At 42.7% G+C, this 144,179-nt stretch overlaps 4 protein-coding genes and 2 non-coding genes across 6 annotated transcripts; 4 read left to right on the forward strand and 2 right to left on the reverse strand.

Moving 5' to 3' along the window:
• Positions 1–15,525: 15,525 nt before the first annotated feature.
• Positions 15,526–32,007, reverse strand: LOC129337851 (caspase-14-like). Its single transcript, XM_054991807.1, has 7 exons — positions 31,719–32,007; positions 30,292–30,335; positions 27,548–27,697; positions 23,907–24,135; positions 22,554–22,679; positions 18,467–18,576; positions 15,526–16,558 (listed from the first exon to the last, which is right to left on the reverse strand). The coding sequence occupies exons 1-7, from the start codon at positions 31,978–31,980 to the stop codon at positions 16,436–16,438; spliced, it is 1,044 nt and encodes a 347-aa protein (XP_054847782.1). The 5' UTR covers positions 31,981–32,007; the 3' UTR covers positions 15,526–16,435.
• A 2,868-nt stretch (positions 32,008–34,875) lies between these two features.
• On the forward strand, positions 34,876–41,568 carry SLC25A38 (solute carrier family 25 member 38). Its single transcript, XM_054991555.1, has 7 exons — positions 34,876–34,976; positions 36,438–36,559; positions 36,728–36,812; positions 37,348–37,527; positions 37,655–37,823; positions 38,825–38,991; positions 40,112–41,568. The coding sequence occupies exons 1-7, from the start codon at positions 34,890–34,892 to the stop codon at positions 40,232–40,234; spliced, it is 933 nt and encodes a 310-aa protein (XP_054847530.1). The 5' UTR covers positions 34,876–34,889; the 3' UTR covers positions 40,235–41,568.
• Positions 41,569–44,852: 3,284 nt separating this feature from the next.
• RPSA (ribosomal protein SA) lies at positions 44,853–50,275 on the forward strand. Its single transcript, XM_054991831.1, has 7 exons — positions 44,853–44,950; positions 46,419–46,586; positions 47,983–48,101; positions 48,322–48,567; positions 49,102–49,230; positions 49,714–49,882; positions 50,114–50,275. The coding sequence occupies exons 2-7, from the start codon at positions 46,454–46,456 to the stop codon at positions 50,206–50,208; spliced, it is 891 nt and encodes a 296-aa protein (XP_054847806.1). The 5' UTR covers positions 44,853–44,950; positions 46,419–46,453; the 3' UTR covers positions 50,209–50,275.
• LOC129338099 (small nucleolar RNA SNORA62/SNORA6 family) lies at positions 47,400–47,556 on the forward strand. Its single transcript, XR_008597885.1, has one exon. It is a non-coding gene; the product is annotated as a small nucleolar RNA SNORA62/SNORA6 family (small nucleolar RNA).
• LOC129338100 (small nucleolar RNA SNORA62/SNORA6 family) lies at positions 48,694–48,853 on the forward strand. Its single transcript, XR_008597886.1, has one exon. It is a non-coding gene; the product is annotated as a small nucleolar RNA SNORA62/SNORA6 family (small nucleolar RNA).
• A 1,867-nt stretch (positions 50,276–52,142) lies between the features above and the next one.
• On the reverse strand, positions 52,143–111,778 carry TMC2 (transmembrane channel like 2). The gene is made up of 20 exons (XM_054990919.1): positions 111,733–111,778; positions 111,194–111,241; positions 109,693–110,020; positions 105,746–105,898; positions 104,518–104,608; positions 100,502–100,583; positions 98,885–98,991; positions 93,110–93,208; positions 84,837–84,982; positions 79,925–80,072; positions 73,847–74,035; positions 71,955–72,134; positions 68,942–69,094; positions 64,791–64,919; positions 62,858–62,925; positions 58,979–59,218; positions 55,211–55,336; positions 54,814–54,892; positions 54,222–54,342; positions 52,143–52,351 (listed from the first exon to the last, which is right to left on the reverse strand). Exons 1-20 carry the CDS (start codon positions 111,776–111,778, stop codon positions 52,143–52,145), a joined length of 2,742 nt encoding a protein of 913 aa, XP_054846894.1.
• Between the last annotated feature and the right edge of the window lie 32,401 nt (positions 111,779–144,179).

Here is a 144,179-nt window from a genome sequence, read left to right on the forward strand (position 1 = left end):
CACTGGATCCTGCTGATCCAGCCAATTATCACCCAGTTTCGAATATTCCATTCCTGGGTAAGGTAATTGAGAGGGCAGTAGCGGAACAGCTGCAGGTATACCTGGATGATGCCTCTATCCTGGATCCATTCCAGTCCAGCTTCAGGCCTGGCCATGGTACAGAGACAGCTCTGGTTGCCCTCACAGATGATCTGCGGCGACACCTGGACCGGAGAGGGTGAGCACTGCTGATACTTTTAGATCTTACAGCAGCATTTGACATGGTCAATCATAATCTTCTGACCCACTGCCTTGCCGATGTGGGGATTCGTGGAACAGCCCTGCAATGGCTGAACTCCTTCCTTCACAATCTAGGACAGAGGGTGGCACTCGGGAAACAGATGTCTGCTTACCATTCTTTGGTATGTGGCATCCCTCAGGGGGCGATTCTTTCCCCGATGCTATTTAACATCTATATGTGCCCCCTTGCCCGGTTAGCCCACAGCTTTGGGCTAGGTTGTCACCAGTATGCGGATGACACTCAGCTCTATCTGCTGATGGATGGTGTTATGACTTTTACTTTCTTTAGGGTAGATTTTTCTTTTAATCTATCCCTTAACCCTCTGGGTAGTCTGCTGCCACCAGGAATATTTTATTCCAAGATATTTTATTTAAATTTTCCCTTTGGTAACGTTCCTAAGCGTCAGGCTCCTTCGTGGTTCTATGTGGCCCTGAAGATAGGAATGGGATATAGCAATAACAGCTACACTGGGATATAACAAAACAAAAATAAACTTTTATTTAGTCAAGAAATGTATCGGTTTCATAAACGTAGTTCTCGGTTCTTAAAGTTACTTCATTTACTCTCATTCACACAGCTGGCCTCTCTTTCCCTGACTGGGTGTTCTTTCACAAACATGCTCAGTTCAGGTTCCACACAGGTTATATTTCTCTCATAAACACTTCAACATAGGCAGCACACAGCTAGCCTGTTTTCTTCTGACTAAAAATTTTCTCTCTACTCTCAGTCTCAAACTGCATTCACTCTGCCCACCCTCTCAGTCCTCAACCAATCATATCACTCACTCATCCATCTCCTTCACCCCCCACTCTTCACCTATCTCATCAAGCATTTAAAGATACATTTACTTGGAATCATTACAGATGGCCAGTCCGATCTTGCTTTGGATTCCTTGGTCAAGGGTCTTGAGGCTGTGACGGTATGGTTACATCAGAGTCGCCTGAAATTGAATCCCCTGAAGACAGAGGTTTTGTGTCTGGATCATGGGGCAATCGAGCTGGGAACTGGCTTCCAGCCATTGATGGGGTACAATTGAAACCTTCACTGATGGTGAGGAGTCTGGGTGTGACCTTGGATGCTACACTTTCAATGGAGGCCCAGGTCATGACTGTTGCCAGGTCTGCCTTTTCCCATCTTTGACAGGGCAGGCAACTGGCACCCTATCTTTCACCACAGGACCTGGCCACAGTAATCCATGCAATGGTCACCTCCAGGCTAGACTACTGCAACTCACTCTATCCTGGACTGCCCTTGGGCCTGACCTGGAAGTTACAGCTGATCCAGAATGCAGCGGCACGCATTCTTACCGGAATGCCCATCCAAGCGCACATTCATCATGTGCTGTGCCAGCTGCAGTGGCTTCCAGTGGAGTTCCAGATCTGGTTCAAGGTGTTAACCTTGGTATTTAAAGCCCTTCATGGACTGGGACCTCCATACCTGCGGGACCGCCTCTTCCATTACGTCCCCTGCAGGGTGTTGTGCTCTGCAGACAAGCAACTCCTGGTGGTCCCTGGCCCAAACGACATCCATCTGGCCTCAACCAGGGCGAGTGCTTTTTCTGCCCTGGCCCTGGCCTGGTGGAATGCTCTCCCGCTGGAGATCTGGACCCTGTGGGACCTGTTACAGTTTTGCAGTACTTGTAAAACGGAGATGTTCTGCTGGGCCTTTGGCTGAGTGCCAGTGAGTGTCCTTCTTCTTCCATCTAAGACCACCATTTCTTCCGGAGCTGCCCTCAGCCATCTGCCATGCCTGTATACAGACTCCCAATATTTGTTTAAATAGCCTGCTCCTGGGCTATTTTAATCATTTTTTAAAAAAATATTATTGATTTTATGTTTCTGTGATTTTTATGTATTTTTTAATGTTGTTAGCAACCCTTAGCCCATCTGTGGGGAGGGCAGGGTATACATAAAATAAATAAATAAATAAATAAATAAATAAAGTTACGGTGAGCTTTTGAGCTGCTTGATGTCTGTGGACAGGACCATTTAGAGGGTGCTCAATAGGTTTTCTCAGTTGCATTTTTTTCAAGAAAGTAATCTGTATAAAATTATGCCCCTCTTGAGGTCTGTGCCTAAGGCGGCTGCCTAGTTGGTCTAATGGTAGCACCGGCCCTGTCTATAGTTATGGCAAACAGAAATGGGGAAAGGGGACAGCCTTGTCTAGTTCCCCTTGCTATATGGATGTCTATCGAATGTACATTGTTAGTCCTAACTGTAGCTTTTGGAGAAAGATAAAGAGCATTAATGGCATTTTAGAATTGGTCGCCAAAACCCATTTTTTGAAGTAAAAGTTTTAGATATGGTATTTCCACTTAATCAAATGCCTTCTCTATATCAAAGGTCAGAAGTAATGCAGGGGTTTTGTATGCTACACAGAAATTAATTATAGTTAAAGTGTTACGTGTATTGTCAAAAAGATTCCTTATTGGCATAAAGCCAGTCTGGTCAAGGTGAATGTAGTTGGTTATTTAAATTTAGACAATCTTTTGGCAAATATGCTTGTAAAGATCTTTTGGTCTTGATTCAGTAAGGGTATTGGTTGAGAAGATTTAGTATTTGTAATATCGTTGTCCTTTTTTGGAGTAACTACTATTTCAGCCTCTGACCAAGATAGAGGGATGCTACCTCCTATCATAACAGAGCTGCATGTGGCAGTTAGTGGAGTTGAAAGTAGGTGAATGAATTTTTTTGTAAAAATTTGGCAGGGAATCCATCCCTGTCTGAAGCTTTGTTATTTTTTTCAAGGATTTGATAGTGACTGTAACATCTTCTGTTGTGACTGGCTGGTCCAGATATTGTTTATGTTCTTGTGAGTTTTTTTCCAAATTTCCTGTGATGATAAAAAATTAAAATATAATTAGTGTCAGGATTGTCTGATGTACAAATGGTTTGGTAGTATTTAGCAAATACATCGGCTAATTTTACAGAATTAGTTTGGGTTTTTCCTGGGTGCCTTTAATAGCTTGTATAGAATGTGAGGAGGTTTTTCCCTCTAATTTTATGCAAGTAAGTTTGTAGATTGGGTGTCCTTTTTTGTGTTCATATTCTAGTTTTCTTATTCTAGATATCATTTCATTTCTAATGTTTTCTTTTTGCTCTTCATGACAGGAGGCAATGGAGATTAATTTCCCTCTAAGTACCACATCCATAGCATCCTACACATGGATTTGAGGAATGCCACATAGTTTGTTTCTATTGTTTAATTTCTAAAGAGACTTCAGAAGAAATTTATTTGTTAAATAAAAGTGATTTATTTAGTTTCCAATTTGTTTGATGTCATTTATTCTCAGTGTACATTCTGTCCAAGCATAGTCTGTCCACAACTTGTCACCAATCCTTGATGTAAGAGTTTGACTAATTAATTTAGGAGATAAGAATATGTCATTTAAATATGTAATGTAGAAGATAAGAATATGTAATCAATCCTTGTGTATATATTGTGGATAGAAGAGAAGTATGTATAGTCTGTTACCAGTGGGTTTTGAAGATGTCACTAGATCAATAAATAAAGCCTAAGAGCCATTAATTGATCTTAGCAGCTTAGTAACTGTATTGTTAATTTTAATTGCTTTGACACGATAGGCAGTAAAATTTAAAAGGTCATTCAGAGAGGAGTGATACAAATGTTTACTGCTGACACATTGATTTACCCATGCTGAACGAAAGCAGAATTGAAAGCCAAGAGAATGAAGTGCACTCTACATGAAGACAGCTCGCCAGGTTGTTTTGATCTACAAGCAGCTCTCCACACTGAAAGCAGTGAAAGCAGCTTTCTCAGTAATCATGCTTTGCGGCATTATCCAATACAATTTTTAAAGTTTGTATATGTACACTCACACATTATGCAATGCATTTATATTTTGTATCACTTTCATATTTATCAAAATACTTAATTTCACAGGTCAAGGGATGGTGTCATGGAAATATAAATAATAATAATAACTGTGCTTATATACCACTCTTTTACACATATTAGCGCCTCACCCAGAGCAGTGAACAAGTTAGTGTTATTCTTATCCCCACAATGGAGCTGGGGCTGAGAGGAGTGGCTGACCCAAGGCCACCTACTGAGCTCATGTCAGTAGTGGGATTCAAACCAGTTGACTGCTGATTATGGTTTAGAACACATACTTAGTGAAACATATGCATTCTAAGTAACGCTGTATGAACTTCACTGTAGTTCTTTTTCTAGTATGGTGTATAACTGGTGCTTCTTTATCTTTGGCAGCCAATTAAAAATAGTGAACAGTATCAAATACATGTTCTTTAATTGTTAGCAGAGACCAAGGATGATCTGGTCATGTAACTTTTCCTGTCATTTTTACTATCCATATCTCTTACCTTGCAGCTGGGCATAGTGGTACTTTTGGCTAGGTAGAATGTCACATGATTGGAAATAGTAAATAGTGGTTTGATATTTATCTATGTTATCATATGAAAAGATGTTAGATTTCTGCATAAGATAATATATAAAAATGGTAATCCAAATAGCAGATCAGGATTTTGGCCAAAAGAAATCTCATGACGATCTAGGCAGGATACTTACCCTTGTAATATGTGCTACGGTAACTTGAATGCATTTCATCGTTAATCTGACTGAGTTAGATTTCATTAAGGAATGTTAGGAAACTTAATTCTTGTCTTCATCTGTTCTATTTTTCTGTTTCATTTAAATGAACATTTATATTTTGATACCTCACTTAATGAAAACAACTAGTGTTTGTTAATGAAAGAAGCCATTAAACTCTTAGGAGGAGTCTGTCTCCTGGTTGGGAGAGTGCAACAAAAACATACATCCCATTTATTTTGTACTGAAAAACAGTTTCTCTAAAACAGAGGAACGTGTTTTCAGTTCTCACTTGAAGGTTTCAAGCTGCTCAGGATTTAAGATAAAACCTTCAACCCATCTCTACTGAGTATTTAATACTTTTTACATAATGTTTAAAAGTTATGTTTAATATTTATGCCTAATATGTTTATAGAAGCAATACTGTTTGAATTATCTATATACTTCTTTGAGATGGATTGTTAGTAAAATTACAATTTTATGAAATTTCTACCATTTTATAACATTACAACTTTGTACCACAAAAGATTTGCTTGTAGAAGAGGTTGCCAAAAATAAAATCCCCCATCCCTGGGGCGAGGGGCGAGGGGCGAGGGGCGAGGGGCGAGGGGCGAGGGGCGAGGGGCGAGGGGCGAGGGGCGAGGGGCGAGGGGCGAGGGGCGAGGGGCGAGGGGCGAGGGGCGAGGGGCGAGGGGCGAGGGGCGAGGGGCGAGGGGCGAGGGGCGAGGGGCGAGGGGCGAGGGGCGAGGGGCGAGGGGCGAGGGGCGAGGGGCGAGGGGCGAGGGGCGAGGGGCGAAGACGAAGACGAAGACGAAGACGAAGACGAAGACGAAGACGAAGACGAAGACGAAGACGAAGACGAAGACGAAGACGAAGACGAAGACGAAGACGAAGACGAAGACGAAGACGAAGACGAAGACGAAGACGAAGACGAAGACGAAGACGAAGACGAAGACGAAGACGAAGACGAAGACGAAGACGAAGACGAAGACGAAGACGAAGACGAAGACGAAGACGAAGACGAAGACGAAGACGAAGACGAAGACAAAGACAAAGACAAAGACAAAGACAAAGACAAAGACAAAGACAAAGACAAAGACAAAGACAAAGACAAAGACAAAGACAAAGACAAAGACAAAGACAAAGACAAAGACAAAGACAAAGACAAAGACAAAGACAAAGACAAAGACAAAGACAAAGACAAAGACAAAGACAAAGACAAAGACAAAGACAAAGACAAAGACAAAGACAAAGACAAAGACAAAGACAAAGACAAAGACAAAGACAAAGACAAAGACAAAGACAAAGACAAAGACAAAGACAAAGACAAAGACAAAGACAAAGACAAAGACAAAGACAAAGACAAAGACAAAGACAAAGACAAAGACAAAGACAAAGACAAAGACAAAGACAAAGACAAAGACAAAGACAAAGACAAAGACAAAGACAAAGACAAAGACAAAGACAAAGACAAAGACAAAGACAAAGACAAAGACAAAGACAAAGACAAAGACAAAGACAAAGACAAAGACAAAGACAAAGACAAAGACAAAGACAAAGACAAAGACAAAGACAAAGACAAAGACAAAGACAAAGACAAAGACAAAGACAAAGACAAAGACAAAGACAAAGACAAAGACAAAGACAAAGACAAAGACAAAGACAAAGACAAAGACAAAGACAAAGACAAAGACAAAGACAAAGACAAAGACAAAGACAAAGACAAAGACAAAGACAAAGACAAAGACAAAGACAAAGACAAAGACAAAGACAAAGACAAAGACAAAGACAAAGACAAAGACAAAGACAAAGACAAAGACAAAGACAAAGACAAAGACAAAGACAAAGACAAAGACAAAGACAAAGACAAAGACAGCCGGGCCCCCGGGGGTCGCGGCTGCGCCGCTCCCCCCGAGGCCCCCCGCCCCGCCTGCGGCGGGCCGGGGGCCCCCGGGGGTCGCGGCTGCGCCGCTCCCCCCGAGGCCCCCCGCCCCGCCTGCGGCGGGCCGGGGGCCCCCGGGGGTCGCGGCTGCGCCGCTCCCCCCGAGGCCCCCCGCCCCGCCTGCGGCGGGCCGGGGGCCCCCGGGGGTCGCGGCTGCGCCGCTCCCCCCGAGGCCCCCCGCCCCGCCTGCGGCGGGCCGGGGGCCCCCGGGGGTCGCGGCTGCGCCGCTCCCCCCGAGGCCCCCCGCCCCGCCTGCGGCGGGCCGGGGGCCCCCGGGGGTCGCGGCTGCGCCGCTCCCCCCGAGGCCCCCCGCCCCGCCTGCGGCGGGCCGGGGGCCCCCGGGGGTCGCGGCTGCGCCGCTCCCCCCGAGGCCCCCCGCCCCGCCTGCGGCGGGCCGGGGGCCCCCGGGGGTCGCGGCTGCGCCGCTCCCCCCGAGGCCCCCCGCCCCGCCTGCGGCGGGCCGGGGGCCCCCGGGGGTCGCGGCTGCGCCGCTCCCCCCGAGGCCCCCCGCCCCGCCTGCGGCGGGCCGGGGGCCCCCGGGGGTCGCGGCTGCGCCGCTCCCCCCGAGGCCCCCCGCCCCGCCTGCGGCGGGCCGGGGGCCCCCGGGGGTCGCGGCTGCGCCGCTCCCCCCGAGGCCCCCCGCCCCGCCTGCGGAACTGATCTCTGTTGGCTGGAGTTTTATTTCTGAGATCTTTTGCCACTGCCTGGAGGTTGGCAACCTAAGCAATAGAAGATTAATTATTTCTATTTTTAACTATTTTTAAGGTGCTACTGGACTCTTTTTTATTTTGCTACTACAGACTAACACGGCTAACTCCTCTGTTTTTAACTGGGCTCCATTTATTTTGTTCTTGTTTATATGAATTGTTTTGTTAATATTAATTGTGTTTGTTTATGAGTTGTTCTTGTTTATTATGAGCGTTACTGTTTTTAAATTATGCTGTATGCTGCTATGGGTACCTATAATGGAGGACAGCGGGGCAGAAAAATTTTAAGTAAATAAACTTTTTCAGAGGGACATGGTATAGCTAGATGGAACATTTCTGGAAATTTTGAAGCCGTGGGAAAAAATTGGAGGTTCTGAGGGGTTGGGGGGGGTCTAGAGTTTTGGAGAAAATGAACACATTTTCAGTAACAAAGCATGTAATAAATTATTTCTTTTTTTAGCTGGGCTTCATTTTTTATATGAGGGTTACTTAGGGTATCCCAGTCCCCTTAAACTCCTGGCTGGGGTGGGGCCTGGCCCTTACGTGGGGGATCTTCTTGCTCATGTGCAAAGCACATGCGCTCCCCTGGCAGGCACAATAATGTCACTTCTGGATGTGATGTTATCGCACCTGGCACTGGGCATGCTCCTGACATCATCATGCCTGTGGAGAGTGCGCCCACTGTGCAGTGGCCCAGGAGGTTTCTTGCCTCTTGGGCCCATTCCCTGGGGCCTTAACCCACCCCACCAACCAGGTGAGTGGCGGTGGAAGACAGAGGCTGGGAGCGGGGGATCCTTTGCCCCCGCTGAGGGACTGCCAGCCCTAGTATTACTGTTTTAAAATCATGTTGGCTACTTTGGATCCCTATGTAGGAGAATGGCAGGGCTGAATAGCAGAAGAATTTTAAATAAACAAACTTTTTTACAGGGACATGGTACAGCTAGATGGAAAATTTTGGAGCTATTGGGAAAAAATTAAGGGTTATGGGGTTTTTTGTGGGGGGAGGGATCTAGGATTTTGGAGGAAATTGAAATATATGCCATACCTACAGTGCAATCCTAAGAAGATCTACTCAGAAAGTTACTCAAGCCTACAAAATGAGACTTACTCCCAGGAAAGTGTTTTAAAGATTGCATTATTTTTTTCTTATAAAGACCAAGCTTATTTTACTGCTTAACAACATAAATCTATTATTTATAACCTAACATATAAAATTGTACTGTTCAACATCTTTACAAAGTTTAAATATATAAAAGCCTAATCATGTAATCTAGAAAAGTTAGAGCCTTTTAAATCCATTGAAGTCAAGAGGTGTAACTTTGTTTAGGATTGCATTGTTAGTTTTCTACAAGCAGACTGCAGATGTAACCACTATCCAGTGCTAATAACAGACAGAAAGCTGTGAACTGCTGCAATGTAAGGGAGCAATCCTAAACAGGTCTATTCTAATCCCCATTTTATTCAATGGGGCTTCCTCCAAGAAAAATGTATCTAAGAGGTAGGAAAAATGTTGAAAACAGAAATCAAAATTTTTATAGTAAACATAACTGTGCTTTTGAGGCAGCAACAGTCTCCTACTATCATAATAGGGTAGCAGCATATATGGATCTCAAGTTTTATAACATCACACTATTCAATGGTATATTATTACACACATAAAATTGTGGACAAAATGAGTTATATGTAAACAATAGATACATGTTTGAAAATATGTAGTACTAGCTTGATGCCTGTGCTTCGCTACAGTATTTAACTACTTTAAATCCAGTTATATTTATGGGTAAGTAACATTTTTGGTGGGGGGTGGGCAGGTTAAGTTGGTTTTGTAGTATAATAGCATAGTACCCGAACTTCACAAAAGTGTTTGAATAAAGTGAAGCATGTTGATGCCTAAAACTGATGAAGTGAATTTCAAAATGTAACATTTATTGAAGAGATTTTTAAAAGGAAAAGATTGTAGCGCAAGAAATAAAGTGAAAAATACGTACAACCTTATTTTTCTACTAAAGAACCTCTTTGTAGACCCCATTGGTGATTTCCCCCCACTTTGGAGCCCCCACTTTGAGGAGAAGCTTGTGGGCTGGGAAGCCAGGAGGGTTGAGCATGTTGAGGAACTCCACATGGTAGTGGACCGCATCATCCTTTTGCACCACTGAGTCCACAGATCTGTACTCCACTTCTGCCCCTTTGAGGGAGTTGAGTTTCATTAATGATGGCAGCCTTATCTTTCTTGGGGGTCAGAGTGGCACACTTGCACAGCCCGTCCATGGACTTCTTCATGATAGTGGCAATATCAGGGTATATCGTGGCTGTTAGGTCTGCTAGGGTCGTCACTACTGTGCCCAGGCCTGCAGGGATGGTCATCTTTCCCTTGGACTCAGGACTTGCTGGTACTTGCCCACGGCAGCTCAGTGCACTGCAGGAGTATGATGTGCATCTCCTAAAAGGTTCCTAACCTTCTTTTGTATGGTGAACTCAGTACAGTGATCCCTTCTGCCAAAACAGAGCACCCACAAATCAATAACATTGCAAAAGCTTAGGACCCACTTCCACTGACTTTGCTACTCCCTTTTGTGTCGGAACATACAGGTTGGGAAATGCTGCTCTATAGGTTCTCTAGACGTTTGAAGCCAGATAAAATAATCTACCCTTTATATGTTTAAAAGCTGAGTCAGTATTTGTGTTGAAAACTGTGAATTGTTGCTTCTTGTTGGGCTTATCCAAAGAGTTCTTGTTATTGCTCTTTTTGTGTTATTTTCTTGCTTACTCCTCACCTTCTTTGCATTTCTTCATGTGTTCTGTTTCCTTTCAGCAACTCTAGCTCTGATTCTGCTTTCACTATTTAATACAAGGATCAAAGTATTACATTGTGCTGCCATCTAGCCAAAGGAGGAAACAACTGTGATTGATGTGAAGGGTTTCCAAACGGTATGTTATGGAGTTGGAATCATTCTCAGATTCTAGTATTAGTGCAAATGGAGTCTACTAATGGTTCTATAGCTAAGGCAAACACTACAGGAGAGAACCAACCCCCCACTTAATTCTTCACAAAATTGCAAAGAGGAGTCAGTCGTATGCTTTGGATCTCACAGAACCTTGGGAGGAATTGTTAAGTTGTCCATTAGTGTGTTAAAATTACTCTCCATTATATCCCTAGTTAAAAGCAGTACCATTTTCTCTTCATTATTCTGCACACAGACGGAACTGTCTTTCTTGCCTTGGAGATCCTCACATAATACCAGGGAAAGAAGAGGCCATAGGAATTGCAGGAAAGGGGGTGGGGGGAGAAAGCTGATGAGAGAAAGGGAGGGGAGGAGGGGGGAAAGTGCCAGTGGGTAAAAAGGAGGGGATGACACAGAAGGAAGTGGAGTGGAAGAGAAAGCAAATGAAATTTATTTATTTATTTAAAAACATTTATTAGCTGCCTTACTACCTTGCAGGAACTCAAGGCAGCTTACAAGTTAAATAAAATAATAAGAAATCAAGCAGAGGGAGAGGGAAAGTAGAGGTGAAGGCAGGTGGGAAGAGGGACCCACAAAGGTGTAGGGAATTTGACAACTGAGGCCACAGAATGGAAATGAGGGAAACTCTGGGAGTGGGAAAAGTGAGAGCTGCTGGGGAAAAGGGGGGAGGAGAATAATAGCGCCATTGAGGACGGAGAGACAATGGGATTTTCCTTCCTCTTCTGTCATCTATTAACTCCCGTTTTATGGTAGCATCAAACACTCATGCAAACCACTATGTGGCTTCCATTCAGAAATTTCTGATATGAAGTCTAGTAGGGGCCCTGTGACCTTTCTGACCTTCGGATATCTCACTATGTATGATAATGGTGGTGGTGGAGTGCCCTCAAGTCACTCTCTGCTGACTTATGGTGACCCCTGGTGGATGCATGATAATATAGTTTATAAAATTTAATTTACACCTTGGAAGTTGTCTTTGGGATACTGGCATGGTCAACCTTTGCTCATAGATAGATGGCCAGTGGAATCCTGAGGCCTGCCTTCCGGCCAGTACCTACATACCCACATATCTGCAGCGCCACTCATCCATTCCCTAAGGACTTTTACAGGAGAGGTATGCTGGCAGCCAAGCGTGGCAAGGTGCAACAAGGCTGCAGTAAGGAGCACATGCCCCACTGCTCCTGACAACCCTGCCAGCATCCCCCAGTGGCTGCGCTGCCCCCATGACAGGCTGAGTGGCAAGCAAAGGTGCAGCTAATGCACAGTCTGGGATCCCCACTATCTGTTGACACCTCCCCCCCCTCCACCAGAGAGCAAGAGGCTGGGACCACAGGCCCCTGTGATTATGGTGCCCGCATTGAGGTGCCTGGCTGGGTGGAAAGCCATCTATGGGGGGAGCCCTGGTGCCAGGGGGGCAGGACCCATAACTATTTGGTCAGGTCACGAGAAGGAAGTCCCCCCCTGTTTTTTCTGCTCCACATGAAGTATTCTTTTCACATGGAGCAGTAAAAACAGGCAGGGAAAAACTCCTCCACTGGTGCAATTGTGATACAAGAAAACAGCTTGGGAGGGGAGGGAGGAGCCAGTTTGGTATAGGGTTAAGAGCAGCAGGACTCTAATCTGGAGAATCAGGTTTGATTCCCCAGTCCTCCGCTTGAAGCCAGTGGGGTGACTGTGGATCAGTCACAGCTTCTTGGAGCTCTCTCAGCCCCACACATCTCACAGAGTGATTGTTGTGAGGATAATGACAACACACGTACACTGCTGTGAGTGGGCATTATTATTATGTTGTTATAATAATATTCAACTACAAAATAAAAACAAAAAGGCTCAGGCGGGGAGGCAGGAGAAATGGCCACTTCTAGGGGAGTGGGGCAAGGAAATTACAGGGAATCTGCCACAGGAAGCCCCATTGCTGTTGTGAAGTATTAGTAGTTGCAGCCAAAATGGGGAAACGACTCAAATCTGTCCCCATGTGGAAAACCCTATGTTGCACCTTATAGATTTCCTTGGGCTTTCCTGCAATCTTTTCTAAAGATTTGCTTTACTACAATGTTTTTGGAAAGAGCACAGTATAGCTGGGAGGATGTCATGTGGACAGAAAAGCGAGACTCTTTCTAGTCCCGCATAGCTACCATTCCCCCTTCCCCAGTACCACTGAGGGGGGGGGCTACATTTTTTACCTTAATTGGTAACTAAGATATTGCTATAGCATTATAATGTATAATGTCTACAATGCGCTTTACATGGGGCTGCCATTAAAAAGAGTTCATAAAATTCAATTGGTACAGAATGCTTCAGCCAGGATGTTGACTGGAGTGGGTCATAAGGACCATATCACTTCCATCTTGCCTCATCTACACAGACTCCCAGTCTCTTTTCAGGTACAATTGAAGGTGCTGGTGTTGACCTTTAAAGCCCTATATGGTTTGGGGCCAACATAACTGAAGGAATGCTTATTCCCTTATGAACCTGCCCAACTGCTATAGTAATCTTTGTAGGCCCTGCTTTGGGTGCCACCATCTTCTGAGATTAGGCAGGTGACAACCTGGGAGAGGGACTTCTCAATCATGGCACCAAAACTTTTGGACTCTTTTCCCAGAGAGACTCATCTGTAAATGAGAAAAAAACTTCTTTTTTGTGTGTGGGGTACCCTCAGTAATCCCTCCTTCCTGCCCAATGTTTTGTTGCCTTTATGTTTGTGTATGTATTTTAGCTCTGGTTTTCACTGCTTTAATGATGTGTTTTTGTTGGTTTTAATGTGTTTTAAGATGTGATTTTATTATATCTGTTTTAATTTGTTTAGCTACCTTGTAGCCTTTATGAAGCAGAAAGGTGGGGTATAAATTTTATAAATAAAAATAATAAATAAATAAAATATAATGTTATAGTCAATGACCACTTAGTACCTGCCATATGGAAGCTCTGTTGCCACTGTTCTTAAACGGTAACAAGAAAACCTCAGAGAATTGGTGTAATGTGAAAATCATCTGCCTCTCAGCCCCAATAAGAATGCAAAATGATGAGTAAGTCTCCGAGCTAAACTACAAGAGACGAATTACACGAGGATTCTCACGTGAAGGGAGTTGCAATGTTAGCCGGGAAGCTGAGTTTTAAAAGAGATCAGAAGGCTTTGTCAATTTCCCCTCTCTACAGAGCCAGGGAGGTCACTGTTCAGAAGGTTTGTTTATTTCCTCTTCGCCTCTTAAAAGGGGAGGTGAAACTGACAGCATCTTCTGGAGGCGAAGAGGAAATTAACAAACCCTCTGAGGAGCGGATCTTTGCTGGATCTGTAGAGAGAGGAATTTAACAATGCTGATCTCTTTTAAAACTCAGCTTCCTGGCTAACATTGCGACTCCCTTCACGTGTGCATCCTCATATTATTCGTCTCTTGTAGCTTAGCTCTCAGGTGCTGGTCTTGAGTCACTTTGGTCTACAAAGCACTGGCAGCTTAGTAGTTTCCCCATGAAATGTAGTGGCTCTAAAGATGTTCATCAGAGTTTAGTGGTTAGTTAGAAATATAGTGTTTTTCCTAACAGTGGCCAGAGGCTGTTTATTTTCAAGGGATTTCTGAAGTCAGTGGCTTGGCACTAAGAACTGAAATTGGTCTTGGGGTTACATTTCCTGGATGCGGCTTACTGTCTTAAAAGAACAAGGGTCTGATCATTTCAACAACCGAAACATAATACTGCTCATCAACCTGCCCTAGCCACAGTTTTCATGCCTTACAATGCAATCTTATGCAGAGTTACACCCTTCTAAGCCCGTTCAAGTAAATGGTCTTAAAAGGGGCCGTTTCCAAACGGCTTACCTTATTCTGCAAAATAGCGAAATCTCACGTGAAATCTCGCGAGAAGATGCTGTTATTGCGACTTCTCGCGCAATAACAGCATCTTCTCGCGCAATAACAGCGTCTTCTCGTGAGATTTCACACGAGATTTCGCTATTTTGCAGAATAAGGTAAACCATGTGGAAACGGCCAGGGTTTGACTCTGTTTAGAGCTGCACTGCTGACATCATAAATCTCAAAAATGTCACACTTAGGGTATATTCTTTTTGCTTTGTGGTTTTTTTTTCCTTAATATCATCCAATAAAACCAGTAAGAAAACATGCAATTAATGTTGTCGGTTAAACATACTACCAATAGAAGCTGTATAAAAATGTTCTTGTATTGTCTTTGTAATTCTCTAATAAACAACTTATCTCTAAAAGAGAATAGTGAATACAGAAAACAAGTGCTAAGATTCAAGAAATTTATTCTATTAAGAACAAGTAGAACTTGATTTCTTGCTAAACTGTGGTGCATCTATACATTTAAGAAGGTCACAAACCAGGGCAGTTTAAGGGCCAAAACACACAAGACGCATGGACGAGAGTTGGAACCTACAAGGAGCCCTGGGAATTGTAGCTAAAACCCCCCCAATGTGAATCTCAGCTCAGACTGGGAGAATTGCAACTGGAGGGACTTTCACTCTCTCTCTCTCTTTCAAAAATCCTCCGGGAACGCAGGATGAGGGGTGGGTTAGGAACGACGTAACAAGAGGCAGGAAAAAAGCTGAGGTGTTTTGCGAGTGAGAGAGAAACCCAGTCCCTCCCATTCTTTTTCTCCTGGCAGGGTCCTGTTACATCACCTCCCCCCTACCCCGTCTCTGAGCTCCTGAAGGAAAACCAGCCTATTGAATTTTTGAAAGAGAATCTTTGAAAGAGAATCTCTCTAGTCCCTCTTTGAGAGTCTCTTTGAAAAAGAATATCTCCAGTTGAGCGGCTGTTCTTCGGAAGAAAATCCACTTCGCTTCGTTTTCCTCCAGTTACTAATATTCCCAGGGAAGCTTGCGGGACCAATCAAGTGCTCTTCATGTGAAGTTCGTCTTGTGTGTTTCCACTCTAAGACTTAACTAATTTTTATTGAACAATTAAAGCATGCAATAGAGTATGTCTTGTAATGTAACTGCTTGCAAAAACAGTTTTTATGAACTTTTGCTAAAGAATTGCTATAAAATGCAACTAGTTTGCTATAAAAAGAATATAAAAATTAAAATTAAAATCTAAAAGATGACATTAGTAGTTTAAAGGCTCAGTTATCAGCCAACAGACTAAACTAAGACTTTATACCAGCAATTAAGAACTTAAAAGAGTTCAGCTTAAGGTACTAAAAAAGATTCTCTCTAGCAATTTAGCTGCCTTGTAGTGAATAAAACTAATGATCTATCAATGTCAGTATTGCTTGCTGTGACTGGCGGTGGCTCTCCTGTGTCTTCCGTATCACCTACTACCTTGTCTTTCTAAATGCAATGCCAGGGATTGAAATGGCGACCTTCTGCTTGCAAAGCAGATGCTTTGCCACTCTGCCTCAGCCCCACCATAAAGTGATGCAAATCTTATATTACTGTAGACACTTGTGATTTTATTTAAGAGGGGTGGCAACTGTTTGGTGGCACTGATTGCCTTTTCTATTAAATGAAATTATAGGATGCTAAAACCACAATAACTGTCCATGTTAAGCCAAACTCGTCTTCCAGAGTCATCTGAGTCAAAGGGTCATGAACTTGCCAATTTTGGCCTTCACCAAGCCGCAATTGCCTCCTTCAGTTCACGCTATTCTGATTAATTGCTGGGTAATTTAGGTGGGCTCCTACCTTAACCACTGAATATTTTCTAATAAAAAAAACTTTCTACCATAACATCTCTCATTTGATTTTCCATTTTAAGCAAAGCACAAAGCAGAATTCTGAGCAAAGTACAACTGTGTTGCAAAGCTATTCTCATTCGCTGAATTTAGCTAAAAGTGTCTGCCTCAGGCCACAATATACTACCTCAGGCACTTGAAGATTGCTTTCAGGGATGTTATTCACTGATCAAAATAGCAAAGAGTCCAGTAGCACCTTTAGGACTAACCAACTTTATTGTAGCATAAGCTTTCGAGAGCCACAGCTTTTTACTATTTGCTACACGGCTAACTCCTCTGGATCTATTCACTGATCAGGTGATGCAAGGTATACAGCTTTGGTAAGAGTGGACTCCATTACCATGGTTACTTTCACAGCATTTTCTTCATGTTTCATTTTGAAGTCTCGTTCCACCAATTTGCTGTTCACCTGAAAAAAATGAAGGTTTCAAGAGAAAAAAATAAGGAAAAATAGGACTACTTATTTCAAAACATCAGTACATAATACGGTGATTGCAGATAGGATCTGTTGTTCAGTTTGGTCAGAATTTAATTACAGACTAGCGAGGCACCAGTGGAAGAAGTAAGAAGTAGACCTGATAGGCACTTACCTGGCTGGGGAAAATGGGCCTGGAGGTGAGCAGAAAGAAGAGCCAGGGATCTTGCCTTGAAGAAATCCCCTCTATGTGTTGTAGTCACAGCAGCAACTAGTGACTAGTGCAGGTAGCTGACTGTCTGCAGCAGGGACCCACCTGCCTATCTTGGCTGTAGCCTGAAGCTGAGGTGGGGCCAAGCTGGTGGTGACTTGGCTGGTCCCACATAACCTCATGGAAGGGATGCCAAAGATTAAGCTGCAGTTAGGAAAGACAAGGGGACAGAGTGGAGAGGAAGGAAAAAGAGAGAGGGGTGTGATAAAAGCACCAAATAGAGACATAAGAGGCTTTGGATGCTGGGGACAGGGGAGTCAAGGAGAAAGAGCGAGCGGGACAGAAGAAACCATCTGTATTCTCATACAGAATAACTTGAAAGGGGGAATTCAACAGAGAAACTGCTGGACTAGAGTTCATAAAGAACATTAACACAAGCTCTCCCCCAGGGGACTTTGGATTTCTCACTCTATAGATGCTAATATTGTGCACACACAACCCCTTACGGATGGTCTCTCTCTATCCAAATCTCCTGGTGATGTGGTAGAGGTCTTGAGCCACTGCCTGATTGCTGTGGTCAAATATCTGAAAGTGAAAAAACTGAAATGGAATTCAGACAAAATGGAAGTGATGCTTATTGAGAAGGTGGAGATCTTGCGGGACACTATGCTTCCCACTTTCGATAGGGTTCACCTAACCCTTGCTAACTTAAAAACCTAGAGACCATACGGGATCCAACACTGCTGCTGGTAAAGCAGCTTCAAAAATGCTTTCTTCCATCTCTGTCTAGCCCAGAAAATGGCCCCATACCTTGCTGGACACCTGGATCCATGCCATGGTAACATGACTAGACTACTGTAATGCACTGCATATAGGTCTCCCCTTAAAGACAACTCATAAACTCCAGTTGGTGAGAATGTTGCAGCTTGGTTATCAGGAGATAGGCAGAGCATGCATGTTACTCCTATTCTGCAGTCACTCCACTGAGTACTAGGGTTCCCAGGTGCCCATTGGTGGCAGACAAACTCCCAGGGGTTTGCACCCTTACTCACTGATCTGCCAGCGATCAGTGGGAGGTGGCAAGTGCCCAAAAGTTGCCTGGCACTGGCAGGTACCTCAAGAGCACGCGCGGTGTGTGCGCTCCCAAGGAGCGCAATGATGTCACTCCTGGAAGTGATATTGTCGTACCAGCCGCGGGAGCGCTCTTATACTTTGTTTGGGGCCAATTGGCCCCACACTGAGCATGGGACCGCTCCTGAGGCCAGCGTGAAGATGTAACTTCCCGGACTGATGTCATTGTGTAGGTACCAGTGTGTGCACAAAGGCGCATGTGAAGAGGAGCACACTGCTGACAAGAGGTAAGTGCCAGGTCCCCCCTCCTCCCACCAGGAAGGTATAGGGACCTGGAAACTCTACTGGCTACCCATCAGTTACTGAGCACAATTCAAGGCATTGGATATACTAAGTAATTCATGGCCTTGGTCCACCATATCTGCAGGACAGTGTCTCTCCCTGTGTTCTACCACAACAGTAGAGAATAAACCTTCCATTATTTGCAAAATGCTATTAAATGGTTTTAAAGGAAAGCTTCTCATATTTATTTATTTAAAATATTTCTAGGCCGTCTTTCCACCCAAATAGGGTCCTCAAGACAGCAAACTTACTTTAGCAAAACACCCCCCAAACCTTACCTTAGTAAAAATATCGCCAATGTGCCACTCCAAGCCATGCTCTGAAATTACTTTCTTCATGGTTGTGATCATTGGTGATCCAGTATCTTGGCAACGAAGAGATATGTATCCTGGAAATGAAAAAGTTAAGTGGGCTTGTCCATCAATTTTGGTCCATTTTTATACATTAACAAAATATATTTTTATACTATTCTTCAGGTTTTATCTATGGGGGGGGGGAGGGGGCTGAATTTTCATCTGTTATGAACTAAAGGCCTAGAAACAACATGTTCATTATAATATTCCTGGTTTTGCTAAGTTTTCTGCACCTGTAGCCTTACTAAGCCTCGGGATTTGTTTTTTTGTATTATCTGAATGAAGGGTTTTTTGGACTAGTCTTCTTTCTACATGAAACTCCAGAGAAAGAGATTGGCCCTAGCCCATTTTGGAGGGAAACTGGCAGCCAATCCTGAGTAAGGAACCTGTAAGAGGCATATAAAACCCACCCACTCAAAACTCTGCCTGCAAATCCATGTACTAGTTAGTTGATTGGTTGCTGGTGGTAGAATGTTTGCTTCCTGCTGGGGAACCATGGGCCACACCAGATTGTTCTAATGAAAGTCAGTTCAGTTCAAGAGTGTTTGTTTGTTTGTTTGTGTCATTTATAGTCCGCCTTTCTCACTGAGACTCAAGGCACATTACATAGTGTGAGATTAGTATAATCATATCAAGGACATTTCCACAAACAATGTCATAGGATTTTATAAAGACATAGCATTGGCAAGGATCCAATACAGAGTTGAAGAACTGCTGAAAGAGAACATAATCAATTCTAGGACTGACATTAGATAACCTGAAGCACAGGTAGTATATAGGAGTACATATTCAAAGCAACAGATAATATGCAAGGCAACATACTGGTGAAGTCTACGGTCCCGCAATTGAGACCCCTTCCCTACAATACTTCCCTTCTATCTGAGTAAAAAGCCTTTTTGAATAATTCGGTTTTGCATCGTTTGTGGAAAGCCAGCAAGCATTAGGAAACCTTTATTAGTTTTTCATCTGTTTTTCTTTCTTTTTTATTTTTCTTCAGCCTGTTACAGGGCTTATTTTTTGTACCTTTTGACCTTTTCTGTTTGAAATATAAACTAATAAAACCTTTAAAAACCTTTCTGGGGTTCTTTGCATGCCTCAGACTGGGCAGCTGATGCAGGGAGCTCCCCCCTTATAATAAAAGGGGCTTTGTCATATCATCCCTCAGGGTGTTGATGCCCCAGGAGCAGCATTTTGTGGAGACCAGTGGGATAGTGGCTAGTACGGGTGTACATAATGGGAAAAACAAGTTGAAAATACATGCAGAAATTGCTGGTTCAGCTTGTTAGAGTGACTTATGGAATGGTGGAACATATTCAGGAAACAAGGCTGTAATGACTCCCCCAGCTGAAGAGTTTGTATGTTTCATTTAGTTTCTTACTGCACAGTGGCAGGGCAGGCAGTGGTGGGCCATCTGGTAGCATCCTGTTTTCCTTAATTGCAAGTCTGAACTCATCATGCAACCATTTCTATCCAAAGGGCAGAGACTGAGCCCTTAGCATTAACTCTATTGGTGGCAATAGGATGGGCGAGGCATGAGTGCATTTTTATTTCAGCACTTCCTAGGCACTGGCATTGGTATTCAGTGGCTTATAGGGACTGAATTGCAAAAGGTTTGCTTTGCTCTGGGGAGGGGAGCAGCAGACAGCACAGTGCTGTCAGTGCTAGTGTTGCCATCGCTATCCCTTTCTGTGCGTTTTTAAGCACAATGCAAGGAAAGGCTGTCAACAACCACACGGGCGTGCACACATGGGTTTGAGGAGGGAGGGATAGCCTTCAGCCTCCAAGCCTCCAGCTGCAGCAAAGGCTCATGTTATGCAGATTAGGGTGAAAATTGCAAAGAAAAAGCAGTTATTAATGGAGAACTGCACTGAGGATGTCCCAGGCAGGTGGGAGTGGTTCATGCCCATTCGGTGGCCTTCTGCTGCTGTTGTCCTTCACTTGGGTTCCATGGTGCCAGTCCTCCAAAGATAGTGGGTCGAGTTGCACACCAGGAGGAATTTCAACTTGCCCAGAAAGCCTTCTGGCTTTTGGGGCTTTTCTGATTAAAACTGTTAACCCAGCGTTAAATGTTGGGGAGGTAGCAGGCATGTGCATTGCACACTCACACAGGCATGCACCCCCTAAGTCCTTCCAGATCAGTATTCTACATGGAAGGACTGATCTGTTCAGATTTTTTATTTGCGGGCACACCAACCGGATCCTCTTGTTCAGCTTTGCCTGTCACTCCATCTTTTTCTTTCAACTCTGGGTTAATGGTTTTAGTCAGAAAGGGAGACTGGCAACCAGCAACCTGTCCAGTCTCCCACTTTTACTAGTAAAAAATAGGGGGGAAAGGACCATCCTTACTCCCTCTACTTCCTTTCCCTTTTATGCACAATGCAAGGACAGGCCAGAGGCTGGCAGGTTTAAACAGGGAGTCCTGGCCCTGGCTGCAGCAGCCATGAACAGACAGATCTTTCTACAAACCTGAGAAAAGCCATAGGTTTGCACAGAAAATTGAAATCTAAAATAACATATACTGAGGGGTTAAACCCTCCCCTAATAATAGAAGCAGCACCTGTAGTGTTAAGAAACAAATGTCCTCAGTAGTTGTTGGTAGGCAACCACAATAGTATTGCCAGCCTTTAAGCCTTAGTTTCTGTCAATAAAATGCGGCCGGGGGCGGGGGGGGGGGGCTTTTCTAGGGTTCTTTTGGCCTTTGAGGGAAGATTAATTGGGGCCACACCTGGCAGCAACCACTGAGTAACTTGATACCACATGACCTGTATGACTCACCCAGGCCCAGCTGCTTGCTACTGTTCAACAGCAGCCACCCCACAAAAGCCATTGTTGTATAATGGTTAGAGTTTTGGACTAGGATCTGAGATACCCAGGTTCGAATCCCACTCTCCTATAGAAGCTCACTGGGTGACTTTTGAGCCGGTTACACATTCTCAGCCTAACATACCTCACAGAGTTGTGAGGAGAGGAGAATGATGTGAGCTGCTTTGGGCCCCCATTGTAGGCTGGGTATAAATGAAGTAAATAAATAATAAATGTAGTTGAAAACTATGGGCAGCTAAGGGCTAATAAATGCTTGGTGGGTGGGTAGGAGAGAAAAGAAAGCTGAGGCTATGTTGGCTGCCAGGAGAAAGGAAGAGGAAATAGTGTGGGGAGGGGATATAGGGGAAACTGAGGTGCTCCCTGTGAGTTCCCTACTATACAAGTGGACCTGGCCTAGGCCAGTAGCTGGCATTATATAACTAGACCACAGTTTTCCCAGGTAGAGACTTCCTGGAGGAGGGCAAGAAGGAAAGCTCAAGACAGGGGCAGATGAATATAGGTTCACTGGCAGGAAGGAGAGAAGGAAGCACGAAAAAAGTTATGGGGTTATAGGGGCTTTCAGGAAAGGGTAACAGGAAATACAGGGGAGAGGAAAATGAGATGTCCCCTGCAAGTCTTTGCAGGTCCCTAGCTTGCATGTAATATTTCTTATAGAAAACTAACTGCAATCCTAAACAGAGTTATACCACTCTAAGCCCACTGATGTCAGTGGGCTTAGACTGGAGTAACTCTGTTTAGCATTGCTCTGAAAAGTGTTTATACTTTTAAATTTCATAAATATGCCAAAGGGTATCATATAAAATTGTATTGGGTTATAAATGATGTATTTTATGTTTTAAAACAGTAAAACAAATTTTGATTATATAACAAAGTTAAGTATGGCTGGCATATATTTCCGCTTCCCCCAAATCTGTTCACCCCATGACTTCAGAAGTTCCAGAACTTCTACAACTTTACATACTTTTAAAATTTAGCTTTAAAAGATGCTATGAAGGATCATGGATCTCCCAATGTTTTATCAATTTTCACCGTACGCCCCATTGAAAGTAATGAGAGTTAAGTTAGTTGTAAACAAGGGTATCTGGACATGGGTAATTGTTTTTTACAATGGCTCTAATTCTGCGAACATCACTGGAGTTCAGACCGCATGAGGAATTCACCTTCAAGAAGTAATTTGGCTTACTCTCACCTTTCTGAGATGAGTAAATGATATAGTAATCACTGGCGGTGGGCAACTTCCTTGAGCTTGCAAAGTCATCATCATTACTATCATCCATAGGCTCACTGTCTGCTTTGACTCCAAAATCTCTTTCCTCTGTTATTACAAGACAACAATAATTTTAAATAATGCATTTCCAAAAATGTAAATGGTACATAGTTATGATGACACTGACTGCATCTTGGGTGGAAAACCCCATTATCTAGGTTTGATATCAGACTTCTATTATATTTAAGGTTGTAGGGCTGAACCTGACAAATGGCAGGAGGGTTGGGGGGGGGCAGTGGTGCAGGCATGAGGATGTCATTTCCAGGGAGAACCTGGAAATGATGGTAGCTCTACCTCTTCGAAAGACCATACTTTCCAGACTTGGGGGCCCTTTTCACACTACTTACCTCCTCCCGGAATGTTGCGAAACATCACACAAAAACTGCGGAAGATAGTGTCTTCTCGTGAGAGTTTTGCGTGATGTTGAGCAAAACTCTTGCGAGAAGACGCTATCTTCCACGGTTTTTGCGCGATGTTTCGCAATGTTCCGGGAGCAGGTAAGTAGTGTGAAAAGGGCCGGGGAATGAGAGATGTTTGCTAAGACTAGCTCTTTAGGTGACTTGTATGAATTTGCAGTACTGAGCACTGAATTCAACTGACGTCAAGAGGACTGTCTGGTCCCATGGAGGGGGTGGGGGAATCTTCTGCTCCCACCCTCTGGTCCCCTCCACCGGGCACCTGGCTGGTGGGGGGGAGGGGAAAGCCAGGGGAACAGGCCTCCTGAGTGTGTTCCTGGTGTGGTGCAACAATGTCACTCCTGGGAGTGATGTCATTGTGCAGGCCCCGGGAGCACTCCCACACTTCGCACTAGACCAATTTGTGTATGGGGAGGGGGGAAAGATGAGAGCTGGTCCCCCTCCCCAGCGGGAGGGTAACAGGACATGGCAACCTAGGTGTCAATCAAACTGACTCTGTGGACCTATGTCAAGTAAATACTCATATGACATAAGTTTTTTAAAAAATGCAAAGAAAGGAAAATTCCACCAGCTGTGGCTTTTATGAAAAGAAGGAACTAAGGCAGGTCCCCTTACCTACCTGGGGAGGTGGAGGGGAGCTGACACCTTTTTTCTTCTTTTCATGTGGACCCTATATGGCATCCACTGATACTGATCTTCCTCCCCAAACTCTGCCCTTCCTAGGAACCACCTGTAAATCTTCCATGCCAGAGTTGGCAACTTTAACTGGCACCATGTCTTTATTACTGGAACAGGACAGTGCCAAAAGAAATTATTATTAAAGTTTGGATTCATGCAAACAAGTTAGTGTTCTACTTACTTCCTCTGCAGGCTTGAATTATAAATATTTTAGGCTTTTTCTGGAGCTTTGGGCATTCTATGTTGTTGAAATATTCAAATATTTTTTCAACACTGACTGGTTTCATGTCTCTCCCCAAAATCTGCCCACTTCCATTTCCATGGGACATAAGGACAACAAGGCAACAGCTAACATCTTCAGCGAATTTATTGATACTGTCCCGGAATTCTATTACACTTTCTGTTATCTTCTGTTAGAAAAACCAAAACATCACAATTACAATGAGTTTTCAAAATATATTTGTCAATAGCAAGAAGATAACAACTGAAGATTAAATAGAGATAACTATATATGCTTGGTCACCACTGGTTTGGAATCTGTTTCAGTTAGCCCAGTCGAAGGTTTGTCAGACTATTTTCCTATATTGCACATTTTTTATTATGCAAAAGAAAAAAAAACTAGCCAATTTTATATGCGCTTCCTCTTGCCGTTTTTCCACAGCTCCTCACCACTGCCTTCTCAGATGCTGACTGCCATGCCACATTCATAAAGTACATAAAACATGAATGTCTCACAATATGTGACTTAGATCCAGAGGAGTTAGCCGTGTTAGGCCGAATCCACACTATCTATTTGATTCCGTGGCTTTTTCGCAAGCAGCGCGCTATTCACGCAGATACTCACACGCTTTCCCATTCCACGTGTGCCCCGCCATCACCACACCACTATTGCGCCTTCCCTCCAAACCACGTGATACTCGCGGAAATCCGTTTTCTTCCCTTTTTTTTAAACAGTGCATAATGGTCGGTATACTGGTAAACCAACCCTAGTGAGCAGCGGTTTGCGCAGGAAAAGAAACGGTCACTGGAGCATGCGCATGTCGCACGGGGACCGTTTCCCTATTGAGTTCCCCAATTTTCAAGAGTGCAAGGTGCTAAGCTGAGCAATCCTGTATTTCCAACAACGGTCATCTCCAGTGAACAGCAGGTGCGGGAAACAAATTCAAGATATCGGTATACCGATAATTGACCCCTTTTTTTTAAAAAAAAAGGGAAGTGACGTGCGCCGTCAATTCTGACGGCAGAGGATGGAACCGCCCACGGTAACACTGTACTCGGTGGCGTGTGGAGAACTGATTGCGCCATGAAGACGCACCGGAAGGGTGGATGTGAGGATTCACAGCCTGGTAGCGGAATAAAGGCGATTGCCACGACAGCGCAAGATAAGCGGAAGATGAGTGAGTGTGGATTTGCCCTTAGTCTGTATAGCAAAATAGCAAAGAGTCCAGTAGCACCTTTAAAACTAACCAACTTTATTGTAGCATAAGCCTTCAAGAGCCACAGCACTCTTCATCAGATGCTTTGCTAATATGTGACGTAGCACTGTTACTCTCCCTGTAACCCTCATGGGTTAGGGTTCTCTGCATTCATTAAGGGCCAAGGATTTGACACAATTTATGCATGTTTGTTCTCAAACTGTCTGGGAATGATACGGTTTTCCCCCCTGCATGCACTGTAAGTCATATAAATGGTGGCAGGTGGAGAGGAGTGAGAACTGCAAGTAATCAGTGCCTGATCGCTTGAATGACCAAACCATGAGCCTGAATGATACTTGCCTTTGGTGATGAAGAGGGTTCTGCCTGTCAACTCTGCAGATAGAAAAGCTTCCAGATATTGTAACAAAGAGTCTCTCTACAAGACATCTTACACGGAGATGCTCAAGTGACTTACTTACTGTGTAGTCTTATATTCAAGTGTACTCTGTCTCCCTAGCAGTGCATGTGTATCCACAATGGGAGAACAAGTGTAAGATCTTTCACTTGATCCTACTTGTATACACAAGACATCTTACATGAGGAATGCTCAAGTGAAAGATCTTATACTGGTTCTCCCATTGTGAATACACATGCACTGCTAGGGAGACAGACAGAGTACACTTGAATATAAGACTACACAGAAAGTAAGTCACTTGAGCATCCTCGTGTAAGGTGTCTTGTGTAGAGAAACTCGTAAGATGCTATAGTTTTATATACCAAGGCACAACTTGCCCATATCTATGTAGCTTATGAAGCCACTTATGAAAGAAACCTGCAGAAACAGTGACTGTTCAGGCACAAAGCTAGTCAATAAAGCTTTTTCATTCAAACATCAAGCAAAACTATTGAGGCAATCTGGTAAGGGAGAGGCTTGACTTGCTTGCAAAGGAGCAGCTTGACAAAAAAGAAAGCAGTGGTGCCTCCAGGCTATGGTCCTCCACTTCCTAATGGGGGTGGGGGGGGGTCACCAGTAGGCTAAAAAAGAGAAAAGCGAAAACAATTCTCAGACCCTTTGGTCACAAGCAGAACTTAAAATACAAGTAGGATTTAATTCAACAAATAAGGGATGGGAAGTACAAAAGTCCAATTTGGACAACACAATTTGAAGTGGGAACCAACAAAGACCAACAAGTCTTTGGCAAGTTTCTCACACTTCCTCTTCAGAGGCTGCAGCTCTCTTGAGGTTCCTTCTGAGGCTTCATTGTTTTCTACACAGGACCCAGATGGCTTCCATCCCTCTTTCTTCTCCTTAGAGACTTAATTTTTAATAAGATCTGTCTTGTAAAATACCAGGATTTGAATACAGTGGTACTAGGATTGCCAGGTCCCCTTACCCTCCCGACAGGAGGGGGGACCTGGTACTCAATTCTAGAAATTCTTTGTGAGTGCGTAAAATGCTTGTGTGCTCGCAGCTCTAACACAATGATGTCCCTTCTGGCGGTGACATCATCGCACAGGCTGCAGGAGTGCTCTGATGCTTCGCACCAGGCCTGTTTTGGGCCCAAATTATCCCAGTGCAAAGTACAGGAGCGCTCCCTTGGCCTGTGTGATGACGTCACTCCCGGAAGTGCCATTATCACGCTGAACCAGGAGCAAGATCTGGGATTCCCGTTCCCATGCCTCCCCCCCACCAGCCAGGTGATGGTGGATGGGGCGGCTGGAGTGGGGGAATCCCCTGTCCCCATCTGAGGACCAGCAACCTTAAGTGGCACCTTAGAGATTTCCAGAGTGTAAGCTTTCAGCAGTCAGAGCTCCTTTCTTCAGGCACGTCTTATGTCTGAAGTTGGGGTTTACTTGTGATCCTCTTGATCCATGCTTCACCATTTTGCATGAATAAGGCACCAAACATATTTACCAGCTTCATTATATGCAAATGTACACCCTGAACAAATCTGAGTTTCTAAGCACAAGTACTGCAGTTGGAAAATGCACAGCTCTTAAAGCTTGCAAATGTCAACAAATTAAAGTCTCGTAATCAAGAGAGAGAGTAAGGAGAGGGAGAATGACTCCAGATTGAGATGAGGCAACAAAATATAACATTGTATTAGAGAGCCAGTGCATTCGTCTGCTTTATACCATTGGAAGAGTTTTATTTCCAAATTTCAATCAACAATTAAATTAATTTGGTAGAAAAATAGTCTAAAATTTTTTTTTAAAATCCAGGACAAAATATAGCTATATAACTCTGTGGTATCTTAACACTTCCCTATTTTTTTGGCAGCCATAATGTTTGGTAGCTCTGAGGAAGCATACTTAATTGAGATGCCCTCTGATGCCTTCATATAGAAAGTTCACCACAACGTTTAATTTCAAACTCCCTTGTTAAATCCATATTTTAAATACTTACATCTCCAGTAGGATTTATGCATTCTTCTAGAGTGAAGCCAAACTTTGCAGCCATTTCTCTCACTACCATAATATCATTTCCCGCACCCAACCTGTCTTCTGTCACACACATCATGAAAGCAATACGTTTGTTGCTCATGTCATAGCGATCCTGGTAATCCAAAATATTACATTAAGATAAAATTCATGTATGCAGTCAGTCCATAGTCAGATTTTTATATCTTAGTAATTATAGAATTATAGCTACCTATTTGTTTATTTAAAATATTTATATTCTGCACCTTCAGTCTAACGTTTCCAGAGAAGCTTATAATGATTTTTTTAAGTGGCTAAAAGCTAAACAATGGTACAAAGCAACACTAAAGGTAACAAGAGTGGAAAGAATAAATTAAAAGCAAAATAACACTAAAATAAAAGTAAATGATCATAACAGTTCACAGGGCTGCCAGGTCCCCTTACCCTCCTGGCAGGAGACGGGGACACCCAATGCTTACCTTCCCAGAACTGTTGGGATGTTGATTGTGTGCAGGTTTTGTGTGCACATGGCCCTACACCGGTACGGTGGTGTCAGTTCTGGAAAGTGAGGTCATTGCACAAGGCTGGGGAGCAAGTGCTTTGCAGCGGGTCAATTTGGGCCGCAAATAGGCCCCATTAGTGCCCAAATCAGCCCACTGCGAAGCACGGGAGCACTCCTGGGGCTGGATGATGACATCAGTGATATTGTTACACTAGCTCCAGTACTGCACCTGGGAGGCCCATTCCCCAGCTCTTCCGCCGCTGGTCGGGTAAGTGGTAGTGGGGGGCAGAAGGTGGGAGTGAGGAATCCCCCAACCAGGGGAATGATATCCCTAACAGTTTATGGTCTGGGGTAAAGGCCTACCCTGGTTGCACTTTTTTTGGCATAATGCAGAAAGAAGTGGATCTACAACTTTTTCCTCTTAGGATATTTTCACTTCCACATTAGTACAGTTTCTCCATATGAGCCACTTGCCACTTACAGTTTACTTTCTGTACACAAAAGCTATATGGGGTACCCCACCATCAATTATTTTTGCTATTTTTTACCCAAGAACATTAAATGTGTGTAGAATTTAATAAAAAACCCATGATTTCCCTTCCCCCGCAAAAAAAAATGCTCCAAGGAGGTATTTTAAGTGTTATGGAGAGATAAGCCTGACCTGACAACTGATACCCTTCCAGTTAATCAACAGCACATCTATCTCACCATAGGTAGGCATGTGCCCAGTAGAAAAATACCCCAGACCCCCATTCCCAGCAAAAGTGCAATTTTTAATATTATTAATGCACTTCTTTTCTACCTCTTGTGCAAGTATCCTTTTAGGCTCTGGATGTTTGGGTAAAACACAATGTCTTCTGTAGTCACCAAACCTTCCTTCTGGGGAAGGGTGGGACCTCAGTGGGGTACAATGCCATAGAGGTCACTAAGCCAAAGCATCAATTTTCTCTAGGGGAACTGATTTCTGTAGTCCCGGGCACCAAGGCAGGTGGGTGGCCCACTGGTAGTGCAGGTGGATTCTCCTAGGTGCAGTTTTACTGAGAGTTCCCAAGCCACTCCGAGGTCAGTTGCCAGAACCTCAGTCAGATAGAGGAGCAGGCAAGAGCAAGTCCAGGAGTCCAGCTAAGGGTCAGAGCCAATAAATCAGTTAGATAGGGGAGCAGGCAGGAGAGAGAGTCCCAAGACTCTGGCCGAGGTCAGAGTCCAGTAATCAATTCCAGGCAGAGCACTGTACTAGGCAAGGTCAGGTCCATAGCTTCCAAGCACAGAGCTGCTGGTCGCAGGGAGTGGCGAACGAATTTGCTTCCCTTTATACGCTGCTCTAACAAGGCTATCTTCCTCGGATAGCCTTGCCTCATTCTCAGAAGTCCATCTTGCCCTGTGCTGTGCCTGCAAGAGAGCACTCCTCCGTCTTTCCCACACAGCTGCCTTTGCCTTATTCTGTCTTTTCTCGGCTGGCTTGCGAGGCCCAGGTTTCTCCTTTGCTCTGTGGGAGTCTTTGTTTACAACAGCCTCCCCTGAGGTCCCTGGCAGCTCCTCCTGGGTTTCTTCTGGTGCTACGGCTGGTTCTATTGTAGACCCTGCTGGCTCTTCCAGCTTCTTGTCCTCCAAGGAAGACTCTGGGGCAAGCAGCACGGTGTGAGGTTGAGGCTGCTGCACATGAGGTCGAGCTGATTCACAACAGAAGTCTGGTGATCAGTTGTAATTCTGGATGATCCTCAAGCCCCACCTGGAGGTTCGCAACTCTTGTAAGTAGTACTTTGAATTCAGACTAGAAACAAATTGGCATCCAGTGAAGCTTCAGGTGACATGATCTCTGTGACATGGCTCTGTGAACAACCAAGCATTCTGAATAATGTTGCCAACCTACAGGCCGTGTCTGGAGATCTCCCAGAATGGCAATAGATCTCCAGATCATAAAGATTAGTTCCTCTGGAGAAAATGGCTGCTTTGGACAGTGGACTCTATGGCATCATACCCTGTTGAAGTCCCCCTCCTCCCCAAACTGCACAACTCCAGCCCTACCCCCAAATCTCCAGGAATTTCCCAACCAGGATCTGGAAATCTTAACTCTGAAATTTGGAGCAGCCTAGTGGTTAGGTTCTGAAGGGTCTGCCTAAGGGCTGGGTACTCTCTGAAAAGTGGATAAACAGAACGTCTGATCTTTGACAGAGATACTGAGAATTCTTTTCTCATTGTGGAAAATCAAAAAAACGTTTCTGACTTACCAAATCAGTTCTGTTTTCAGCCTTCCTTTTGTTCTTCTTCCCTTCTATGTATGTAATTTTTCCCCCAAAAGGTAAAGCACAATTCAGATGTTACATATGAGTTTACTTTGAAAACATCAATTCAAGCAGCTGCCTATGCATCCTTTCTGGATCTAGACAGTCAAGACTGGGTAAATACCAGATTGCTTCTCCTGTTCATTATAGGTTCTCCAATAAACCCTGCCCCCATTTAATTGTGACAGTGTTTTTTTCTCTGCAACTTAACAATATGGCTGAGTTGCTATGTTTGTTCAACAGTTTCTTTACAGCTCTTGTTTCAAAATGACTCCTTGCAGGTCTCATTATGCTCCTTTAAATGTCATATTAATAGTTGTATTATTTGTAACACTTTCTATGCTTGTTTTAAGCCATAGATGGCTTGTTTTATTTATTAAAACATTTATATCCTGCCCCATGGCTCAAGGCTCCTTTCAATACATAATGAAAAGTTTCCAGGTAACAATAAGACCCTAATTCATCCCCAACATATTACAGCCTAATAAATTCTATAGAATTGGTTGCTTCAAAAAAGTCATTTTTAGACCATTTTCCTAGGCATTATAGGCTATTACAGATCTCCTTTTCTTATTCTGGAAAGGGAAGAGAGTCATAGTGGCACCTGATTTTGAATATAGAACAATAGGTGCAAATGGGCACAAAAAGTAATGTGGCTGATCCATCTTTTTCTTCAAACACATTGCGCTGGGGTTTTATAATCAGATCTTGTATTATATTCTTTGGTTTTTAAAAAACGGCTATGGGAGTGATTCAGACTGGGCCTACAATACTGAGCACTAACTCTTTCTGCCTACTTAGTTTTCCTTTTTGAAGCCAGCCCCCAAACTACAGCCCTGGTACAAAAAAAGGAAGATGCCCAAGGTTTTTTCCCTGTTTAGATTAAAAGTAACCCTAGTGGGGTGGGGCTTGTTTCAATCACAAAAATGATGCAGAGGAAACGATACCCTGGCCATTTCCACACACGTTGAATAATGCACTTTCAATGCATTTTAGCAATCCTTTGGAAGTGGATTTTTTGTTCCACACATGGAAAAGCAGTTCCAAATGTTCACTAAAGAGTATTGAAAGTGGACAATCCAACGTGTGTGGAAGCAGCCTCTGTTGCCCAAAGCTACAACTTGGACACGAATCTCTTGCTGCAGCTGATTTTTTAGAGAAAAAAAGATCAAATCACAGAACCCTCATGTGTTCAGACAATAGCCATAATAATAATAGATAGTACAAGCCTTTTACAGTTTTCCCTCTGTTGTCACAGTGCTCAGAGAAGAGGAAGCACAAAACTGAACAGGAAACAGGTCTCGTGTCTTCTTTGCCCTGACAGATACTATTTTCTTCTAAAATCCCTGTCTGCTGGTTTCTTGTTTGCTTACCTGGAAGCTCTGTGTTCATGCTGTCCTCTTTCTGCAGTTTATTAGCCAGGTCATTGCGGGGCAATTTGCGAAATATTTCTACGAGTACATCTTGAGCATTGGATGTGAAATGCTGCACCAATTGATCGGCCAGTTCAAAAGAAGCGTTTACATTTTCCAGCATATTCACATTCATCTGTTTATGCTTTAGATAAAATTTCAGTGTCTTCATTTCTAAAGATGTCAGTTGATCCAAGCAAGCTTTGAATTTCTCCTGTTGCATTTTTATTGGGAAAAATCACTGCTTTGGTTCTAATGCCTACCTAGAGTCTGTGGTCTGACAAGCTTTCACTTTCCCAGGAAGCTTCTGTGTGTCACAAAAACATATTTCATGATTGGTATGAGCACTTTCAACAAAATCCAAATAGGATTGCCAACCTCCAGGTAGATAATATAAACATACCACTGTGGAAACAGGCTAATCATACCTTATGTAAAGTACTTCATATAATATATCCTATAAGAACATACAATACGGTTATCTGTGAACACATTTACAAAAGATATGCAATTAAATATCAAATACTCTTACATACAATATTGAAACGGCCAAACATAAGGAATAGCAAAATACACAGTAAGTTGATTGTAGATAGCCTTTAACTTGTGAGTTCCAGCTTCAATACAATGTGCCATACATTTTAAACGTCTGTTATAGGCTTACAGGTAGCCCCAGGTTGCTTCTCGTTTGAGCTTAGCCTTTGTCAAAACCACAGTTTTTGTCCACACAAGACAAATAGCTTTTGTCCACAAATAGATTTTGTCCACACAAGACAAAGGCACAACAATACCAATTCCTGATGGCTGTTGTGGGTTTTCCGGGCTGTATTGCCGTGGTCTTGGCATTGTAGTTCCTGACGTTTCGCCAGCAGCTGTGGCTGGCATCTTCAGAGGTGTAGCACCAAAAGACAGAGATCTCTCAGTGTGAGAGATCTCTGAGAGATCTCTGTCTTTTGGTGCTACACCTCTGAAGATGCCAGCCACAGCTGCTGGCGAAAAGTCAGGAACTACAATGCCAAGACCACGGCAATACAGCCCGGAAAACCCACAACAGCCATCGTTCTCCGGCCGTGAAAGCCTTCGACAATACCAATTCCTCTTCAAACATTCAAACTGTATATGCCATTAATCCATTTTCCTCAGGACAGTGGCCTCCAGTAATATGTACTGTTGCCAGAGATATAGGTAGTTCAAGAAAATTTGATTCAGTGACAACACTGAAGGTTTTTCTCCACTTTGGCTTCCAAACTGTAGTGGTTTTTTTGGTGGGGGGGGGGAGGGAGATTTCATGTGACATAGTGCTGCAATCATCCTCTTTTTAGGTTTTCCCTATTCTCAGTTTGCAGTGTTTCAAACTTGTTTTACTCCAATATTCTTGGGGAAATTGCTAAAATCTCAGGTGGGCTGCTCCCCGGGGTCAGATGGGTTGCATTCAGCCCATGGCTGTATGTTGAATGCCAGTGCCAGAGGATCATGGTTCATGGTGCATTTTCAACCCCCCCACCCTTTCCCCGGGGAAGTTCAAGTTTTGTATTGCAGTCATTTCTTATACTATCTCTGAGGCACGATGCATGCTATGATGGTTGTGGGTTGAACTGGTGGCCACCAAGGCCATTTTAAAAGAGAATTTAGCTGTTTAACAATTGCCTTCAGGGTTGATGTTAATAGGGCCTGCAGTGCAGAGGCACCATGCAGTCTCCCCCCCCCCCGCCCCCGCCTTTCAAGTGCCAGTATAGTTTGGCTTTCTGGTGTGATCCAAGTCTTTTCCTGTTTTCTCTCTGTGTTTGGTCTTCCCAAAGACTTTCAGAAGATTTTTCTGTCTCAGATCTAGCACATACTTCTTTCGGGGGTCTCTTTCTGCCTCTTTTCAACTCTGTATTGGATTTCTGCTAGTTTTAAATCTTTGAAAATTTGCATTTATATACTCTATTGCATTGTTTATAGAAATATCTTTGAAACTGGCTGTATTCCACCTTGAGTCTCACTGTCTCAGTGAGAAAGGTGGATTATAAATAATATAAATATTTTTAATCTTTTATTGTAAAAGTTTCAAAACAGTCTTCAGTAAAATTGACCAAGATAATTACATCCCTTCATTTTTTTGGCCATCCTGCTTCCGGCAGGGGGAGAATATTTCTAATCGAACTGAATGGTCCATATAAAAATAACCCTGAATTATAACCACCCCCGCCCCCCACAAATCTGTTTTTAGCGGGGTAAACGATAACCAAAAAAATTCACTCATGCTCCATTCCAAAGGCAAGACGCAGATCTTGATGGTAAAAGCAGAAGGTTTATTCATTCCAGAGGCGTCGCCTTGTAGGTCTGTTGTAGTAGTTAAAACAGGAGTCTGGTGGGAATTTACAAACGAAATAACATTTCTTTCTCCCGTTTAAAGGAGCGGAGGGTGTGTTTGAGGGCGGGATTTGAAAGTCAGACTGCGGCATGGAGAAGTGTTGGGTCTTGCCTGAGATGTGATTCTGGACGCTTGGTTTTGCAGACTTGGGCTGCCGGTTGCCACCTCTGGCTTAGGAAATTCCTGGAAATTTTTGGGGGAGAAATTTTGTGGCTGGGGAGGGAAGGCCACAGCGCGGTATAACGCCATTGATCCCCCTTCCCAAACAACCATTTTCTCCAGACTGATCTCGTATGCAATCCTATATACACTTTCCTGGAAACAAATCTCATTTAAGTTGGTGGGGTTTACTTTAGTGTAAACGCCTCGTTTCCGGCTATAAATCCCCGACTGAGTCTCCGCTGTGTTTGAGAAGGGGACCCGAATATATTTTGCTTTTAGAGTCGGGACGTTTGTGGAAACAGGATAGCCGCTGTTTGGAAACACGGAGGGGAGTAGTAGCAGATAGGACTGATTTTATTTTTTCTTTCCCCCCTCTTAATTCCTTTTAAAAAATCAAACGATACTCTTAAACTATTCCCACCACCAGCCCCGCTGTCCACCACATCCAAGCGAGCAAATGGCAGGTTTGTGACGGAGGACAGGAAAGAGTTAAGATGGAGCCGGGCTTCCCGGGGCCGGTGACTCCCTCCTTCTGATTGGCCGGCGCTCGGAGGCGAGCCTCTGACGTCACGGCCTCGGTACCCGGATGGGAGCCGCCGGAGTCGTCAGTGAGGATGAGTTCGCAGGCGGAGCTCCGCAGCTGGGTCGGCGTGGTGGCCAAGGGCCCGGGCTCCCCTCGGAGAGGCGGCGAGGCTGCGCTGGTCAGTGGGGATGCGGGGCCCTCCCCCCACTCTTGGCAAGATGATGGAAGGGGGAGGGCGGGGAAGTATGTGTGCGTGGAGTTGCCAACGTCCAGGTAGCGCCTGGAGGTCTCCGGGACATCGAGATTAGTTCTCCTGGAGAAAATGGCTGCTTTGGAGGGTGGACTCTCCGGCATTACACCCTGCTGAGCTCCCTCCCCTCTCCAAACCTTCCCTTCCATAGGCTCCCCGCCCCCCCCCCCCAAATCTCCAGGAATTTCCCACCTGGAGTTGGTACGCCTATCATTGTGTCCCGAGCATATTTACTCAGGAGCAGGCCCTTGGGAATTTATTGGGTTTTCCTGGTAAGTGGGCCTAAGGCCTGTAGGGCTGCACGGCTCGCTTCTGTTCCCAGCAGTGACTGGAGAGACCAGGACACCTTTGGGCAGGGATTGCTCGCCCGCTGCTAGTCGCAAGGAAAGTAGCTTCTTACGAGGCGAGGAGGGCCTGGTCACCCGGTGCAGCAGAGGAGGCAGAGTGCGCCGGTGGGCGTTAGGATGGGATGTGCTGCTGCAGACTGCAGTGGGAGTCCCTGTGTTTTGAGAGTTCATGTTGTAAACTTGTGAGTAAAGCAGCACAGTAGTTAAAAGCCTAGAGAAACTGAAAGGGAAAATTTGCCCTTTCACTGGGCTAGCATGTGCAGCTAGGGTGCTCTGTGTTATTCCATTGTTTAATTTCTGCATTGAAAGGTGCTGGAACTTGCCAAGTTCCTAAATTGTGGATCAAGTTATCACAATTGGAAATGCAGATATGTCCTAGTCAAAGATGATTACTTTGAAGTCCCTTTAATTTTCACAAGAGAGTAAAGCATTTCCTTAAATATCTTCTGTTGACGTATGAAGGTGAAGGGACTTAAAAGTTTCTGAAACATTGACAGGCTTGGAAAATTGTCTAAACTTGAATCACATTGTTTGTTTGTGCAGAATTAATTTGTCTATGTAAAATCCTGTGAATGTTTGTTGTTGCTTTCATGTTGGCAGTTATCTCCATTATCAAGGTATGCTAAAGATGAGAAACAACACACAGATGTATGCTGAGTATATAAACAAGTGTTATGTTTAGTGGAGTTTTGTTTGAGAATGTTCAGATAACTAACTCACTGGCGCTAGGGAGTATTCAGTTATATTAGTGGGTGCAGTCTCAAGTGACTTGAAATTTAATGTAGGCCACAAGGTGCTGAAAGTATGTCTGCCTACCGTATGGCTCTGACTATGTGCTCTGATCAAGGCATTTTGGCACATCAGGTTCTCTGATCATCACTTCCCAGACCATGATGTAGTAGAAGCACAGCCTGAGTTGTGTACGCTTCACATTGGAGGGGTTCCTTGTGGAAAGGAGAGTCTGTGATGTGGTTATTTAGGGAATTGTGGTGGGTTGGCCTTCTGACATTTTCTTAACAGCGCTGTTTTCATTTGTCTTAAGATGCACCCTGTGCTGAAAGCCTTTGTTTGTGGTTCCATCAGTGGGACCTGCTCCACCTTGCTGTTCCAGCCTCTAGACCTGCTTAAAACTCGGTTACAGACCCTGCAACCATCTATCAATGCGTAAGTGCTTGAAATTTCCATTGGAGCCTCTCGGGCTTAGGTTATTAAGAGGCAGTATTGCAGTGAGGAGAGAAATATTAGGCAACAGGACCGACAAAAGTGTTTTTAAAAGTGTAACATAATCCAGAATATGAAGAACGTTCTTTCACCTTCCAGTTTTTCTTACAGGTCAGGTCGTGTTGGGATGGTAACTCTGCTCTTTAAGGTTGTTCGCACAGAAAGCTTACGAGGATTGTGGAAAGGTGTTTCTCCTGTAAGTTGTCTTTCCCTTATATTGGACTCACTGTTATGAACAGATTTTGTCTACACCTCAATTAAAACAATAAATGATATTCTGACTATTGCAGTCATAAACTGAGTGACACCCTTCTATGTCCATTGAAGTTAATGGATTAGGAAGGGTGCAACTTTGCTTAGGAATGACCTATAAGTGAATCCATCTAAAGCAAGTTACCAATTCAGTGATAAGTGTGTACAACCAGCAGCAATTAAAGATAAGTTTGGACAAAGTGTAGCGAGAAGTGCTTGAGTAGGCACCTTGGTCTGAGAGATGTATCTGTCGACCTGAAAAATATTATTGGTAGCTGTTGTGTTGTTTTTGTACCAAATTTACTTTTTCATTGGAAATGATGCTTAGAAATATAGAGGAAAGTTTCTCTGCTTCATAGCCCTTTTTTTGCATCCAAATACCTGTTTAGCAATTATTCAATCAGAAGCTTTTTAAAAAATGGCTGTATAAAGTTTTCCAGTGTGCTCACTCTTTTCTCTTATTGGTAATATTTTCACAGTCATTTGCAAGATGCATTCCAGGAGTGGGGATTTACTTCAGCACTTTATATATGATAAAGCAGCGGTTCGTGCTGGATCGTTCCCCTACAGCTTTGGAATCAGTTCTGCTGGGCGCAGTCTCACGTACCATCGCTGTCGTTTGCATGTCACCTGTCACTGTAGTGAAAACACGATATGAGGTAACATTTTTGTACCAGTTTTTTATTAGGGGAATTCAGTTGCACTATCATGTCAATTATTTCATAGTGCTTATTTTAAGTCTCACTTGCCTGTGGTGTTGGCTAACTAGCTTTGTTTGGTTTGCAGAGTGGAAGGTATGGCTATGAGAGCGTGCATGGAGCCCTGAGAAATATCTACCGGTCAGAAGGTGTCCAGGGTTTATTTAGTGGTCTGACAGCAACACTCTTGCGAGATGCACCCTTCTCTGGCATCTATCTGATGTTCTACATGCAGACAAAGAAGATCACACCCTACGGTAAGGTTGGTGTAAGAAATAGCCAGACTTTTTTTTTAAGATCTCTTCCCTTTTCAGCTTCTGTAACAAAAATTTCTATACATGGTTGTATGTTGGGGAAATTAGATCTTTTGTTAATGTGACTTTTATTCTTGATTCTACATTCAGGAACTTTTTTGCCTGTTCATACCTAACCTATCTGTTTCAGTCTCTTGGCTTTCCTGTTGATTAAGATATGGTTTAGGAAACTTTCGGTCTGGTCTTAAGTATATTTACATAGAAATAAGTCTAACTGATTCTCTCTCTGTGTAAAGCTTGATTCATTAGTAGAAAAACTACAAATGCAAACTCATAATGATGTCATCTGCTGAGTCATCTTTTTAGCCTGAAAAGTCTTATCCAGTTTATTACTTGGCACTGAAAGCCCCAGGAAGCCACAATGGAACACACAGCCTGAGTCAGCAGTAGGATGATGTCATGATAAGGTTGAATGCCATTGGCAGCTTGCCTTACAGAAACATCTTATCTAATCAATATGCTGTAATATTACAGTACCTACTGAAATAACAGCATCATCTCACTGCCGTTTAGAACTCCTTTGAAATGCCAGTTTTGAATGTTACGTTTCAAGGACACTATGTTCAGTATAGACATGGGTAAGAAAATAGCAAAATGGGAGATGAAAGTTGGAGGAATAGGATGTGGTGGGGCTGGGTTAAAGAAAAATTAACCTTTTGGATTCTTGAAGCTGTCTTAAGGAAAATGAGGAAACGCTGTCATGGTTTTCTTACATCCATATCATCTTGCCCTGTGCTTAGTAAGTTGAGACTGGGAAATGGATCACATACAGAAATTAGAATATCCTTTTATGGGAGTCTTCTTTAGGAAGAGCTTGGGTAAGCATCTGCTTTGCTATCGAGGTTTTAGGTACACTTAATTTTGTTTGTGCTTTCTGATCATTAAGATTCCTCCCATGCCCATGATGATGGGAAATCTCCCCTCCTTTGCTTGTTCTCTCACAGACCAATTGGATCCCGCACTCACACCTTTAGTGAACTTTGGCTGTGGAACTTTTGCTGGAATTCTGGCATCACTGGCTACGCAGCCTGCTGATGTCATCAAAACCCATATGCAGCTGTCGTCTGAAAAACACCGTCGGACAGGAGAAGTCATTACCTTAATTTTCAGGGTAAGGCTGCGTTGTCATTATTGTCTGCTGGGGACTTTGAAACTAGCCTGGGTAGGAAGATTTCTTCCTTATGGCCTTAATAGCTTTCTCCAATCCTTATGCTGCGTCCCCTTCCCAATACTGCAGATGTCTTCCCTAATTCCAAAATTCACAGTTCTGCCCAAAGCAGAATTTTATTTTTTGGAATTTTTTAAAAAACTAGGCCTGTTTCTGATCTAGTATATTATTTTCTAACTTTGAATTAACGGTTTCTGATGTAGAATTCTTGAATAGTTTTTCTTTGTGTGCATATATATCTAGACCCTAGGAAGAGGTGCTGCTACTTCTGAACGGTACTTACTGTAACAGAAGATAAATTAGGCAATTATTATAATTGTATGAGCTCAATTGCAAGATCAAAATGTACACAGTTGCTGCTGCTTGCAGTTCTAATTGCTGTGTTCACAGATTATGAAACGGTGAGGCAGAACTAGGGACGCTGCTCTGGAATCAGCATGTTCAGGGAACACAAGGGGTGTAAACCATATCTCTGTCCTTTGGACACTAGATAAAAAATAGGGAACTCTCTTTCAAAGAGTCAACCAAGTATTTCTTTCTATTAGCATTCCTTCTTTCTCAGAAGGTCAGATACTTGCTCATTGGCTGGCCCTTAATCCCAAAGTAGGAAGGACAATTAAGTTCTAGCTGGGGGACAGGGTGTCAAAGCAGCAGCAGATAGGAGACACAATACCAGCCCTTGAGAAAAGGATATATGTACATTTATGTCCCCTGCTGCCTCCTGGAAATGTTTTTTGTGAGCCACTGTCTATCCATACATGTTTATCCTGCATTTTTTTCAGTGAGCTCACAGCAGCATACATGGTTCTTTCTGTTTTGTCCCCACAACAATCCTGTAAAGTGAGTTAGGCTAAGAGTGTGATTAGCCTAGCCTGTGATTGTCCAGTCAACTTTGAAGCTGAGTGGGAATTTGGACTTGGGTCTCTCAGGCTCTAGTACAACACCCTAACCACTACACCTGACTGGCTGTCCACACAAGTGCTATTTTTATTTATGTCCCCCAGCAATTCAAGAGTATGAATGCTTGGCTGTAACAACAGTGCTTGCTCCTTTCTTATTACAGGATTATGGGCTGGCTGGCTTCTTCCGTGGTGCCATCCCAAGAGCTTTGCGGCGCACACTTATGGCAGCAATGGCGTGGACTGTGTATGAACAGATGATGTCAAAAATGGGCTTGAAATCTTGAATGTGCTGGAAGACAAATAGCCTTAACTTTTGTTCTTCCACCATTTTCTGTGATCTGCTAGTGAGAAGGGAGCTGTGAACGATTCCCGCCCGGAAGGATGTACCCATTGTGGGGAAGCACTGCAGTGGTAGCAGACCAAGGAAACTTCCCTCATGGAAATGGGAGTGGAGGGAAATATTGGTTTGGTCATGATAGTGAAAGTATTCCAGAGAGATTGTCACACCTGGGGTGTGAGAAGTGTGTCAAACTCTGGTGTTGTGTGTGAGCTATGCCGCTGAGACTCTGCTTTTTGAGGAAAGTTCTTTTTTGCCATTTAGGCTGAGCAGCTTAATCTGAAAACTCTTGGGAAAGATGTTGGCAACAGGGACTTCTAGATCTGTAACCTCATTACTGACCTTGGTGGCAGGTCCAGTCTCCTAGACTGTGTGGTAACTCTCCCAGTCTCTCCTCTTTTCAACCTGTGTTCTTGCTTTGTGGCAAACTTACATAAAGGGGTAGGTTTACAGTGAATCCATCTCTTTCATCAGGTGCAATTCCTGCTGTATTAAAAATGAGAGAGAGACTAAATGAACACAGACTTGAAAGCAACAGTGGAAAATAATGATCTTGCCAGTCCTTAAGGGATAGATTTTGTCTGCCAGACAGTGTAGCCTTGAAGTGTAATTCCAATATCCTCTGCTTCTGTCTTAACAAACACAGTTTGATCTACTTAAATTGTCCTCATTTAAGTGGTTCTAAGCAGATAGGTTACTTTGACTGTTTCTCCTCTGTGCGCATAAAATGGGGAAAAATTAAATAGAGCTATTGAAGAAAAACCTTGTAGAGTCGCATGCTGGGGCTAATCCGTTTAAACAAAAGCATTGTAATGTTACCATTGAAACCACACTCCCTGAACACTTCTGCTTACAGTCTTGGCTATTTTTTGGCTTTTCTTTAGCTGAGCACTGCCCAATATTCTTAAACACTCCAGCTCAAGGATTAGTATTGGAGTATATTTCCATGCTACAGTAAGCTTTCCCACCTGCACCCTTCCCTGAAATCTATTGTCCTAAAAGGCAAATGGAGGCAAATCTTTCATAGAATGTTTGTATTGAAAACTACGACATGCGACTCCTGCTGACCTTGTTTAGCAACTCTTTCTATGTTAAGAAACTTCATTGTCTTCTCCATGATTCTGAATCCTGCAAGCTTAAGTGAAAAAACTTCCATTTTCTCTTTGGGTTTTCAAGGAACTCCATTTCACCTGTGAGCACTTAGAAAAAGTTGGACCACGTCTTTTTATGAAGTTAGTGTGTTTAACTCTTTGCTAATAAAAACACTGAATTTTCAAATAACACTTGATCTTTTTAAAAGTTTGTGAGAATTACTTTACTTTCATATGAATTTGACCCATTTTCTCTTCATTGGTGGTTCCTTTACATCAAAAAAGAAACTGACCATCTTGCATGTAACACCTTAGTGTTGGTAATAGTTTTACATTGAACAGCTATTTTAAAGTGTTTTTGTTTTAAAGTGGTGAGTCATCTGCTGAATTAGAGAGTCTTCTAAATCATTGAAGCCTATTTTTAGAGGGCTGGTTTGGCCTTGGCAGATTACATGTGCAAGTCAAAGACTTAAGGTATGCTTTTTCTGGGAATTTTTTTACAGCCCTGTGTATCTGTTTTGTATATAAGCAAATATGGGCAGTCCAGTTTTATGTAATATATTTAGAACTGAAGGTTTCCATCTGTAGGTGTTACCCTTTCTTGGTAACATTTTGATTTCTTTGATATATGCTTCATAATATCCTAGTGATACCCATGTTCAGGTTAGATTTATATATTCATTATTAAGTTGTCCAACTAACAGAATTTCTTTATTCATCTCTTTTAAGCGTTGACTTCCATTACTAATACTATTTTGACAGCTGGGATTGTAATTCTTTTTAGTTGGGAGTTCTTTAAATTGTACTTTCAACCTGCCAGTAGTAGGAACAAAAGATCATAACATTATCCTGTTAAATGTGACTCTTTCTGTATCACAGTTGAAAAAGTACAGGCAATACAGACTGCCAGTGATGCTGGTATATTCCTGTCAATTGCTAGATTGTATTAATATAGCTATTGGTATGCAACATCCAAAGCATGTTTTTTCCCCCTTCAGTATCTGCTCTTAGTGGAAAAAAATGTTACGGAGGTAAACAAGTATGTAGCCAACATTTTTTTTAAAAAATTGTACACTGATGCAAATTGTAATGTATGAGTACTGCAAATAGTAAAGCACTTATTTTGGCAATATTCTCTGTGGAACTCACTACCAGAGGAGGTAGTGATCGCCACAGGCATATATTGCTTTGAAAGATACATTCATGGAAGATGTCCTTTGGTGGCTACTAGCAACGAGAGCCTCCACGATCAGAGGCAGTAAACCTCTGAATACCAGTGCTAGGAGACAACATTGGAGGAAGGTCTTGGCCTCTAAGCTCTGTGGGACATGTATTTCTGATGTATGTTATAGCCCTTTCAGCTCTGTTGTTGGCCTTCCAGAATAAGTGATCGGCCATTGTACGAGACATGATGTTGGGCCAGATGGACTACGAGTTTGATCCAGCAGAGCTCTTTTATGGTCTCTTTTGTGAGAGCAACTCTAGTATTGACTTAGAGCAGTCTGTTCTCTGGAATCAAGAAGTAATGAGAAGAGTATTTCACTTTGCCTTTTATTCAGTCCACCAGTCATGCCTGGCCTCTTTGGCAGTGCCTTAACAGACAACTTTGAGTCTGGGATGCCATTGTGAAAAACACAGGTTTAAAATTTTACTGTGTCAGGTACCTAGCGTGCCAACTGTGGCAAGAAATATTAATTAAGTTTCAAGTCTGAAGACAGTGAATGCATTCATACGAAGTAAACAAGGCAAAGTAAGCATTTGGTCTTCAGAACATGGCTTATTGTAAGCTAATTAGATTTTTAGAGTGGAAATGGTTGGGTTTAAAGACTTCTACTTAAAACAGTAAAGCAACTTATCTATGAGAAACGGACCAATAGGTTTTTAAGATTAAAAATGCAAATGGGCTTCTAGATAAGCTGTTCTCAAAAGCGCGTATTTAGTAAAAGTAGCATGTAAGGTACTTTAATTACTACTTATGAAGAATCCTGCTATTATGTATATTATCAAAGTTCATGACACTTTACAGAACAACAATACAGGTCCCTGTCTCAAAGAGTTTATAATGTCTGATTTGACATAGGGGAGACAACAGCAGGAGGAAGAGAAAATAGTGGAAAGGGGAAGTGGATCCAAATATTCAGTATAGTTAGAAATATTTGTGGTTGGCTTCAGTATGAGGATTAAAGTGGTGCCAAAAGATTAAAGGAAATGAGTTTTGAGAGACTGCAAAAGAGAAGATGGCGTCTTAAAGGTGTTGTGGGAGACAATACTCAGCATAGTGTGTCCTTGCACAACTTCCATTTTGTTCTCTAGGGGTTAGATGTAATATTAGACATGCCGCTGAGAGGGTCTTTGCCTCTGAAATCTTATGTTCTGTGGAATATGAAGATTGCAGGAACAGACTACTGCAAGACATGTATCGGAAAGAAGCTGAGTGGTACCACTTCTTTATCAGCCTCCAACAGCTGCACAAACAAGCAGAGTAAAAAGCCTTGCCTCTAATGAAATGCCTTGTGAAGAATTGAACAAATGAGTCTGTCAACTGTATAGTTTATTGTAGGTGTGGAAATTGCAACATTGTTCTTTACAGAACGAAAGTCAAGAGAAGCCATTCACAGTACCTGTCTTAGGTTATTTTTATTTGCCGTATGCTTACTTCCTATGTTTCAAAATTGTATAATTTGCAAAGTCATAATGGGGAAGGGGAGAGACTCTGCATTATTGGTATTTAACGTCTTCTGTCAAACAGTTAATAAAAAGGCTGGTCTTCTTGAGGCATAAAACACCTTTTATTTCATTTTAATCCTGAACAACTGTCTTACTACAGTGGCGCCTAAGCCTACGTCATTTATAACATTATGCTCAAAAGCTAGCCACAACCCACTTTCTGCGGGATGAGGTGTATTCACAATAAATTAAAGCTGTTTAAAAAAGCGTTTTATGGCATCAGATTGCCAGTTCTTGGATTTTTTGGAACTAGAGCCTGAAGAGGGGAGAGGGCTTTAACAGGGTATAATACCATAGCCCCCTCCCTCCAAATCAGCCATTTTTTCCAGAGGAACTGATCTCTGTGCCCTTGGATCAAATGTAATTCCGGGAAACCTCCAGCTAGCACCTGGAGGCTGGTAAGACGAGAACGAAAGGCGGGAGCACGTCAGCAAGCAGAAAGGCGGAAAAAAGCTGGCAGCCTTAGCTCTCCTGCCTTCCCCCAGCGACTATCGCTAAGGTCACGTGACTTCTATCCGATCTCTATGGCAACAATCTACGGCCAGCAAGACGCCGAATCCAGGAAGTTATGGCTACAACTTCCGGCGACACAATAGAACAGTTGACGATAAAGGTTACATGGTAGAGCGGCTCCCTGCTTATAATGGCTGTCTTCAACCGGAAGGGAAAACTCAGAACGCCGGCTCTTTCTTCCCGCTTCCAAAGGTTAGCGGAGCAGCGTCGATGTCACTACCTTTCCAGCGCAGCTGTCTGCGATTGGTTGTTGGGAAGCCTATATATGGACGTCATCCGCAATTTCCGTCCTCTTTGCTCTCTGAGAGGCCTCCATACGGCGTTGCTACCGTGTGAGTCCAGCGCACGCGGCGCTGGGGAAGGGAACGGGGGGAGGGGTGTTTGGGGGGGGGAAGGGAACGCGCGACTGTCTCGTCAGGCGATGGTTGCAGAGGCATAAAAGGTCTTTCCCGCCTTTCCACTTAACGGGGATGAAAGCGTGCCTGTACATGGAGCCTTCCGGAGCGGGCCTTCTGCGCCTTTGGTTATTCTTGGGGGCAAAGAAATACCCGTGGTATTTCTGGAGAAATAACCAGAGTCCTGCAGCTAAACCCTTTTGGCTTTTTCTTCTGTTGCCTTTCTAAATGCACATTTTACTAAGATCGAGGCTGTTTGTTCATTGTCTAACTTCACTTCCTCGCCCAAGTAGACGAACATTCTAGGGATTGGCCTATTGCAGCACTCATGGAGAAAATTCTTGTTAAAACTGTAATTTTAAATGTTAGAACTGATCCCTCCCTCGTTCTGCTCTATGGTGGCTGTTAAAAGGCCACCCAAGTAATATCTTAGAATGGTTTCCTTCAATTTGGATCTGGCGCCCAGGATCCTGATAAGCAAGGTTATGCATATTTTGAGGTTGTCCTCAGATTTCTGTTTTCGTCTTTAGTGGCTCTCCGTATGTTTGAATTGACCTGTTGTAGTGACAAAAGACTTTGAAGCAGGTCATATATATATATATATATATATATATATATATATATATATATATATATATATATATATATATATATATATATATATATATATATATATAAAATCATCCCATTATCCTTGAGGACGAACCCATATTAAGCCTGTAAAACATACACTGTTGAATGGTAATATTTTTGTGTTTAAGATAATAGATTCCAGTTTATGCATCTAAAACACTATGCTAGCTTTCAAAGGGCTGGGTCTTATAAGGATACAGTTCTTGCCTTTTGACCAGTGCTTTATTATATAAAATATCTGCAAAGTGGCTTGCAACAATGAGTTCTGAAAGCAGTACAACTATGTAAAGACATGGAAAATGCAGTTTAGTTAAAATCATATCAGGTAAAAAGGTGCAGGTAAAACAATATAAGACCATCAAATACACAATTTATGCAATGTTTGAACGTATGATTGGATCATATTCTGATTAAAGAGGTTGAGAATGGTATCCTGTATGGTTTTGTCTTCAAATATAACCTGTGGTCAGTTAACCCAGGCATTTGGTAGGTACCTCCCTTTTTTGTTTACTGTTGGGAAGAATTTTGCCTTTAGACAACATGGTGATGCATAGCATGTGCACAACTGGAGCTGTTTGGTACGCTTTTGAAAGTTTCAAACCTTTCAATCTCTGCAATTTAAATTCTTGTCCTACAGAAAGCTTTACAATTGTATATTTGGTTTAGTAATGGCACTACTTACAACTGTTTTTATAAATGGCTGTCTACATATAACAGTAATGAGGCCACATAATAGGTGGCTGGAAAATTAACTTAAATTACTCTGTTCTAGGTTTCCTGTCATAGCTCTTAAAGGAAACTTTCACAATGTCCGGAGGCCTTGATGTCCTACAGATGAAGGAGGAAGATGTCCTCAAATTCCTTGCTGCAGGAACCCACTTAGGAGGCACCAATCTAGATTTTCAGATGGAACAATATATCTATAAAAGGAAGAGTGATGGTAGGTGTATGGTAATGGGCTAAACATAGGGGGATCTTTTAATTGTAGTCAGTTGTAATGATACCAGTGGCTTCAGACCACAACATTGTGGAGAGTTTTACTGTTTGACATCTGTAAACTGGTTTGATCTATTTTTTGCTTTCAGTCTCATTCTTTGTTAAAACTGGAAACAGAATGCTAAAGTGATATCCTGGCAAATACTACTCTCTTTCATAAGTTTTGAGTTAGGAAGCCTTTGGTCCTGGTGGTGCGATAAAGTAAATCAAAAGATTCTCCAATTCTTTAATAAGGTGGGCATGATACAGCTGGAAATGAAGTAATTGATTTTGGTGGGAAAATAAAGTATATGCTTAACTCTCATACTGCAGTAAGTAAAACATGAGTGGGCTTAGACACATAGAGGAGACTCCTGTTTAGGTTGAGTGAGATTTTGCCCTTCACACTGCAACTTGCTCGGTCCACTGATTTCTTGACCTGTAGGGCTAGTGGACCCCTGGGAACAGAGTGGGGAGTGAAATGGAAGTTTACAGTGGGAGAGGCAATTACAAGTGGAGAAAGATGTTAGGATACAAGGCATTGAACACAAGCTAGCCTGAAAATATTGTAAGGCCACAGTGATATTTAGAATTCACTTTTCATTGTTGGATTTTACAGTTTGCAGAACAATTGTCAGTATTTTTTTTAAGGGGGTATTTTTCTGACATTGTTCTGATGCTGTTCACTGTTTTATGTCAAACATGTAGCACTGTACACCAGAATAAGAATTATTGGACTGTTATTGGGTTGGTGACTGTATGCTCTGTTTTTGTCTGATTTGCACACTATTAAAGCTCAGAGCTGAGACCAGTTTCTGGCCAATGAACTCTTGAGTGTCGGAAGTGTGCTATAGCAAAACACTGGCAGGATTTTCGCTAACGCCAGGAGAGTTTTGCTCTATGACTGGAGTTTGATAGTAGTCACTGCCACATGCCAAATGTAATAAAATGGTCACAGTTAGTGCTTGGACATTTGGAGAATGCAGACTTCTTTTTGAACTGATGGGCTTCTTTGAATGGGAAAAGGGCAAGTGCCTCTTGCATAGTTGCCTTCTTAAGTCTCCCTCTTCTTGGTGCTACTTATAGACTCTCTGTTTCTTTTGTCCTCCCATTTTTCAAATGACAGTAGTGATAGAGAGACACGCAAGGAAGTGTAGTTTTTACACATGCCCTCTACATTACCCCTTACCCCTACTTGTCTTTTGGATTCTTTTATCATCCTCGTTCGCTCTTTTGCATAAATTTAACAAAAGTGTGGGGAGAGCAGGCAGAGTGGCAAGCAGCAGTTCTCAGGAAGTTGGATTTTGCACGTGTATTCAGTTATCCACCCTTAATTTAGAATCTTATGGTCTTGTGTTTAGGCATTTATATCATCAACCTGAAAAGAACCTGGGAAAAGCTGCTTTTGGCTGCCCGTGCCATTGTTGCTATTGAGAATCCTGCTGATGTGAGCGTTATCTCCTCCAGGAATACTGGACAGGTATGGGCATAGTTGTTTAAATGTTACTTTGCCGGAGCACAAGGTTTGGCCGTAGTGTTTCTGAAAGTCTGTAAACTGATATTAAAGTAGAAGCCAAACATGTCGATGCCTAGAAATGAAGTACTGATTCAGGGTCCTGGCTAAAAATGCAATATGAAATGTTTTAGTATCCTTTCTACAGAGCTACTATTTGAACCTTTTTTTCCCTTCCTGCTTGTAGCGTGCTGTTCTGAAGTTTGCTGCTGCTACTGGTGCAACACCTATAGCTGGCCGTTTTACTCCTGGTACTTTCACCAATCAGATCCAAGCTGCCTTCCGTGAACCCCGCCTTTTGGTGGTCACTGATCCAAGGGCTGATCATCAGCCTCTGACTGAGGCATCTTATGTAAACATCCCCACCATCGCCTTGTGTAACACGGATTCTCCTCTTCGCTATGTGGATATTGCTATCCCCTGCAACAACAAGGTAGCGTGTGTTCTATAGCACTTTTCCATGCCTCTTTTAAAGGCATCTTCTAGTAGCAGTATTTTTTATTCATCTTTTCTGCAACCTTTTCCTTGTTTTGATAGTCCACAGGGATTGGAAGGAAGATTTGCACACTGTTAGAGCTCAGAGCTGAGGTCAGCTCCTGGCCTGTGATCTCCTGAGTGTAGGAAGTGTGCTATATCAATCTTGGCAGGATATTTTGCTAGCACCATAAGGACATTTGTGGTCCAGTGAGTGGAGCTTGATTGTGATTCTTGCCACAGCTCTTCAGGAAATAAAGAATGAGTTTGAGTCAGGGATACTTGTTGTATGGTGTTTATAAACTTCTGGTTCTAAATATGATGCCTAACTAGAGCTGTTTACCTCACAGTTCTTCTGTTCTGGAATATTGCTGTATAGAGCTCATACACAAAGTATGTTTGTTTTAAGTTTTCCTTATGGTCTGTTGTCATTTTTTCAAATTTCTGTTTTCTGAAAGCCCTGGTCCTAAAAAGGCCTATATTTATGTTTCAGGGGGCACACTCGGTTGGTCTGATGTGGTGGATGTTGGCTCGGGAGGTCCTGCGAATGCGTGGCACTATTTCCCGTGAACACCCATGGGAGGTTATGCCTGATCTCTATTTCTACAGGGATCCTGAAGAGGTAAAAACCTTCATATTGGTAAAGAACCGTGTTGTGGGATTTTGAGATGAGGATGGAAAGGTTGCAGAGCACTCGAGGATATGTTACAGCAAATTAAACATGGTTTGCTTATCTCACAACCCAACATTATTGCCTAGAATTCAGTGGTTATAATTTGGTGGTGTATTTTGTTTGGAGGCATGCTTAAACTAGTTTAGCTGAAAAGTGGGACAGTATTACTAAGAGGCAACAGCTGTGGCAGCAGTAGAACCATTTGAAGGATGGGCATTTTGTCAGTTTGATCCCTCCAATCTGCTGGTGTTAGTGCAGAGGGGAAAAGAAATGTTTGCTGTAATTCTTTGCGTTGAACTGTTTTATAAAGTATGGTATTACAGACGTGTGAAAACTTCTGTGACTTTCCAAATGTAAAGTTGGTACCATTTCATCATGCAAGAGGAGGAACAGTTTCTTTCATTTCAATGTATGTGGCCTGTTCTCTTTCAGATTGAAAAGGAGGAGCAGGCTGCAGCCGAGAAAGCAGTTACAAAGGAGGAATTCCAAGGAGAATGGACTGCTCCTGCACCCGAGTTCACTGCTCCTCCACAGCCTGAGGTGGCTGATTGGTCTGAGGGGGTACAAGTGCCCTCTGTGCCAATACAGCCATTCCCAGCTGGTAAGTACCTGAGAAATGGAACTGTGGTAAACAGAGTGAAATTAGAAAAAGCTAAATTTTAGATGACTCTTACAGTCGAGCTCTTTTCCAAGTTGAGTGGTTTCAGGGCATTTTAGGGGGAGGTTGCCATGATAAATCTCTTATAATAGGCATTGATCTGAAGCTGGAGGGTGTGTGTGTGTTGTTTTGTATTTAAAATTCCTCATGGTCGTTTTATGATTTGTTTTGCAGAGGATTGGAGTGCCCAGCCTGCCACTGAGGATTGGTCTGCGGCTCCCACAGCTCAGGCCACTGAGTGGGTTGCGACTCCCACAGAGTGGTCATAATATACTCAGCAACAGGAGTTCATGAATACAATGAAAAAACAGAAATAAACATCTTTCTTCTTATTAAGTTTGGCTTACTGATTCCAGTATTCAGTAATGTAGCGGTGTATTTATATTCTCTGAACCAGATCCAGTATTTATTTTTAAGAGGAAAGACACCGGGAAAAACACTCTAAATTTACTCTCTAAATTTGTTGTACAAAATGTGATAAAGGAAATGTGAACACACAATATTGTCTGCACAATTAATACAACAGATAAAACTTATTTGGATATAAAGGTTTTATAACATCAGCCATTGTATGATTTTCAGATTGATGTTGTGCATGTTGCTTCAAAGTATGTTCTGCTGAGTTTAATGGGATTTAGTCTCAAGTAGGTATATCTAGGATTTCAGCTTGAGAGGTTCTCTTCCCCCCCCCCCTTCCTGACAAACATACATGCCCATGCTTACTCTCACATATCTGGCCAGTTTAATTCTAGTCTAAGCAATGGTTAATGTACAATAATAATTATAGAAAAATGCTAAGCTTGGACTGGATAGATGCCATAGTCATATGCAGATCCCAAAGATCTAGAAAGTGAGTTGAGAGGTCTTAGCCGTGGCTAGCACAGAAGGTAGCAAAGGATAAAAGTAGGTTAGATCACCAGAAGTTCTTACAAGTTTGTAGTGAGTAATACAAAAGATTAAAAGAGGTTCTCTGAATGTGCTATTTTCCTATTCCAGTAATCCTTTTGCAATAATCAGAACATTTTTTCTGATCCTCTTGAAATTGTTGGAATGAGATAGCTTTCGAGTGGTCTGACTGCATCATGATTGTTTAGACCAGGGGTGGGCAAATTGCGGCCCGCGGGCCACATGCGGCCTGCTACAGAGTTTTTTGTGGCCCTCCAAGACAGTAGAAAAGTGTGATAGGGTACATTTGTCTCATTAAACTGATTCTAAAATTAAATGTGCTTGCAGCTATAGATGATATGAAATTAGCACAATAAATAAATTGAATAAAACTACCACTATTTTATTTAATTTATATTTATTGATTTTTATGATACAATTTATACCTTTTCTGAAATGCAAAGTTAACTAATGAATGCAATCATTTTAAAAGGTGATTGCTAACCTCTGCTTCCACAAAGTGGCCCCCGAGCCAAAACAATTGCCCACCCCTGGTTTAGACCAAGTTTTAATATGTTCTCTCAGACAAAATATTAAATACCTCAATTTAAGCTAGAGATGGAGAGTTCTGGGAGGTGAGAGAGATCCCTTATTTGGTGAAGATGCAAGTTGTTAAATGTCCTTTGCCTCTAACAACAACTAGTTTTTATTACTTTGTGTGTTAACTTAGCTTGAAGGGCTAAACTTAAAGTTTCTAAGCTAGTATTTCTGTATCGCAGATTGACGATGATCAAACAACATTGTGGCATGTAAAAGGTCACTTAAGTTTGTAAGTGTGACATGAGATTTAAATCAGGAATTTCTTTTCAGAGCAGCTCACTCTGTTAGCCATAATTACATCTGATGGTAGAACAGTGCCTTTTAGGATACTCACAAATGGCACCTTCATTTAAGTTTCCATTAATTGTAAATGTATTTAAATAACCTAAATGCTACAAAGCATCTTTAATTGGTTAGCCCTACTCTTGGATTTTCTTTGGCTATTGTACTGTGCCTATCAGGGGTGTGGGTTGTCCTTGAGTTATGTCAGTATTGTTGGGCTAAGCACACAACAAAAGAGCAGTCTTCATTTATTCAAGAACTCTTATCTCTAAGAAGAAGAAAATGGAGAAACTGAATGGGAGAAACGATCTCAAACAGTAAGTTCTTACCACAAACATAAGGGGAGATGTATGAAACTTTCAGAAATACCCTCGTTCGGGGTGTAAAATAATGAATGTGCATAAGTTTCCCAGATCATGTTTTCAGTGCTGATTGCTCAAGTTTTCTCGCTTCCCATTCCCTTTAGATGAGATCCAGGTTTGGGTTGGTTGGTATGAGGCTCCCCGGGTCTTGGGGGAGATGGCTGAGTCGCTGCTGCATGAGGTGGCAGTGCCAGCAGGGTTCCTTTTCCAGTCTCGAGCTGGTTTCTTACTATGTTTGCCTCTGCTGCAGGATTTTTACTGTTGGCCAGCTCTAGGTTGCTGTCTTTTAAAGAGGATAATGAAGCCAAATTAACATATATTCCCCAAGATTTTATTAGCTGCAGCAAAAAATTGTCAAGAATCCACTTAGCCCTAACTCCCAAGGTGAATATCCATAACATTTATGTTAAACCCAAATCTTTCTCAATGAGGAAAGTGATATGTGCTGGTTTCTGTGAAATCATAGTTAATATGTATTGCTTCACTTGTATGTATCACTAGTGAAATAAGTTTTTTTTTGACAATTAGGCTTCACTATATAAGAAGGTTAAATTAATTCCTCTAAGGAAGTGAATGAAACTGTAACAGTTTCATATTTAATAAAAAGGTACCCTGTGCATGAATCTGAATGAGTAAGGATGCCTACTGCAGCCTACATACAGCATTATATTTTATTTAAGCTGTATTTTGTTTATAAAGTACCTCCTCTAGGAGACTCGGTTATGGGATCTAGGGTGACTCAGGTACTACAATGATGATTTGGTAGGTTGCCAAAGTCATTTCTGGCTCTACCAACTTGAGCCTGGCCCTAACTGCATGATCAAAATAGGGAAAAGTACATTCTGCAATACTACGGCCATATGATGGGTGTGTGCCCCCTGATGAAGTTTCCTATAGCTGCACTGAAACCCAGAGAAGAACTGGGGCGTTGTCCCATATAATGCCCTGGGGGTGGGGGGTGGGGTGCCTTTGTGTTTCCACTGTGGGATAATATAAGTTGGTAATATCACTGCCTGGCTGACGTTTGCCACTAATGTGGGGCTTTTGGAGCCCCTAGTTCCTGATCCAACAACACAGTGTTGCTGCATGTTAATACTTTTACACGTGGTTAAAGAGGTGTTGAGACAGGATTTAGAAATTGATTCTCATCACTGATCTCATGGAGCGAGAAAATGCTGATTTTTATTACAGCTCATATCTCCTTGAGCCCTGACTTTCACTGTGGGTGTGAAGCGGTTGCATCAGTCCTTGCCACTGGGATCCCTGGTCTACACACCAAAAGGGAAGTGTAAGCAACACTTTTACCTCCTCTGTCCTAGAGTAATGGGAGGAAGGTTAGGCTGGTTGTCTCTCACTGTATCCCATCCAGCATCTGCCTTCCATTGCAAGTAGCTCATTTCCCTCCCCTTTGCAGGCGTGCTGCCCTGCCTGTCTGTTGCAAGGGATAGGCGTGTAATGTGGCTAGCCCTTGCCTCTGTGCTCTGGTATATGCAAACAGGAGTCATGTTTAAAAAGAACTGGAAAGCCCTTCAAAAGTTTGTAAACGTAACGACCGGCAGAAAGTAGAAATGCTGAGCGTAGAAGCTTCTGTCGCAATGGTGATGGTTAGTAGGAATATTAGCAAATTGTTCTGGTAGGATTACATCTCAGATGCAGATAATACTGAGACAGATTTGACTAACAGTTCAATTCTAAGCAGAGTTACTCCATTTTAAGCCCATTGATTTCTATGGGTGTTAGACTGGAGTAACTCTACTTAGGATTGCACTATTGCTGTGCTCTTCCCTTGTGTAATAATTTGGAAAGAAATCAGATACAGGATACTGGGTTATCTATCAGATTGGAAAGTTTCCAACAGGTCCTAAACGCAAGAAATAATTTTGTTTAGATTCAGAGCAATTACAATACTTAAAGAATGGGTGCTTGGGGCTGATCTTCATTAGGGATATGTAGTCAAAATCTTACTAAATAGCCAGCCATTATTTCGTTCATCTTGGACACTGGAGTTGGGTGCAAAAAGGTTCTGCCACCTCTTGTTAATTTGGTAGCTCTATATGTGTTGCTTGAGGAAGGGAGAAATAGTCCTAACTAGTTGCCCTGCCAGGGCATGATTGACCTGCATTGATTGTGAGTGCTAGGATGGCCTTGTTTACCTTCTGTTGGTTTGGACTCATCAGTAGTTTTTGCACGTGGAACAAACAAATCTTCTAAATCTTGTATGGCAGGATTGGTGGAAGCTTTGTTATTTTTCTTATTTTTTTCTTCTTCACGTTGCTACAGAAATAAAATAGTATAATAGTAAGTAAAATAACTTACTTAAAAATTCTTAGATCTTTGTTTTGAAAAAAGAAAGTAGATCTTACATAGAAGATAAAATCAATACATCTAATGCTCAGCATGGGTAAGTTTGTGGATACTTAAATCTGGAATCAGAAGCAGTGAACAGATGAGACAGACCTTTCTAGAAACCTGAGAAAAGCCCCAGGCTTGCAGAAAAATCTGATACCTAAAAAACCAAAATAATAGCAGCATTTGTAGCTTTAAGAAACAAATTCCCACAGTAGCCTTTGCTAGGCAATCGTACAGTACTGCCAGCCACCTTTGGTTTCTGTTTGTAAAAGATGGGAGGGACAGGGCTCTTTCCAGGGCTGTTTTGACCTTGGGGGACAAAGCAGGAGCAGACTGGGAGTGAAAAAGCGCCCCCACCCAGCCCCCCCACTAGTAGGAAAGGAGAAAGAGGCATACCATTTGCATTTTCTTCTTCAGATCTGCATTTGCTTGTTGATACGCTTCAGCCACTGCATTCAGGTAATATATGGCAAGACTATAAAATAAAAGGTCAGCAGTTTCTATAAAATCTGATGATTTACAGTGACTTAAAGTAGGTGATATTCAGGCATCGTTTAAGGTTGTAACACTGCTCTCTGTACTAAAGACATTTTAAAAGTAATTTTAGGGTGTAAATTTAGAGGTTTATGACAACCAATCTATGAAGACTCTTCTATGTAAAAGCTACATGTAGCATAGTCAGGGTTAACAGTAAATCACAGCTGGGTTGAAGTGATGGAAAAGTTGTACATACATCTTGCCAAAACCTCCTAAACATTTAATGCTTCAGCTTTGTTTTATTGGCACAACTTACGTCATAAGCACAATTGCAGGTATAATCAGTCCTGGGTTTGCCACATAGCCAAAGAGTTTGGCTACAAAGGGTGGGAAATCAAGTCTGATGGTCTCTTGGATGACATCATACATTTTCTTTTTTCCACTGTAAAAGGTAAAGGAATGGGTACTTATAAAACAGTAGTCAGACTGAATAATTTTATAGAATATATTCTAGCAGCAGTGTACCCCTATTTGCTCAGTTTAACTAATGTTCAGAAATAAGCTTTTCAGTGGTATTTGCACGTGTATTTCTTTTCAGTATCTAAAGGCCCAGGATTTTAATGATTGTATCTCAATGCTAGACTATTGTTGTTATGTACTCTGCAAGGATCTGCCCTTAAAAACAGCTCAGGAGTAGAGATGGGCACGAACCGAAATACGAACCAAAGTTCGTGACTAACCAGCCCTGGTTTGTGGTTCATGAACCAGCAGTTCGTTAGAGTCCATTTCTGACAAACTGCCACTAACTTTAGGCTGGTTCGTTTGGTTTGTTTTTTGGTTCATCACTGCAAACAGCATGGTGCTGATCAATCAGTTTCCTAGGCAACAGGGAATGGACTTCCTGTAGACCTGCTGACCTGGAAGTAATGATTTGCTGACCTGGGTGTGACGTTTTCATGAACCAAATGAACTGGTTTGCGAACCGGGACAGGTTCGTGAAAGTTCGTGGTTCATGAAGTGTGACGAACCACGAACTGCACGGGTTTTTTCCCCCCGGTTTGTGCCCATCTCTACTCAGAAGCTCCAGTTGGTGCAGAATGCTGCAGCCTGGTTACTGCTTGGTGCAAAGCCTTTCCTGTTACACCCTGCTCATCTGAGCAAACCCTTCTGAAGGTGTCCCATGACAAGTGCATAAAATCAGTAACTGTTCATTCATGCACTTTCTATGGGGGCTCGCATTGTGGAACAGCTTGCCTGAAGTGGTCAGGAAGGTCCCCACGCTTCAATTACTTTGCAGAACAGCAAAACAAGAAAGGTTTAGGAAAGCGTTTTTACAGAGAGATTGGAATGATAATATAATGGAACAGAATGCCGCTCCTTTAAGGGATGGTATTGTCTGTCAAACAGTTCATTGAATGTATCACTTTCCTTTTTTACTGTGATGTTCTTTACCTTTATAACCCCCTTTTCTGTGTTATGTAATGCCTTAGGCATTTTTAAAAATTTGCATTGTTTTCCAGTTCTGTAATTGTAGTCCTACTGCATTGTATATTAGAGGTCTTTGCTATCTGATTAAATTGCTTTCATACGTTGTAATCTGCCTTGAGTCTTAGTGAGAAAGGCTGCCTATAAATGAAGTTAATAATAATGTGCCTGTGTATATCAGTATAAACCATTTAACAGCAAAAGAATGGCTGGTTATAACCACTAATACGCCATCCAGACCTTTCAAGGTATCGGCCCTGTTGCTGTCCTTTGGTATCAGAGGAGCGGAATGGTGCCCTCTGGAATGCAGTCTTAAAGGGAAAGATAACTGCATAATAGAGTTGTGCTGTTTTTCTTGTTTCAGAAATATGCGAGGAGATTGCTCCTGACATTGCTTATTAACAAAGGAAAGATCCAAGACTGTGTAGCTAAAGGAACAATTTGTACTGAACTGGCTCTGCACTCGGTCAGAGTTTGCAGTGCGGCCAGAAACAGTTCCTAAATCAAATTATGGCTCATTGACATGTTAATCCAGGCCACAGAACAATTTGTGCAAGGCTGATTCAGGTTGACGGTAAGAAATGCTTGTTAATATAGTGATTGCTGAGCATATTCTGAACAAGTCGGTATTTATTATCCCTCTACAGTCATGATTGTTGTAACTACAGGATCGGAAGAAATGAAAACATTGCTCCAGAAAGCTGGAGTTTGTTTTTCCAAGATGGCTTGACATTCTGCAATAGCTTCTCCTGGGCAATGTTGATTGATCTGTTCGATTTTCACCTTCCAGGTTAAGTGTATGTTTTCTGGTTTCTTGGAGATGCTAACTGAGCTCATTATATAGGGCAAATCTGCCGGACAGATGTGTGCTTTGCAATGCAAAATCGGTTTAGGCAGGAGGTTTTCTCACAATAATTGTTAAACATATAAAATATCCAGGAAGAAAGGGGTGCCTCGAGATGATGGTTCCTGGCCCTTTTAATCACGTAAGTGCTGATTAAGGCTACTGGAAGAGAATAGTACACAGAGAATACACTGTGCTTTGGGTCTTTTTGCATTTACTGTTTAAACCGCCATTTATGAGCATTTGCCCCGATCGCAGTGGCTTCGGCATTGCACCTGTTCATTGCACATTGTCCCCTGCAGTTTCGATTTGGCATCTGTGCTTCATTTCAAACCCACTTTGAAGCCTCGGTGCAGTTTCAGGCTTTCAGGGCTTTGCAATTCACGCCACACATGCGTAGTAACATTGCAGTGTTGGAACCCATTCCCCCCTTTTGCTGATTGGACTGTCCCCTGCCCTCTGGAGAGGCAATTGGTGACAGAGTTCTGGGGGGAAACATATACCGCTCCCATTTATGTTTTTTTCAAATCAAGCCAGGAAACGGTTAAAATGCTGCTGCTTCATCCCCTCCCAGCAGCTTCCCTGCCACTTTGTTTCTAAAGGGCTATGCAAAATGCTTGGGTTTTTTTTCTCTTTGGCAAAGCCTGAAACATGCCTGGGAGGGAGGGGAAAGCAGCTATTTAACCCTTTCTTGGCTTTTAAAGCCAGGAAGAAAGTGCAGTAACATTACAATGATACAAGGTTGCAATTCATTCTTGTCTTTTAAAAAAAAGAGTGTGTGTGCATACCCTAAGGGAGGCAGGAGAAAGTAGCTATTTAACCCGTTCCTTGCTTTTAAAGCTAGCAGGGAATTAGCAGCAGGCTTAGGAATCGTTCCTGGCTTTGGAAAAAAAAATAAGAGTGCGTGCATACCTGGGAGGAAGGAAACCAACGGAGAAGCAGCCTTATGACCCTTACCTTGCTTTACTAAAAAAAATGGTGGACAAGATGTTCAGAGAGCTGAGGTGGGTGGGAGTGGTTAATTCTGCACAAACCAATAATCTCCTAGGGAAAAGGAGAGGCAGGGGAGAAGCAAAAAGGGGGCAAAAGTGTTCACATTAGCAAAATATGGGCCGGCTGCCAGTCAGCAGCGGACTTAAAAAAACATTGCGGTATATCCACAGGGAGAAAAATTGGGGATACAGCAGACGAAAAGCAGGACTGAGTCCCATGACTGCTTTGAAAGTGTGAAAACCTTGCAGTCATGGGATGTGGAACAGGTACAAACATGCTCTAAAAACCGAGTGTGAAAAGTACAAGGAAAATAGGTTCTAAAGCTAATCTCTGATGACAGCTATCTTAGCTTAAACCCTTTCTATGAAGTCTTCGTAGCTCATGGCCATTTGACTTGTCCTTACATACGCGATCTTGCTATTAATGTATTATTCCCCTCCAATTTCTGCTCACCTGCACATGCCACAGGGCATCAGGATGAGCTATTTCTGGTTTGATTTGCAGGCAGATAGAACTTCCTCTTCACTTCTAGTTTGATGAGATGGAAGGGAGGAGATCACTATAGTTCTGTTTTGTTACTCGGGAGAAAGCCCCATAGAATTCAGCAAGGCTAACTTCTGAGTAAGCATGCATTGGCTTCTCGAGAGGCAGCAGATTGCAGTATGCAGTATAGTATCAAATTAAGTTGATCAGTCCCAAGCAAAATACGCCTTTATTACCTTGTCTAAAAATATATGCATTTCTTTTGCCTCACCCCAGTACCTGAATGGTCCACAGTCAAAGGAAGGAGGAAGGGACATAATGGTGTAAGCCACAGGCAACAGGCTTAGAAACAAGATCAATAGCAAGAGTCCCATATAGAAATTATTTGACTTGGAGGCCTTGAATACGCGCTCATGGGGAACGTTGCTGCTCATAACAGCCCAGCTCTGGAAATACATGGATGTGAGTAAACGGAGCACGTTGATACCAACAAGTCCTGGGGCATAAAAGGATCCCATCCTGTAATCAAAAAGGGGGAGAGATGGAAATATAAAGTATTTTTATGAAGACTGAAACAGGATACTTCAAGAGAAACAAATCTGAGACGGTATTAAGGATGAACCAGAAGAGGTTTCCTGAGCGGAAGATGTAACCGAATGAACGCACGGTACTGTTAAATAATGCAACCTTTAGTTAAAGTTTTCAGGTTTGCCTGATCAGCCAGTACCTGGGGCAGAACATTTGGGGTGGAAGCATGTTCTGATGGTTGGTAATGGTAAATGGTACAGGGAAAAGGTTGCAGTCTTGCTATTCATCCATGCTGGAGACTGATCATATGATATCTTTGTCTTATATGGTCAGGATGTTCAGAGCACGGCAGAAGCTATGAAGGACTTAACTTTTCTTAAGCATAACAGACTATTGTCGATGCTAGAATGTAGAAAGGTTAAACCTGGAGAGTTGGCTTCTTGAATGTGATACTGCTTGTGGTTAAGTGTAATTTCTTAAATACATCAGATCCTGCCTATAACAGAATACATAGATAAATATATCACCATATATATGTGAGGGCATGTTGTATGTAGGTGCAGCTGATCTTCTGCCTTTAGTAGCCCTCAAGACTCGAATTTCTACTAAAGCACTTGGAAGAGCTTTCCAACCAAGGAGAAACCAATGATCATGTGTTGTTCTCTAATCTTATTTCTTTGTAACTCTCACTGCTTTGAGCTTGGCAGAGGTTTCTCCAGGCAGGGTCAAATTGCCAGGCGTGTGCTTCTGGTTCCCCTCTGTCCAAGGAAGGAAAATAAAGCTTCTTGTCATAAAATTGGACCTTCCAAATTGGTGAATTTTGGAAAGACCATCTTGCCCCTTATAAACTTTGCCCATTTCTCTTTATGTTGTGAACCCTTTGTGTCCTTTCTGTCCGGCAAGACTACAGTCTGGCAAGACTAGTGTCTTGCCAGAAATAATTCATGGGAATGAAAGAAATCATGGCAACCAGATTTACTTGAATGAATTTTGCATGCAGAATTAGGATTTTTCATGCACAGTGCCGCTCGTTTTCTGCTTGTTTGTTAATGCTGCGTTATTCATCTAATAGGTCTTTTTATGAGGATGAATTCCTCCTCCACAAATTGCTTTCTTTAAAAGAAAAGAAAAAGAAGGAAATATTTCAAATAACTGAGACTAGACACTAGGATTCTCTTTTTGTTTTGTCCATCCATAGCAGAAAGATCACACTGTCTGATCTGTTATTTGAAGTACTGCCAATGCCATTCTTTTCTTTGCTCCGTTATCTTGTCCCAGGGCAAGGTTCCTTGCACCACCAGCAGACTCTGCCATTGGTGGGAAAGAGTTGGGCTCCAACCCACAAGCTACACAAGTCATGTTATTTATTTCGGTAGTTTTCAAACTATGTTCAGGGGTTCCTCAGTGATAAAAGTGATGGCAGATGAGCTTCTCTGAATTAAAAGCTCGCTAACCACTGAGTTTGACATCTTGTTATGGAGCTGCAGAGGGATACTAGGTGTTATGATCTTCACTTTCTTTAGGGTGGATTTTGCTTTAAATCTCCCCCTTACACCCTCTGGGTAGTTTGCTGCCACCAGGAATATATTATTCCAAAATATTATATTCAAATTTCCCCTTTGGTAACGTGTTTGAGCGTCAGGCTCCTTCGTGGTTCTATGTGGCCCTGAGGATAGGAATGGGAGATAACTCTGGGATATAACAAAACAAAGTTTATTTTTTTATGGAGCGTATTGGTTACATAAAAGTCATTCTTAGTTCTTCTAGTTGCTTCATCCAAACTCATTCACACAGATCTCTTGTAAGGCTTCACACACAGTTAGCCTCTTTCTCTAGGCTCTATATTTCTCTCACAGAGAACTCCTCAGACAGCACACAGCTAGCCTGTTTTCTTTTCACTCTCAATTCTTTCTCTCTCAGGCACACACACAGTTTGCCTGCTTCAAATAGAGTGAATATATAGTCTCACAGACACATTCAGTTCAGGCTTCCACTCAGGTTGCCTTTCCCTCACAAATACATGAACACACTCAGGCTGCACACAGCTCGCCTCTCTTGCCCTAACTGAATCTTTTTCTCTCCCTCAGTAACTGAAAACTGCCTTCACTGCCCACTCTCTGTCATCAACCAATCATATCACTCACTCATCTCTCTCTTTCACCCCCACTCTTCACCTATCTCACCAAACATTTAAAGACGCATGCACCCATTTCTTGAAATCATTACACTAGGTTTTATAAAGTACAACTGGAGGGAGGACCTTTGAGGTCTTGCAGGGGAAGAGACATCCCTTCTTTGCTGGTCTCTGCAGCTTTCCACTCAAAAGACCCCCTGCCACCTCTACAAAGCTCCCTGCCAAGATGACATGACCATATGTTTGGGTTCGGCAATTTTTGTATAAATGGTGATGTTGGCTGTACCTTTTTTTGGTTCCTTTTAACTCCTCCCTTATTACTTCCCTTAGTTTGGGAATTTTTCTCCCAGGTCTGTCGAAACATCACCTCTCTCTCCATTGTGTATATTTTTTGGTGCACATTATGGGGACAAGATTTGAATTAGATATTAGAATACTTTTCCTATGAGGAAAAACGAGAGAGCCTGGGGCTTCTCAGTTGAGCAAAAAGATGACTCATGGAGGACATGGTGGAGGTATATAAAATGATGCCTGCGGTTGAGAAACTGGATAGAGTGTTGAGGCAACATCCAGGCCTTGTCTGGCCCTCCAGGGCTACTGGCAGGCCACTGTGTGAAGCAGGATGTTGGGGAAAGACCGTCTGCTGGTCTGATCCAGCAGGGCTTTTCTTATATGTCGGTAAAAAAATTAATAGTACAGTATACTCAGCTTGTATGGGTTCATAGCTAAATATAGAGAGCCTGACCAGAACCTAATAGGGGGAAAGTGGGTATTCTAACAGCCCGAATCTTTTGCAATAAGGTAGGTTTTTTAAATTGATATGGAAAGGATGCTCTTAGGATAGCAAATACAAAATAAGTGCTCAAATGGAAAATTGTGAACATGTATATGAGCTTTGCTCATCTGAGCAGGGCCTTCTGCAGATGCCAACCTGCAAACAGACAGAATCAACCTGTACACCCACGTTTCTTGTTGTGGCCCCCACTTCTTGGAATGGCCTCCCTGAGGAGGTTAGAAGGGCTCCCACTCTTCTGGCCTTCCACAGACTATGCAAAACTGAATTATTTAAGAGGATTTTTCTGCAAAGGTAATAGGGTTGTACTGTAAGGAATGGTCTAGAGAGCTACTTGGGTAAAGGTTTAGGGACTGGTATTACATATAGCTCATGCTATCTGTTGCTGTAAGTACGACCCTATGAAGTCATTTTCTGCATTGTTTTAACACGGTCATGTTAACACTTAGTTTCACTTCAGCTCTGTTTTCAGATTTCTGGATTTCTACAACACATCTGGTATTGCATTGCATACAGCCTACTGATTGCATTGACTTACTCTGTGTAATCCTGCTTCAGTCCCTGTGAGAGAGGTGGACAATAAATAAATTAAAAATGAAAGAGCCACATTAACAAATTCTGCAGCTTCCCAAACCTTGGTGCAAAACTTGTGGAGTGAGTCAACTTCTCAACAAAGCAGCTTTTGGACAAAAATCTCTCTTACCAGATCATTCCTTGATTGAAGACCAAACCAAGCACATTTCCACTGATGTCAAACTCTGCATAAGAGGGCTGTGGGGGGAAACAGAATATGGCTGAGAAAGAAATTTCAGCTCTTGGGGATGAGTGCAAAACATTCAGGAAGGGATAGGATACAGTCCTCAGGCCACATTACACAGTGAATTCATTTCTATTCACTCACTGCCCTTTGGAGTCTTTCAAAGAAGCTGCGTGCCCCTGCATCTATACCATCCTGACAATAGCTGATATCTCAATGTTGAAATTAAGGTGGGTCAGGCCTGGCTAGTACTTGGATGAGATTCTATTATTATTTTCCTCCTCAGAGAATGATGGATTTTTTGATTTCTTGATCTTTTTCTCTTCCCTCAGCTTAGCAGATGCACTCCGGGATTCATCCCCAACCCCTCTGTTGCCTCCTTGGCCTTCTGGCCTAGCCTCTCGATGTCTCCAGCCACAGCAGAGGAGGGGAGTGCTCCTGGCCTTTCTCTGTTGGAGCGTGGTGGGCATGTTTGTGGGCATGGGGTGAGGAGGGGGGAGTGGGTGGGTGCCATCTGCATGTATGCACCATCAGTGGAGCCAGGAAAGGTGTGATGCATGAATGCATCCCTTGCAGAGGATACCCAAAACAGGACTGGGCTGCAGAAGCAGGCATGGCTGCCTGGCATTCCTGCCTGCTTTGCTTGTTTTGCATCCTTTCATCGGGGCACATGAGGAGGATGTTTGGTGCTGAATTGCTTTGTGCAAGAAGGGAATGGTTGCATCCTCTGCATGGGCAGTTGCATGTTGAACTTGAGGCAAAACAGGCTGCTTCTGTGCCTATGTCCACCACTCTGACGACATCTGATCTTGGAAGATAAGTAGGGTTGGGCTTGGTTAGTACTTGGATGGGAGACTGCCGGGGAATCCCAGGTGCTGCAGGGTTTTGGCCCTTAGAGTGGCAGCTTTTGGCCCCTTATCTTTTTCTCTTCCCTCAGTGCAGCAGATGCACTCCAGAGCTCATGCCTAGCACCTCTTTTGCACCTTGGTCTTCTGTCCTTCCAATCCACTCCTGCACCAGAAGTAAGGAGGAGAGCTTGGTTGAAGGCAGGCATCTGGCCTTGAGCTGGACCTCCTGGGCATAGAGTTTCCAGGTAGGGTGGAGTCCCAGTAACTTCCCTCCACTGCTGCCTTCTGTGTGCCTGGCTCAGCATATTTGTTTCAGAGCCTAGGACCTGATTTGTCTGCTCCAGGCAGGCTCTCCATGTGATGTGTGCTGGTGGCATTGAAGCACTTATCAACATCTGGAGGAGCTGAAGATATTGGGCTCTCCAGCTGAAGATGCTGGGAATGAACTATTTGAAGCCCTTGAAGACTGATGTGGGCTAGCAGATTTGGTATCCAGTAGGGCTGCTACTTTGTCTTCACTTGTGTAGTACTTGTATATTTAGAAATAAAGTTTACAAATGACACAATGTCTCCTGTATTCTCCCCCAGACTGATTCAGTCTGGGTCGTCTTACAAGCTCTCTGGGGAAAATACCACTGAGATCTGACTTCCTTTTGGAGAACTGAGAGTCCTGGCTATAAGTTTTCAGCCACACTGGAGGGTATCATTGAGGGTTTGGGGGAGGCAGTACCATTATGGGGTCCTGTGAGCTTATACAATATACAATACAATATTTATTAATAGGGTCTAGGACCAGCACAGAACATCCAAAACTGTTCCTTTGAATAAAGCACATAAAATTACAGTGAGCTTCATGTCAGGTATTTAAAGGAATGACACATTTATAACCCCAAACTTTTCTTCCCTTTTGTGTTCAGGGCAGCCTTGCATAGGCATATTTCATTGAAAAAAAACGCTAAAGGGAATTAACATGGCTCCAAGTATTTGTTAAAAGATAAATGCAGTTTCTCATATCAAAATAATTTACTTACAAATCCAGCCTCCAGGTCCCAGCACCAACAATAATTTACGAATCTGACAAAGCAGGCACGGACAAAATCTCCCACTAGTATTGTTACATATGTCACAAGTATATCAGACACAGTGAGCCTCACAAATTCCTGCAACAGAACAACAATTAAGAAGCATTAGCTGGTGTCATTTGTGCAGTATATTCTGAACAATCTCTCCCCTCAGTATGTTTAGTTTATGATTTAACATTAAAAGAAATAGTTAGGAATCACAGCTGTTCCAGTCCAGCAGAGCTGTCAAGCTTTTTGAATCTGCTGTAGAAGGAATATTGCTGGGACTTTGGATATGAGAGTGCATAGCTTGCCACTGGAACTAAGCTCACTTTTTGAGTGGCAGTTCTTTATTGTTGTCTCAATTGTAGCATGGCTGATTGGCTCCTTAAATTTCCACAGGTCCAGGCAATACTCATTTGGCGGCAAATTTAAAAAGAAGTTTCTGCAGCAACTGTGTTCCTATGTTTTCTAGCAACTTAGTTTTTTAATGATCTATCTCCACTGTAAAGCAAAAATATCAATAGCAGTGTCTCAGAATGCAAGCTGCAACAATGCCCCCTATCAGCCCTGTTTTGTTCCCAAGTGTACAATAGAGTGTGGTGTAGAACTGCTTTTGGCTGAGGATATCACATCACCATTTGGTATCTGTCAAGTGCTCATAAAGGTGCATAGATCTGTTGGGTGCTTCAAAATAAGCAGAGAGGCATGAGAAATCAGCATCACCTCAGGAGGGTTTGGAAATTACTTACCAGATAGCCCTGAATACCAGAAACTTATTTTTTTTACTAATTTAAGGTAATTCTGTTGTAATAGGCTAACCCACAGTGGCTGTTTTCACATCTTGTGCCACAAACCGGAGTCATGATGAGAAATTGCATCAGGAAGACACCGTTGTTCCGGGAGTTTTGAACAGTTTTGCGCAGTTGGTAAGGTATGTGAAAACAGCCAGTGTTTAAATACTAGGTTTTGAAAAAAAATAGTACTAGGATTGCCATCATCCAAATAGGGGCCTGTAGACTTCAAGAATTGTGAGTGATTTCCAGACTACAGAGGTCAGTTTCCCTGGAGAAAAAATGATCTAGTTTTCTGACACCTAACCACATTAAACTCTCGTTAAATGGAAAGGTGAAGTATAAATATTTCAAAATACGTTTTTGTATGGAGTGGCATATGGTTGCCAACTTTGGCCTGAGAAATTTCTGGAGATTTTGGAGCAGCGCCTGAGGAGGGGAGATTTTGGGGGAGGGATTTGAGGTGGGCAACCCTAATTCTAATGTGTGAGATCTCAGTTCCAATGTGAAGCGATACAGTCCAGACACATTAGAACTAGGCTCAAGTCTGCTTTCTCTCTTCCATGTATTTTTCTTCCAGGCAGAACTACACACATTATGTTGGCAAATATATCAGAATCAGGAAAATGTTTACTGCACGAGGCCAAAGGCCATCACAATCGAGCAATTAAAACATACAAGTAAAACATGAACAAAGAGCAACAAACGAAAAAACTATAATGCTAAAAGCACATAAAAGTACATAAACGTTGCAATCCTAAGCAGGGTTACTACAGTCTGTTTAGGATTGCACTGTAAAACACGACACCTTCATTTATACACAGGCGAAGGAGCCTCGGCCATTAAATACAACTGGAGCCCAAATTTTCTTAACTTTTGACAATTTGCTTAGCTGTTGGCAAACTGTTTCCCAAACATGCGTTTTGGTTAATATGAAGTTGGAGAGGGCAGCATTTATGCTTGCTCTCTCCCTGAAAATACTTCTCACCCTCTCCATCTCCCATTAGTGTTACAAGGCAAACACAGAGTCGAGACCTCTGCATTTGTTTTATAACAAGTAGCTCCACCCTTAAACTTTGCGTCTGTCTTCTCTCTCCAACTGTCCTTTTTATTAGTTTTCAGAATTTTTTTATCCAGCTTGCTCTCAACTTGGCTAGGAAAAGGATCCGTTGCCACCTTTCCTTTCGGCTATGACCACTAGATGTCTCCTGTGGTTCAATTTTATAGGCTGCACTGTAACTCCTGCTAATCCTTTAGTCTCCTTGACAGAAATATCTAAGGTTGCACTGCAGCATATTATGGGAGAGCTGGCTGCATTACTTCATTTCTCTGTGCTCACTACTTACACCTCTCGTGCTCATTTAATTTTCCTCCATCCACAGGCACAATGTTATGCTTTGTGAAAGCAAGTTAGAGTTCTCCTAACAAAAAGTGTGTGTGTGTGGGGGGGGTCTATGTCACACATGCACACCTTTTACAAGATCTGCATTATAGCACATGGACAAGGCAATCCTATGACAAAGAAGCAAAGGGGGAAAGGGTTGTTCCTGGTGTTCCCATCAGGAACAACTGCCTTCATCTGATGTTGCACATATTGTGGTAAATTCTAAGGATTAATGGGCAGGATTCCACACATTTGGTTATATTGCATGTTTATTTAAAGTATGTGTTTACCATTTTTCTACTCAAAGCAAGGGAATTAGACTCTTGCAGCTGCTGTTTTGGCTCTTGAAAACAGCATGGGGGAGGAGAAGCCCCTCATCCCCCTGTGTTGACCACCCCAGCAGGACTGAGCCCCCACAGCATTATGAAGTTTTTTTAAAAAAACTATAAAATGCAACTTAGTTAATTTGGCACACCAGGTATTATCTAGCTTGGCTAAGTTTATAGAAGAAAGAAATGATACCCTAGTATCTCATCAGAATTATGAAGTGATTTTTGAGTGCGTAGTTGTTAGCAGCGGTACGATGGTACAGTGAAGACAAAAGCTTCAACGTGCTGTGGTAACTTAGAAACCAACATTCTTATAATGGCCTGAGCTTACTTCTTGAACCTCAATGCTTCCAGAGCTTAATGCTTGAAGGGGTCTGGGTAAAGGAGTTGTTGAGGTATGGTGCAACAGGGTGGATAAATACACAGAGCTGCACACATGGGTTGAGGTGTATTAACCAAATTAACTAAGTGAGAGTAAATATGGGAATGTACAGAGCGTTTCCTGAACGTGATGTATAACCTGAACACTTACTGGAATATCCTTCATTGTGAGCTTCTAGTTTGGTTCCAGGCAAAGTTCAAAGTACTGATGTTTAAAGCACTAATTGGTCTAAAGCCTGGGTACATAAAGGGCTGCTTTCTCCCTTATGAAACTGCCCATCACCGAAGATCTTCATCTGAAGCCCTTTTCTGTGTATCTTCAGAGATGAGGTGGGTTGCTACTAGAAGACCTTTTTCAATGATAAGAGCTAAAACCTGGGAATTTGTCCCCTAGGCATGTTCACCAGACACTCTCTCTGCTAACATTTTAGTGCCAGGTGAAATCTATCCTGCATCTTTTGTTTCTGGATTTGTTGCTATCTTATTTATTTCCCTGCAATTGCTGGTGTTTCTTTTAGGGCACATTCTGTCTAGTGCAAATGAAGCTGCTCGAGATGAAGCGGAACTTTCTTGCCTCCTACTGCAGCACTCTGCGCTCTCTGAAATTGTGCCCAATAGCGTGGCAGGAGTGCAGTGCGGAAGAACTGCCAGGCGGAAGTACCTTCTGGAAGCAGAAAAAGGTGAATAGGATCAAATCCTTTGTATGATTTTATTGTTGATTAAATTTTATTTCTTTTAAAGAAAACATTTTGTTCTGTAAGCTGCCATGGAGGCTTTCCTTTGAAAGGTGGGATATAAATTCTCTAAATAAATGAATATGTGTTCACATTATTACTGATGATAAAGAAACTGTCTCAAAGCCAACCAAGCCAATATCCATCTGCTGACATGTAACTTCTATAAAAAAAAATGACCATAAATGGAGGTGTACACCAAAGGAATGCAAAAGCATCGGCCTTATTTGTGTATGATGATTGATCTGGTTTAGAAATAACTCTTTGCCAGGTTGGGGCAGGTAGGAATCCAATGGTGACATGATATTAAAAACACGTAAAACAGAATAGATTCCTTAAAAAAAAACTATAGAAAAATGCAGAGGCTATGCAATACGATTCAAAGGAAAATGAAATGTTTATGTGAATTGAAGGCATTTCTGATCTTGGTAAATTAACACATACCACCAGGATGCCAGTGAAAAAGGAAGGCAAAGAGCCCTCTCCTTTAAGCACTTACTATTCCTACACTTGTTTCCCAGCAAGGTCCTCGAGGCACGTCTGCTGGATCCATATGAAGTGGAGTAACAGCACTTGAATTGCCTGCAGATGAGTTTTGGTAGGTTAAGATGGTCCACTGTGTTGCATTTTTGATCACATCTTCTTCAGCTAACTAGAAATAAAGACACATTTATATTGTATTTTTTGCTGCTTTCTAAAATGTATGCTAGATGATTTTGCAAATATTAGTATAAACATAAAAAGATGTAAAAAAATGAGGGTCTTGGTGGGATAGAAAGGCGAAGAAGTCCCCAAAGTGACCATTGATGAGAATGATAATCCATTAGCTCTCCTCTGGTGCAATGCTGGGATTATGATTTTGGGTGGTGTGGCTGATGGTGTGGGAGAACTGAAGATGGATTATGTTAAGTACCACAAATGAGCTTCTGTATTCTGGAGACCTCTGAAAGATTTCCCATTCCTCCCATAGTTGTTGAAATGGCCTTGTTATATTAAAAATCTATTCATTAATGTTCTGCAATGGGAACAAAATTCTGCAAAACTCTGAATCATGGTAGGTGCTTGGGGAATTTATTGGTTTTGTACAGCTTCAATCGTCTTTTTAGTTTGTGCCTGTTGGTTCTATATTATGCCTTGAGTATGTTGCATCCTTTGGAAAAGTTACTTCTTTTATTTAACTTGCAGTTCTCTTCCACTAGATCTTATTCCTTTACTGCTTTGGTCTCCACTCTATGGAATGGCCTCCTTGAAGAGGCTTGTAGCTTAATCCTCCCTTTCAGCCTTCCATGAGACATGCAACATAATTATTTTCCAGAGGGCATCTAGAGACTGAATGTATGTTGGTTACCTATATATTCAGTGGGTCATTTGATAATTCTGTTTCTGATAGTTGTACTATTTGTAAATTGGTTTTTAGAATTTTATTTTTATTACTGACGTATTTTAAATTTTTGATGTGTTAGTAGGGAATATATATTTTCAAATAAATTCTATTGCAAGATGTGCTTGACTTGGAGGTCTAGAACATTGAGATGTCAGCTTCATATCTCTTGTTCTGTCCTGACTCCTGACTTTCTCTCCTTCCTGTAGACATCGGGGCCAATTCTCATGATACAAGGGGCCTAATGGCTGCCAGGACTTTTGATCACAGGTGCTCTGGGACATTCATGCTTCCCAGCCAAGTACCTGATTCTGATTCGGACCACAGCATGCGTGGAAAAGATCATTCAGCCTCCCTCCCCAGTCCATGCTATCTTTTCAGTCTGAAACAGCCATGAGGCGCTGCTGTATGTAATGATGGCTACATGTGAACTGTTTTGAACATTGAAAACACAACAGAAATGGTAAAGATGATTCTCTGCCCAGGTCTTTCCTTCCATTGCAGTTTCACAGTTTGCTCTGTGATGGCTTTGTTCCACTTCAAACCTCAGATGTTATGTGGGCTGGAGGAGGAAATTTAGGACCAAGAGACTGCTTCATATTAATATTTATTTTCATTTTCAGCCACTGTGGCCTTTTATGCACGCTCAGCTTATTCCTGATCTTCTTAGCATCCAAAGGTGGCGGGGAGGAGTGTTTCGACAATGACAAAAATAATCCAGTCATCAAAAAGTCAGTGGAGGTGGGAGGGAGTGTGCAGGACAAACAAAACCAAAAGAAACACTCATGAGGAAAAAATTGACTCAAAATTGGCTTGCAGAAACAGATTGGGGTAAAAGTGGTCTCAAAAGAACTGGGAAAAAAACCTGGAGGAAAAGCAAAACAACAAAATGTGTGTGGAAATCAGTAGATAAACCAAAGCCATACAGGGGCAGAACCGATGGAAACCACCGAGTGCGGAAAACCCCAGTGGCTCCTACTCAGTCCACCTCACTACCCACCTTCTTGAAGCCTTGGTTCTAAGACGTTTGCTTTTTTAAATTTAAAAAGTGTCATAGTACATTTCTGCATCTGTCTGTTAATTTGTTGCCTGATTAATTAAAAAGGACCCCCCCCTCACCCGCACCCACCTCCGATTTTTTTAAAGTGCAAAACTGTTACAGACATTGGCCAATCAGCACCACTCACAGCTGGCTTCTGCAGCAAACATGAAAAATCTTTTTAGAACAACAAAGAGAAAAAAGATGTTTAGATTGTGAATGCAGAAATGGGAACATATCGAAACAGCTGTATTACTATATCTGTCTTCACTGTGACTCAGACAGAATTGTCAGGGCTTTAGCAATATCATGATTAACACAGCACTAAATAGGGAGTATGGGACAGTATTGCAGGAGTATACTAGTTTACACCGACAACAAGGTATATACATGATCCCACTGAATAATAAATGTGTGGCTGTGATTCCAGGATTAAATTACTGAGATGCACGAATATTCCAGCGGATTAGACAATCTCTCTCTGGACAAAGGGGTATTATTTAATACCTTTTCAGAAGCATTAGAACTTGCATATTATATGCTGCTAGCTAAATGATCACTGAATGGTGGGAATGAACATGGAGTTTCTATGCTGGTTATTGCTCCATATCTATATGCTCTCATTAATTCTTTACCTGTTGCAGTCAGATGAAGGATGGCAGTCTTTGCACCTTTTGCTTAGTGTGAGATGTCTTGGTTGCTAAGCATTGTAACAGAGTGATATGAGGATGGAGATTGATGTAACAGCTGCTAGTGTCACAAAGTCATTGATAATGCTCTAAAGCAAGGGGCAGTAGAGATTTTCCCCAGTTCAGGTCCTGGGTTGAATGATCATTTGGGAAGGCTGGATTCTATCCCTCGTTAATCAAGCAACATCTAGTACCAACACAAGAGGAGGAAGCAACGGTGTAGCAATACATGCGGTGTAGGCAATTTTCATACCAGTGGCAAGACTTCTGCAGTGCAGTCCCAAACCATTCTAAATCTATTAAAGTCAATCAGCTTAAAAGGGTGTAACTGTTAGGACTGCAGTGCTAATTTTACGAATAACATACTTACTGTATACCTTTTTTTTGCAGATTGGCTCCTTACCTTTGCCTTCACATCATCCATTAAAGCCAATAAGAAAGTATACAGGTTCCCAAGGAAGAGGGCGAAGATCCGTCCCAGTTGCCACTTCAGCCCAATGCGAGGGTGATAATCCTCTAAGGCTGCAATGGTTTCAAACAGAGGGGGGCAAAACATTCCAAGCAGGGACATGACAATTTCGACCTGCCAAAATCAGGACAAGAGAATGTTGGCCACAACAATGTTTACAAGAACGTATTTGCTGGATCTTAAGAGTGCTCTTGATCTTAAGAGAGTTTAATTCAGCTCTGATTACCACAGTGCTATAAAGGCTGAACTGTTGTGTATATACATGGGAAGTAAAAATGAATGAATTTTCATCTGTCCTGTATGTAGTCCAATTCCTACCCTGCAGGGCTTTTTTTCATCTGGAACACGATGAAACGGAGTTCTGGAACCTCTTGAAAATAGTCACATGGCTGGTGGCCCCGCCCCCTGATCTCCAGACAGAGGGGAGTTCAGATTAAACTCCGCGCTGCCGAGCGGTGCAGAGGGCAATCTAAACTCCCTTCTGTCTGGAGATCAGGGGGCGGGGGCCACCAGCCATGTGACCATTTTCTCTGAGGGCAACCCACTGAGTTCCACCACCTCTTTTCCCAGAAAAAAAAGCCCTGCTGCCCTGTATGAAGAGAGCTTAGGCCTGATTTAAATACCCATGTGGTGTTGCATGAACCTTGTAGTGAGCAACCATGACCATTGGCTCCATTTCATCTTTGCCTCACTCAGGAAGCAAGTAACTAATAACCAGTTAGACACTACACTTACAAATTACCTGGGAGTGTACATATGGAAAGTGCCCCAGTTGATTAGATTCTCAGAGTACAACTACTTATTTCCTTTGATACTGTTTGAATAGTATCAGTCTGAAATCACAAGGAAATTATTTTCTTCCAGATCAGGATATAGAAAAAGCTCAAAGACTGCAATAGCTTAGAACCATTACAAAACTTGATGAGCTTATTCCAAGCTTCCCAAATATTGATTGGCTTTTGATGCTTTGATCTTATATTAATAAGCCAAGGGTATTTTGAATACATAATTCAGGCCACAAGATGAATAGGAAGAAAATGAATCTTTAAATGAGTAATGTTAGCCTCCAAACTTCTTTAACCAGGCCTTGGCATGATATCTGAACTAAGCCTATTATATGATGTTAAGAAGAAGAACGAATCCCAGGAACTCTGAAGAAGTGGGCAAGTGGTTAGGTTTTGGGGGCAGAATGTTAATGTGGAACAAATGCTAGGGCTTAATTATTGATTGCCTCACCTCTGGGAAGCTACTTGAGGCACCAAATGAGACACTAAGAAGATGGAAATGGTGGGTGAGTACTTCCTGTTTCTTCATTTCTGTGTATCGGGGATAGTGGTGGTGTGGAAATCTTATGGATAGTTTGACAGCTTAGACTTTTTCCACAAGATGCCCTTGTATTTGCAGTGGTAAGACTTTTATAAGCAAGAAACACACCCCTCCCCCACTTTTTAAATAGCCTTTCCCTCTACACCATCACGATTGTTTTGCCTTGCTTGTAAGTTGTTCAAGCTGGGATTTTGCTAACTGAATAACAAAATCAATTCTGAAAACCGAATCCTAGAAGGAGGCACACTTGGGAGTCAGTCCATATAGCCACAAGCATGACACATTATTTCTGTCCTCAAACATTCTTATTGAGGAGTTGGCAAATTCATAGGGGCTTATGAAAGGTTGTCTGTCAGGAGAGCAGTTTCCACATTTGCAGGCAGAATACCTCTCCATACCTGAAGCTGGAGCTCAGAGGAATTAAAAACTAAATGCCGGACAAGCCAGGCAATTCTTTACTCTCCAAATGTCAACATTATGAAGGAAAACATGCTTCTTACCTCGTTTCTTTCATACCAGCCAACGTTTTGCATTTTGGAAAAGGTCTGGGACCGTTTAACAACAAAATAAATGAGGTAGCCACTTCCACACAAGCAACATGTAATGAGTACATTGGCCAAAACTCTCAGAAATCTCCTCAGATGGATGTTCTCATCTTTGTTGCTTTCCTGCTCATCCACAATAGATTCCTGAAACAATACAAGAATGAACGGGAACAGATGATGCACAGCGGCACGAGGAATTTAGAAAGCCGCTTGTGGAACGAATACGTCTGTGCTTTCCTAAACGAAACATGTTCCATTCCGCAGACAACTTAATGGACAAAGCTTTAAAATAAATTGTGTACATAACTAAGGTCATGGGTTAGGAGATCACCACCTTTTAAGCACTGATTCATCTGTAATTGCTGCTGTTTTGTTCTTTACCCCCCATTGTTTCATACTTTCTTTATAGATTAGCATTGTGGCAATCTATGGATAAAGAAATGCAACTTTTCTTAATTAGCCTGATTAAGAGCATTACAAGGTAACAGGAACTTGGTAAGGAGTAGATATTTAAAATTAAGAGATTTGGGGTTTACATTTGTAAGCATAAGCTCAGAGGTAGCAGGAAATATGAAGTAATAGATATCTGCTGTGGGCCTGTTTATATTTTGGAGAATGGAGGATTTTATTTATTTAATGGAGGAGATGAAACGCCGGAAAAGACGCCTAGAGAGTGGTTGGAGGGCCAGCTGTTCCGATTCTGACCGGACACTGGTACGGTCTTATATTAAGACCTACCTAGGGGCGATAAAGGCGGCGAAATCCAATTATTTTTCCGCTTTGATCACGTCCGCAGATAATCGCCCAAACGCCCTGTTTAGGGTGACCCGCTCCCTACTTCACCAGGGAAAGCGGGAAGACCCTTTGGAGGGCAGGGCTGAGGATTTTGTCCAATATCTGCACGACAAGATCGCTCAGATTCGAGAGGGTCTGGACTCTGACTGGGTGGGTATAGATGGGGGGACAGAGGTGGGTCTTGTGAATGTTATCTGGGAAGAGTTTGACCCTGTGACTCCCGAGGACATGGACAGGATACTGGGTAGGCTTAGCGCTGCTACTTGTTTATTGGACCCATGTCCCTCCTGGCTGGTGGTGGCCTCCCGGGAGGTCACACGAGGTTGGCTCCAGGGAATTATTAACGCTTCTTTGCGAGAGGGTTTCTTCCCAACGGCCCTAAAAGAGGCGTTGGTGAGGCCCCTTCTCAAGAAGCCTTCCCTGGATCCGGCTGTATTAGCAAACTATCGTCCAGTCTCCAACCTTTGTTTTGTGGCGAAGGTTGTTGAGAGTGTGGTGGTGCAACAACTTCCCCAGCACCTGGAGGAAGATGTCTATCTGGATCCGTATCAGTCGGGCTTCAGGCCTGGGCACAGTATGGAAACGGCATTGGTCGCATTGGTTGATGATCTCTGGAGGGCTTGGGACAGGGGTTGCTCCTCTGTCCTGGTCCTGTTAGACCTCTCAGCGGCTTTTGACACCATTGACCATGGTATCATGCTGCGGTGGTTGGAGGGGCTGGGAGTGGGGGGCACTGTGTTGCGATGGTTCCTCCTCCTTCCTCTCCGACCGCTCGCAGTTTGTGCTGACAGGGGGGCAGAGGTCGACCCGGAGGCACCTCACTTGTGGGGTGCCGCAGGGGTCGGTCCTCTCGCCCCTTCTGTTTAACATCTATGTGAAGCTGCTGGGTGAGATCATCCGTGGTTTTGGGGTAAAGTACCATCAGTATGCTGATGACACTCAGTTGTACATCTCTACCCTGGATCACCCCAATGATGCCCTTAATGTGATGTCCCGGTGCCTGGAGGCCGTGCGGATCTGGATGGGGAGAAGCAGGCTCAGACTCAACCCTTCCAAGACTGAGTGGCTGTGGTTTCCGGTACCCCGTTATAGCCAGCTGGTTCCATCTCTGACTATCGGGGGCGAGATTTTGGCCCCCACAGAGAGGGTTCGCAACTTGGGTGTCCTCCTGGATGTGCGGCTGTCGTTAGAAGATCATGTGTTGGCCGTGGCCAGGGGGCCTTTTTATCAGGTTCACCTGGTTCACCAGTTGCGTCCCTTTCTGGATCAGGACGCCTTGCGCACAGTCACCCATGCCCTCGTTTCCTCCCGTCTGGACTACTGTAACACTCTCTATATGGGGCTCCCCTTGAGGACCTCCTGGAGGCTGCAATTAGTGCAGAATGTGGCCACGCGGGTGATTATGGGAGCGACACGGCGTGCCCATGTAACACCTCTCCTGCGCGAGCTACATTGGCTTCCAGTGGTCTTCCGGGTGCGCTTCAAGGTGCTGGTTACCATCTTTAGAGCGTTCCATGGCTTAGGGCCTAGGTATCTACGAGATCGCTTGCTGCTACCGATAGCCTCCCACAGGCCGGTACGCTCCCACAGAGAGGGCCTCCTCAGGGTGCCGTCGGTCAAACAATGTTGGCTGGTGACCCCCAGGGGGAGAGCCTTCTCTGTTAGGGCACCTGCCCTCTGGAATGAATTGCCGCCGGAGATACGTATGGTCCCTGACCTACTCACCTTTCGCCGTGCCCTTAAGACGTTATTATTCCAACAAGCGGGGCTGGCCTAAGTGTGTTTTAATTGAGTTGTCCTGTTTCTGAGTTAAACTATTTAATGTGTTTATATTTTATTCTCTTATTGTTTTATATTTGTATGTTTTATTTTTGCTGTACACCGCCTTGAGTCCTTCGGGAGATGGGCGGTATAAAAATTCAATTAAAGTTAAAGTTAAAGTAGCAGATTATTAGTCACAAGAAAGGGACCTGTGAGGACTCACAGAGGAAGAGAAAACCCATTTTCTCCCTTCACTGGTGGTTGCGGCTCCAATTCCCCCCTTCACTCACTGCTGGCTTCTCTCTCCCTTACTGGTTCTGGCTCCCCCCCTTCTAGAGCTTTGATGCCCCGCCTTCTGGTTCTGCTTCTTCAACAGATGCCATTTTGGGTTACAGCCCAAATTGCTGCCTAAACTCAAAGGAATTTTTTGGAGACTTATTTGCGGAGCCAACTCAAGGGTGAGGGGTGAGGGGCAAAGCAACAAACAGATGGGGACGACAGTTTACGTAGAAAAGGCCACAACTTTATTGGTTACTGTGTTAGGAGCATTGGCTCAACATTGGGTGCTGATCCCTACATCGGCTGACCCATCTGCCAACTGATGACCCCTTGGCCCCTTCAGCCCACCTGCTGAAGGGGGGAACCACAGGATGACAGTAAGTTAGGTTCCAGATGGGCGTATGCATGGTTCCCCTGTCACGTGGAAGTGGGTATGCCCTGACAGCCCCCGAGCTGGGCTTCTCCCTGTCATGCCTCGCCCCAGCATCCCTTATGGAGACCCCCAATTACCGGGGGGGGGGGAACAGTATACGCAGGCCCTGTCTCCCTTACATCCATGCCCAATTCCCAAACCGCCACACCTAAAGTTGTAACAACAGCAAGTGACAAACATCCAAAAGAAACCCCAACAACTCCATGCACAGTGTCCTGTGAAAGCCTGTGGTCCCCAGGAGTCTGTTCAGACTCATTCCAGATGAGAGTGGGTCGGGTGGGATGCAGGTCAGAGCCCAACTGCTGCCCAGGTCCAGCCGGCCTTGGCTTTGTAACTGGCTGGTGGACCTGACTGAATCCTGTGCTTCCCAGATCTGCCAGCCAAAGCCCACCTCAAAGCCCCAGCTGGCCTCATGCTGATCTTCCAGCTGGGAATTTGAATCGCAGGATGCCGCGCAAGCTGTGGGAACCGCTGAGGCTGGCTGGGGAAGGTGGCGGCGGCCATACATGCACCCCCTGCCGCATAGCCCACAAACTTCAGCCCCAGGTTAGCTCTGGGGCCAGGGGCATACATTTGCAGACATCACCATTAATTCCTTTTGGCTTTTAACCTCCAAAATTTTGGGTGAGGATATTTACTAATTAGATTTTTCTGCAAATCTGTGGTCACCCCAGGGTGTGCAAAACACCCAACTTGTAACCATGGCTGGTCCCATTCTGAAGATTTGTAAAGGGGTCAATTCTTATACAGGGACATTTATACCCCACTGTACTGGCTTAGAACTACTAAATCCCATCCCAAATATACCATGTACAAGGGCTACATGGAGATGTGCATTCAGCTTTCTTTAATTCCCTGTTGTTCTCAAACAGAGAAAATTCAAAGGAAGATTGCAATGTGAGTTTGCTGAAATTGATTTCATCCACAAATTCAGAGCAATTGATCCCCCCAGGTCTGAATAGGGACATAGGATTCATCTCTTGCTACAGATGCTAATTTTCTGCATTTCCTCCCCTGATGTAATCAAGTTAATTACATTTCACCTTGTACCTCTGCATCCTATCTTTCTTCTTTGCAACACCCCTCCCATCTTCTGACTGGGATATAGAGACTCAGATCTCCATTCCTACAGATATCTGACAAAAGGAGTTTGACTTGTGAAAGCTTATACCCTGGAAACTCTTGTTAGTCTTTACGGTGCTGTTGGACTCGAGCCTTGCTCACCTTTTGATCTCTGGTAATTGATGACACAGCCTAGGGTCTCCAGAACTGCAGGCAAATTTAATTGGTGGATGGTGGTAATGATGCCAATCCTTCCACCGACAGTAGACCTGTCTGATCTCTGATGGCACAGTTCAGTATGTAGTTTTTCTTCCAGACAGCTGGGCAGAAGGACCAGCCAGTAAACTGCTGGCCGAACATGGCAAGCCACAGAAGGAGCCCATTCCCTTATCTAGTCATAACCCAGCATTTTATAGTTTCTAAGTTTTGTCTTCATTCACAATGAAACAGACAGGCTACTTTGCAGAAGTATCCCTTTTAATGGTTCATCTTATTTTCTTTTAATTGGTTTTGTCTCTTGACATCCTTCATATATGTACTTCCACAAATGTGTGTCTTCCTTCTTTGTGTTTGGTGATCAACAACCAGAGCAGTGAGCAGGCAAATAGTACCTCAAAACTGTGTGTCATGAGGGAAAAATGATTAAAATATTGACCAAAAACTTAAAACAAAAAACCTTTAGGAAAATGGGAAAGATGTATTTGTTCTACTGGGCCATTAGACTACACAGACTTCAATTCTTCCTTCTGATCAAATATTTACTTTTCTGTTGATTTGTTTTTTAAAAGCCTTATGTGTTTTGAGGCAGTCCCTTACTCTAAAAATCTTCAGATATGGAAAATATCTGTGATCAGGGATCATTTTGTAGAAAAAAAGCTGGAGGAACTCATTAGCATAACTTATTAGCGTATGCCACACCCCCTGACATCATCTATCCTGGCTGTTTTGGACCCAATCCTGGCCATTCAGGGCCGAAATTGGGCCCAAAATGGCGAAAAGGGGCTGAAAATGGCCGAAAAGAGGCCCAAAGTGGTCAGGATCAGGCCACTGCCAAGTGGGAGAGTGATCCACCACCTATTAGAGGCCTGATCCGGGCCGTTTCAGCCCCAATCCAGGCTGAAACGGGCCCAAAATGGCCAAGGGTCAGGTGGGTGGGGCCACTTGACATGTGACCTCTTTGGGGAATTGCCGGAACTGTGTTCCTGCATGTTCCCCCTCGAAATGAGCCCTGTCTGTGATACAGAAGAGAAAGGATAAAGTACAAAACTAATTTGCATTTTCCAGGATAAAACTATTTGTGTGACTCAACTAGAATCAACATGATTTCTCCATTTATGATATTGTTTAGTTCAAGAATGATACACTGGATTTAAAAAACCATAAATCTTTATATGTGTTGTGTGTTCTGAGCCTCCAATCATGTTGTTCAACTTTTTTTTTTTTGTAACCAGCTCAACTAGAAAGCCAGGCGGAAGAGATTGATGATACCAGTATCTGGGATATTAAAAAAATGCCACGAGCCTTCTGATAAAATCACAACTAAGTATCTGCATGATTGGCTAGCTATCTAAAACGTATACACTTTCCCCTTTGAAACTCTGCCAAAGGTGCATTGCAGCAGCAGCAGCACTGGAGGCAAGGATCTTGCTGCAGAGAGAGGAAAGTTAATTGGGTGGGACTCGGGGGCTGACCATGGAGATTACCTTGAAGCTAGTGGTGATGGATGCAAACTTGTTGTCTGCTGTCTCTGGATTTCCTATAAGGTAGTCCCAGCTAGTGAACATTTTCCAGCTAAAAATAAAGTTCTCATCATCCCCGTCTCCTGTGCTTTCATGCGCGTTCCGGGCCATCCTGCAGATAACAAATTCATATTGTTGCTTGCAGTATATTGTCCAGCCACTAGATGACTCACTTCTGTATATAAAATTCTGGTCAGAGTTTCTCTCTTAAACAGGGCTTGGCTGTTCCAGCATTAACGAAAAAGATTGCTAAAGGGAGCGCTGGAATTGCAGCAGTGTTTCTAGCAGCAAATACATTAAGCATGCAAGTAACAGACACTTTTACACATCTGTATGCATCTGGAAGATTCCCCAGATACATGCGTACATATGTGTATATGCCCAGATTACCAATGTAACACTGGGTGTGTCCCACAGCAGTCATAACATGTAGCACTGCTCTAAGGGAATCAAAACAGATTTCAAATTAGGCACATGTTTGCGTTTACATACATGTTACTTCATATTCTAAAGGCCGTGTGTGCATAGTGGTAGTATGCCCGAGAGCAACATGAGTGTGATTTCAGTATGATTTCAATGATGCGTAGCCTAGCAAGAACTGGGTATGCACTCAGCCTGGCTGGCATTATGGCACACAAACAGATGCATGGGTAACATCCCTTTTAGCTACATATTCTAAGGACATTCTGTGATGACTGGAGGGAAGCAGCAACACAAACAGCTCAGTCGGAACCAGTTCTCTAATCCCCATCTACCAGACTGGTGAGAAATAAGCACCTCCTGCTTGCTGACTGAGCACATCAGAATATTAGAAAAGTTTTGACACATGTTTATATGGTCTAACTATGTTTTTATGCTGGGCTGGGGTTTTAATGCTGGATTGTAATTAATGTCTTTTAATGTTTTGTTTTTAGTATTTTTATTTTGTAATCAGCCTCAGGCAAGTTCCTGGAGAACTGGCACAAAAAGTTCCTTAGCAAATAATGAGACCACCACTTCTTCTAGTCTAGCATTCTGTCTCCCAACAGTGGCCAGCAGAATTTCTCTGGGAAATTTATAGGCAAAATATGTTGAAGCAAGCCCTTCTTTGTTTGCCCATAGCATAGCTCTGTCAGGGACATCTTGCACCTTAAGCATTCTAGAGGGGCAGCTTGCAGCAAAACTAACAGGCAATCTTGCGTTTACATACATGTTACTTCATATTCTAAAGGCCGTGTGCTTAGTGGTAGTATGCGCACGGTAGTACGCACACGGATTGTCTTATAGATCCACAATGATCCACATGAATATGCCACAATCTTGTGGCATATTCATGCCCAACTTCATGTGATATGAGAGATTTTGATCCCATTCTTTTTTTAAAAAGACAAAAGGTATTCCAAGGGAAAGGGATTTACATTGGGAGTGTGTGCGTGTGTGTTGTTGGGGAGGGGGCTAACCCTCCCTCTATACCATTACCCTATCCCCTGGAAAAAATAAAACCTGTAGGAGCTCCTGATTATGGTTTGGATGCTGCCAGCTTTTTCCACTCAATCTCATTCAATTCCCCCTCCCCACTGCAGCCCCCACCCCATAGCTTTCTCACATGCAAATCCTATTCTCCCTGGCATAGCCTTTTTTTTGGGTGGACAAAAGGGGACCACTCCTTTCTTTCTCTCCAGCATAAATAGATCTAACACTATGGATCTCCCATAGTGGCCCTTTAAGACGAGTAAATATATTATGGTAGAACCTATTTTGTCAGACCAGGATCCGTACTCAGGAGGATACATACACAAACACCTGCCTACTTAGGACATCCCCCATGCCTTTAGCAAAGTAGGCACTGGCTTTTTGCAAAAACTTATTCCATAGTATATATGCTACTCTTTAAGATGCTACAAAAATCTGTTTTGTTTTGGTCTTGCAACACAGAGGTTCTCTTTCATGCAGCTATTGCTGTACACACTTTGTCTAATCCTTTTTGAGGCTATCACTATGTAAGTTAATTATGCATTTTGTGAAGAAGTACTTCAACCTGGAATTACTGGCACTTCATAGAAAAAGTGCTCTGCAGATACACCTTGAGTTCTTTTTGGTGAAGCAGGTTGCAATGCTATCTCCAGTTTTCTTTCTTTCTGTGTTTAATTTGATGACTGGAATACAATACGTGACTGATATATCACTAGTTTATAGCATAAAATTATCTCTTGAATAGAGAGAAGGCCACTAATGCTGAGGTTTCACAACAGCACTATTAATTTATTGGAGATCTGTGTGTTTACCCATCTTCTGTATTCCCGATTTGAAGGAGCTGCAACTGTGTGCAAAGAATATGGAAAAAAGCCTCCGCTGACAAATGAAACTACCCAGTTGCCTATCTGTATTCCTTTAAAAATGTAGAATAACTCCATGTGTTTAAAGAAAGGGAGCTGAAGATAAGAGGTTCATTTCTGGCTTTGTAGGAGATTGTATTATTGTAGAGCGATTGCTTAAATACCTGATATTCCTTTTTATTCTTCTGATAAAACAATTCAAAGATCTGTTTGCCTGTAAGCTAGGAAAAAAATGTACCTAAAGAGTTCATGGATTAGAGAAGCTGGGTCTGCACACAGGGTATTACAATGAAACTCCAAAAATACATGGATGTATGAAACTACTATATACTGAATTAGACATTTCATCTATTAAGGTGTATTGTCCACTTGGACTTAACAGTGGCTCTCCAGGGTCTTACAGTCTGGCACCTGCAGTAAAGTCCCTTGGCAACCAGAGGCAGGGACTGCCTGAACTCTGTCTGAACTCCTGCTGTTGCCCTGGAAACCCCCATCTAAGCCCAATTTAGCTTGTTAGGCAGGTCTTCCTTTCAAGTGTGGAGCTCCAAATTTGTTACAAGAAGCAAAGAGCAGTGGGGAGGGGGGCTCCCAGCGTTGGTTTTGCAGACAGTGAGGGAGACACAGTTGCTGTTGGCATTTTGAGGGAGAGTGCATTGGAGCTTCAATTTTCTTTGTGTGTGGTGGGATAGGGATCTTCCTCTTCAAGCCCCAGGGCTGCTGCCAGGCTCAGGGCCAAGCTGTTATTTATTACTGGTACCTTTCCTGCTGCCTGCTCAGGTAAGGTGTCTGGGAGTGGTGTGGTAGGGATCTACCCCTTCAGGTTCCAGGGCTGCTGCCGGGCTCTGGGGCCAAGCTATTATTTATTATTGGTACATTTCCTGCTGCCTGCTCAGGTAGGGTTTCTGGGAGTGGTGTGGTAGGGATCTTGATGGCTGGAAGAGAGCCTGCTGGCCCCCATGAACAATGAACATGTTCGTGAACAGGTCATGTTCGTCAATGTTCGTTGTTCATGGATGGCAATGAACAACGAACACCATGTTCAGGTTTTTTTTGTTCGTGCCCATGTCTAGAGTGGGTGAGATGCTGCATAATAACTTTCTGCTGCCTGCCAGTTTTCTTCAACTTTGCCTCACCAGGCATCTTCCCTCACCTTGGTTTATTTCCAGTCTTCTAGCTCTCTGAAGGAGAAACAACAGAGAGGAAGGAGCTGCAGGGTGCAACCAATGAGAAGGAAAGGGTTAAGCACCCCTCCTGCTCACCAGTTCTCCTCTTGCAAAATCCCTGACCTTCACATTAGTACTAGGAAAACACAATGTTGGGAATATCATGTAATAGTTACATGATATTAGTTTTGTCCTTCATATAGTGACTCTGGTTTTTAGATTTAATAGATTGTGTTCTGTTTTCCCATAGCCAGGGATCCTTTTATGGGATCTAGGGGATGATGCAGGGCAGAGACAAGCCCAGCTTGGGGACTGTTGGGGCATGCTCTCTCCCAGGTGACAGGGGATCCATGCAGAGGAGTATGCCCAGGTGGGTTCCCACTTACTGTCCTCCCACAGTACCTTCCCCCTAAGCTAGTGGTCTGAGGGGGTAAGAGTGTCATTGGCTGGCAGGTGGGTGAGATGATCTGCAAACCATGCCCTATGCAGTGCCAAGGCTCTGGTAAGCTATAAGCAATAAAGTTGTGGCCTTTTATCTCCAATCATGATTTCTGTGCTTTCTGTTCTGCGGCCTCACCCTCAGCCCTCAAGCTGCCACCACAAGTATATTTTAACATTGTTCAGCAAATCATTAAACAGCTGTACGTTATGGATTCAATAGATAATGAAGAAACTACAGAAATATGTTTTGGCATTTATATCTGTTTAACTCTGATGCACTCTGAAAGTGCATCAAATGCACTCTGATGCACTCTGAAAGTGCATCAAATCCTACTGTACCAGCAGAAAAGACGGAAACCAAAATGCAAATCTATGCAGATCTAATTTCACTTCCAATCACACACACAAAATAACAGTACATTGAAGAGGAAATTAGATTTTTAAAAATCTGTGTCATCTAGATTTAAAATCTAATAGTTCACATTGCTATCCTCTTAGTGGCCAGCTGTTTTGCTTTTCAGCAACTGCTTGTCTGAATGAGAAGCCCCATTTCATAACTCGCTTCAGAAACATTGGTGGTGACCCCTTGTCTGAAAGTAACAAGTTTTGTTGTCCATGTCGAAAGGCTCAGATTAAATTTTTCTAATTGTAATTCCTAAAAAAGAACAGCCACCAATGTTTCTGTAGATTGATTTCTACATAAATTCAGATAACGTCTTAAGCTTAATTCTCCATCATTTTGTGGCCTTTAGATAGAATAGGCCATTATATTGATCTATTCAGTTCTTTGGTTACTCATCACTCGACATAATGATTTTGAGTAACTTGGAAACTGCATTGAAAGTTATAATAGCTCATGTCTGTCTTTAAAAAAATCATAATAGTTGCAGGGCACAAAGCAGCATCAGTTTGAATTTGAGAGAAAGAAAGCTATATTAAAGAAACAGCTGAACTTACGATCTTATTACGACCATCAAGCTGTATCCATATACACCCACAACACCAACCATGAAGTATGCCATTGGCAGCCTGTACTTTAACCATCCAATTGTTCTTTGATTGTTGTAGTAGCCGTAGAAAACAGCAGAATACTTAATGTAGCCCTATAAAGAGAGGGAATGGTAGCCAAGCTCAATTAAACCTCATCAGTTTTATTCTTCTACATGTACATTTTTTGAAAATATACCAAAGGTTACAAGTAAAAAAAAAAAGACGATAAATTACAAATCATAACAGAGGAGAACAATTACATATATCAAATGTCAACCCACAGTTCTGTTTCCAGAAGTCAAAGAAAGGCTTCCTGCAGTTTGCAAAAACAGATGGTAACGTCTCCCGTCTCTCCATCAAACTACTTCAGCCCAATGAGACAACTTCATCAACTTCAAAGTTTTGTTATTCCAGACTTTGACATTTAAATTCTTAACATTGTGCAAACATAGGGTTGCCAGGTGTCTGCTGGCAATCCCCAGGAGCTTTGGAGGTCAAGGTAGGGGGGACTGCACAGCACACAATATCATCACTTCTGATTATATACCGAGAAGTGATGTCATGGCATCGGGGTGGCTCTCTTGGAATTTCCCAAATCTATGTCTCAAAATCTCTCAAACCAGAGATTTGGGAAATTCTTAGAGAGTCACCCTGATGCCATGACATCACTTATGGGTATGGAACTAGAAGTGGTGTTGCTGCAACTTCTCTTTTTTCTTCATTTTGCAGGAGCCTGGTGGCAGGAGCTATAGTAAGAGATCAGGCTGCCCTAATCACCATTTTGGTTACTGTAGGAAGATCCAAGACCATCTTCCTATGGCCTGAATCAACACCCTTGTTTAAATGGCCCTGTAAAATAACCTTCAGAGCTCTAGGAAGTTTAAATTGTATCATATGATGGATTTACATATCTGTCTCCAAAATTTGGTATAACCAAACACGACCACCACGGGTTAGAAATGTGTCTAGCACATTTGGTGATCAACATAATACATTTTATTGACTCTGTGACAGGGCAAATACTCGAATTGATTTCAACAGACATTGATAGAAGTTTAACAGAAGATGTTAAGTTTTCTTCTTTTTATAAACCAAATTTTCAAAATTTGTCAAACGCATGTGCAATGGACTCTCCTTCTGTATGTGACAGCTAAGTAGAGATGGGCATGAACCTAAATACGAACCAAAAAACCCCACGAACCAGCTCGGTTTGTAGAAACTCATTTCCATGAACTGGTCTACTGGTTTGTTTGGTTCATTTTAGCAATGCCCCTTTCCCTGCTGCTGCAAAGTGGCAGAGAAAGGGGCATTTCAACCCACGGATCAGCTGCTTGTTGGGTAGATCCCCGACAAGCAGCTGATCATTTAAACAGCGGGGCTTGGCTGCCCGGCCAGTAGTTCCCGGCTAGCTAGCCAAGACCCACCCACAGTTTAAATGGCCATTTTCCCGCCACTTGGAGCGGCGGGGAAATGGCCATTTAAACTCTGGGTGGGGCTTGGCTAGCCATCCAGGAACTCCCAGCCAGCCAGCCAAGCCCCGCTCTTTAAATGGCCATTTCCCCACCGCTCCGAGTGGCGGGGAAATGGCCATTTAAACTGTGGGTGAGTCTTGGCTAGCTGGCTGGGAACTCCTGGCCGGGCAGCCAAGTCCCGCTGTTTAAATGATCAGCTGCTTGTCGGGGATCTCCCCGAAAAGCAGCTGATCTGGGGATTTAAATATACCTTTCCCTGCCGCTGCTAAGCGGCCAGAAAGGGGCATTTAAACCCAATGAACTACTAACTGGTTCGTGAACTCACCCAGTTCATAGGAGTTTGTGGTTCCTGGTTCGTGAAAATGCCACAAACCACAAATCGCACGGTTCGGTTTTTTTGCGGTTCGTGCCTATGTCTACAGCTAAGTACATTCTGCAATCTGAGGCAGTTATGATGCTAGAGATACGAGATGACACATTCAGTACATTCATACTCTGCATTATTATTGCAGCTTATTAGATATATGCCATAGCCAAGATTCCTCCTAAGTGACTTCAGTAACATACCTATTAGTGTCTGTAATGGCAGCTGATGCTGTGGATGGGTATAAGAAACGGTATAAGCACAAACCTTTGCCACTCATTCTCATGGGTAATGCTAAGCAATTTCTTTCTGGTAAGCAGCTGTTTTTTCAGAATCACGGGGAATGCACTGCATTGCCTATATTCCAGTTCCCATTCTGCAGAATATTTTAGAATTTGACAGTCTCTACCATGCCTCTTCTCTATAGTCCTGGTAAATGTCATTTCCTTAATCTAAGTGACAGACGTGGTTTGTGTTTATCCGACACCAATCGGGGCTAAGAAATATGTTAAAGTATAGTACGTGTACTGGTAGCCTAACAGCTTTTTTCCTCTGCAACAAAGCTTTTTGAGGAGGTGGTGATTTGCAGAAAAGAAGTGGTGTGCGTGTTGGCATGTGTGCACACACTCATGTGCTGAATCCTTAATCCTTCCTTTGCCTACCATTTCTCTCCTCTCCCCTGCCCCAACATTTCCACTTCTTCAGCGGTTTCTCTTTCCTTGGGGATCTATTTGCAATCTATACTTGAGTCTGGAATCTGTCTGGATCGGGAGAGATCTTGTACGCAGAGTTTATAGGGGAAAGCAGCAGGTGGTGGGAAGGGCATATGCATTTCCCCACTTATTCATTTCAAATTGACCCATCTCAGAATGGAATGAAACTACTGTTGGGCTAATGCTCCTTGTGGTTATAATATAACACACAGGTCCCCAATCCCATTGAACAGCAAGATTCTGGTCCAGTAGCACCTTAAAATCTTGCTCTTCTGCTGCAGACCAACACAGCTACTTACTCGAAATAATCTTGTTGAGACACTCTTGATAACAGTTAGGGAGCACCACCACAGAATGGCTGCCATGGTGGCTGGGGATAGTCACAAAACGTTGGGAAGTTCCAAACTAAGCACCCTCCATGGATGCAGGTTGTGGAACTGATGAAGGGAGAGGGGAAAGGGATGAAATTGCCCTTACTGCCTCTTCCATCAATATGACCCCACTGATAGAAGAGGAAGGGGAAGGTAATTTTGCCCCCTTCCCCAGTGGAGCTCCATCACCCACGTGACTGTTATTCTGCGGTGGTTCCCCAGGGACCAGTTTCTCCAGGATCAGAATGAATTGCTGGAGTATAGGAAGAAAAACTCCCCAATCATGCCCACAGCTAGCTGGATCTCACCCATCATGCTAAGCCTTTCTGTTGCATGTAGAAAGGCCCAGGTTCAATTCAATGAAGCTGAAGCTGGAAAGGATTTCAGGCACAAAGCAAGAAAAGTTCTTTCTCCAGGACATTAAAGAGCAGGTTATCTAGCCCATTTTAATGCTACCCTTTCCCCAAGGATCTTAGGGTTGGCGTAACATGGTTCTCCCGCCCCCATTTTACTCTCACAATAACACTATGAAATCATTTAGGCCAACTTGTCCAAAGTCACCTATTGAGTTTCATGGCAAATGGCGGATTTGAATCCAGGTGTCCTAGGTTGTATTCTGACAGTCCAGCCATTACACCAACTCTGGTTTTCTACTCTGACTCTCACGCTGGCTGCCACCAGTCAAGACAAACAGAAATAGACTAGATGAACCAGAGGTCTGACTCTGCAAGCAAAAGGTCCATATGTAAGCAACCCTAGAGAAGTTACCAGCGCAGCATTTTCTTCTCTCTCTCTCTGTATGAAAATGAGTGAACAAAAAACCCCAGAGGGGCATCACAAGTTGCTGTTTCCAAAAGGTTATATTGTTCTTGGAGGAGATCAAGAGATTACATTCTCCTACAGGGACAGATGTTTGGATTTCCCTTCCCAAATGATGTCTTCATAATTTATCTTAAGACATCAGAGTGCCATCTGTAACAGTAATATAGGAAGACAGTCTAATTATCCTCCACTGTATCAATTCAAAAATGCAATTCATGTAGGTTCTTGCTCCAAATGTACGGCCATTCCAGCATTTTTCCCAGGTGGCGTTAGCTCTCCTGCTCTTGCAGGATAATGTTGCAAATACAAAAGGAGCTTGGTCCATCCTTGCCATAGTAAAATTGCTGCTGAGATTGAAGCAGTGAGAACGGAGGCAAACAAGGGCAGCCAGCAATGCAGCCCTTTCGATTCTGGGTCAGGAGCTATTGTGTGTGGCTGGGAGAGCTCGAGGCAGAAAGCTCTGCAGAAAGTCAAATACAAAAGAATTCTCTTTTGTGGTTTGGTAGCGAGATAATTTTCAGCTGGTGAGGGGAGGTCTCTCAGGGCACTTACATTTTATGTCTATTTTTTTTCTTATTGTAAGAATAAAAACAAAATTATAGCCTCTAGAACACTCTGTCAGAAATGGCGCCCTGAGCCCAAATTAAGCCAATTCTTTTCTGCAGCTATCTTCTGTTATGTAACCCACTTATCGCAGGAGTGCGCACGCTGTCTTTCCCTATGCGTTTAGTGAAGCAGGGTCTGCTAGGTTCAGCATCGGCAATCATCTCTTTCCTTTTTTAAAATTTAATCTTAGCTTTTCCCAAATATTACCAGAATGCAGATTGTACTGAGCTTCAGTGTGTCGGCAAGCAGAGAGGCTCCGTGACACAGCAGACAACAGATTCCTGCAAAGGAAAAGGCTGCTGTTTAAGTAACTGAGTCTGCTTACATTTGTGCTATATGGAGCAGATTTTCAGGACTGCTTGACACATGCAGGTATGCACTTCGCCGTAAAACAGCGAATAACTTGCAGCAGAATTTATGAACTAATCCCACTGAAAACACGAGGCCTGCCTGAGGTCCAGGGCACAGGCTTTTGTTCAGCCCAGGATGTCTGCCGCCTCAAGTGATGACCTGTACATGTGAACAAGTTGCCTATCAAATGCTACATTCATAATCCATTTTTGCTCAATGTTTTTAAAAAATGGATTAGGTTTGCATACGTAGTTGCAAGTTCAATAGTGATGACAAATTAAGTGATGTGGTGTACCAGCCCTCCCATTCTGTTATCTGAGTGGCCTAGGTGGAAATCCTGTGCGGATAATGGGATGAATACCCTGGAAAACTACCACTAATGGAAAGAGCAATTCTCACTGCCTTCCGCTCCCATTATGTTCTTGGGGAAGTCCCCCTGCCCCCCAGAAGCAGCATTTAGAGTGCAGCATTTTGGGTGGCAGTAGGAGGAGGCAGGTAAGGAACTCCCACTTGGCTGACAGATGCTCCTCCCATCAGTGGAAATTGACTGCAGGATACTAGCCATTGCCTGCAATGAGGAACTGTTAGAAAAACAAAGGATGCGGGTCACTTCCTGAGCTAACATTGCTGGATGGATTCCAGGAAGGTGTAGTAGTGTGATGGTGTAGTGGTTAAGAGCATGGGACTCTAATCTGGTGAACTGGGTTTGATTCCCCACTCCTCCACTTGAAGCCAGCTGGGTGACCTTGGGTCAGTCACAGCTCTCCCAGAGCTCTCTCAGCCCCACCCACCTCACAGGGTATTTGTTGTGGGGATAATAACAACATACTTTGTAAACTGCTCTGAGTGGGCATTAAGTTGTCCCGAAGGGCAGTATATAAATTGAATGTTATTATTATTATTACATGATCACCTTGACTCAAGTGACCTCTCCATTAAAAATGGTACCTGAGCAGCATCAACCTAATCTCATAGAAACAGCAACCACACAGCATATTAACTGAAGAGCTGGCTTAGAACATAGTCCCATTCCACACCCGATGTGCCTAATGACAACTGTGAAAATGGAGTCAGCTGCAGTATTCAATCAAGTCTTTAGATTTGCACCTCTGCTCTCCTCCATTAGACAGGAATGTAATGCTTTGAATGCAATGGTACAGTCTGCTTTTGGGGTGTGTGGCTGAGCCTGGGCCCGGGAATTCTGCCCCCAAATCAGGCATCACTGGCCAATTTTCATGGCTTTCAAAATCTCCATGGAACAGTGGGTCCTTTCTTCTTCTTCTGTACCTGAAGCTTTTTGAAACTACACTGGACGCAGTGGTTGTCATGATTTCATCCTTCATTAGTTTAATTTTAAAAGTTTGGTGAAGTTGCCTTACTCTGTTTTATCTACAGGCCCAACCGCCTCACCCCCTCTTTGTCAAAAATCTGTTCGTGGCATGTGACTATGAAACTATCTTTGTCCAGCACCTTGAAACCAAGCTTTAAGTTCCTTCCTTGTATAAATGGACTTCTAATTATATGAATAAAAAAAGAAGTCTTTCAACACCTTAAAACCTGTGCTTGATGATAATTCCAGGTGAGTGGTCATGCTAGTCTGTAGCAGCAAAATAAAACAGGAGTGTCCAATCCATCAAAGTGAAGTGAGCTCTTAGTATCAACAGCTTCAGCGGGAATAAATTTGGTAGTCTTTAAAGTGCCACTGGGCTTCTCTTTTAAGTTTGACAGCAATTCATCAATAGGTTTTGAAATTCTCAGTAGGTGTAATTGTATGGACCAAGGCTTAAACAAAAGTGATATTGTAACTACTATAGGTATTAAAATACTTAACATTACTAGTAGAGTAGCCCTGTTAGGGCCAAGCTAGAAATGATGAATTACACTTGAATGGCAAATGAACAGACTCACGTGTATTCCTCCCTGTTCACTTGCGCTCCACTCGATCATCGAGTGGAGTGCAAGTGAACAGGGAGGAATACACGTGAGTCTGTTCACTTACCATTAAGGTGTAATTTGTCACTTCTAGCTTGGCCCTTAGTCAGTTGCAGTGAAAGAAAAAGGAATCTTGTGGCACTTTAAAGACTAACAGATTGCAGTGTGAGCTTTTGTGGGCTACAGTCCTTCAGATGTGTGAAGTAAAACCTCAGTAGAAATACATGGGGCTTTGAGCAATGATTAAAAGGCTATGATGCAGGAGGTATAGTTTGTGGCATTTCTGTTTTAAAGACAAAAGTATACCCAGATAAACACAAAACCCAAACTCACATAATCCCATATCTAAAGACCAACAGAAGTGACCTCAAACAGCATGCAAATTTTTGAGCCCTCCAGAAATCTTCATCAAACTGGATAACTAACAGGCATGGTGGTCGTGGAATAAGTTTTAGACCATAACCCTGAAGCTTTCTTGCTTGAAGAATCTGGCAGACATGCTACAGGGTGAACAAAGATCATGGTGTGAAACTTCTCTTGCCTTCTTCACATCCAGCTTGGTGAAGAGTTCCAGAGAACTTGAAGAGCTTGTACACTGCTTTGAGCCCTTTGGGCTGGTCTTAAGAAATGGTCTAAGATTTAAGTTGAGTCCTGTGCTCCTTGTTAACTCCTTTGTCCTCACTAGGATGTCCTTGACTCCATTTTGAACAATGTCTTGAATAAAGAAATACTGAAATGTAAGTAAGTTTTGAGGAACCTTCCTCTGTCAAATGCTCTAATTAGACTGTCGTGGAGAATGTTTATGACTATCTTTTATTTTTTTCCACTTGCTAGTGCCATATACCTTCTGGTTTTCATTCTATAAACAATTGTTTTAAAACTTTTTAATTATAATACCATGTCTTTGGAATCTTTCACTTTTGCCTATCCATGTCTTGCTTTGGTCATGCCGTCCAGATAAACTCCTAATATTGAGGATCTGTGACGCTTTTAACAAAACAATTGATGATTGAATTTTAAATACTAGTGAAGGGATGAATTGGTTGAGGTACTACAAAGCTTCTAAAAGGTTTTCTAGACCTTCGGCTTGGTGGGTTCTGGAAAAGGGTTAGAAATTCAGGAATGTAGGCTAGAGATAGCTCTGCATGTCCTCAGAGGCCTGTTCAACACAGTGGAATGAATAACACTAGAGATTAGCCAGTTTGGTGTAGTGGTTAAGAGCGTGGGACTCTAATCTGGAAAACCAGGTTTGATTCCCCCACTCCTCCACTTGAAGCCAGCTGGGTGACTTTGGGTCAGTCACGGCTCTCTGGAGCTCTCTCAGCCCCACCCACCTCACAGGGTGTTTTGTTGTGGGGATAATAATGACATACTTTGTAAACCGCTCTGATTGGGCATTAAGTTGTCCTGAAGGGTGGTATATAAATCGAATGTTGTTGTTGTTATTATTATTATTACAGCAAGACTTCGGTTGTTGACTAAGAATCAATTGGTAAGATGTTTGCTAACCTACCCTCCCCCCTTCTCAAAAGACTATGTGCCAAAGGTTTCTACGTAGTGTTGGGTTTACTCTCATGAGAAGGCTAAACATACATTTGAAGGCACCTACCTCAAAATCCCAGAGAACAGAGAAATCCATAGCGGTTGGTTGCTCAGCCCTCGGTACAGTTTTTCTAGGTATGCTTCCATATGATATTCCCATTAAGACCTAAGACAAGTTAATTGTTATCACACACAAAGTTTGCAAATATTTTCCCATTGATCCCCATCCCATTAATGACAGAGCATGGTCATTTTGCCTTTCTTCTTGTTAGGGTGCCTAATTTTATACAGCGATATACATGGCCTGATTTCTGTAAGTTGAATAAAAATACTGGTAGCAAGACGCCAATAGTGGGATGACTGCACAAAGTCTGATGTTATCCTCTAGTCTAAAGAGTCCTTCTCCACCAAAGGAAGAACCATTTAAGTCGGAGGAAGGATGGTTGGCTCTACCCCAACTGTATCAGAGTGCAAGCCTAAGCAGAGTGACTCTCTTCTAAAGCCATTTTGATTTAATGGGGTTAGAAGGGTAATCCTGATGATGGAAGGGATTTCAGTCAGTGGACCTTCCCATCCAGCTACAGCCCGAAATATTCCCTGAAATGCTGCTCCTCAGAGAGGGAGAACCCCCATAAGAGGGGAATTGGAGGTCTGTAGTCAGAGGTGGAAATCAGTGGAAATCAGCCCCCCTTCTATTAGTGGAAATCTTCTGCTGCTGGATACAACCCATGACTTTGGGACATTTCGTGGAATCCAAGTAGTACCACTTGGTTACACTAACTAGCTTTTGCATAGTCACGCATCTGACAAAGAGAACTGTGATTCTCGAAAGCTTATGCTACAGTAAAGTTGGTTAGTCTTAAAGGTGCTACCGGACTCTTCGATTTAGCTTTTGCATAAAATCCAAGTGTGTAATTGTATTATGAATTACACATAGATGAGGGCTGTGTCCATATGACAATGATTCTTTGTTGTTTGGTCATTGCTGCTGTGAAGCAGAAGCATGTGCAACAATGACGCAGCACCCACACAGTGGGATTCCCAGTACTTTTCTTCCATGCCCCCACAGGGTTTGATTCCCCACTCCTCCACTTGAAGCCAGCTGGGTGACCTTGGGTGAGTCACAGCTCTTCCAGAGCTCTCTTAGCCCCACCTACCTCACAGAGTGATTGTCATGAGGATAATAATAACACACTTTGCAAGCTGCTCTGAGTGGTTGCGGAGACACCTTTACAAATGTCCTGAGACTTTCAGAAGGTCTCACCTTCTGAATGGACTTACCCATTTCCCCTTTTCCTTGCCTCATGCTTAATTTGAAAATATTTATAATGTTAAAATGATGTGGAGATCATTAAAGTTTCACTTTGAGCTGAATCTTTAAAATATGTTATTAAATATCTTACCGAGTAATATTACAAAAGTACATGGCGAACTTTTTAAGTATATGGTGAGAGCTGTATATGCAGCAAAATGGAAGGCGGAACTCTGTCCAGATGTGAATGAATGGAAGAACATGCATGAATATGCATCTATGGCTAAACTAATTTTTTATACACACAACAGACCAACACTGCAATTTCATGAAAAATGGAGAGATTTCTTTGATCATGTAACTTGCAAATTACGAAAAATTAAGAATAGTTAATATGGACATAGAATAATTATAAAACTAAGGTTTTAAAAATGTTGAATATAAAATGAGAAGTATAAAGTTGAAAATAGAATGTTAAGTATGACATTTTGGGCATAAGTAATTAAGGAGAGAGAGAGGAGTAATATTTTCTGATTTAGCTGTGTTGTTATATATCTTGTTTACGCCTTTCTTTTACTATACTATATGTATATTATCTAAGCTTTTAATGTACTTTTTGTAGTCTTTTTCTTTTTAAATAAAATTTCTTTAAAAACGACGTGGACATAAAATATGCATATGGTAAGAGCTTTACTTGGAGGCATAAATGGAACTGAAAAAAAATAAGAATTGGTTTTCAACTTGACTTTTGGGAACGTTTTGATAGTTAAAGTGAGAGAAATCTAATGTTCCATCCATAAAGATTGTCACCTTGTATGAAGCATATGGTTAGTATATTCAAATGAACAAGATTTATTTGAGTTAAGGAAGGATAAACTATCAAAGGAAAGTTACAAAGAATATGGAATCATTTCCAAGCCATAAGAAGAGGAAATAGACTATATTGTCTATTCTTTGAAAAATATGTATTATATTTTTCTCCCTTTACAGCAGGCTCTCATTTTATATTGTTGTTATACTAAACGTTATCTTGACTGTTTTGTGTGCATATGGTACTCATCTTGGAGATTAAATAAAAAATATTAGCATGAAGAGACTTCACAATAAAATCCCAATCACCCTTATGTTTAAATACAGATTTTAATGCTAGCCATTATTTGTGAAGAGGAGATAGTCAAAAAGCACATTTCACACAGCAGCAATTTGAATTCTACTTGTTTGGGGCAGATGGCAGAGTTCTTGTTGTCATGAATGTGGTGGATTATTTCCCCCTTGAATGTAGTAAAAGGATTAGGTTTATCTCTCCATGCAGCACTCGTCCCAGTACAAAAATCAGACTCAGTTCAGGGACGTTTGTTCACGCCTATAGATAGGCTTTGTATTTATTGCCATCCCAGAGTTGATAAAATAATCAGTCTACTGTGTGTGCAAAGATTTTGGAGGATGGGCTCAATAGACAATACACACAAGAGAGCACAAGAAACAGGCTTTTTTCAGAGGTTGGGAGTAAATGGATAACACTGGGCAGAGAAACAGTTCTGGTGGTGAGCGCATAGTATACGAAGAAGAAATAATGGGTTGGATCCTGCCTGCTTTTCTGCTGTCACAACGAGAAGCAGGAAGAATGATCATACTTGATTCTTCCCCTTGCTTCCTCTTGCATCCTACATAGCTTTTCGTCAATGTGGGTTTCATGAATTCTGACTTTTTAAGGAGCCCAAAGCAGCCTTTTCTCCCACTTGAACCAAATGAAAAATGGTTAGGAAGGATTCAAACCATAGTTTACAATGGATGAGCTGTCAGGATTGAATAAAGACAACACTGGATGCTTTGGTGTCTGTCTATTTTGGCATTTGAGATATGGATAATAGATACATTGATCTATGTGGATGAAGCACATTGTTCACTCAGCTCTTGAGGACATATAACTGAACTTGGGAGCTGCGTCCATTGCATCTGGGGCAATGTATTGTAACTAGTGATGTCATGTGATATGGAAGACCGATCTGTAAAGTTTGAGCTCTGAAGATTTTCAAAAGCATAGATAATGCCTTTTCAACACCAACATGATCGTTTGGCATCGCATCCATTCGGATGGTGAAGATAAATTGGTGAACCTGTTCTTAATTATTGCCATCAGTGACGGGAGAATGATTTGGTTATGCAAGCAACTGTTCATTCTTGAGAGAAATGGCAGATTTATAAGTTGGTTATGGTAGTATACAACAACATTCAAAGGTGCTATAACTATTTTACAATGCTGTTAAGTACAGAATTGCCTGTTTAATAGTAGTCATTTAATATCTGGCCTACTTTATATCAACATAACTATTAAGCTCCGTGTAGTATAAAGGGAAGCTAAGAAATCAACTTTCAGCATTGAAATGTTTGCTATCTTTTAAGAATTGCACACATTTAGGTTTGTTTTGCCATGGAAGTTGTGGCCTCAGAATCTTTCCATAAGTTGTATGGAAGAAAATGTGTCAGAGATGACCCATATGGGCTATGTTAAGGCTATGATTTGCATGCATAAGGTCCCAAGCTAAATCTTTATTAAAAGGATATCAGATAACAAGGCTGGGACTTTACTTACAACCTTGGAGAACTTCTGCTCATTGGAGGGCATATGGACTAATTCACTATGAAGCAGCTTTATATATTATGTTTATAAACAGTATTGTCACACTTAATGGGGTTTGGGAGAGCTTAGTGGAGGAACTGGAGAACTCTGGCTAGGTCTAACTTTGTATCATTAATAGAGGTGGGCACGAACAGGAAAAAAAGAACACGATGTTCGTTGTTCGTTGCCATCCACGTACAGAGAATCACGTACAGGGAATGTCTGTTTGTGGGAAGGAGGGGGAAGACTTGGATGGGAAGAAAGTTCCCTGTGCCATTTGCAAATGGCATGGGGAACCTCCTTCCCTTCAAAGTCTCCCTCCTTCCAGCTGGCTAGGGGGAGGGGGGGAGACTCGGAAGGGAAGAAGGTTCTCCATGCCGTTTGCAAACGGCGTAGGGAACCTCCTTCCCTTCAAAGTCTCCCTCCTTCTAGCCAGCTGGAGGGAGGGGGGGAGACTTTATAAGGAAACCCCTGACAAGCAGCTGAGTTGGGGGTGAAGTGCCCCTCTCCCTGCAGCTGTGCAGCAGCAGGGAGAAGGGCATTTCACCCCGGCAGGCTGCACTCAGCCGCTTGTCAGGGGTTTCCCTGACAAGCAGCTAGGTGGGGGATTTAAATGTTCCTCTTCCTGCGCTGTGCAGCAGCAGGGAGAGGGAAATTTAAACCCCGTCAGGCTGCAATCAGCCCTTGTCGGGGTTTTCCCTGACAAATGGCTGAGTTGGGGTTGAAGTGCCCCTGGGCTTAGATTGGGGTTTCCAGGGCAACAGGAGTTTAGATAGAGTTCGGAAAGTCCATGCCTACTGTTGCCAAGGGAATTGATTGAAAGGCGCCAGACTGTCTGGCTTGACGAACGGCTGATGAACACCATGAACAGGGCTTGGAACGAACACATGTTCGTCAGGCGGGGCCTCACGAACAGCTTGTTCACGAACAGCTGATTGGGCTGTTTGTGGCTTTTTTTTGTTCATATTGCTGTTCATGCCCACCTCTAATCATTAAAACCTTTATGGCTGTAGCTTAGATATTATTATAGGGTTACCAACCTCCAAGTGAGGCCTGGCAATCTCCTTGAATTACAACTGATCTCCATACTACAGAAATAATTTTCCTTGGAGAAAATGGCTGCTTTGAAGGGTGGACTGTCTGGCATTATACCCTGCTGAGGCCCTTTCCCTCTCCAAACACTTCCCTCTTCAGGCTCTACCTTCCAAATCTCCAGGAATTTTCCAATCTGGAGTTGGCAACCCTACATGTAAGATAACGCTGCAAACAGAACTGTAACTTCTGCCGTAGCTAACTCCCATCGTAAAGCTGAATGTTGCAGTCCGCATTAATTAAACAAATGTCTGTACAAAGGAATATTGCTTCCTCTAGTCATAGGAATGGAAGTGGGAGCCGTAGGTAACAGAAGCCTTGCCCTGTGACCAGTGGCGATACTGCAGCAGATCTCCATAGGCAGCAAAAACCACACGGCATAGTCTTTTTGGAATTGGTACCATTCAGGCTGCAGGTGGCGATAGCGTGTTTGAATGTTCCAGCAAGCCTGGCCAATTAGTTATTTGTTGGGGGAGCGACAGCCAAGCCTGTCCAAGCTTTTTTGGGATCTAAACCCCCTGGCCATGATGAAGTCATTGGCAGGCCATTTCTTGGCTGTACCACCAGGGACAAGGCTTGGGAGAATGGAAACGATAGGACACTTCCACCCCAGCCATCCCTGAATGATGTATTGTGAAGGAGGAGCCCTGCTCTGACTTCCATTCTCATGGCTGAGCTGCAGCACTGAGATTTTCCACTCTTTGCCTGTGGAAAACAAATCTGTTATGGAGGAAAGGCTGTAGGCTATTCTGCTCCTGGTTGTATATAAGCGGCTTGGTTCGCCCAGGTGACAGTGCATATATGACACAAATGCATGCAACTTAATACCCCTGCATTCAAACTGATAAGCAGATATGATCATAGTTTACATAACGTACCTCTGGAATTATAACTAGTCCAAATATTAAGCCAAACAGGACCAGGTTTACCCCATACATCCACCGCAGAAATATAAAATAGGAAGCCACTGAAGAGCCGAAGTGACCTTAAACAAAGAAAGGATACTGTTAGAAAGTTGCCAAATTCAAATTTAATATAGGACTGCTTGATTTTGTGCACACAAATGTAGCACAGTTTTTATTCTGACGCATTATGTTTCATGGCGAATCAGCACTCTACTGGTTTGAATCCCACTACATCCATGAGCTCAGAAGGTGGCCTTGGGTCAGCCACTCCTCTCAGCCCCAGCTCCCCAGCTGTATTGTGGGGATAATGATACCACTAACTTGTTCACCGCTCTGGGTGGGGCACTGATCTGTCTAGAAGAGCGGTACATAAGTGCAGTTATCGTCATCGTTGTCGTCGTCATCGTCGTCGTCATCATCATCATCATTATTATTCCTGCAATCACACCTTTCCACTGCCTGCTTGAGAGCCTTTGCTCCCAGCTACATATACTGCCTAGTCCTGCTGAAGAAGGGTATGTGGGTGGTGCACAAAGCATCAGAGCTCCTGGTGGCCATGGCAGCTGCACTCCTAACTGCACCCAGAACCATCAGCAAAAAGACGTGCAGGGAGTGTGGGCAGCTGTGACTGTGGGGGAGCATGCAAGTAGGCAAAGGAAGGATGCATAGGCAGGTGGGGGCATATGGGTGGGAGGGCAAGAAGGGGAGCCTACTAGTGGGCAAAGGGGGACCCCTGAGCACTCTCTGCCCCCCAAACCTGGAACTGGCCCTGCCTTGTGTAGCTACCCTAGTATAATTTCTCCAGGAAACTAAAGTTTCCATGCCAAACATCGTATGTGGAATGCTGATTCTCTTGCACACACAAGTATATCTGCCATCTCACTAGACTTATGGTAAAATTGTCACTGACTTCCCTTGAAGTTTTGCAGTTGAATTCTCTTAACTTGCTCTCCCCTCTAAATGATCACAAATGCTCCGGCAGGCCTTCTCTATAAATTTTGTTTGAACTGCATGTTTACTCTGGTCTCAAGCGTGATTTCTGAGTTCATTGCACAATGAACCAGGTGAGGGTTATGTCCATAAGGTTTTAGTGTTGGACTCAAGCAATAAAACCCTTACAAGCCTAAGGACAATGATGGTCATATCAGCAGGGGCTGGACTCCCTAATATATATGGATCACAGAGACTGGTTTTCTTCATTCTCTGAAATAACCCCTATGCAGATAGGCTCTTTGATCAATAGGCTTTCTGTTATGTGATAGGAGAGACTGAAAATTTGTCAGTTGCTCTGACGTGTCTGTGGAGCTCATGGAGAGAACGAGCGTCCTCCTGTGTTGAAGGAGCTCCACAACTGCATTTGGTCATAGAGTTGATCTCAATGGTGATGGACAAGGAGTCTCTGAGTACAGATTATTCCTGTGCACACCCCCACTGCAAAATTCACCATACCATGGAGGGAATATACACCATACCATGTTGTCTGAATCCATCCCAGGAGCTAGAAGATCCAGATGCCCATTCTGTTAAATGTTTAAAACAGTTTTAAGTCTTTTTTAAGATATTTCTGTGAGAATAAACACATTCACTTACTTTCTACCTCTTTTATCTTCATTTCCCAGGGGATACATTGTGTCTTAAAATTTTCAAAATCTCTCTTAAATTTGACCCATTTCTGGAAAGAAAAACAGTAATAGGCAATGTTTTCTTGTAAGATGGAGGCTAAGGCTTCTGCAATCCTTACAAAGATTTACTGGTGGATGTATTGTCGAAGGCTTTCACGGCCGGAGAACGATGGTTGTTGTGGGTTTTCCGGGCTGTATTGCCGTGGTCTTGGCATTGTAGTTCCTGACGTTTCGCCAGCAGCTGTGGCTGGCATCTTCAGAGGTGTAGCACCAAAAGACAGAGATCTCTCAGTGTGGAGATCTCTCAGAGATCTCTCAGAGATCTCTCAGTGTCTGAGATCTCTCAGACACTGAGAGATCTCTGTCTTTTGGTGCTACACCTCTGAAGATGCCAGCCACAGCTGCTGGCGAAACGTCAGGAACTACAATGCCAAGACCACGGCAATACAGCCCAGAAAACCCACAACAACCATTTACTGGTGGCTTGAAACCTGAAGATGAGCCTGAACCCAAAGGATTGAATTTCAATTAAAGCTTTGACATTCTAAGCACTTGAGTTATGAGAAAAAGGACAAGTGGACTTTGAGATTTTTCTTTATAACAGTGATATTGAAAAGGACAAGTGAGGAGAGACTATATATGTGATTCCTATAAGGGAGCTTGCTCAGCACTGACCCTAACTTTTGAAGAATAAACAAGACTTCCTCCCTATCCTCAATAATCTGAGTGTTGGTGATATCGATGCATTATATAAGATTCTTATTTCAAATGTATATCCCACCCACTGAGCTTCAAAGCTCTCCAGGCGATTCACACCTTAAATATATCTGCAAAAGCTGAACTTTAAAGCCCACAAGTCGGCCTTTCCATGCTCCAATTTGGGAATTGTTTTTTAACTTTGCAAGACTTCACGGACATTACCCAAAATAATACTAGAAGATATGCAGCAAATTTCAAATATTTGAAATATTTTGTATACATTATGGGAGCAACTCTTACAGCCACCCTGTAAAGCAGGCCAGCATTAAGGCCAAACTATATGCGTAGACATGGGCACCAATCGAAATACAAACCAAATTTCATGACGAATCAAGCTGATTCGCATTTTGCAAAATGCATTTAGTGGGGCCGTGGTTTTCACAAAATTCATGACTTTTTGGGCTGATTCATTCAATTCGTGAATGATTCGTGATACCAGACAGGCTGGCGCCAGTCCATTGATTCCCTAGGCAACATAGGCCCAGAATGTCTGCAGACCTTTTGTTGTCATTGGAAACTCCAATCTTAGCCCACATAACCTTGATAGGCAGCTCTCCCTGCCAACTGGAGAGCTTCCATTCTGCCCTATACAGCAAGGAGCAAGAGGGTTAATCCCCTAGGCAACTGAGGCGATGGGCCTTATATAGCCATGGGAACACCAATCTCATCCCTCCAAACTCTGTTAGGCAGGTCTGTCTGCCAAACAGAGACCTCCTGTCTGCCAAACAGAGACCTCTATGTGAGCATTTCTTATGTAAGGCACAGCTCTCTGCCTCGTGCTTTTCAGTTCCAGTAGACAGAGGGAGAGGGAGGACCTGTTGCTGGGATTTGGAGTGAGAGAGTGGAACTGGGAGCTTTTGGCTGGATTTGCTGCTGCTTTAAAAGAGACTGAAAAGCCTATTTCTTATTTTCAGCTCTTGGCCATGCTGGGAAGGTCATTGGGTGAGGATGCCTTCTTTCCTCCACCCCACCCCACCCAAACCCAGTCTCAGGGCATTGCCTGGCTCTGGGGCCTAGTTTGACTGAGGCTTACCTTTTTTTTCTTTAATTTTCTTTGCTTATATTTTTATTTAGAGCATTTGTTGAAGTCTCACTGTGAGTTTGGCATCTCTGGGTACGAAGGGGGCCATTGAATTACCCTGGGTTCTGACAAATCATGAAACTAACGAATCATTTCGTGAAACAGGATAATTTTGTGAAAATTTGTGAATCGTGGAATGCGCTGAAACACGAAATACTCATTTCGGTTTTTTCCCATTTCATGCCCATCTCTATATATGAGATTTTGGAGAACTGCGATCAGATCTCCTGGTTTTAAGCATTCATATATAGAAGACTTAAGAGTGGGATTTGGATTGAGGAGGTATTTGGACCCATAGGGAAAACATCCCTGACTTGGATGGTTCAGGTAACTGGATCCCATCAGATCTTGGCTGCTAACGGATGGAAGACCACCACGGAAAGCCAAGGTTGCTTTGCAGAGATGGGCAATGGCAAACTACCTCTGTATGTCTCATACCTTGAAAACCCTATGAGGTCACCATAAGTTGACTGCAACTGTACAGCATGCATACAGATGGAAAAACCATACATTTCCTCTTTGATGGCAAATAATGGATGTTTCCATATGTCCTAAAAATAGCACTCCACTCACTGAATGCTGGTGGCTTTTCCGTGCGATTCCTGATGTCACCATTTCCAAAACAGTTGCAGGCAGTTTTGATTCTGTTTTTGTGGCATTTGCCATCAAAGAGGAAATGCATGGTTTCCCTGTGTGCATGCAGAACAGAGCTAAACTTTTCAGGGAACACTTTTCAAATACTTAAGTTTTGCTTAAGAGGCAATTCTAGCAGCCCTTCTGTCCCCCACCCCCAAGTGTACACCGCTGTTACAGTAAAGATACATGCATGTTGCCTTACGGCAGCATCATCTTTATAGAAATATTACATTTCTGAATAGCAAGAATGTATTTGGGGGGAAAGGCTGTTCTCCCACTATTCCCCCTGCCCCGATAATGTATCCATTGCCGTGTGGAACTTCGGAGAATCAGAGCTATTTTACAATGGCTGTGAGGTCACTAGTGATAAGTAATACACCATACCCATGCTTTCACTTTTCTGTGATTTTTTTTAATATAAAAATGTTTAGAAACTAATTATATCCCTTGAAAGCAAGCAAGATGATCCCTCTTCCTATGGCAATACCCAATGCTCAACCATTATTTGTTTTCAAAACAGTTCTTTGAAGTAAGGCACTCGCCCATTTTGCACTGGAGTGTTTTTAGAACTACATATTGATTTTTTTCAACTATGTTTTCAAAGTGTATAGAAACATTTGATGGAGCAGTACCTCTAGGGCTGCATCTACAAAGTGAATATTCTCTGTTGCATGGAATCATTGCTTTGGCAACTGTAGAGGAAGTCACAGCAACAATGGCATATCCAGCAAGCTCATCTGCATTTTTTTCAGTCATCCCTTCACATTTACCATTTTCCCCATGGTACCACTGGAGGGCTTTATGATATAATGACTACTGATTTTTTAAAAAATTAGCTGCCTGTGCACCCCCTTGCAGTGGCATGGAGGGGAGAATGGTGGCCTTCAGTGCATGCCGGTAGTCAAATGCTACTGATATCGGAGAGAGGTTCAAAAATGCAACCCCATTTACTCAGTTATTAAACTTGTTTGGATTCTGATCTTTCCGACAAGACTAGAGCGTAGCAAGGGAAACTCTGAAAAGTGGACAATCGGACAATAAAACGGGAGTTATTTCTAAGTAAATATGCATGGTTATAGTGTGGCTGCAACCTATCAGTATTCATATTTCAGTGCTGACGATTGAACCACGGTTGCTAACCCCAGCTTGGGAAATGGCTGAAGTTTTGCGAGTGGTGCCTGGTGAGGGTAGAGTCTGGAGAGTCCAGTGGAGATGTCATGGCCTAGAATCTACCTTCCCAGGCTGCCATTTCCTCCAGAGGAACTGATTGCTGCAGCGTGGAGATGAGTTGTAATTCTGGGAGAGCTCCGGGCTGGAGGTCGGTAATGCTGTATTGAGCTTCAGTCTAAAAAATATGACTTCCACAATACTCAACATTTTTCTCATCTTGAATCTCAGCATTTGCATGCTTAACCTAAGAGATGCAGGCCTTTAACTTCCAGTATCAAAAATAAACCACAAAAGCACAGAACTTCCTCACTTCTCTCGTAATCTCTTGCAGCACTCACCTTTGCCATCATCATTTTATATGCATATAGTTTTCGTCCTTTTCCCTTTCCCAAGGCACCTTCAAACTTTTCTACGAACGCTTGAGCCTCCCTAATTGAAAAATTAAAAAGCGGTTATACTTTTAAAAAACATAGATATAGAAGTTGTAACATTTATGATTGTGCTGCTCAGAAATGAAATATGAACCTTGCCGTCCCAAGAGACTTACCAGCAGCACTAACTCAATTTCATGGTCTTAGTTTCATCATAAGAGTAATCTGTATTCACTTCTTCAGTGCTATACAAGTAAGTTCTTATCTGGGATTTCTCCTCCAAGGGCATATCTTGACTATGGAGTAGATTCAATAACTTCCTTACCATGTCCTCCATCAGAGAGAGACTTGCAATGTAAGTCTAGGTATGTTTATTCAGAAACCAATCCAATTTTATTCATTGGGGTTTACTCCCAGTTCCATGGAAGGAAGGATGCTAATTTTAAGATTGTAGCCTTAAAGTAAGTGGAACATTGTATCATTCTCTTGGATGAGCTTGGTAGCAGTGCTCTGAGAATTGGCAACCAATATAATGTTTCCCCTTTAAGTACTCACAAGTGTTAATACTTCCAAGTGTGAAGAATCTTGGGAAAGAATCCAACTGATTATTTATGTCTGTATGGCCCAGGCTCATCCCATCTTCTCAGCTTTCAGAAGGTAAGCAGGGTTGGCCCAGCCTGGTTCATACATGGATGGGAGGAGACCACCAAGGAAGTCCAGGGTCACTATATGGGCACAGACAATGGCAAACCACCTGTGTTCGCTTTGGAAAGCCTATGGGGTTAGTTGTGACTTGATGGCATTTTACACACACACAACAAAGGGCATGAATAGTCAAAGAAGAGCAGAGAGCTCATTTCAACAAGGTTTGTGAAAGCCAGGTGTTTAGGCTTGTCTTTAATTAAGGCAATAAAATGAGCCAGGCCTGGGTATCAGTTGAAGAGAATTTTGCTCATCATCTGCATTTCAATAACAAAGAGCGATAACAGATTTCTGCCTTCAAAGCTCTGATGGTTTAAGCCAGACCATGTGGCAGAATTCTACTGGATGCTTTCCCAAGACCTGGGGCTTGAAACCGGCAATAGCTGCTACAAAGCACAGTTCGTGTAAAATGGAGTAGCAGACTGCAAGCTGCTAAACAATCTCTCTCTCTGATGTGTCCGTTGTGAAAACTGAACCGACTGATGTACTTTACCTGAGCACTTTTAATTTCTTTGCCATACGCCAGGGTTTGTTCCTCATGATAGATATCAGTTTCTTTTTTTCTTCTACTTGTTCTTTTAGCTTGGATAATTCTTCCTCATTCAGAGACTCATCATCTGAGGAGTTGGATGCAGAGGAGGAAGAACTGGGGACAAAAACAAAATGCACAACAGGGGACAATGTTGGCTTGAGGGAGAGCTTGTATAATTATTATGCCGTAATACAAACTTGAAAATATTTCACGCGTTTCAGCTTTATTCATGTATGCTGCTGTTGCAGGCACAGTCTTGCTTTTGATTGCAACCTCCCACCCCCCTCCAGCTTCATATAATGCACGTAAAAAGGTTCTGCATTTGATAGCAGATGCAGATACTCAGTTAAACACTGATCAATAGAAGACATGTGAATTATTAAGTAGCTATCAGGCATCCTGTGAGCATGTGAACTGATTTCCAGCAAGATTTCTGCAATCCTGTAAACGCTTCTGTGTGTGGAGAAGCAGCTGTGCTTTGTCATGTTTTTCTCTATTATTCCTTTGTAATATTTACTAAGGAATGCCGAAGAATTTATAGGTTCATCAGTTCCATTAGAACTCTTGGTGATTCCTGTGGATGCTTTTTTGATCACAGGCTAAAACACAGCCACCAAATATTTACGTGGGAAATTTGACAGAAAAACATATCAATTTTCACATCTGCTGTTTGTGGCTTTGGCTTTAAAAGTAGCCCTTTTAAAATTCTTGCAGCTCCGCCAGCCATTCAGTCCCTTATTATGTTAATTACACAGATTAGTCCACTAAAGTTTCTCATTGACTAATTGTCAGAAATATAATCCCCTGACTGTCATTTTGGAAAGTCTTCAAGGATTCTGGAAGGGAAAGAATTCAACCAGTTCAGAAATATTTGGGTCAACAGAGGTTCCTTTGCAGTCATCGTCAAATTATCTCTCCTATTTAATTTGTTGCTATTTGCACTTCACTATTTTATCTGACTTCAGAGTATTCATTTAAAAAATCCACTAGTATGGCTTCTAGTATAAATATTTGATGTCTTCCTGATGTACTTCTTTCCACTGTGAAGATTACATGTATTCTTCCCCTTTGCTGGTTGATTCTGTTGTTGTTGTTGTTGTTGTTGTTGTATACTGAGTTGGTTTTATTGTGGTCTTATCATTTATTGCTATTTATTGGATTTAACTGTTTTAATTGTGATCTACTGTAATCAGCCGTGAAAAAGCCATGTAAAATAAATATTTTTATGAACTACCTGTGTACAAGAGGTGTTATCTTATTCTACAGTTGCTGAAGCTTGGTCTGCACATGCAGCTAAAAGAAGAGGTAAAGTGCTGAGGAGGTAGAATGGGCTGTACCACTTCAGAGTACATTTTCAAAGGACTCCATTCCATTAATAACTGTTAAAGGAAAACTAGTATAACGTGTGTCTTTCACCATGATGTGTATTTTTTTATTTGTGAGGGAAACATTAAAAAGTGACCACCCCCTCTGCACTCTAGTTTGCCACCTCAGACAACCCGATCTGGCTGAATGAAGAAACCAATCAATAATTTTCTTATGTTTTTTTGATAGGATGCATTTGGCCTCACGGGCCCCTTTCACACTTGGTCTTTACAGCATGTTCATTACCTGTTTTGCATCCCATGTTTGTCTGCCTTTTACATTTCCAGGCTAGTCATGTGAAGAGGTAGATCCCTACTGCACAACTCCCAGAAATCTTACCGGAGCAGGCACCAGGAAAGGTACCAATAATAAATAACAGCTTGTCCCCAGAGCCTGGCAGCAGCCCTGGATCTTGAAGGGGTAGATCCCTATCCCACCACACACAAAGAAAATTCAAGCTCCAATGCACTCTCTCTGTCAAAATGCCAACAGCAACTGTCTCTCCACTGTCTGCAAAGCCAGAGCTGGGTGCTCCCCTCCCCCCTGGTCTTTGCTCCCTTGTTGTAACAAATTTGGAGCTCCATGCTTGAGAGGAAGACCTGCCTATCAAGCTAAATTGGGCTTAGATTGGGGTTTCCAGGGCAACCGCAGGAGTTCAGACAGAGTTCAGACAATCCCTGCCTAAGTTGCCAAGGGACTTGATTGCGGGTGCCAGGCTGTGGCTTGACGAACAGCAAGATGAACAGCAACGAACGAGGCTTGCAATGACCACCTGTTCATTTAGAATGGGGCCTCACGAACAGCTTGTTTGCGAACAGCAGATTGGGCTGTTCGTGGCTTTTTTTTGTTTGTATTGCTGTTCGTGTCCAACTCTACTCAGGAACTGACCAGACCTATTTATGTATTTGTTTATAAAATTTATATGCCATCACAGACCTGCTGGAGAAGGCTCATTAGTTACAAATAATACATTAAAGTGATAAAAATGGCATAAGAATAGGAACAATAAGCCATAAAACAACATTCAGCATCCAAAAATAATAAAACAGTCTTCAGGCTAGAAGCAGAATATAAAAACAGCTTTAAAAGATGGAACTCCTCATAAGCCTAGGTAAAGGGAAATGTTTTGGCCTGGCACCCAAAGGACAGTGAGGCAAACACCGTGCACGCTGAAGGGGGATGCCTTCCAAAGGCAGGCGCCACCATGCGAAAAGCCGTGTCGCCACCACCACATTACTGTAGGTAAGGCCCAGAAAGAAGGTCTATACCTGCTTAGTTAAACTTGTTGTGTAGTTTATTTATTTAAAGTATTTATATCCTGCCTTTCCACAATTCCCAAGGCAGCTTACAAAAAAATAAACATTTGCAGTTAAAACATAGCTAAAACATGTCGATCAAATTAAAATGACGTCAAGTACATCAAGTTAAATTTGCAATTCCTGCAAGAAGATATCACCATTAGCTGCCCATGAGATATGCTTCTAAACAATGCTCAGGGCTCCTGTATGCTGTGAGGAGAATATCGTATGCATTTTTGTTACCATATTGACACACCACTTTTCTACACAAGTGTTCTCAAAGTAGTTTAACTTTAAAAACAATTTAAACCTCATAAAAACACAACAGGTGTTCACACTGTTTTTTGGAGATCCTGGGAACTTCTGGATTAGGAAGGTCCATTCCTAGTTGATTATGAGATGCCATAGGCCTTTCAGGGGGGAAAGCAGGCAAGGTAAAGAAGACAGATTTTGCGGTAATACAAGGACTCCGGAAGAGCTGGAAAGAATTAGTAAGGTTTTTACTATTTTTTCAGATTTTCTTAATTTTGGTTCCCTTTCTATCATTTTGTTCACCCATTTCTCAGCTGTAGCTTGGGAGGCTTTAAAAAAGTAGCAGATTTATTTTTGGACAGAATTATTACCTGAGTTGAAGTCTCCAAATCATATGTATTTGGGGAGCTAGAAACACCCCAGGAGCTATGCCTTGTCTATAAAATGTTTGCCCTAAAACCAAAACATTGAATGCATGGTTATGTGACTGGGCATTTTGGAAACTGGGTCCCTTGGTCAAATTTGCCCTTTTACCAGTATAGTAAAGGGTGGAAATGAGAGAGACAGCCACGGATACCTGAGCGTACCACCCATGAAGGGTGCATGCATATTTCAATAACCATTCATTTCAGCAACATGGTGTCTAAGAAAGGATCCGGTGATTTGTTGAAGTCCTTTAAACGTGTCTGTGCCACTCAGGAGGACTGACAAAGGGGAGCATATCTTGCAGATAGCTGTTGGCAGGGCTTTTTTTCTGTGGTGGAACTCACCAGTACTGAGTACTGGCACATTTTGTGGGATTCTCCCAAGTCCCGAGGAGGGCATTGGTGGAAATCAGTTCAACCATATAGATGAGTACTAGCATCTTTTTAAAAAACAAACAACAAAAACAAGCACTGGCTATTGATACCTGAGTACCGAACGTCCAAGCCCTTGGAACAGCCGTGGCCCATGGCAAGATTTGGCATCTGGAGCTTGCTAAAAATGCCTTACCTCCCTCCTGCCTGTTTCTTCTTTTTCTTGTCCTTCCCTTTTGCTTTCGTGGTTGATTGCTTGTCCTTGTTTTCAGCATCCTTTTGCTCTTTGCAAGTACTCTTTCTGCCTCCCTTTCTCTTGCTTCTCGCTGTTTCTTCCTCGTCGCTGTCTCCGTTGGGCTCCTCTGTTTTTGGAGTGTTCTTTTTATTGGCCTTCTTCCACCTGGTACTCTCTTCATCCTCTTCTTCACTTTCAGCATCAGCATCCTTTACATTATTTTGTTTTTTCTTTGCCCTGGTTGTTTCCCTTGTATTCCGCGTTCTGACTGGCTTTTCTTCCTCCTCATCTGTCCTCAAGAGAAACCATTTTTGTTTTAAATAAAAAGCTCCATTGATGTCATTGTAGTAAAAATCGTCTTTCATCAAACAAATACAAATGATCTTATGAAATTTATGAAGATGCCTCCAATCACTGTCAAGGAGATCAAGCCTAGTATTTTAGAGGTTAACTGAGGAAAATAAAAATATGTCCATGAGTCATGTACATCGATTATGACTGTCTTGGACGCTAACCTGTTCTTTCAATTACTGTAGAACAATAATATAGGTTTTGCTTGGTATTTAACATGCAGGAAACTAGATGAAATAAAAAGAGATAATGGGCTGTTTCTACATAAAATACATATTAATTTAGCACTTTCTTTCTAGCATGTTGACCTGCAAAGTGGAGTGTAAACAGCCATCCACAAAACTTTTGTACTGGGACTTTCCTGCTTACCCCTACCCAGGGCTTTTTTTCCAGCTGGAACGCGGTGGAACGGAGTTCTGGAACCTCTTGAAAATGGTCACATGGCTGGTGGCCCCGCCCCCTGATCTCCAGGCAGAGGGGAGTTTAGATTGCCCCCGTGCCGCAGAGCTTTAAAACTGCGTGGTTGGATGTAACCCACTGTGCAGTTCAATTTCCAGAGTTACCCATTAGTATAGATTTAACCGTTTGCAAACAGTAAAGCAGATAGCTGTTAAATCCTTTCTAAATGCCAGAGGGATTTGTTGGAATTGGCTCGCTTGCTTGCTTCATTTTTAGATTTATATCAGGCTGAGTAAACAACATCTTGCAGGACTGCATTAGGTTTTAGGACGCTACCTTTCAGGTGTGATAGTTGAACCAGATGAGCTACGAGGTCCCCACCAGGCCTGTGTGATTCTTACAGCTCTCATCCTAAGAAGAGCTGCATGCTGTTAAACCCTTTGACTTGGACGGGTTTAGGAGGGTATAACTCTGCATAGGCTGCCATTGTCAGTAACACTTGCCTTATCTCATAGCAAAGTATTCCTCAAAACTTTTTCTTAAACTTTTTCTTAAACAACTCAGTCCTCCAAACTCTGCCAGTTGCTGAATAACTGCTTAGATTGCTGCCAGCATGCATTCATTTATATGCACTGCATGTAATTCTCAGGGAAAATAAATTCTTCTTTAACAGAGTCTTTCCAAAGACAGCGGCTATTAATCTTGCCTTTACCTTCACTGGGTGAGTTGCTCTCTACTTGTCCATCAATCTCCATCCCAACTGCAAGACAAAAGCAAACAAAGTGATCACATTTATTGTTGGTACTTTAACACACAACAGATGACTCTTCCAGGAGAAAGAATACAGCTTCCTTTTATGACTTATGATTTTAAAAGCTAAATTGTTTTTAAAAAGTGTGTACAGTTCTGTTTTTGCTTGCTCTGACATTTGTAATAGTGCGCAAACTAACAATGGCCATTTTCACACTGCTTACTGCCCACGAAACATCATGCCGAGCTCCCGGAACGACAGCATCTTCCTGGCGCGATTTCGCGCAAAATTGCGCCAGGAAGACACTGTCGTTCTGGGAGCTCAGCGCAATGTTTCGTGGCTGGTAAGCAGTGTGAAAATGGCCAATTTTTTTAATACAAAGTCATACCAAGTACACACACTTTGAACATTGTATCTGTATCAGAGTACTTTTATTAATTTTATGTTGCCCAGGAGGCAACATACCAGCAGTAGCAAAATATTGGTAAATCTATACTAACCATCTTCCATGATGATTTGCAATTCACATTTCTTCTTCTTCTTCATGGTGGATATCTTCTCCTGCTTTCTATTTGCAATTGGTACTTTTACTCAAGGACTTCATCCACTAATTATATGTGGATCGCACATCTTTCCATGCATTCTTCCTTGGCTACATACTGGCATGTACAAAATGAGCCGTCAATGAACCTGCAGCGACTAGTTTTCTCTAACACAGTTCTTGTGTTACACAGACGCTTCAGTTTATGGGCTGGGTGCTTACAGGAGATTTGCGATACCAATCCAATCCAGCTACTTTCTACTCTGATCCTTTTTCAGCTCGGAAAGCACCTGTGGCATTATATTGCATGACATTATTTAAACATGAAGGAAAGCCCTTTGGAGAGTGCTTGGTAGGAACCATCGGAAAAGAAGAGGCAAGACAGGACCACTTTATGACTGCTTGGACATCTAGCTATGGTAGAAACTTCCTCCACTCGCTGCTTAACATTTTAGGAAGTTTGTTCCCAGTCCCTTTTTGGCACTACAAGAGTTTGGCTACTAGCTGTCACACTCTGCTTTGGCATCTTCACATTTGCATTTCTACATGGATCTTGTCAGGATTACCCTGGGGTAGACGCATACTTTAAGAACATGAAACCACTTGGTATGGTCTGCAGGCAAAGGATGCGACCCCATTGCAGCCAGCGTGTAAAACCCTGCATTCTGTGTGCCGCCAGCGTTAATCATTGATCCTGCACCTGCTTTCAGAGTTACGGGCTAAGAATTTAACAGATTGCATTTTGCCTCCTGAGCTTACTCAGTGCAAGGTATAAATTAGTCATGTGAAACTGTGAACCTAAACAATTACTTATGTAAATGTCAGACTAGTCTAAAGAGTACAAACAATTCAGAACCTTGTAGGAATGCTTCAGTTGGCTTAGAAAGTGGACGGGCAGGTGTGGGGGGTGGGAATAGCCTCTCTCATGTTTTTTAGCGGACACAACTTTGTAACTTGTCTTGGGACTTTTAAAAGAAAATGTTGGACATACGGTAAGTTGTTGTGGGGTGATTTAGACCAGTTTTGTATCTTACAGAACCTGTAACTGAATCCTAGGAGCACACACAGCAGATACCTTAATATTTAACTACATAGGGTTGCCTTTCTTTCTTCGTTTTTGGTTAACATACAGCTTTAGCTAATTAATACTTGGGTTACATTTATTCAGCATTCAGCTCATCCATTAGTAATCCTTGCTTAGCAGGTTACTGAAAGCCAAGATTTGATTCCTGCATGTTTATGTCAAGATTAATCCCTTTTAACATGCATATTAGATGTTCTTTTGTTGAAGTTAACTATACATCCAAATTCTTTCCTGGGTTTGGATGATATTTTCCATACTGGTGCAAATGGTATTGGGGGACGGGGGTGGAATTTGTATCAGGAAAAGGACAGGTTGGAGGTTAAGTGGCCTCTGTCAGTGCTACATTCCATATCTGTTTGTTTACTACAAAGTGTTTAATTTTTTAAAAAAGATAAACCTGTTTAGGAGGCAGGCTGCTTTGTGATCATGCCCTTGAGTCTTGGAAGACTTTATCATCCTGGCTGCTTCTCTTTGTTAGTTTCCAAACTGGAGCAGCCTTGAGGGGGGGGGCATCCACAGATGTGACATTGGGCCAAATTACATGTTAATTTTTTGACAGGTTGGATTTTGTTTCCCAGCTGTTTCTCTGCAGCCACATAGCAGTTGCAGGGGAAAGCATTTTCACAGGCCCTGGGAGTGGAAAGGTAGTACAAAGGGAAGAGGGGCTCCGAAGATGGGCAAATTACTCTCCCTGCCATTTCCGCTTGAAAAAATGGAACCTAGGGCGGGGGGGGGCAGGAGCCCTGTGGGTTCCCTGGACTCAACTCATCAAAAAAGTAACATGTGGATGACATAATGTTAATTGTAGAAGACCCATTGGAGAACATGCCAAAAGTGATAGATAAGATTAAGGAGTTCGGAGATTTGGCAGGTTTCTATATTAATAAAAAGAAGTCAAAGATACTATGCAAAAATATGACTAAGCAGAAACAACAATTGTTAACGGAAATAACGGATTGTGAAGTAACAAGTAAGGTGAAATATTTGGGAATCGAACTGACTGCTAAGAATATAGACTTATTTAAAAACAACTATGAAAAACTATGGACTCAGATAGAGAGAGATTTGATTAAATGGAACAGACTAAATTTGTCATGGTTGGGAAGGATTGCAGCAGTTAAGATGAATGTGCTACCAAGAGTAATGTTTTTGCTACAGACAATACCAATCATCAGTGACTCTAAGCAATTTGAGAAATGGCAGAGGAAAATATCAGACTTTGTATGGGCAGGCAAGAAGCCTCGAGTGAAAATGAAAGTTTTACAAGATGCAAAGGAAAGAGGCGGAATGCAACTGCCCAATCTAAGACTTTACCATGACGCAATTTGCTTGGTGTGGTTGAAGGAGTGGATGACGCTAAAGAATAAGAAATTACTAGCCCTAGAGGGATATAAAAAAATATTTGGATGGCACGCATACTTATGGCATGATAAAGTAAAGGCGAACTCGATGTTCCTGCATCACTATATACGGAGAAGTTTATATATAATCTGGAAGAAGTATAGAATCTATCTGGAAGAAGGAACCCCTTTGTGGGTAGTTCCATATGAGGTGATAGATCCGAGAGCTGTTGATAATGAGCAACAATGTCTAACTTATAAAGAAATAACTAGAACTGAAGAATCTAAACTCAGAATAAAGACTCAGGAGGAACTATCACCTTATTATGATTGGTTCCAGTATAGACAGATTAGAGATTTATATAACTCGGACTCTGTAAAGGGAGGTATACGAACAGAAAACTCGGAACTAGAGCAGACCCTTCTTAAAGAGGACAAGAAAAGAATATCTAAGGTATACCAAGCACTGCTGAAATGGTATACTGAGGATGAAATAGTTAAAGGACAAATGGTGAAATGGGCCATAAATTTCAACAAAGAAATAACAATGGAGGCATGGGAATACTTGTGGAAGACTACAATGAAGACAACGACATGCACTAGTATTAAAGAGAACATTTACAAAATGATTTACCGTTGGTACATGACACCAAAGAAGATTGCGCTAGGGAATTTGAACACTTCTAATAAATGCTGGAAATGCAGGAAGCATGAGGGCTCCCTCTACCACATGTGGTGGACGTGTGAGGTAGCTAGGCAGTACTGGGGGGAAATAATAAGAGAAATGAGTGAGATATTACAATTTCAAATTAATAAGAACCCAGAACTCCTGCTACTAAACTTGGGAATGGAGGGAATTCCAGCCCATCATAGGACGTTGATATTTTACATGACGGCAGCAGCTAGACTTTTGTATGCGCAAAAATGGAAAATACAAGAAGTGCCAACTATTGAAGATTGGATCCACAAATTGCTGTATATGGCAGAAATGGACAAAATGACAAGAAAATTGAGAAACCTGGACTCAGGACAGTTTAACACAGACTGGGAGAAGCTGAAACAATATTTGGAGAAGAAATGGGAGGTGGGAGGAGAACTGTGGCAGTTTGAGAACTACTGAAGTACAATAAAATGTAGAGGGGGGTGACTTTACCGGGGAGGAGAAGAGGTAAAAGAGAATTTCTAAGCAGTTATGATATTAGATTGATATATATAGAATAATAAATAGAATATTGATAGAAAATAATTAATCATAAGGGTTAACTATAAGGATTGATTAACTAATAATATTTTCTTTTTGATTCCGTACAGTGTACCAAACTGAATATGTTTATTTGAAGTTGTATATGAGTCAAATTGATTGATATCATATATAGACTTATGACTGAAGGGGAATAGAAATACTAATGTAAACAAATATAACTAAAATAGAAAGAAGAAGATAGAATGAATAACATATAGAGTATAAGTTAAACTGGTTGATTTATATGAATGTATGGTTTACATAGTTTATGATATATAGAAATATTTGAAAGTGAAATAATGAAAAATGGGATAAATTGTTTATCCATTATGGAAAATGGGACTCATAGTCAGGGTACAGAGTATTAAAAATAGTTAAAGAAGTATTGCTTAGAATAAAGGGAGAATATATATTTGTTAGATAGAGGAGATTAAAAGGAGTAAGGGAAAAGGGACAAAGGGTTGGAAAACTGTTGGAAGTCAACAAAAAGGGGGAGGAAAGGGAGGGGGTTAGAAATTGGGAAATGGGAATATTGACTGTAATGTGTAAACATTTGATCCTAAGCCAATAAAAAAATTTTCAAAAAAAAAAAAGTAACATGTAATTTGGCCTCTTCTCCACCAGAGGCTGCTAGTCAATGGAGACAAAATTGAGCTAGATGGACTAATAATCTGATTTAGTAATGCAGCTTCTTATGTTTCTCTGGTCTTTGACTTGATTAGCATTTGTCAGAATCATCATTGGATTTACTAGCAGGCTTCCACACCAGTGGAGTACAATTCAAGTGTTAAGTAGGCTGTTTAGCTTGGGAGAGGCAGCACTGGCACAGTCTCTCTACATAGATTTTGCTCCACAGAGAAGTTGCGTAGGCTAGCTCCATTTTAGCTTTCAAGCAGCTGATAATATTCTTTTGATTTCAGTTGGGTTTTGAGGGGGAGACAAATTTTTATCTGAGACAGTTTTATCTGATGTAATATGTTTATAGGCTATATCAAAGTTTTAGGCTATTGCTTAATTGCTGCATTTAGAATGGTGTTGTATTGGTTGTTTTCTGATTTGTTGAGTAGCAGCTCTGAAGGGATGGTACAGTCATGTCATGGGACAAAAATACACCAATAAACAAAAATTGCAAGCCAGAGGAACAGCACATACTAAATATGTAGAAAGTTCCAGATTTACAGTGCAGCTCTATGCAGAGTGACTTTCAGCTGACTTAGATGGAATAACTTTGCAAAGGGCTACATTGTCAGGCACTGGCATTTTGACGTAAAGAATATCAAATTGCAGGACTGGGAAAGACTTTGGAGAGCTACTGCCAGTGTTAGGCAAAATGGACCAATGGTCCACAGTATATACTATATCTTATGCTGAAGTTTTGATTAGTGATGTTTCATATGATCTAAATCAGTAGCCCTAATATGGCATCATAGTAAATAAGAACTGAAAGAAGTATGCAACGATGAGGGCAGAGAATATAAAGAACAGCAAGATCAAGAAATAAGAGCGCCCTCTTGTGATAGTACAGATGCATAGCAAGACATCATGTTTGCCTCGAACCCAGTGTTCTGACCACCAGCCCTTATCCTTGCTTCCTGCCAAGCAAAGGCATTTCTCTCCTTGGTGGACAGCAAACATCTTCACGTTCATAATCTCGACTTTTATAGATGTACAGACTACTTCCTTAATACAAGAGACAGGCTGAAAAAATATGCAGCAGACGTCTTGGCCCTTCCTTCTGGCAGGTTTTCTGTTTCACTTGACAGTTTTATGAAAAGGTTAAATGTTGTCTAGGGAGGACTGGGACATTGAAAGAGGTCCTGGTGCAAGGTGAATGGAGTGGTCCCTGACAACTTGCTCCCCTCAGCCTTGCTTCTGGTCAGCAGTGGCCATCCAGAGCAGGGCAGGGTAGCCCACTGGGAATTTTCCCGAGCAGTTGAGTAGTCCAGTTAGTCCACCCTCGAGTCTGGTGTTTCAGTGTAAGCCTGTACTTATAAAAAGGGTTTGGGGCCTAGGACATAGGTCTGATCAATAGACTGCAGATACATAGATAGACCAGACTAGCATACAGAATTAGCAGATAACAGGTGTACCTAGGGTTGTATTAATTTGCATGTTTAGCAAAGGCTCATGGGGCATGCACTTAAAAAAAAGGTCACTGTGACTAGGAGAGGTGGTATAATGCAGGAGTAGGCTAGCTGAAAAGACTGGAGGGAGAGAGGAGTGCTGAAACTACTGCTCTTTGGAAGGCAAAGCTTGTTTCTAGTTTTTGTTCTAAGAAGGTCATAGAGCTGAAACTGCTAACTGGGAAGAACTGAATCCTTCTTCCTTGGAGAACAACAGTAGCTGGAAAGAGCTGAAGAAGCAAGGAAGAGCAAAGAGCAGGAATTGCTGGCAGCGCAACTCTGCATTGACTGCCTGAGACCAGCACCCTAGCACAGAACTGCTCCACTTCATCTTGCCAGGAGGAAAGGGGAACTGCTCCTAGGGCAATAAGCAAGCTCCAGGATTCATGCAGCATTTGCACAGAAAGAGTCCTGCTGTCGCAAGGCCTTCTGGATATTGGGGACCCTGTTCCAGGCACAGCCTCTGCCCAAATCCACAGAACTGTCTGCACCCTCTACCAAGTGGATTGTGAGTAGAGATGGGTACGAACAACAATACGAATTAAAAACCCCCCACGAACAGCCCAATCTGCTGTTCGCAAACAAGCTGTTCGTGAGGCCCCATTCTAAACAAACCGGTCGTGGCAAGCCTTGTTTATTCCTGTTCGTTGCTGTTCGTCAAGCCCGACAGTCTGGCACCTGCAATCAATTAATATAGCCCTTTGAATTAGCAGAGAACCTTGGAACATGTAGGCTTGTCTCTCCCTATGCCTGTTGAACCTTAGCCAACCCTTATGTACCTGGGGTGAGGGGAAGGGCTTGCAAGTCAGACTTAAAACACAAAGCAGTGTGCAAGTTTTCAGATTCTCCTGAACTCTTTATCAAGCTGGATGTTAAAAGAGAAATCCTTCCCTTGTGGTTAGACGTACCCTTCAAATTAGCAATGCCAGATGCCCATCAGTGGTGGGCAAACTGCTGGTGATTCATGCCTCTGCCTACTGATTGCCAACTGATCGGCAGAAGGAAGCATGAGCTCCTGCAGGAGGAGGCAGGCCAGGGAAATGGGAGCATGTGTGCCTGCAGTCCTGGTCAATGTCACTTCTAGGATTGTCACTTCCAGCGATAGTGTTGTGCTGGGATTGATTCTTAAATAGCCTGGTGCGATACCATTGCTTCCTGGTTGTGCTGGAAGTGATGTCATTGTCCAGGGCCATGGATGCATGCATGCACAAGGAGAAGAGGGGTAAGTACCCACTGCCCCCTACTCCCTAACTCTGTCCAGTTGCCAAGGGGGACCTGACAAACCTACTTCAAGTTGAACTCTAGTGTTGCAAGAGATGGGGCAGGGGTGGTGGTGGTGGTCAGAACCTCTTTGTGCTAACTGGGAACCACGTGCCACCACAAGGGCCACTGGGCTATCGCCTTGTCCACTTTCCTGGAAAATGGGGTAGGTGCCGCGTTGGAGAATGTTGTTCAGAAAAGCCACAGGTGGCATGTCAAAGAGTCTCCTGAGTCACTAAGTGAGTATCACGACCTTAGAGGGTTGCTGATGGCCAGAAAGAAGCCAGGCTCAGCTCCACCAGCCCACTCAGCTCAGACACATGCAGCAGTGATCCTGCAAGGCATTGGTTCGCTCTCTGCCTCCTCCTGGGCTGCTGCTGCTGCTGCAGGAGGAGGCAGCGGGTGAGCAGCTATTGCGGGTTGCTGCAGCTGACTAGGTCTCCGCTGAATGGCTGTGGGGCATTGCCAATGCCACACAGGCTGCTTGGGTTGTCATTCATTTTCACTGCCTTCTCTGCCCCTGCATATTAGGTTGTTGCAGAAGAAGCGCTTTGATTATTCTCCTAGTTGAAGTGCTTGGGGGAAAGCATTAGGCCAGCTTTCATACTTTTCTTCTGATATAAATAGAAACTTCAAGAGCAGAAAATCTTGGATTTAGCAGGGCAGGGAATCTGGGAGCTATTGCAGACTCAGGCACGTATCACTTCATTGGCAACGCACTGGATATATTCAGTACATTTCTTCAAGCATTTTCTCCATATCGCCGCTACATTTTCCCTCGCTGATTGGAACTTTCCTGCCCCTCCTGCCTTGGATCTTCATGAAATGCTGTTCCTTGGGGACAGGAAACCCCCAGGAACAGTATAAGGAGGGTCTGCAATAGGTAGGGAGAACTGGTGAAAGCTGCCAATTTATTCTGAATCCAACCTCTCAAGAGAAGAAAATATCATCATAAAAGAAAAATGAAACGCTGGTGTTTCCCTATTTCTCTGAAAGTCGAGGCATAAAATATCAATCTGTCTTATATCCATTCTAATTTTTAATCTTCATTGGAATTTTAAACGGATCTTGAAAAGCTCATAATGAGAGTCTAATGAATCAGAATCTTGTAAATGTAAATGTAAATTTGCTGTCACTTCTACAAATTGTTTGGAGGGTTAAGAAAATTTTGTTTTTTGCATAAAATGGTGATTAGCTAGATCCTGTGCTGTGCACCTTGCACAGGTATCATGGCATAAAAAGCTCTCTTTTTCGCAGTGGATCAAATACTCACATAGTGGCAAAATTAGAAGATGTTCCCTACCAGGTAAAGCATTCTCTTGCTTTTTGAGAAGGCATTTCATTTTGAACCCAAAATGCTTTGGGAGATGTTATGATATGAATGGCATGAGGCATAGCCTGTGGAGTGTTATTGATGTGACTGGATTATAAAAATCTTTTTTCTGTCCCTTCCAATACAAAAGCTGAATTCTCCTCAAATACATTATACTTCCTTCCATCTCTTTTAATCTTGAAGAATAGATTGCTACTGATAATAATACCCTTGAATTATCGCCTTCTGCTTAAGACTTTCAAAGTTGCAAACACAGATTTACAGTGTTCTTATGTAGAAAAGAAGTTACTAAGCAATTCCACTCCATTTCCATTACTGAAGAAATTAGCAAAAGGACTGAGGGATTTAGGCTTTCATAGTTGTAAGATACCTTTTTTGTATTTGATAAGAGAAGCAGTTGGATATAAATATACACTAGCATAGCTGAATAGGGAAAACTTTCCCACTTCTGCATTGCCTTTAGCACAACATACATGCTATTATTAATTTTGGCCATCACCTGGAAACTGATGGATGATGAGGGACCTGACAAAGGAGCTTTACAGTACAATTCTATGCAGAATTGAGTTCAATAGATTTGGACAGATGTGACTTTGTTTAGGACTACATTGCTATTCTGGAGATCCATGAATGGTAAAGGCAAGTAGCTGTGTTGGTCTGCAGTCGAAAAGCAAGATCTGGGTCTTTAAGGTGCTGTTGGACATGAATGGTAAAGAGAGCATCAAAGTCAATGTGCATAGTGAGAAATGCTGGCCCACTGACTTAACTGGAGGATTCAGTTGCAGGCCACACAGGAGGGAGCAGGGTGCAAGGTGGCCGCCAGGTTGAAAGGCGGCAGGAAGCTCCCTGTGCCCTTGGCGGGGCAACTTGCACCTCCCAGATTCAAACACTGAGGCCAGCCAATTGGAGCACGCTGGCCTGGGCAGCGAGGGGCAGGAGAGAAGGCTGCGGACCTAGGAGGTGCAGTCTCCTCTCAGGGCTGCTGCTGGCTCTGCCCCATGGCACTTGGCTTGTGGCTGGTATCCCATCCAGTCCTCCCTTTTGTCACAGCTTTGGAGTGAAGCAGGCAGTTGTGTCATTGGGCACTGATCCGTTCGGGGGGAAACAGGGCCCCTGAGCTCAGAGCCAAGCTACAAGTGACACCTGACACAGGTTGGACACTTGTCAGCTTCCCTCAAGTTTTGATGGGAAATGTAGGCAGCTTGGCGGAATGTTGGACAAGTGACAGTTGAAAAGTCCATTGGACAGTAGTCAGAGAGCCAAGTTGCAAGACCAGGATGCCTACTTTTCCCATCAAAACTTGAGGGAAGCTGACAAGTATCCGACCCGTGTCACTTGTCACTTGTAGCTTGGCCCGCAGTTTCCCTATTATGGGGATCCTCTTAAGGGGTCTGGGGAGTGTGACATGATACATGCACGTCCAGCTTGGGGCTGTCAGGTTCGCCTCACTCCCAGGTGGCAGGGGATCAACACAGTGGTGTACACCCACGTGGTATCTCACTAACTGTCATCACATGGTTCCTTCCCCTCAGCAAGAGTCTGAGGGCGTGATGGTCATCAGCTGGCAGGCAGGTCAGCCGCTGCTCAGATTGGAGCCCTATGCAGTGCTAGTGCTCCGCGAGCTGTAAATCAATAAAGTTGTGGCCTCTTTTAACTCCATCATGGTTGTCTTGTGTATTTCTGTTGCCTTGCCCCCCCCCCAGCTCCCCTCCACCCTGTGGCGCTGGCCTGCCAAGCAAAAAAAAAAAAAAATCAGGACATCTGATCATAGAAAATCCATTTTTTGCAGCACTAGCTGTTTGCAGTATTTTTTATCCTACTAATTTTCAGAAAAACTTGTAGCAATTTATAATAAAACATGATTGCACAGAGCGGTAAGCTGCAGTACTGCAGCCCAAGCTCTGCTCATGATCTAAGCTCAATCCTGGCGGAAGCTGGGTTCAGGTAGCTGGCTCAAGGTTGACTCAGCCTTCCATCCTTCTAAGGTCAGTAAAAAGAGTACCCAGTTTCCTGGAGGTAAAGTGTAGATGACTGGGGAAGGCAATGGCAAACCACCCCATAACAAAAGTCTGCCAAGAAAACATTGTGATGCTATGTCCCCCCTTGGGTCAGTAATGACTCAGTGTTTGCACCTTTACCTTTACGCTGTCCCTTTACCTTTAGGAAACCATAATTAATGAAACACAGTCTAAAATGTTACAAAATATAATATCCATGTAATGGAGAACAAATGCTACACTAACCTTAACAAAACATATTACAGTGTCTGTAGAACATTTGCAGGCTTTACTTGTAACTTTATGTTGGGTTCTTGCATAATCCAGGTAGACATCCAGTGGCAGAATTCTATATTGCAGCCAAGCTCCAGAGAAACCATTAACCAGGAATCTCAGAGCTATAATAACTCAGACAATTAATGGAATCTGGAAAGTGGCATCTGGGAGAAGAAGCCAAGAAAAATAGCTGATGAGTGAAGAAATCTTGACCAGAAATGAGGAAATGGAGATCAGTTTAATATGTTGTATTAAATCATATATGTTTTCGGTGTTGTTTCAGGCCTGTATCAGATTTATGCTTGTTTTCAGACTTCTGCAGCCCTGATCCAATTGCCCCAGCACTCCAAATGTGACATGCCGGAATAAATACACAGACACAATTATGTGAGGTCAACTAGTTTTTTATTTATATTCATACATCTAATTATTTAAATGGTTGATCTTCATCATCACTTATTTGAACATAAGCTGACTGTTTTGAGGGTGGGCTGCCTAACCCTAACCCAACCTCCCTGTGTGCCCACTGGGCAAGTCCATCCTGGCTCCAAACTTCAGTGGTATTTTTGCTAGCCTTGTTTATTCCAGCTTGCACAGTCGTTCTGTACCAAGAGATACCCAGCATCACCTGCCTCTCCTGATGAGAGAAGCCACCTACCAGGTTCGAGAGACGATGCTCAGAACCAAGGGCTCTCCTTCACAGCAACACCCAGCTGCACAGCCTGTAATAGCCTGTTCTGGACATGCCCCACATCACCGTGATGTCTCCAGGTGTTTTCCAATTAACACTACCTGTCCTGAGCAGCCCACCCTATTCTTGTCAACTAGTTAATTGTGGCCTAACCAGTAAAAGGCATTTTTACCAGGTCTATTTAAGTAACTCTCACCACCAAAGACAGCCCAGAGCAGGCAACAAACAGAGTCACACTGCAGCCAATTAGGCACAACTCTACCCAAATTCCAGCTCAGCCCTAACTTGTAACCAGCTTTTCCTGTACTGCTCATTGGGTAGGAGGATGGGTCAACTGCAGCAGCAAAATGTCTGACAACAACAACAACAACAACAACATTTGATTTATATACTGCCCTTCAGGACAACTTAATGCCTACTCAGAGCAGTATACAAAGTATGCCATTATTATCCCCACAACAAAACACCCTGTGAGGTGGGTGGGGCTGAGAGAGCTCCTAGAAGCTGTGACTGACCCAAAGTCACCCAGCTGGCTTCAAGTGGAGGAGTGGGGAATCAAACCCGGTTCTCCAGATTAGAGTCCAGTGCTCTTAACCGCTACACCAAACTGGCTCAAGGGGGTGGTGTGGTGTGGTAAGTAGCTCCTGCTGTCTCCCCTCTGATTGGCTGACCCTAATAGTTACCCAACTAATGATGCCATGTGCCACATCTGGGTTAAGGTGGGCTGAGGCAAACTGGTCCCATGGCCATTAAGGCCCTGAATCCCACTTGTATTGTTTATTGAACGTCCCAGCCACAGATCATATTGACTTACACTGTAATCCACCTTGAGTCTTAACTTTAACAAATATACAATCTAGGAAGAGGAGACTGAAGGAAGATTGCTATCAAAGAACTAGCAGTTACAGCTATGTAGTCTAATAAGTTCTGTAACAACAAGCCCTGCAACATACTGTTTTGTTCCCTGTACTTCTTGAAGCCATAGCATATTCGGGCATCAGATGTTCACAAGGTCAGTTTTCTGTTGAGGACAGAATAATGTTGCAGATGGGAAGCAAGCTGCCAAGCATCTGTGCAGGCAGGCTGCACTGATTCTGAAGCACCCTCAATTCAGCACTTCAGTATCCTGGCAAGCTCGTTCTGCTAGCCAACAATCCTCCTTAGCAACCTTTTCTAGCCAGTTGCAGACTGCAAACTGTTTCTTGCATCTCCTTATTCAAGACAGCAAAAACTGTTCCGAACACTTACCTAAGGAAATGGCATGTGATCTAAAGTCCAGAAATATGGAGCTTCTAGGAATTTTCAGAGTCCACTAACAAGGAGTTTCGTGCCCCACTGAGTGCCATGCTATATAAAAAAATAAGAGATGTGGGATATTGTTTGCTTTGCTTTGCATGACAATGTTGTCATTGTGTTTTGTGTTTGGAGAAGCGTACAAAAAGTGGATCCCAATGTTGTTCTGCTTCAGACTCCAGTACATTAATAAAAACTAATTCCACTGCTAGCAATCTAATCACATCTTCTTTGTACCCATTCAGAACTTCTGGAAATTGGGTTACACTGAATTAAAAGATAAAATGCCGAGATGCGAACTGGGGTGGAGGGGAGAGGAAAAGCTTTTTGTTGCAGACAAAAACCAAAATGACATGTTAGCAATCAGATTCAAGTCAATCACATACAAAGAAATCAAATTTGATGCTCTGCCAAGCTGTGCTAGGATGAGCCTTTTAGTATTTCAGTTACAAAAATAGGCAGTTCAGTGTCTTCCTACACATAATGAAGTGCAGAAAGCCAAGCAGCCGGTTATTGGCACCTGTGATCTCAGAGTATCTTTGCCACTTTGTACACTGTGCTGTTTGGCCAGAGACCACAGCTTGGGCCTATGTTGCTCTTAATGCCTGGAAACAGACTCCCCCCACCTGCCCCCTGCCAATGATGAGAGGGCCGGTGCCACCATTGAGGTGGTGAGGCAGGTGCCACAGGTGCTGAAGTGCTGAAGGGGGCACCGGAGGAGGTGCTAGGGGTGGAGGCACGCGCCACGGAGCTGGCGTGCCTGGCCCGCAGCTGCTGCAGCCGGCCAGCCCTGCGGTGCTGCCGCCACTGCCACCACATGCCCCTGGCCAGGCGCAGCAGCTGTGGGCCAGGCATGGCAGGCATCCAGGGTGGTGTGCGGAGTGTGGGCAGCCTCCATATGCCGTCCCAGCCACTCACTGGCCAATGGGGCTGGCTTTACTGCATGATGACATCATCATGCGGTGACATCATCACACAGTCCGGGGGCGCACACGCACTGTGTGCATCCACACATAGGGGCAGCTGCGGGCGCCAGAAACCCTGGCACCACCCCTGAGTGATGACATAGCGGAATAGCAGAAACAGCAGCAGGGGACTTTTGCATTTCCTATAGACAAGAATAATTTCTTACTCTAATACATGTTGGGTGTAATTGTAATTTCTTTTTCTGTTCAGTCTGGATTTGTTGTAGAGAATTTGGATTGAGAAGGCAGGAATCTTGATCCTTACTCAGCTGCATACTCTCTAGATATCATTGGACAAGTAATTTTTGTTGCCTCAGTTTCCCCATCTATAAGTTGCAAACATTCATGACTGAGGATAAGTGGCACAACTAGTGTCTTGATAAAGTGGTAAAGTGGCTTTCATTTTTGACAAACAGAAATCCAAATGAGATGGATGACTGATCAGACATCAGTGGAATGATGCATCTATGAGCTAAGCTACATGAGATGACTTATGTGAGTCTGTGCGAGTGATTAGAAGTACATGTGCTCCAACCTCCCTGTGTCGACTTTTCCCCATGTGTCCTGTAACTTCAGTCCATGCAGGTGTCGTAACTTCGTGTAGCTGCATTTGCGAGTGCCCATGGGCATAATCAGAGAGTTGCCAGTGCAGAGCGCCGATTTTGGTCAGCGGGAGGGAGTTGAGGGATGGTATCCCATGATGTGCCTTCTCTTTCCACATTCGGCAAAATTCAACTATTGTTTCTAATGGGAAATGTGATTCAGGGTTTTGCAGAGGCCCGGGGGCATTTTTGGACCAAATTTTACCAAATTTGCTGGAGATCCATTCCTAACTGTCCTATAATGACTCCCCTAAGGTTCATGAAGATTGGCCTTCAGGGAGACATTTTATCCCCCCGCCCCAAAGGTGCTCCCAGCCACCTCCAATCTCCATTATTCCCTATGAGGAAAACTAGAGGAGCTATCTAGGGGGCTGGGATGGCATTTTGCAAGCAAAACACCAAATTTGCAGGGGACCAACTCCTAACTTTTCTCTAAATACCCCTCCCCCCAAGTTTCAGAGAGATTGGACCCTGAGGGGGCAATAATCCATGTGTTTCTGTAGTGGAAATAGTTTTTCCCCACAATAGAAACTAATGGAGAGTGGCTGGTAGGCCTGCTCAGGTGGTGCTGGTTTTTTTTGGGGGGGGGGGTCATTTTGGTTCTGTTGGTCTGTCTGGTATGTAGATTGTAATTGAGAGTCTGCCTGTGGCCATGGCAGCCATAATCAATGTGTTTCTGCAGTGGGAGTCAGTTTTTTCCTACAATAAAAACAAATGGGGCGGCTGCGGGCACCTTCTTTGCAGGGCTGTAAAATGACCTGCCATGGTCCAATCTCCCTGAAACTTGGGGAGGTCTTTAGAGGTCAGCAAACTTGGTGGATTTTGCTTGCAAAATGCCACCCCAGTCCCCTAGATAGCTCCCCTAGATATTTCCCCTAGATAGCTCTGCTAGTTTTCCCCCTAGGAAATAATGGAGATTGGAGGCGGCCAAGGGCACCTTCTTTATGGGGGGGGGCATATAGTGGCCCTCCAGGGTCCAATCTTTGTGAAACTTTGGGAGCCTTTAGAGGACAGTCAGAGTATGTCCCTTGATAATTTTGAAGATTTATTTTGCAAAATACCACTCCCATCCCCCTAGATAGCCCCCATAGTTTCCCCCATAGGGAATAATGGAGATTAGAGGTGGCTGGGGGCACCTTCTTTGGGGAGCTATCAAATGCCCCCCTGAAGTTCTATATTCATGAAACTTAGGGGGTCATTAGAGGACAGTGGGAGTAGGTCTCCAGCAAATTTGGTAAAATTTGGTCAAAAATGCCCCCCCAGGCCGCTGGAAAGCCCTGAATTGCATTTCCCTTTGGAAACAATGGCTAAATTTTACTGAATTTGTTCTGTACTGCCAAGCAAGATTTGAGCATGCGCAAAGAGAAGGTGCATCATGGGATACCATCCCTTGTCTCGGAGGAACAGGGAGGAAACTTGTGCCAGTCCCTACATGGGATTGACTGCTGTGTGGATGAAGTGTGCAATTGAACAGGAGAGTAACGGGAAACACGTGTAAGTGCAATTACATGTTCTCCACATGTAATTCATCTTGTGTAGTTCAGCTCTATCTTTCTCAAAATCCTGTGGGATGCTGAGGTGGTAGAATGAATAGCAGCACTTCAAAGTGCAGGTGAAAGATCATGGAGGGTCATATTTTAAATGCTTCCTGATGTTTAAAAAAATCTTTTCGTATAGGAAACCAACAGAGCCATTCTGCTCGATACTGCTTTGGGTGGAACTTGAAAGCTTGTATATCCCTACATCTATTAATATAAGGCCCTGACCTATATGGCCCAGGCTAGCCTGATCTCATCATCTCTTGGAAGCTAAGCAGGGTGGGCCCAGCCTGGTTAGTATTTGGATGGGAGACTATCAAGGGAGACCAGGGTCCACTATACAGAGGCAGGCAATGACAAACTACCTTTGAATGTCTCTTGCCTTGAAAACCCTACAGGGTGTGTGTGTCACCATAAGACACCATAAGACTCTGGTTTCTCTCCAGATTGCATAAGACAGCTGTGACTTGATGGCACTTTCCTCCACCGCTGATACAGAACTTCTTTTGTATCTCATACCCTTTGGCACTGATACGGCAGCTGTAATCTACTGATGCAAGAACTTTGTGCTAAGGGCCGTCCAAATTTCTCTTCTGTATTTATCACGCTTTGGGACAACAGCCTGATTGTAAACAGTAGGAAGGAAGTAATTTAGAGTTCTTGTAATCATCTGAAGAAGAGAAGCAGCTGTGGAGCTGCCAAATGAAGTGCAGAGAATACTAGGAATCATTCCATGTAATCATTTTCCATTCATAGCCATTCTGATGAATGAGCCATATCCCACTGAAGTCAAACGGTAAATAAAATCTTCTGTTGATTTAAATAGATATGGATTGTCCCTCTGTAATAACTTGTGCTCTTTCACATAGAGTGCTAGAGGCATCATCCAAGTGAATGTATACGTTTCCCATTTGGAGGCCCAAGAACAATTAAAGAATTAATAAGAATTTATTAAGAAACTGAGAAAAGCCTCAACTTAAAAAAAATTATATGCATATAAATAGATCTCATCTATTTTTTTGTTTAAGTAAAGCACTGTGCTTTTAAAGTACTAGAACATTTCCTCTGCCTTTTGATAGGCGGTGACTCTGGCTATGTGTACGTTTTGAGAAGCCTTTTTGTCCTTTCCAGTTTCAGTTTCTTTAGCAACTGATAATTACTGGACCACTTTTTGTTCTGGATGCCAAAGAAGTGTTTTGGGTATATCACTATTCTGGTATTATCCTCAGGAGCTCAGAGCAAAGAGTATGCATCACCTGCGAGATAAGTAAGTCACAGCAAAGATGGAAATCAACTAATGCAAATATGGTCATGTGTGCCTTGATATGAGCACCCCAAAATCAAAAGTACTCACATATAGTTTGAAAGATTGAATCCATGCAATGGAATATACCCATGAAACTAATGTAATGGGATTTCCATTTTTTAACACTGATAGCTCAATGCTACATTAAATTTCCTTGGAAATAAAATTCTTTTGAGTTCAACTGGACTTACTTCCAGATATGCAGCTTTGAATATCTGGAACTCTGTACTACGAGGGAAGTTTAAAGATCAAGGAGTGGAAAGAGCTTCATCAATACTAATCCCCAATTTAGAAGCAGAATTTATACCGGACTTTGTCAAGGTATGAAACACTTCCATTTGCAGCAGTGAACATTTTTGAACACATTGCTGGAGGTGATGAAGGGTGATCATTTCCTGCTTTCCGTCTATTGCAGAGTGTAACAGCATGGGCATGGTTCCTTCCACATGGAGCACTTGCTTGGCTAGCTCCCCGCAATGGCAGCATTTTTTATTTGGGCTTCACCAATGTGTCGTCATGCTTTCCCCCCTTCTTCTGGTTCCTTCCTGGCACCACTGCATATTTCCCCAAACTGGCCTTGGTACAATCTAGATCATAGTCAGTGTGGGGAAAATATGGAGGGAAAGTGTAGATATCCATACATTTGATGCTACCTCTGGCACTGGTTTCCTGTGTGCCTCCCACGCCAGTGGGCTTTTTGCTAGTTTTTAAAAAATTATCTGTTGCAGGTATATTCCTATAGAGTTAAAACAGTACTGCAATATTCCTAGGACATTGAAGCCAAAGCACGGCTGCATGTGTTCAAACATAGGCTAAAGGTTTTCTTCTCCATAAAAAAGATGGCCTGCTTTATGAGCTAAATCAAGACAAATATTATTCCTGTTGGATGTCACAAATAAATAAGAAACTATATAGTCTTGGTTTAGCAAAGGATGATACACTGAGACTTGGGGAAAGTGAATCTATTAATTGTCAAGAAATGTATAAAAGATCTAGATTACTCTAGCTCAGTTATATGCACTTGGAGAGTATGCTCCACCCAGTTCTTTAAGCAAACAAGAGAGCTGCTTCAGGGGCACCAAGCTGGCACAAAGTACAAAAAGCCCTTTGGAGTATACAATGACCAAAATAATTACAAATTTATGTATTTAAAGTGCTGAAGTGCTCAATGAAATAAATTCAAACATGCAAAATATCTCACTACACATACACCAAAATTTCAACGGTGGTAAGAAGAATCAGAGTTGCTTCATACAATGTATATAGCAAAGTGCTTTGAATCAGTTCATAACAGTCCATAACAGAGCAAGGTTTTGCCACAATAATGTAGATATCAATGGTAGATGCCTCCTCATGAGTAATTCATGCTGCCTGCAGGTTTCGCCGGCATGTAAGGAGTCGAGACCCGTTTCGCACAAAAGGCTTCTTCACAGGCAAAACATAATGAGCGTAACAAGCAGTATCATTCCATCATTGCAATTACTTCCAGATGATCTAACGCGTGTTTGGATTTATTTCATTGAGCACTTCAGCACTTTAAATACATAAATTTGTAATTATTTTGGTCATTGTATACTCCAAAGGGCTTTTTGTACTTTGTGCCACCCAGTTCTTTGGCATCCTTTCATCTCCAACAATCCTAGCCTACATCAAATTCTTAACAGTTCCTCACTGTTGCAGAGCAATGTCTGAATACAGCCATTCAGTAGTTTTATATGGGAGATACCATAAAGTACCTTACTTGGACAGACTTTGTCAATGCAACTTGGAAAAGGTCGACTCTTTGTCCCATATGAAATTGGAATGCCCTCATTACAATTCTTATCGTGAACTGTGAATTGCTCCTATTTTAACTAAATTACCTCTTACTGTGGCAAAAGATAATATCGTTCCTATTTTCTGGTGGATAGAGACCCAAAGACCACATTGGCTTTGGCCAAGTATCTCTCCACCATATTTTCCTTAAAGAAATAAAGACTCCTTAGCCACTGCTCAAGATAATTGGATCAAAGGAGCTTGAAAGAAAGTACTGATTTTTTAAAAACAACAAAAAACTCTTGGAAGGGGGAGGGGGTTGGTGGGTTTTGAGGAGAGAGCAAGGAAAAATCCCTTTAAGGTATTTTCATTGTTGCTGTGAATGATTTTGTATTTAAAGAGACAATGGGAGCAAATCGTCCTCTAGTAGGAGCAGTCCATATCCATAAAATCGAGAGCGTTCATATCAATAGCTAGGCAGGTTTCTATAAGCATCTTGATCCATAGTTCCAGAGGAGTTAGCCGTGTTAGTCTGTAGTAGCAAAATCAAAAAGAGTCCAGTAGCACCTTTAAGTCTAACCAATTTTGTTGCAGCATAAGCTTTCGAGAATCAAGTTCTCTTCGTCAGATGCATGATACAAACTGGTCAAATACAGAAGAGGAGGTGGGAGAGGGGAGAGAAGGAGAGGAGGGACAAGATGCAATTAGGGGGGAGGCAACCAAAACCACTGTACAACTACATAATGGACAAATAAATACCACCTTATACCGGAAACCAACAGACCGATACTCATATCTACATGCCTCCAGCTACCACCCTAAACATACCACTCGGTCTACAGCCAAGCCTTACGTTACAACTGTATCTGCTCCAATGCTCTCGACCGAGACTCACACTTAAGAGATTTACAACAAGCATTTTTGAGACTACAGTACCCACCAAATGAAGTGAAGAAACAAATCAACAGGGCCAGACTAGTACCCAGAAACAGTCTGCTCCAGGACAAACCTAAAGGAACTAACAACAGAACACCACTGGTTGTCACCTATAGCTCCCAGCTCAAACCCATCCAACGTATCATCAGTGAGCTACAACCCATCCTGAATTCATATGCAAATTTGACGTTGTCAAGCTGGGACTGAATAGAGACTATGAATGGTTATCACATTATCAGAGGTAACAGATTTCCTTTACAGCGGCGTGGTCTGGGGAGCCCAGTGACGCCTGGTGTGGGCTTTCGGGGACCACAGTTCTCTTTGTCAGATGCATCTGGCAGGGAGAGCTGTGGTTATCGAGGGCTTATACTACATAGAAATTGGATGCTTTTACTGCTGCAAACTAACACGGCAAACTGACTACACACCAAAAGGAGATGTTTACATTTACTAGCAAAGGAATGTTTTGGTTCTTAACATCTGACGAAGAGAACTTGATTTTCGAAAGCTTATGCTGCAATAAAATTAGTTAGTCTTAAAGGTGCTACTGGACTCTTTTTGATTTTGATCCATAGTGTTTGCTTCCAAACCAGTCTTTCTGTTTATGTGTATTCTGCTTCATGGCCTTATTCTTATTTCTAAATAAATTGGTGTGGAATCAGATGAATTTACAAATAGTGTGCCTAGAAATTTGCCACCTATCGTTGGGGACTTCTAAGTTGCCCCTCCTATTGGAATGTCCTGTATCCTATATTCTGGTGTTCCTAAGCAGCTTCCAAGGCATAGGTGAAATCTGGAGAGCTTGGATGCTCACACAGAGTCTTTGCACAAGACATCAAGTGACATCAAGTGAAAGATCTTATACTTGTCCTCCCATTGTGGATACACAGGCACTGCTAGGAAACAGAACACTTGAATATAAGACCACACTGACAGTAAGTCTCTCGAATGTCCCTGTGTAAGATGTCTTGTGTAGAGAGATTCATAGACTTCTTGGAGCCTAGAAATAGCATACATGTTAAAACCCTGGGCATACAGAATTTTTTAAGGCTCCTCTAAGAAGGGAAGTTTATTTAGGGAGCACAGGGATTCTGCACAGTGAGTTTAGGCTAGAGTATTGCCCTCCAGAGAAGAATGGTAAAGTCTCTGCATGCATCAGCACTGCTGAATCATAGCCATTAGATGGCAGCAAGTCCAGTTTACTTCAGGGGAATGTATTTCCATATCACTGGTCACAATCCCAGCTTTCAGATTCTCCTCAGTTTTGTTTGTTTTTAGCATTACCAATTGTCCATATTTTACCCTCTATTGAGCTTGCTACTTAGACCAAAGTAATCACACTTTGAAGAGATTGATTTTTGAAGATTCAAAGGCAGAAAGCAAGCAAGTACATAATTGCGCTCCTCTCTCTCTCTCTCTCTCTCTCTCTCTCTCTCTCTCTCTGTAGTAATACTGGAGGCTGTGTGCGGAAAGCAGAGAATCAGTTCCTGTAGCAGAGGTGTTTCCTTTGGTGGAAAGAGTCTTCCTATGACGCAAGATGCTCTTCTGGAATGAGATGAATGGCTCCTTCCACTGGAGGAAAGCACCCCCACTGGTGGAAGTGCAACGCTGGCAAACAGCAAGATGGTGGAACTGCAAGTGTGGCAAGAATGCAGGGCTTGGAGTGGGAAAGTTCTGTGGCAACCTTAAAGAGTGAAATTTTGTAGCACTGACAGAGGGGGAAAGAAAAGTGTGGAAACAAGATGGAAGAAGGGAGGGAAAGGATGATAGCACAGAGTGTAAAGGAGGGAAGTAAAAGTTTGCAGGCAGGAGGGGAAGATATCAAACGGTGTCTCTACTTCTCCCTCGCCAATTAAGAGGTAGGGGTGCCAATGTTAACTTCTTAAGGCCAAAAAATGGCTGTGGAAGAATGAGAGAGATGATCAAATGCTTTGTTAAGGATGTATTATAATTTAAGTGTTAGAATCACTTGGTTATTACTTGGTCTGACTTAAGTATTATTGAGATGGGGGAAACTGCAAATACTTTTTTATACACAAGTTTCTAGTTACATTTTGGAACAAACTACTTGTGATGATGCTCAGGATATAACAAAATATAAACTAGCTTTCATCTTCCTTTTAAAAATTTTTTATTCTAACAACCTGCAGTTTATTCATTTTGCTCCCCATAGTGGAGTCTATTGAAATGGTTTAATAAGTAAGAATGTGTCTGGTTTGCCTACTGAGGAAAGATGTGCAAACCTACTGAGCACTCCAAAGAAAAGACTTTCCATATCTGACATAGCTAGGTACGTGTTGCCAGAGGCTTTGTTTTTATTGCATCTGACTTTTATTCATTGACAAAGTTAAAAATAAAACTCTCCTCTACAGCTATTCTGCTGTAAACAATACAGCCATCATATTCCCAGACAGAGTATTTATATTAGCGTAACAAAAGCTCCTGTATCAAATTTATGACAATGTTCTCGCGAATAGATGTCTGTCTTCCGCAGCTTTGTTTCCATGACACTGGCCAACGGTAGGCTGTATTCTGATTAAGATGATAAACCAACCTCTATTTATTTATTTATTTGTTTGTTTATTTAGCCTTGAACAACTTACTTTACGAATGTCTTTCTAGGGTATTATATTAATTGTGCATGTTTTCTGATTATGGCAAAATAGGTTGTATCTGAAAAGTAGTCAATTCATCTTTAATTAGAGGAGAAGCCAGGGGCTATTTATGGTGTAAGCTGGTAATACCAACATCACTTCCAGTTATTACCCTTAGTAAATTTTCTGCATAGAGGAACCAGGATCTAAAGCCTACTATGTGAGCAGAAAGTACTTTTATGTGCCTGTGTGAGGATCTGCTAATTTCAGCTTCCTGTTGCAGCTCACCATGCTGTGTTGAACATGGATGCCCCCTGGCCCCATCTTCAGTAACTGATTTTAAAGAGAAGGAGGGTGGTAGAAATAAGGAACTGGAAAAACTCTCGCATATGTATTGAATATCATCATGACTTTGAGATCCCAGCCAGTAAGCATCTTGTGAAAAAACCCAAAACTGATTATCATACATAGAATACTTAGGTCTAATTTGCTATTGCAATATATGATGTGGTTTTAAAAACACTGGAAATTGTGCCAATGACACAAGGTGGTTTATTCACAGCCACAATGTGTGGCATGCACAAACACATGCCACAGTACACTTTGCATGGGTTCTAGATTCACATGCCTTATCCTCCACACACTGACTCTTTAAAGCAAACCACAGCTTGCATATACAAATGCCTATGTAAATAAATCCTGCAGGTGTGGTCTTTTTGCTACAAGAAATGGGGTGGACAGATCATGGGACTAAGGCTTATACTTGTAGGTATGATTTGTAGGAAAGATTTTAAGCGTGGTGGCATAAGGAATGTGAAGTTTGGGCTTGCTCCCAAACCTGCAGGCCACGCTGACATCTTCATCCATTCAATTATGATGATATTATGTAACCAGGGAGCTGTTCACAGTGCTGAAAATGTGCCCTCAAAACCTCAGCTGTTTAGCTTAATTGATCAGGAATTAGAAGATACCTTTAAAAATATCCTTTTGGTACATGAGCATTCTCAGTGGTGCTAAGGCAATTCTCCAGGCATAGAAATATATTTTGATGCATATCCCAACCCTTTTCATGCATGGATTTATAATAAATTTGGCACTGCTTAGCAGTAAGAGTTCACAGTTACAAATCGTGGACTTAGGTTTGGCCAGGATGTTGCATGCAAAACGAGAGAAGAAGTAACATTAATGTGTAACTATTCTCTCTCAGATAGAAAAGTTTTGGAAACAATATGATTTTCTTAATATAATGGGTTAAATTTGCCACCTTTTAATTAAAATTTGTCAGGTTCAATAGACAACTAGAGAAAATTATTTCATAAGTCTATGTGTCATCCGCCTTTTAGTGAGAACAGTATTTAGTGAGAACATTAGTTTTAAAGTGTCTTGAGTTTTTTTCCAAAGTTTTTCCAAAACTCTGATAAGTTTTTAACATTAAAATAAATATCAACATTTCAGATTTTGCAAAAATCCCACCAATTCCTGTTACTTTACTATAATGGCTAGATTTTTAAAACTGAAAATAATGATAGGGAATACAATAAAAACCTTTGAAGATCTAAGCCCTAAAAATACAATTTCTCCTTCCCATGTTCATTTGCTGTGCCTGTCAGTCAAGAAGCGTTATGTTAAATTGCCTTGAATATTGCTTAGTTTCAAATGTCTTAGCTGGAGGCCAAAGATAAACCCATTTGGAAAGATCCAGTCACATTGGCGTTTATGGATCTCATTTGTTCAGCTGGATCTTTGCTCCTGCCACAGTCAGAAGACTCCTGATACTACTTATCAACATGATCATATATTCACAACATTTCTTTTTGGTATGGCCTGTAGCATTTTTCTCTCTCTCTCTGCACATCAGTTTTCTTGCTGGAGATAAAGTTTTTTCTCCAATGTAGCTTAGCTGCTGTAATGTGGACTGTAGTATCCTTTAGTGAACTAGACAAACCAGTGTGTCATACATTTTTATTTACTGGTTGAGGCCATATATGCTCCGTGCGTATTATATTTTCTCCCTTATTCCTAAACATTTGTAGTAATACCAGCCCCTGGCATCATAATACAATGACTGAAAACTGCCGTAAAAAAATGCTATGTTTTGCTTTTAGCTATGCCTGTTATTTTAGATTGTATTGTTTTAAATATGCTGTAACCCATCCTGCGGACCATTGGTCAGTAGGCAGAGCATAAGTAAAGAGAATGTGTTTCCCTGAGACCTGATGTAGACTTTGACAGGACATGTTCCATTGGAGACAATGCACATACGTTCTTGTGGCTTGTCACGTGCTGAGTTTGCATGCAAAGAGAGATGGCATACTGGGGGTCCCTTGCTGTGGAGTGTGGGGGAAGCATTTGATAAGCCAGTCAACTGCCAAGTGTTGAGAAGAATTGAAGAGAACTCTAGGGAAGCTGAACAGTTGATAAAAATTCTTCTCACCATTTAGAAAGATAATCAACATTACTAGCATTTCATGCAGTCAGATACATTGCAGTGCATTACCAGTTGGTAAATGGCTGCCTGTGCTGATTGTGTAACAATTTATGCAGTTTATGAAAACTGAAATGTCCGGGCAGGCTCAGCCAATGGGCAACAGACAATGGGATGGCTTCCCCAGACCTTGTGGTTGGGGGAGGGGCGATCACCCGTGCCCTCCCCAAAAGAAGAAGTAGGAAAGAAGGGGGGGAAGCTGTCACTTGCACATGCTATGTCTGGGACTCTAGTAGGAGTGGTGGCTCTCCCCCACCTTGCATGGGGCAAGAGCCACCTCTTGCTTGATCCTGGCAGGTGGAGGACAAGGATGGAAGGCAGTGATTTGGAGGCTTTTGCCATGGGCCTCAGAACCACTAACAGTGCAATCCTATGGAGAGTTACACCAGTCTAAGCCCATTGAAGTCAATGGCCTTAGACTGGAGTAACTCTCCATAGGATTGCACTGTAAGACTGCCCCGATGAAATGTATTTACTGTGTAGCAATTTGGTTAGAGCAGATTCTACCATTATGGTCTACTGAAAAGGTGGAACATGTTGTAACTATCATGGTTTCCCCAAAGAACCCTCAGTTTGGTGCCAATTTGGTGTAGTAGTTAAGAGCATGGGACTCTAATCTGGAGAACCGGGTTTGATTCCCCACTCCTCCATTTGAAGCCAGCTTGAGCTAGTCACAGTTCTCTGGAGCTCTCTCAGCCCCACCCACCTCACAGGGTGTTTTGTTGTGGGGATAATGACATATTTTGTAAACCACTGTGAGTGGGCATTAAGTTGTTCTGAAGGGCGGTATATAAATTGAATGTTGTTATTATTATATTATTATTATTAAAATAGTAGTTTTTCTAGGGAATTCTGTCTCATGACAATGCCCAATGTATGACAATTTAAGTTTGCAGCATAGATATGGTTGCGTGTAGGCCTAGATATGACTCACTGATTCTGTTGTTGTACCATCTGAGATCAATCTTTGCATAGCAGGGTTATACAAGCACTACTGAGATCAGGGCCAGTGCCAGAGTTTCTGGTGCCTGAGGTCAGGGGCAGCTTCAGGGCTGTTGCTGCCCCCATGCACACGCGCATGTGTGCACACATGCATGCACTCCCAGACTGCTCAGTTGCCCCGCATCGCCCTGGCCACCTGCCGCGCCTGGCCCACAGCTGTGTGCTAGCAGCGGCAGCAGCAGTATGGGGCAACTTAGAGCCAGACCAAACAAGACGAGGGTCGCACAGGTTTTCTTGGAGGGATGGGACGGAATAATGACAGAAGAAAGCAAAGGGGAAGGGAAAGGAGAAAGCGGGAAGGACCTAGAGAAACAGCTGCACCTCAGGGTGCGCGCTTTGAATGAACTGCTGAAGACGCAAATCCGTCTTCCAGGCACAAGCCCCCCTCCCCACCCCAGACGTGAGGGCATCCTGGGAGAGAGCAGCAGCAGCCCACCACGGAATGGACTTTGGGTGCCTTAGCGTCCAGCAGGCTTGTGCCTGGAAGAAGGATTTGAGTCTTCAGCAGCTCATTCAAAGTGCACACCCCGAGGCGCAGCTGTTTCTCTAGGTCCTTCCCACTTTCTCCTTTCCCTTTGCTTTCTTTTGTCATTATTCCATCCCATCCCCACCCCCAGTCCCCCAAACAAACGTATCACTTTTCCTCTGCTCCTTTCTAGTTTGTGAGGTGACAGGCAGGAGATGGGAGGAATGCTTGGCGTGCATGCGTCCTCCCAGCGCCCCCTCTGGCACCTCTGCACTGGAGACTATTGCCAGACCTGCCTCCATTGATGTGCCAGCCCTGACTGAGAGCTAAGCCACAAGTGACGAATGACACAGGTTGGACACTTGTCAGCTTCCCTCAAGTTTTGATGGGAAATGTAGGCAGCTTGGCAGAATGTTGGACAAGTGACAGTTGGAAAGTCCATTGGACAGGAGTCAGAGAGCCAAGCTTCAAGACAAGAATGTCTACATTTCCCATCAAAACTTGAGGGGAACTGACAAGTGTCCAACTAGTGTCAAGCGTCACTTGTGGCTTAGCTCTCAGATAACAGAAGACATCTCCTGGGACTGAGGAATAAAGGGAGTTCCTGATTGTATCCTAGTTCTGTCCTTGACAGCTAAACCTCTCTCTTCTCTAACTCGATTAGCCATAGCACTTATATGAAAAACTGGGGAAAAAATTGTATGCCATTTTAAGCAGGTTTGAAACAGGTTTCTGATCCTCTGAAATAATTTACTTTATTAATTTATACACAGAGTATGTTTACAGTACTGCGAAAACCCAAGCTGTGGATATAATCACTCCAGAGCACCCTCTACCTTCCTGCAGAGCCTGAAATGCTCCTTGGTTTACTGAGAAGCTTGGAGCAATGAAGCAGTTGGGCAGACAGTTGGAGTGCAAGTGGAGGGAAATTCAAAGTGAATGTGACTGAGTGCAGGTGTGAGCATGTTATTGTGTCTACTCTATGGTGGAGATGGCAGCACAGCGAACTCACTTCACAATGCTGTCCAGTAGAACTTTTTTGGGTTGTGAAGGGGGCTCTTATCCCGGGTTTGTGAAAATGTAGACCTAGAAAAAAATACACATCCACTGCGATGCTTTTGCAATGTATTTTGTATATCAAATTTCTCACATCTGCTGTGACTTAAAATTCCACAGAACAGTCCAGTCTCAGGATGTCATTGGAATGCAGTTTGGTCCTAGTTGGATGGATGGATAGTTTATTACGGTCATAGAACACCCCAAAATACATACAATACCAGAAATATTTATATAGAAAATGGATACATAGTTGATATAAAAATAACAAATTGATGTATGGATGAATTTCAGTTGGTGAGTTCTCATGAAGTGGGCAAGCTGCTCAGAAGTGGATGGCCCACTACATCTAAACTGGACCCTTGTCCTTTATGACTGCTTGTATTGAGTCAGGCTGGGTGGGTTGAATGGGTCCAGGAGGTATAAATGCCTCTCTTTGGGATGGGGTAGTTCCAACTGCCTTGAAGAGGTGACTGACCACTCCTGAAGAAGGCATCCTTGGATCCAACGGATCTGAAAAAATACCACCCCATTGCCAACAACCCATTTTTGGACAAGATGCTTGAATGGGTGGTGGCCATGCAGTTTTCATTTCATTTCATTAAATTTCATTTCATTTCTAGTTTGCCTCCCTGCAGGCAGGTTCAGGGCAGGTCACAACAGTATTAAAACATACAAATATAATTTACATTAAAATAATAAAACCACATCAATATCAATAAATTACAAATACAAAGAGGTGTCTATTGTCAATTCCCGTTAAAAGGCTGAGTAAAGCTGTAAAGTGCAGTTGGCAAGATAAATTCATATCCAGGGCAAGGGTGGTGGGACATGGCCAGTCAGGAGGGACAAATCACCTCAGCCATAGGCCCAGCAGAGCAGTCTCATCGTACAGGCCCTGTGGAACTGCAACAGATCTCTCAGGGCCAAAATCTCAACTGGCAGTCTTGGAGGAGATGGATCATCTGAATCTGGATTCAGGTCTGGGTTTGGTCCCATATTTTCCAGTTCACCAGTTAACTTCTGCCTCACAAGCCCTGCTCTCAGTGCCCTTGCGTACAGAGGAGAGGCCGGTGGCAATCAGAGACAGGGCTTTTTCAGTAGTGGCACCCTTCCCCTTGAGTCTCACCTGGCGCCTATGCTGCTTCCTTTTAGGCATCAGGACGAAATGTTTCTGTTCATCCAGGCTTTCAATTAAGTTGACCATTTTACATTAATTTAGGCTGGAAACTGCTATTTTAAGCTGTCTGTGGTCTGTTTTTATGCTGGGCTGGGTTTTTAATGCTGGATTTAAATTAATATCTTTTAATGTATTTTTAATTATTATTTTGATTTTGTAAGCTGCTTTGGGTGAGTACCTGTAGAGGTGGCATAAGAATTTTCTAAATAAATATATTTGTCATTAGGTCATACATTTATATTAGACGTGTATGTAAATGTATGAATTGAGGTTCAGTCAGTGGCCAAACGAAGGCACCATCCTCTGTATAATCATCCTATTCTGCATAGCTATTTTTGAGAGCGAATGCACATTTCTCCAAAAAAGGTGGCCTGCCAGTGCAGTCGGAAACAGAGTCATACCCTACTAAACCCATTGACTTCAACGGATGTTGAAGGACATAACTCTGCTTAGGACTGCACTGTAAGCCTTTCCCAGCAAGCAAAGATGTATATACCAGGTCTTGTGCTAGTTGCTATGGTAACTACCCTTTCAACTTCAATAGCGAAATCAATAATTGCCTAAAACCTGCTAAAGAGCTGTTCTAGGTTTGGGGATTTAATTTGCTCCAGCAACGTGCCTTCTGTTTAGATGTTCAAGAGGGGGATAAAGTACAGGATGGGGAGCTCATCAACACGTTGCTTGAAAGTTTGTGTGCATGAGTGACAGTGATTTCCCCTGTTTTAAAATGTAATCCAGTGGGGATGAGTAATTGCACATTCCTCTTTTTTGGAAATCGAAGCCTTTAAATTGTATTAGACATTATAGAGAGGAAAAGGCTGAGAAAATGACTTGAAAATTTGGGAAATCCCTCCCTTGTTTTCCTCCAAGGACTTTCAGGATTACGACCCATTTCATGCTTTGAAGTTTCTGTTTAGTAGGACTGTAGTGTAGTCTTTGAAACTGAAACATGAAAATATCCAAATGCACATTTTAATAGCTCCTTTGAACAGCTCCTCAACCCCAGTTCCAAGTGGGTAGGCCTGTAATGTTCACATGGCCTTCTGGCAAGTCGTTCTTTGCATTTATATGCACTAATTTTCATGAAGACAATAAGAAACCAAAAGTTAACTATCCAAACATGACTTTTCTCAAAGGGACCTTGAGTTTTGTGATATACATGGTTTTTAACACGTTTTAAAAAGTGACTGATTTGGCAAAAGGCACCACGATGGCTACAGACTATTACCTCCTGAAAGTTTGCCCAATCAGTTAGTTTCAGCTGAACACCAACATTTTACCAGCATTATACCTGAAAACCCTAGGGAGCATCTTAATCACTCTCCTGTTTTCAAAGTGAGTAAACAACAAGCAAAACAAATGACATCTTAACCCAGTCTTTAATTAGGTTTTAACATTCTGTAGGCCATGTAATTTTACACTGCCTGCAGTTTATGAAAATTTATTCTAGCCAAGTATCAAATGATTCAAAACTCTTCACACGGCTGTGCCATCACAATTTGATTTATAACATTTATTAGTTGTCAAAGGGAAAGTGACTCTGTAACTTGAGCAAAGAAGTTGACTTTCATTACTATGAATTTATTTATGAATTCCCAGAATGGCGCCCAAGCTCAGCAACATGGCTTCTCTGCATTATCCAATGTTCCAGAAACATTCCAACCCACAGAAAGTTATGTGTGCATCACTTGACAAATGCATTATCCCTATATAATCTTGCTACCAGTAGGAAGCATGGTACGGTGACATGCAAGCCAACACAACAAGACAAGAGTGGTTTTACAGTGCCATCTTAAGCAGCGCTCGTCCGCTGAAGCCAATTGGCTTAGAAAGTTGTAACTCAGGACTGTGTTTTCAGATGTTCATATCTTTTTATTTTGAGCAAAACATTGAGGACATGGCACTGAGAAAGTGACTGAGTCCTCTGTGTCCAGAACACACTGCAGGACTCGACCCTAAGCTAATAGTCTAAGTAGACCCAGCAAGAGAGCCCAAGGCAAGTATTTATTGAATGAAATCCTATTAATTTCTTGCAACCAAGCCTAGACTGGCACCCCAGATAACCATCCGGTAGGCACCATTCCAAGTTATCTCAGAGGGTTCAATGGGCAGGAAGGCTAATAAAGCTGATCAGACAGGTCAAGTAGACAGGTAGATCATGGGGCAGACAGATGGGGTTCTAAGAGGCACAAGGATCTACACAAACAAAAGAAGAAGAGTAGAGGCGAAAACCAACAAGCTGTACACTTGAGAGTCTGCAACTGGATGCAAAGATTCCAGTTAGACATGCCAAAGAGTTTGAGTTGTCAGTCAGACTGCTGCCTATCACAGACAACAGATGATACTGATATGTTACAAACATGGACAGAAGAGGCCAGCCTGGGGGCTTGATCCTGTCATTCTGGTACTGCTTTAAAGACAAACTCTTCTTACTCACAAAAGTGCTGTATTGGTGAAACTTCCTTTTTGTAGTCTGACAGGCTTCCAGAGACAAAATTTCTTCTTTTTATATTCCCAAGTGCTTAACTGTCCCTATTATTAACACTGACTCAGTGAAGCCAATAACAACTTTGCTTGTAAAAACTCACAAGGCCACTAAGGAAGGTGAACTTTGTAAGAAAAGGATTAGGAAAGGCTATAGTGATTTTCATGGTTAAGGCATAGAACAGTGTGATGATTCATACTGATTGAAAGATATTATTTACTCCTGTTTGTCAAAACACTCATTCAGGCTACATCCTAGACTTTTATAATGACCATGAATGGTAAAGATAATTACTGCAGAATTCATTCCACTGAACAAAAAGTTGTGTATGCCCTTTGTACACTCTTAAATGCAATTTATATGGTATTTATAGTACAATATACGTCATATAGGCTGATTTCCTTAGGCACAAATAATGTTGGGAAAATACATACATTTTGATGCAAGGAAACAAAACTGATGCAAAAATAAAACAAAGGGAATCAACAAAAATAGGATTCAGACTGAAACAGCAGGAATGAGAAATTCAGAATCATCTTGAGTTTTCTCTACCATACTTAGGCAGCTCCCAAGAGAGCTGTCCTCTTTGCGGTTTAAAGCCAAGCATGGTGTGCATTGATGGACTCTGGACAGCACATTGAGGTCCAACTTCAGACTTATTCTTTCCATCTTAAGATCTCACTTTGCCAGTTTCTATGGCAGCAGGAGAAAACCTCCAAGATGGTGCTGGATGGCTGATTTGGTTTCCGAACAAAACAAAAACCTAGTGCTCTCTTAGATATGTTTTATGTGCTGGGCGTAGTTTAGTTTTGCCACTTAAAACCAGTAATGAAACTGATGGGACAAGCACGCCTGAGATAAGGCCAGGCAGATGAACGTAGACTTCCTAGAGTGCCTTCTTGTGGGTGACTCCATCTTGTCCAAAAACACAACACCTGAGACCCAAGTGCTCCTGGAAGACATTATGCAATGCTCAGGCCCATTTCATGGCTATCTTTGAGGCTCTTTCCCAGCATGAACTTTTCAGTTAAAAATCTGGGAAAGCATGTACATCACTTGGTATAGAGTAGACCCTTATGTCGCTCAAATGAAAGACTTAAGCGACCTCAGCATACCATCCTGGAAATGGTATTCCCCACTTTCATGGACATTTTATCCTTTCCATTTTTATAAAGAGTACTGTTATAGTGCTACCCTGGATTACAGTTGCACATATTCCTCTGTATGACAGCTTTGGAAATATAGATTTACTCCATCCAGCTATTAGAAAACCTGACAAGTCTACTGGAAAACAAACAAACAAACCCTTTGACACATAAGGCATAAAAGTGACAAGCAGCAAATGCTAGCCAGCACATAAAAACCCAGCCCCCGCTGGATGTCTGGACGCAATTGA

Source organism: Eublepharis macularius, chromosome 11 (genome assembly GCF_028583425.1).
Source record: "Eublepharis macularius isolate TG4126 chromosome 11, MPM_Emac_v1.0, whole genome shotgun sequence".
Lineage (NCBI taxonomy): Eukaryota > Metazoa > Chordata > Lepidosauria > Squamata > Eublepharidae > Eublepharis > Eublepharis macularius.

Bases quoted from the DNA above. Each gene is read 5' to 3' on its own strand.
- RPSA (XM_054991831.1), top strand. From the start codon at position 46,454: ATGTCCGGAGGCCTTGATGTCCTACAGATGAAGGAGGAAGATGTCCTC. The intron at 48,102-48,321 runs GTATGGGCATAG...TCCTGCTTGTAG, and splicing joins CCTCCAGGAATACTGGACAG to CGTGCTGTTCTGAAGTTTGC. The intron at 49,231-49,713 runs GTAAAAACCTTC...GTTCTCTTTCAG, and splicing joins TCTACAGGGATCCTGAAGAG to ATTGAAAAGGAGGAGCAGGC.
- LOC129337851 (XM_054991807.1), bottom strand. From the start codon at position 31,980: ATGCAACAGGAGAAATTCAAAGCTTGCTTGGATCAACTGACATCTTTA. The intron at 22,680-23,906 runs GTAAGTAGAACA...TTGTAATAACAG, and splicing joins AATTCAAGCCTGCAGAGGAA to AGGAAAGAGATTTTGGAGTC. The intron at 16,559-18,466 runs GTAAGGTTTGGG...CATTTTTTTCAG, and splicing joins TTGGCGATATTTTTACTAAG to GTGAACAGCAAATTGGTGGA.
- TMC2 (XM_054990919.1), bottom strand. From the start codon at position 111,778: ATGAAGAAGAAGAAGAAATGTGAATTGCAAATCATCATGGAAGATG. The intron at 74,036-79,924 runs GTAATCTCCATG...GTATTGTTTCAG, and splicing joins CCATCACCACTAGCTTCAAG to GAATCTATTGTGGATGAGCA. The intron at 59,219-62,857 runs GTAAGAGAGATT...TTTTGATTACAG, and splicing joins TTCAATCAAGGAATGATCTG to GATGGGATCCTTTTATGCCC.
- SLC25A38 (XM_054991555.1), top strand. From the start codon at position 34,890: ATGAGTTCGCAGGCGGAGCTCCGCAGCTGGGTCGGCGTGGTGGCCAAG. The intron at 37,528-37,654 runs GTAACATTTTTG...TTTGGTTTGCAG, and splicing joins TAGTGAAAACACGATATGAG to AGTGGAAGGTATGGCTATGA. The intron at 37,824-38,824 runs GTAAGGTTGGTG...GTTCTCTCACAG, and splicing joins AAAGAAGATCACACCCTACG to ACCAATTGGATCCCGCACTC.